At 39.9% G+C, this 133,648-nt stretch overlaps 5 protein-coding genes across 10 annotated transcripts in view; 3 read left to right on the top strand and 2 right to left on the bottom strand.

Annotated features, from left to right (window-relative positions):
- Window positions 1–18,517: 18,517 nt before the first annotated feature.
- Window positions 18,518–51,984, top strand: tbl1x (transducin beta like 1 X-linked). Of its 2 annotated transcripts, XM_036540264.1 has the most exons (16): window positions 18,518–18,626; window positions 19,395–19,755; window positions 40,860–40,962; window positions 43,027–43,172; window positions 43,773–43,992; window positions 46,514–46,646; window positions 46,826–46,967; window positions 47,309–47,372; window positions 47,558–47,655; window positions 48,600–48,660; window positions 49,178–49,299; window positions 49,553–49,627; window positions 49,967–50,094; window positions 50,228–50,393; window positions 51,021–51,122; window positions 51,766–51,984. In XM_036540264.1, the coding sequence occupies exons 3-16, from the start codon at window positions 40,905–40,907 to the stop codon at window positions 51,790–51,792; spliced, it is 1,542 nt and encodes a 513-aa protein (XP_036396157.1). In that variant the 5' UTR covers window positions 18,518–18,626; window positions 19,395–19,755; window positions 40,860–40,904; the 3' UTR covers window positions 51,793–51,984. The 2 variants fall into 2 exon arrangements, with proteins under 2 accessions (XP_036396157.1, XP_036396158.1); XM_036540265.1 differs by lacking the exons at window positions 18,518–18,626; window positions 19,395–19,755 and adding an exon at window positions 26,674–26,703.
- Window positions 51,985–59,904: 7,920 nt separating this feature from the next.
- Window positions 59,905–63,955, top strand: LOC118786288 (ankyrin repeat and SOCS box protein 9-like). Of its 2 annotated transcripts, XM_036541419.1 has the most exons (7): window positions 59,905–60,155; window positions 60,312–60,391; window positions 61,008–61,115; window positions 61,798–61,948; window positions 62,430–62,564; window positions 62,861–63,052; window positions 63,689–63,955. In XM_036541419.1, exons 1-7 carry the CDS (start codon window positions 60,065–60,067, stop codon window positions 63,817–63,819), a joined length of 888 nt encoding a protein of 295 aa, XP_036397312.1. In that variant the 5' UTR covers window positions 59,905–60,064; the 3' UTR covers window positions 63,820–63,955. The 2 variants fall into 2 exon arrangements, with proteins under 2 accessions (XP_036397312.1, XP_036397313.1); XM_036541420.1 differs by lacking the exon at window positions 62,430–62,564.
- Window positions 63,956–72,517: 8,562 nt separating this feature from the next.
- On the bottom strand, window positions 72,518–98,847 carry mospd2 (motile sperm domain containing 2). The gene is made up of 15 exons (XM_036540120.1): window positions 98,587–98,847; window positions 98,442–98,499; window positions 95,731–95,886; window positions 94,441–94,527; window positions 93,430–93,584; window positions 90,171–90,231; window positions 89,637–89,675; window positions 88,271–88,395; window positions 87,685–87,858; window positions 79,826–79,944; window positions 76,094–76,187; window positions 74,966–75,062; window positions 74,287–74,416; window positions 73,408–73,507; window positions 72,518–73,156 (listed from the first exon to the last, which is right to left on the bottom strand). Exons 1-15 carry the CDS (start codon window positions 98,617–98,619, stop codon window positions 72,971–72,973), a joined length of 1,614 nt encoding a protein of 537 aa, XP_036396013.1. The 5' UTR covers window positions 98,620–98,847; the 3' UTR covers window positions 72,518–72,970.
- Window positions 98,848–99,980: 1,133 nt separating this feature from the next.
- On the top strand, window positions 99,981–108,690 carry fancb (FA complementation group B). Its single transcript, XM_036540858.1, has 8 exons — window positions 99,981–100,937; window positions 102,479–102,634; window positions 102,782–102,874; window positions 104,802–104,930; window positions 105,068–105,231; window positions 106,538–106,959; window positions 107,184–107,424; window positions 108,222–108,690. The coding sequence occupies exons 1-8, from the start codon at window positions 99,981–99,983 to the stop codon at window positions 108,688–108,690; spliced, it is 2,631 nt and encodes an 876-aa protein (XP_036396751.1).
- A 9,914-nt stretch (window positions 108,691–118,604) lies between these two features.
- The window catches only part of LOC118785531 (glycine receptor subunit alpha-2), a 22,820-nt gene continuing 7,776 nt past the window's right edge, over window positions 118,605–133,648 (bottom strand). For all 4 annotated transcript variants that reach the window (XM_036540249.1, XM_036540248.1, XM_036540251.1 and 1 more), the window contains 6 exons: window positions 131,157–131,380; window positions 125,175–125,257; window positions 124,353–124,490; window positions 122,860–123,074; window positions 120,715–120,864; window positions 118,605–119,214 (listed from right to left, as the gene is read on the bottom strand). In XM_036540249.1, coding sequence (XP_036396142.1) covers window positions 118,939–119,214; window positions 120,715–120,864; window positions 122,860–123,074; window positions 124,353–124,490; window positions 125,175–125,257; window positions 131,157–131,380 — 1,086 coding nt within the window. In that variant the 3' untranslated portion in view covers window positions 118,605–118,938. The remainder of the gene's footprint in view (window positions 119,215–120,714; window positions 120,865–122,859; window positions 123,075–124,352; window positions 124,491–125,174; window positions 125,258–131,156; window positions 131,381–133,648) is intronic.

The following is a 133,648-nucleotide window of genomic DNA, read 5'->3' as shown; positions in this document are numbered from 1 at the left end:
TGGGTATCAACAAAATAAACTAGGGAATGAGAAAATTCATAATTCAGGACGTATACCAGAAACGTGTTTGGTAAGAAATGCATTATACAGGATTAGATAGGTTGACTTGGGGGGGGGGGGGGTGTTTGGTGTCTCATTCCACTCCTTTTTTTAATCACTTCACTTTCAGATTAGAATGGTCAGGGAAGAGTCCATTATGCAAGAGGTGTAAGGCAGAGTATATAAAGATAGCATGAATGCTCCATTTAGTAGTCTGGACACATGTCTGTGGACAGCTTAAATATGTGGACAGTATAATGACTAAATCTACGAAAAATCTAAAAATATAAAATCTATGAAGTCATTCCTTTGAAACAGAGGAAAATAACTCACACATACATGCAACACATTATTACCACGACCACTACATCACTATACCTTCAAATAGGATGGTGCTCTGTTAGAATAGCGAAACTGCTTTGTGGAGGATTTACACTTCACTTAGAGGTAGAGATGTGCCCAGAAAGGCAGCACATTTCATAGACTGAGCCGCATGGACTACGCTGATGAACAACTAGCATTGTGATGTGCCAATAACATCAAGAGGCCCACTCTAGCTCAAGGAAGGAAACCTTTGCTGCATATTTTCATTGCACATTGATTCCTCCGCATCCACAGTGCCATGGAATTGTGGGAAGGCTTGGACCTGCTGCCATCTACTGATGACACAACATGTCTGAAGACTGGTGTAGACATGTAGTCTAAAGGGGCCCCACCACAGCCCTGTCTGGGCAGCAGGAAGTCAGCCAACTTCCCAGGGAACCCCTCAACTACAACCAGAACCTCATCAACTTACGTTTACCAGTAGCTAGGAAACAACAGCAGTTTTACTCGAAAAACAATTAAAATAATCACAAACAAATTCCGTAAAACAGCTTTCCAAATGTTGGCATGTTTTCATGGCCCAAGGATTGGAGAAAATATGACATGTTGGAAACAGGGAGTGAAATCCCCGGCGTTTATTTATTTAATTTTTTCCTTGTTTGTTTTTGGGGTTTTTTTTTTTTTTTTTTGCTCAAGCTGGTATTTAATACAAAAGTTCCTTAGGGGGTTTACGAGGTGCTCATACTTTACTTTTCTCAGCTTGTGGAGCTCATTGCTGAGCACTATTACAAGGGCAACATTAGAATGTAATGAAGTTTTATAGGTTTAGGGGTTAACTGTATGCAGAATGGGACAAAAAAAAGAGACTCACTTAATCACTACACTTGGCCTTGGCTGCCAGAACGCCCTGGGCCCGTGATGCTCTGTGCCAAATACTTAAGTCCTGACATCTCTAATGAAACTAATCCCTTCATGCATACAGTATATCTTGGAAAGCATGGATGACTCCCAGGGATGGGGAAACACTTGAGTGAACAGACTCCTTGTTGAGCACGCTAATGTCCAAGACCACACTTGTAGTACTGTCGCTTTGCACACACATCCAGGACAACACATTATTCACTTGATGCAGAATGTCAGCTGCTCGGCTACCTGGCGTCATTGCACGCACCCTCATGTGTGGCATTTGTAGAATGTGACCAAGCCTGCTGTTCCACCGCCAGCATCTGAAAATCAGTTTTGCTCCCTTCTCAAATGCTGGTCATAGAGATTGACGTTTCCCAGGTGGTCTTACCGCACAATGTAACTCGGGGTGAGAATTCCCTCGACACTCTTAAAACGTTTTAAACACGGATGTCTGTGTACCTAAAAAATGCGGTGTAGCAGCTTAATTTGCTGGCTTATTGTAGCCATGTGTGGCAGGAGTTTTATGGTGTGTGGTGAAGGAAACACGCTGTCTGTGTGGGGTCCTCTTGTCTCCTGGAGCCAGGGGGAGTCGCATCCCTCCGACTGAACAGTTTCATTGACTGGGAAAAGCCTTTGCCAACAGTGAACTCAGGCCATAAACTGGGTAAAGGGGCCATGGTGTTTATTTGGGAAAAGGTGGGCCCTGACGTGAGCCACCTACGTCACTCAGCCTAATTCAGATGATTAATTATCAGAGGTCTCTACTAGCAACATGTGTACACATGTGTAAATAAACTGCCACCATCCTGGTTCAAATGCATGGGAGCATATATTAATATAGTTGGTGACTGCATTAATAACTCATCAAACGTGTAGTGACTACTGACTGTGGTGGTTTAATATTTAGAGAGATAGTTTTGTCTCTGATGAGCATTTAATTCATAAGCATTTAATCAATATTAAGAGGAAATTAATCTGTCATAATGAAAGCAATCATGTGGAGTTTGCCTCAAATATTTTTTCACAAGGTTTGTTGAAGATGAATGAGAAGGATTACTGTTATTTAATCCCACCTGTACAACCGCAGTTTTTTTCCCTGTTTTTGTGGTTGAAAACACATGGTTTGTCTGCACAGGTCTGGTGGTAGGACATAAGTCATTTTTATTATCACTGCACCAGCATCATTTTTTCCCCCCCATTTATGTTTTTGAAAAAAAATCTCTCTTGCATGTCAGTGCAATGACATCAAAAGCTGCAGGTGTCCCCATTGTCAGACACACCTGCGAAGGGACAAGCAGATCATCCAAAAATAGCTTTTAGAGACAACCTTGACCTGAGAGATCCACTTTGTATGCAGGCATTCAATATTTTATACCATTTGAGAGCTGCACAGAGGGAATACTCAAACAACACTCAAGGTAGTGTATGCAATTCAATAAAGCAGCCATTCGTCCATCTGCTGATTTTTTATGGGTTCTTGAGGGTCCTTAGCCATGAAGAACCATTCAAGGGGCACTCTCTGAAACTGAGCTACTGAACCCTTGTCCTGGAGGGCCATACTGTCTACAGACTTTGTTCCAGCCAGGCCTTTACTGGCCTGATTCAATTAATTATTGTTTTGATTTAAGCAATGTAGCCTCACCCATACATTCTTAGTGGGTTATTCTCCAATGTTAGTGCTTTCAAGACATCTGGAAAAAGACGATTTATTGTGGGCCTCCAGGAACAGAGTTGGAGTGCAAGGCTCCGAAAGATCTATTTTAAGCAATTCATAAGGAAATATATTGCCTCTCTAATCCTGGCCATCTTGCTGATTGATTTACTTGTTTTGTTTGTTTTTAATATTTCAGTGGAACCGTTATTCTTAAGAGGAATCAGATGTTTGTGACAAAGTATTCTGCTTTGAAATATCCTTTTCATGTCTTTACTCAATGCACTCTAACATTTTCTGTTTACTGAAAATTATATTCTTCCATTTTATTAAACAAAATAAATATACAGTATCAGAGTGACTTTTTATGAAAATACCCTTCAATGCTTTCTAAACTTCTTCCTCACTCTGTGTGGATCAAACTATGTAAATAGGTTAAATTCCATCCAATGATGCATTAGTTTTAGACCTGCATGAGGGTTTTTTTCGGAATAGTTTAACAGTTTAACCTTACATCATAAAATCACAGGCCATAAAGCCTATAATGTAACTAGATAATGCAAGTGCTATGATAAAGACAAATGTATAAAGGTATACAGGTTATTTGCATACAGCCTGTCTGTTATGGATCACCTCAGTATTGTTTCACCATAGGACGACATGAGTCTGCAAGCCGAGATGTCTACAAACACAATGACGCACCTCTTTGAAGACAGAGAGTTTCATCTGTTGTTATCAGTGGCCTGCCGCACAGGTAGAACAAATTAAGAAAGGGCTTATGTTATAAGTTTGGCACTGGGTTTTCTTACTGATAGAACTGACAGGTCTAATTTGTGATGGGGGATGCCGTAGCTGTGTATCGCAGGGTGCTGTGATGTCACTGTCCGTACAGGTTCATAACGGGGTTCTGGTACGCCACTGCTCAGGAGGATATTGTTTTAACAAAATATGACCTGTAGGCATTGGATGTACAGTAACTTGGAGGAATCTGTGACAGCGTCCAAGGACTAGCGATTTGGAAAAAACCACTAGAAGCAGAACACTTTAAAGAGAGTGATATTATTCGAGAAACAGAGGCCTCCTGTGTGGTGGATCACAGAAGACCAATGCCTCTTACCAATACTGCAGACTGTGAATTTGGAGAATGACCTGAACCAAAGAGCAATATATATGTGTGTTCATCAAATCAGGCACATTATATTCACTACTGTATTGTATAGTCCAAACCTAATTGATCTGTGGTATACTTATGCTTCAAAGTTGGCAAAAGGCACAAAAGAAAGTGTACCATACTGCCACAGAATAGACACTGTCTCACTGGATAGGAAGATCACTCCTCACAAGGATGACTTGCACCGGTAACAGGATACCAGTGTATCCTATGTCACATATCAGTGATAGTGGACCCTACATCAAATGCTCACATTGTCTCCCCAGTTCTCTTCACCTGAAAGCCCACTCAACAGGTAGAATTGGATCCCACTGACCCCACAACGGGTTCTGATCCAGCACTGAATGGGTGGTTCTAACCTTTGAAAGCCCCCTCATAAAGCCTCTGCGGATGTTAGCTCTTGTTCTCACAGAGTCCTCTATGGAGGAAATCAGTGGTCATCTCTTATTCTGCAGACATATGAAAGAAGAAAGATATGCTGTTAGAAGCATGTATAGAGTGGAAAGGTCAGACACGAAGTATGCATACAAAGACAATGTGAAAATAAACGCATAATCAGAGCAATTAAGGAGAGTATTTCTGAGGCGCATAACTCAGAATGAAATTAATCTAAAATGCTTCTTGTACTTGTTACATTTCCATGGAGTGATGTTCAAATTTATGCCTGGTGTATTAGGGATTTGGATATTAAATAGATTACTTAATAAATCTGACATGAATTCATGTCTTAGAATTGAGTACAGCTTCTATCCACAGATGAAATGTAGGAGGACCATCTGAAAATATGTTAATTAGATTGAATATTATCTTACAATAATAATGCACATAGACATGATAATGTGAATGTTATGTCAAAATCAAAGACCAATTGGTTGATCATAAATGAAAAGGAATTTGATTTTTTTTTTTTTCCCTTTTTCCATTTTCTCCACAATTTGGAATGGCTAATTCCCCGATTTCTGGAATGTCCAATTTGTTATCATTCAGTCCTATTGCACAACCCCTACTGTCAATCCAGGAGAGCGTGGACAAGCACGTGCCCTCCTCCAAGACACGTCCACTGCTTCTTTTCACACTGCGGTCCACAAGCTAAGCTAGCACAGAGATGAGTCGGAGGAAGACATTTCATATGCAGCTTTGGCATGTGGACCACAGGCGCCTGACCGACCAGCAGGGGTCGCTGTTGCTAATGGGACAGAAGTCCCTGCCAATGTACCCACCCCTATCCCCAGCAGAACGAAGCCAATGTGTTCCGCCTGTGAGCTCCCTGTCACTGTCGACTAATGACACGGTCATGTTCGAACCCAGGCCATAGCATTCAGTTTACACTCAGATTGCCACTCGGGAGCCCTAATGAAAAGGATTTTAATTTTTTCCCAAGTTGTTGTCCAGTCTTGTCAGCCCAGATCAAGCCCATACATTTTTGACAAATTATTAACAGTAAATTTATTCTCTGACATTAGAGGACAGTATTTACAGTCTCCATGCTAGTAACAGCACTGGGACAAATATGAATCCATGAATTTAATCCCGTTACCATACATTAATGCACATAATCAGCTGTGTCTCCCTCCTGCTGCACCTCCTTAAGGTGGAAGTTTACAGTGTTGTTTTAATGGAATGGCAGAACTGAGATTTATTAAATTAAAACATTTAGATTAAATCAACAAATCACTAATGGAGTGTGGACAGTTCATCACCTGCAGTTATTTAAATGAGTTGCATGCCATAGACATTAAAATGTTCTTCTCTGTCACACAAAATGATCAAGGTTAAAGTCCATATAGTTACTCAGTTTGGTAAAAGATTCCATTTTACAGGTATTTGTTTCAGTTGAACCATAAATACGCCATTGCTACTAGCTAATTACCTAACAAAAAACATGAAAAACAATTTTCAAATTTTTTCGAATGAGAATATTTAAACTCATTTCAAATGAAGAATGAGAAAAGAATTTTTTCAATGCAAATAAAAGTACTGGAATTTATGTATGACTGCATGCAAAAAAAAACCTTCAGAAGTCTGGAAGATTATATAACCATGGCCCATGGCATAATAATTTGTTTCCTTCAGTTTCCATGTTTTTAAGCCAGATACCAAATGGACATATGCAAATCTAAGCAGAGTAAGGGGTTGTTGAACTGCTTTGAGCCAACACATTACAGGTCATGTGCATACTTGAACTTGTTCAGTGAGAAGACAGAATCAAGATGGTTGCCTACAAATAACGATTACAGTTACATATTTGTAAAGTATAAGATCAGCAGATCATTTTTTGCTGTGGAAGGCTTGACTGTGTCTGTATCTGACTGTACATCAGATGTGTCTGTAAAACAGCAATAACCATATAAGAGTGTGATAAAAACGGGTGATCCTGTCCAACATTGCCCCTTTTATATCTATAACATTTACACACAACTTTGATGAGGTTATTGACATTTACTGTGCCTGAAACCCTAGTCCCTTTTAAGCATTTGAAAAGGATCCTGAAACAGCTATCTCAGGCTTGTTAATCATAACTGACTTTTCCCCTCAGAGATGCCAAAAATATCATTTCACCACAATGGAAAACATTATGTGATGAATGACATCAAGGAGTGGATTGTCCTCAATTTGCATCAGATGGCGAGGGCTTTGTTTGTCTGCTCCGAACTGTTTGGTTTTGATAATTGTTCTCTTTGCGCATAGATGCCAGGAATGAGCACTGCTTGCTTAATATGATTCACTCTGTTTATACAGGGTTAAGCTTTAAGAATTTACCCTCAATCAATGCACTCGCAAGAGTTTCCAGTATTCCCTTAGCAAACATTTATGCTTCACATGAGGCTGGAAAAATAATCCCTGCACATTAGAGCTCTACTGACAGATACACTGCGGAGCCATTTCTACGGTTCATCTCCACCAGTGTTCATGCAGTGTAGAAGTGATTCAGGTGCTGGAGTGCCAGATCCATGAAAATTGAAAGTACTATACTCCCAGAAATTCTGTTGCTGTGGACTGAACAGTGTTTGAGTAGTTATTTAATGGTGTTATAATGTTGTTCTATACTGATTGTGGCACTGTAGAGTACTGGGTAATGGTGTAGTCTACAGGTCAGGGAGATGGATTTGCAATCAGAGTGGTTGATGGTTCAAATCCAAGGTGGAGGCAATACCGTTGTACTCTCAGACAAGGTGCTTTATATGAGCGTATTGAGCTGGATGGATCATTTAAATATGTAAATGTGTGTCACTTGTCCTGGACAGGGGAGTTTGCCAAGCAAATGGTGACAGCTTTCATCCTGTCCAAGCCTGTCTTTTCATTCCCCAGAGCTCTCCATCAAGCAAAGATCCTGTTTCCTCCCACTGTACACATCCTAAAGCTGTATAACCAGAGGGCACTGCCCACACAATCTTTTTAAAGTTCCTAAATCCTCGGACTAAAAATGACACTTACATTTTTTCATTATCTCACCCTTACCTGACTTACTATGGGGGCTGACGACTGCAAAGTTAGGGGCTGACACAACAGATAAGTTTAGAAATGGGGGAACACAGTAGTTGTGTCTCTCTACCTCACAATGCAGCTACAAGTATTGGCCTACTAAGTGCAAGCTTGCTATTATCTTGGTAGCATGTACAGATATTTTACAGCAGAGGATACTTCTAATTCAGGGACATAAAAAAAACCTTAGTATTGTTTCTGAGTTTTGTAAGTTCTGTTTTGTAAGTTCAGTTTTGTGTATGTGCTATTGCATTGATCTCATCATTATTGCCACTTTCTTATTCCATGGCTCTCTCGCTATCTTTTATGGGAACTGACTACTGGAACAGCGTAGTGTTTGAGCCTACTATGTCTCACAACCTACATACTATACAAATCTGTAAATCTGGGCAGAGTCTGTGCAATATTGATAAGGCAAAAAGTCCTACAATGTATGTCATCTTTTTGAATGGTCATCTTTTATAGGGTATTGTCACTATATCCTTCCTATCAGCTTATGACATCTATGGTAAAAAAAATTGGCTCAACTAGTTAAGGTGTTCCTTACTCCTGTAAGGAGTACAGGCTTAGCTGTGCGGCCCAAGACATCACAAGATGGAATCTTGACTGGACAATGACTGGGGGTCTGCAGTAACAGAACATAGTTCTCTCTCTATATATATGTGTGTGTGCGTGTGTGTATTATATATATAATATATACATATATATTGGTTCATTTAACTTGAATGGATACACTTATGTTCTACTGTGCTGGAAGTCACTCTGGATAAGAGCATCTGCTAACTGAGTGTAATGTAGTGTTAACGTGGAATTGTCGTAAGTCTTTGTCTACCTTCCTCACAACATGGATATCGTGTTTTAGGTGTCAAGTATAAATTCTAGCACCTTTTCTTCTTTCTCCCAAAGTCAGGCAAGCTGCCACTTGAGATGACCCTAGGGAGATTGCTGTGCCTGCCATGAAATCAGGCAAAGACATAATTCTCCAAAGTAATTCTCCAAATCCACAAGGGCCTGGAGTCATCATTTGGTCAACTTAAGATAAGTTTAGCAGGGAAGGCAGGGGGGGCTGAGGGTATAAAGGGATTCCTCTGGAGTCAGTAAGTTGGGCTTGCGGTTCACACCTCAATAGGTTCAGAGTGCTGTACCTGTTTGTCTCCATATGCATGTTCTAATAAATTGTCGACTGTTGATTGGAGAAGTCTATTTCCACTCCAGTTGATTTTCTAACCCCCCATTTACCAAAGCTCCTGGGGTGTTTTTCTCTATTGTACCTCTCAACAACACCCTGTAGAGACTCATCAAGTGCCCCTGATGTGCTCAGATGCTATCAGTGGTGGATGCAACTGTCCTACATTCAGTATGTGTCCTGCTGTGGTGCACCAGGGGGCATAATGCAGAAATGGTCATTGGGTCCATACAGGTGTATCCTGAGGGTTGCAGCTGCTGTGTTTCTGTGCTTCTGTGCTATTGCTGTGAATGTAGAGGATGCTGGGAAGATAGGAGCCTGGTGATTCCAAAGGTGAAAAAAGGCTATTCTTGTCTAAAATCATGATGTGTGCAATAGGCTTTACAGAACAAATACTGCAAATCATATTTCATTATTTTCATGTTTCAAATAATTGTAGAATTTAAAGTGTAGACCTTGCACATGGATTAACAGATAAGAGCTTTTGTGTATACATTTGGTGAGTATTATCGTAGCTCAAGACAAGTAGACAGAAAGTAATACTGTAGCTGATTCTATGTGTTTAAGTAATGAATGCTTCTGCACAATGATCAATTGCATGTCGAGTTGCTCTGCAAATTCTGGGTCTACTATGCAACCTTAGCAAATCCACAGCATCTTGCTATTAGCTGTCTCCCGCGGGGACAGATGAGCAATCACATTCAGTAGTTCAATCTGGGCAGAAAGAGGTCCCCACCCCTTCCACTAGGTTAATGAGTTACATTAGCAATTCCTCAATAGATCCATCCTTTCAGAATACACAACTCACTTTCTCCTTTTGTCTTCCTTAATACCCGTGTGATACTTTTGCAATTTAAAAATATATATAAATAATGATGATTGTGTAAAATAAATAAATAAAGAGGTTGTCATTAAATTGTTTGCTAATGTACAGTGGATTTTTTTGACAGTTTTCAACAATACAAAAGAATAAATACATTATTGTTTATTGATAAACCAGCCCACCATATTTGTCATTGGTTGTGCGGGGTTCTAGCAGGGCCTTGCAATAACCTGTTGTTCTGACATACTTAATATAATGAGAACACTGATTACTTTCACAGCATTTCTCTATTTTTGGGGTTTGGCAGTCACATTTTTCAGCAAAATAATTGATCAGACCCCCTGTGATTCTGAGCATTGTAATTTGCATTTTGGGAACTGTACTACCACATGGAAAAATGTCACATACTTCCAAGGCAACAAACGGATAGCAATAAGCTATGTAAAATTAAACTAATGTGTCATTTTAGGCCAAAGTGATACATAATATGGAAATTGAAAATTAAATGCCAAATGTGAAAGGGATCCCAACAGAGCAGTAAAAAAAATCCAATCAGGTTCATAGTATGTCTCTCCACAAATTTTCTGTTCTGCGAAAATTGAAAGGATGTGTCAAATTTGCCAGCTGCAAACATGTTGCTTTTCTGAAATGAGAAAAAAAATTAGATTACATTCAGAAGGTAATATTATTAGTTACTCGCTCAAAACATCCACAGTATTGGCAACTGTAGTATACTCTGTGAAACAAGGACATCTGTTATTTATATCCCTGTGATGCCAACCTTTTGTCATCTGACATCCCTTCTGATTGATTGTCTGGAAATACAACTTGATAATGTTTATCTAGATGGCAAGATTGGATGAGCTTTATTCTTAATGCAAGGTGGTGCTTGTTATATTTTCCATAATTCGTTTACTGAAGAATTTCCATTTTCCATTTCCACCAGCATACATCCGTAATAACCATATACAAACATTTTCATACACAGAGTATATTTAATACTGTTCCCATGTTCATTGACATATGTAAAGATACATATGTGTGAATATGTGTATATGCATATATTTGTGTGTGTACGTGTGTGTGTGTGTGTGTGTGTGTGTGTGTTTGTTTGTTTATGCACAATGAGGGGGAGGTCTCACCTAGAGTAACTGTAATTACAAAATATGACCACTAGATGGCAATGCTATTGTACATAACTATCATGGTTCAGATATTGGGTACTGGCATCATTCAAAAGACCACTCTCCATGTTATATGTTGGTTTAGCTGATAAATATGTAAAATGCTAAGCAAAGTGTAATGAAGATCTTGTATGTTAACATCTGTACAGCTAAGGCCAAATGAAAACGTACTCTCAGCAAAACAATAAAGAATTAATAAAAATAATAAACATATGCCATTATGAATTGTGCATGGGGGGTAAATTGTAGATTACCATTGAGACAAAATAAATAGCACACTGTGCCTTTAAGAGGGGGGTTGCAGCAATGTGTTGGGAAGCTGAAGATCAAACTTTATTAGCTGAAGTGATTGAGTTAGTATACTGCCAGCATTTTCCCAGAGTGGCTGGGGTCTCTGCTGATTTTATCAAGGCTGGTAGTGGACATCACATGGGGCAATACCTACCAGAAAACATTCTTGGAAGCAAAGACAGAGAAAAGTTCCACTTTTAAATATTCTCATCTGAATTAGTTATTCACTGAATCAGCACTATTTGCTAAGGTGTTACATTAATCCAAATGCAAAAAAGAAAAATAGCATGGCCAAGGAAACCTGCTAAAGAAAGTAAGATAAAAATCAAAATATTTCGCAGAGTGAATTTGATTTTTTGTTGTTGCTTTTTTAAAGGCATGCTCTGACATCAGGGCCTATGAGTTACACTAGTTTATAAATACAGATAAGGTAGAAATATACCACAAATGTTCACATAAATGACATTCTAACAATGAGTAATATAAATATAACCAATGAACATTTGACAAAGCTCAATTAAAGGATTGTTGTTTTTACTGGTCATTATCAGTCTATGACCTAACAGCTGTCTGATGGTGTTGAGTGGTATATTGTTCATCATTGGAAGGTCAATGATGTGAACATTTGTGGCATATATCTAAGGCAATGTTATAGTGAAAGTTAATAGTTAGACCTATGAAGACCTATAATTTAGGTCTGAATAGGAACATTTTCCATGTGAATGGTGTCAGTGTTTGCTCAAAGGCCTCAGTGCTGTACATACCATCATTTTGAATACACACAGCTGATGAAGCAAATCTGTTGTGTAGACATTAAATCCTGCACCTCGGCACTTGCGGGGATGATTGAGGCAAAACTGTATGCAGTTGTTCCAATCCAACCACCGAAGAGAGTGGGTGAACAGAAAGCGCCCACATGTGCCCAGCTGTCAGCATCTCCATGGAAACATGCAATCACTGACATTTCAAGCAATGGCAACACCGAAATAAACTGCCACGACTGAATGTGTTTGCAGCCCAGGCCGTACATTTGAAGTGCACTTCCTGTTATCAAAGCAGTTACCCTTTGGTACTAGCATTTCATCCTGTGTGTTTTTCTGTCACAGGTGTGGAAGAGACCAGAAATAATGTGGGCAATCTATTTTCATGTCATTTGAGATTAAGAGGACTGGACAAATCTTAACCTTTTTTAAACAAATGTACTAGTTTTTCTATAAAAGAGTGAAATAGAATGGAAGATGATAAATTGCGGTGTTTTCCAAAACAGACCCATTGTAGTTGAACCCAATTAAGTTAAATAATTGAGAGCTCAGCTGGAGCAAAAACCAGCAGGCACAGTGGGCCCCCAGGACCTGGGTTAGGAAATACTCCATTAGTCTGGCAGGCCTTTGGCACAGCCTACAGAGAGTCAGGTGATGTCATCTTAGGAACAATTAATATTCAGCCCAACCCTAGCATAAGTCATTTTTAACAGAGGAACCTTAACCTTAAACCTCTCTAAATCAATCTGCAAAACAAAACAATCAAACAAACAAAAAAACCCCACAGTATTTGGGACAAGAACCTTCTGCAGACAACATTTCACTGTTTTTTTTATTAAGTTTATGTCATGAAATGTATTTTTAATTGTGAAAATCACTTTTGGGGGGAAACAAAAAGAGTGCAAGGTTTCTTATGTTAATGAAAGTGTGAACAAGACTTCCAGAAACAGTTGTAACAATTCATGAGCTATACAGGAGGGGCAGTCATGCATTCAATTAATTACAAGGGTATTAGTAAAGTGGTTAGGCAGAGATTATGAAAACTGCCACATACAGCCCTATGTTAAACTTTGTGTGGTGTTTATAGCTTTAAGGGTTCTGTCTTAGTAAACTAAAGTAAACTAAAATATATTTTTAAAATCATGAGACAAAATATCACAATGGCATTAGAAATTTTAATTAATACACCTAATACTACCTCTATTATAAATAAATGGTAATAGTAATGGGAGGACTGCACTTCTAGTTTAGCTCATTCTCTTTTCAGTGTAACTCAACCTGTCAAAGGTGTAGAACACAGAGCACTGAAGGAAAGGTGAAAGGTTTGATTACTATTACCTGTTACCATCATGTTAAGGCTGTGCAGTGGTTTGATAGCGGTTATGTTTTACCGCAGTGTTCCAGTTGTGTGGTGGTTTGATTACTGCTAAATGCATTCATGCTACATGCTGCCATCATGCTCAGACTGTTTGGTGTAGTGGTAAGGCCACTGTGACCGTAAGGCCAGTTGTTCAGAGGGTAGTGCATCTGTACTTAAGAGGAAATTCCTTTGGCACCCCAGTGAAAATGAAGCCCTCCGAAGGGGTAATACTAAAAAAAATCTAAGCCATCCTGGACACTGCTTACCTCATTGCAACCAGCCCTGGTCATAGCAAAAAAAGGATGTCATTCTATAATTTTTGTTCTATCAGAAAGATACGTGGTGTATAAAATGTATCTTTGCTGTATGTCAGAATCAAACTTTTCATTAATTCAATGTCATTTCATGTGACAAATTACTGCTACATTTTATTGAGGCTATAATCTGTCACATAAAATGACATGTAATTTATAACTGAAAAGGATGGTAGATAGAAACCTTCTCACCTCTCCTTAGCTGTCCTTCTTAGACATGTCTATTTTACTTTTAATGATTTCTTCTGCAAATAAACAATTCACAAAATCAAACCAAATGTTTTGAGCTTATTTGTGTCAAGTCTTGTTTTATTGATAATAGTATTAATTTGGACAATTGCCTCAATACTTCTCAATCTGGCTGAAGCTAAATGTGGAATAGGTGACTTAGATGAAAAATCGCTATGTGTTCATTTATTGTGTATTATAATGACTTGTTGTCTACTGATAAAATTTTCCAGTGCAGACAGAGACTATCAGGAAGGAAGGTTCTAGTCACACTCTCACTTCCTCTCACATTGTGTCACCCTCACAATTTGCTTGAACAGCACAGGATTGATTTTCTGTCACGGCACAGCAGAAAAAAAAAACAGTATCACTTGAGTATTGCAAAAAGGACAAAATGTATAGCTGCCATTTAATTACACATCTGCTGAGTGATGCATCTGATCGTACATTGGAAATCATGGGAAACCTAGGCCAAGAACTCCAATTCCAATTTGTTCCACTTTCCTTGAATAATTCAAATACCATCTTTAATGATTGTTATATTATGTGTTTGATACTCAAAAAATTAATGAAAAATTGTTGTAAAAGAATTTACAGACCTGGATATCCACTCATGCCATTAAAATTCAGTTGCACTGCACAGCAGGAATTCCTCGATCCAGTACCACTAATCTACTGCCACTTCCAAATCCGTATGCAATGTATTGCTGCTATTTTTCTTAAGCCACAAGTTTAAATACTCAATCTAGCCTGGAGTTTACAAGAGTTTGGACCTCACTGACATAGAAATACAGCTAGTATTGACAAAACAGTTAATTTTCATTAGTTCCTTTTCCATTTCACTATATTTGGCAACAGAACCCGTGTTGAGCTTGATAGCTGAAAGTTACTGTTACTGAAGGCATTATTGTTGGTGAGGTAATGGCTGACGCCACACATTTAGTAAAGCACTCCATGCCGTAGGGTACCACTTTGCTTTCAAATTCCTTTCAGTTTACAAGTATATAAAGTTGTCATCTCAGAAGAGTCCATTTTCAGTTCAGCTGTAAAATGATGACTTAACTGTCCATAACATTGTTAATACAATGTAACACTTTTCCATCACTGACATGACATCAAATCCATTATGTTTTTTACACGCTGAAAAAATTAATGGTAACTAACAAGCATATTGCAATAAAATATTGTATCTGGGCTTATCATTGGTTAATTATATTCCCATCTGCTGAAGTTCAGCATCTGATGGTCAAACATTATTTCATCTGACAGACATGGAGATATGTTATTTGGAATGACTGTGCATGCTGTCTTTAAAAGGATGAGCTGATCAAAAGCTCAGGATCAGAGACAAAAAAGCCGCTGGATATGCAGGCCATCGACCCTTGACCCTTGACCTCTCCAGTCTGGGACATCTGTCCTCTTTCCCGCCTCTAACGCTGTAAGTGGGGCAGCAGTCTGGAGGCTGGTCCCATAGTGGACATGCCTCTCCCTCTGTGCTTGTTTCTACATGTGTGAAAGAGTTCAATATGGATACTGGATATGAGGCTTTGATAAGCAAGGAAATTCTGGTAATTATGATTGATCACAGTGCAGTATACATGCAAACAACAGAATTTTATATTTGTCCTCTTTGAACTGAAGAATAATCTGTTATTATTGTTTTTTCAACTGAATTGGTTTGTCAGTGGTGCATGCCCTGATCTTGTATCAACTAAATTACTACATCTGACAAAACTGCTTCAGACCTAAAAACAACTAAACTTGTGATTCTGTTAGGTGTAGTGGCTAGAGGTGGGGAGTGGGGGGTGGTAAGCACATAGCTCCACTGAAAACATAAAATCTGTCTGTCAAATAAAAAAAGTGTTCTGAGGGGTGGGGTGGGGATTAGGGGGTTGGCCCAGCCCTGTCTGACTGATTCACATCCTGTCCCTGTACACTATTTACAGTACAACTAAACTTCAGCCGCTCTGAGGGGTAAATTCAATATGTCGATGGGTGCAGCATACAGCCGCCAGGGGAAGAGACAAAGCTGGATATTCCCCTGCTAGTGGCTGAGCCAGGCTTACCCCTCCCAGGCTTTAATAACAACTCAACGAAAAGCCGTGTGACTCGTGGCTCCCCTCCCCCACAGCCACATATTACCGTTCTGCTCTGTGCTGTCTAGAAAGGTCATGTGACCCTCATCAGTCTCCCATGGTGGGGGAGGGGAAGCAGATTGAACCTGTTCTTTGTTAAGAGGTCAGCGCGAGCTCCCTGGCAGGAAGAGCTCTTTCCATCCACCCTCTAATAGCTGCGCCTCTGAATATCCTGGCAGAGAGAGAGAGGAGTTGTGGAAATGGACAGGGGTACTCAGCTGATTCTGAAGAACTGTTCTGTGAGTTTCTCCTCTGAGTGGAATGTAAAATTTCAGGAAATAGGGCTAATAGAATCCTGAATGACTACAACAATGTTTGTTACTGCAGTTTCACAAGAGAAGACATAATGTTCTAATGGATTAGATGATTAGGTTTTCCCAGAAAATGTCACATTCTGAGAAATAGCAGTATTACCATATACTGATCTATAACTAAACCTGCTCAACTAGTCATAAAGCGGCAAAAATGCAGTCTTGCCTGTACCATTCACACATGTATACAAATAGAGTCAAGCATGTGTGGGGGAGGGGCACAACTGAAGTACACATTGTCAATCGAGGCAGTATTCAGTAGGTCAAAATGCATTTAGCGTGCACGTGAGACAGACAAGAACAGTTACATTTTCTCCAATGACACGTCTCTGTCTACATAGCTAGCAAATTTAAAAACAGATATGTCTCTCATTACGCTGAATTTCTAGGAATCAGTTACCCATGCCATCCTTTTTGATAGAGTGGCCTACACTGCAACATGAGAGACACTGGTCTGCAATGCAAGGGCGCTAGTGCATAAAATGATGCATCACAGGTAACAAACAGATCTGTGAGCTTCAGTGCTCAAAAAAGTTTGCATATTTCATTAACAACCAGTCCTTCCCATACATGTGGTTACAAACAATTTTACACAAATTTGCAGCGCATATTTGTGTAAAATTATGATATATATAAGTTGCTGTTTAACAGTACATTCAGATTGTCAAGGTGTACTGTGTTGTGACAACCTGGAAGTCAATTATTTACTAGAACTGCAACTAGAAACACAAAGTAGCCTCTCATGTGGTGAGGAGGTGATATAATCAGGGTCAAATACATTCTCGCCCTACATATATCCAGCTCATCAGGATACAGGAGAAAGGACTATCATGCTGACTTGCAGGCACACGTACCCATAAAGCCTTGCAAAGATAACTGCTTGTTCAAATTCCGTATGAAGCATCAGTAAGATCTTGTGGACTAGATTTCAGCTGCTTGTCTTTCTTAACATGTTAGCTAGCATGTTAACACAATAAATTATTATAATAATGAACTGATTTACAAGATGACAGTGATGCAAGCTTAGCTTTTTTTCCCTGTTGAACTTAGCTAAATAAGCAAGGCCACAAACAAGTGAAACTGATAGCTAGCTAACTGTAATTTTAGTATCAACAGCTCGTTGTTTTGTGGTACATACAAATAGTGTGATTCTTTTCAGATTCATATGGATTTCCACAGACCATAAAAAAATGGTGCTGCCATTAATGTAAATACATTACACAAATGAAAAAGTGAATATATAACATGTGTTGTAATAGTAGCCTTGGAACACTTTTTCTTTTATTTAGATCAGCTCTCCCATTTACCCTCGTCATTTTGCCTATGGTCTAGACTCCAGTGTATCAGCTCTGACAAGCCTGGTCATGAATATCATGCACAGTTAATCAATTAATCAATTTGTTTTGTCACACCTCATATAAAAATTAATGTTACAATATATTTTTTCAATACATCATCACATTTTTTTAAAAAAGGATTTTTGTCCCTAAAGATATATTTTATAAAGGTAAGTACATACATTCAAACAAAGACTGTAGAATGCAATATAGACACTATATTTAGCCAGAAATGTAGATGCATTACAATAGGTTTGGAATGTAGTTCCTTGGGGTTGTCATATATTTCAGTGTGTGTTCTGGATGGAGTTGTACATCTGTAAATATTGCCTCTGAAAGGCTAAAAATGACTTGTGTTACAGGAATAAGCAGTCTGTCGGGAGAGCTATTTTTTTAACACTGTGCTTTAAAGAAAGAAATTAGCATAGGATTTTTCAAAATGGTTTAAATCTTGAATAATATTTCTTTATTAGTACACAAATGTGTGCACTTGCACAAGAGGGTTGAGAGGCAGCATTACAACGTGGAATACGATGGTACCACACCATCAATTTGCTGCAATAGTCTCTGACGTGGAAGATGGCCGGAGAGCAGAGCCAGCTTTTTAAAGCAGGCGAAACACGGTCATGTTTGCTGTTGTTTTCGATGTGACAGAGGCTTAACAATTTGATTTGACCCAATCTTGTAAATGGTTCCTACTCACTGTGTCAAGAACGAGAGCATAAGCACAACGCAGACATCATAGACAAAAATGCTTTTAGAAACACCAATAAAAATGTGTAATGGGTATTTTAGCCGCACTCATTATTCGCAAGTAGGCTATAGTTCACAACAGTGGTATCCAGATCAATCCACTGAATAAACTATGCTGTAGTTTCTGCCCCCATTTACACATTTAGCGCAGCTACTCGAAAGTGCACGGTAACCAGAGGAATGTGTCACACTAATGCAGGGCTGTAATGATGTCAACTTGTTATTTACTTTCCAAATCTGAATGACTGAGCAAGGCGAAAGGAGAATTAATCAACCACAATGTGACCGTGCAGGCGAAAAAAACAGAGCTCACACAGCGCGCGCAGACAGTGTGGGGGAAGGGAATCCAGCACAGAGGCCAGATCCAAGGTAACGTTGCATCATTCTAAGACTTTAAGTCACTGCAGTTGTTGCCTCCAATAAATTTAAATGTGCATTATAATTTCCGTAGATGATAATTTAAAATAAGTATTAAAAGACAAGATCATAATGCAATGCCATGTATGCTGAACGTAGTGTAAGATCTGTTATGCTGATTCATATTTTAGTGGGAAGAACTACTTAAATAATATTAATTGTTCTTTTACGTTCCTCTGTTTGTGGTATAATAACATCATTGGAAACACCTGTAGAAATATCAATAACACAGGTTTTTAATTGATTGAAGCAGTGAATGTCCTCCCCCCACCACCCCTACCCCCTGCCATTTTAGAATAATTACACTAAACCTTAGATAATTACAGGTTGAGAAAATATATATATTTATTTTGCAAGGAGGTAAAGCACCATAGGCTAACATTTTGTAGCAGGCGTTCTTATAATATAAAGTCAGATGCATTCCGTTCAATATTATACAGAATACATATAGTCTAGTAGGCTATCCATAATTTTATAAAAGTGTTGTATATTCACAAAATAAATTAGCTTGGTATGTTAAAACAGGGTGTGCAGAACTGTTCATTGTAGTGTAAGGTTGAAGAACAAAGCAGCAGGTTTGCCTGTTATAAATACTATATCCTAATTTCTTTTTAATCGAAATGTAATGTTAACGTTGTTCACTGTATTTGTTTCACTGGTGGTGTATTTTACAGTTTAAATACACGGGTTTAAGGTCAGTTGTTGATTTTTCCATTGTAGGTCACTGACGATGCCTCCTGTCTCCAAGTGTCTCTCTCTCTTTAACAAGGCTGCGAGTGTTTCCCGCTGTCTCCTGTAGCGCAACACAGAGAAGCACTAAAAACTCCGCCAATAATATCAGCCCCTTCCGAATCCAAGTCCACTTTGAACTTTAGCGTTTCGGCAATCGGCGATATATGCCTACATTTTCGTCCCCTGTTTGCACGGATTGCCAGCAGCAAGAACACACGGGAATAAGAAGGCGAGTTATAATATGGGAGTAAAGTCTACACGGGCTCACTGAAGTTGGAGGCTCTTTTCCTCGAAGAGGTGAAAGCGGTGGCTTTAGCACACACGCGAGCACACTATCTGAGTAGCTAGGGTAAGTTGAACTCCTGATCGTTCTTACGAAGTTTCATACGGCGTTTCTGGGTTTTCTGTTCAATAAAATGGCACGGTGCCGTTCAGAAACTACTTTTGATGCTCTTGCAGACGTACTTGCAAGCCAGCTAGCTACTTTTAGTGTGTGTGTATCTGTTTTGGAACATATACACGGATACTCCCCTTGTCAGTGTTGGAAAATTCCACTCATGTTTAATCGAGGGTTTTCATGTGTTGATCATTATTACAAATATATAGAAACAAGTGCCGTCATCAAAACCTTGTGTTTCTAGCAAGAATGATAACGTTAAATATGTGTAACCCTGCATTAACTAGCTCCAACTGTGTGAGGAAAGCACCTTGCTGAAATGTCGTGCATCGTTGCCTCTGTATTATCAGGTCTTTTTTTCTACTATGGTTTCTGAGTAATTTCCTGTGATTATGATTCTGATTTTCCTACACAAGAGCCATAAAGCACATTGCACATGCAGATCGCTCCGAGGCGCAGGAGTGGGGGAGGGTAAGGGGAAACACAAGACTGCACCAGTGTCTTTCTCAACTGGCTGGCTGTAGCACGTTGTGTGCAGCTTAGCGTTTTAGAATGGAGTTGGCGTGGAAATGTTTGCAAACAGTTCAAGAAACATATACAAGTGAAGTTTGTTTTAAGTATAAGACCGAAATGATCGTTGTGCGACCACTTTCTTTAATCAGTCGAATAATTAGTTCAGGTATGTGAAACATTAACACCCACACGAAGTTCGCCATAGTTATGATGTAAACACGAGGACTGACATTAAAGCCGTTGTTTAGCAACCCATTTCGTTGAATCGTACATAACGATTCTGAAGAGAGAAAAAAAAACCAAAGTGTGTGTTCAGTGTGTTTGTGGAGGAAATGTGGTTCCACAACAGGCCTATCTGACGCTGTAGAAAGGGCAAGGCTGCCACGACCCTTTGCATCTTATCACCTGTTGAAGAGGCAGATGGGGGTAACTTAGAGCTGTATAACCGGATCTGCTATTTCTGTAACGTTGTTAAATATTGCACAGAGTGTAAGCAGCTCTTTTTGTTGATTTCTTAGCTTTTGTGCGCTCACTGTGGAAATACAGTTCACTACAGTAAACTTCCTCTATCGTAAATGTACCAAAATAGGTCTGCGGTGGAGCTTTGTAAGGGAAGCCTAGCATATATGCGAAAGAACTTTTTCTATTACAGATTGCAGTATTGGAAAAATAGTTGTGTTTTAATATGGTAAGGAGCATACTAAAGTTTATATGATATGCTAAAGCAAATGTGAACAAATATGATGAGCAATATTATATAGGCTGTGGTATGGTAAAGGTGAACAGGGATGGCAAGTATGGTTAGGATTGACAGAGCTGTCATATAAAGGTGTGGGTAAATCAGATAGGCTTGTTAAGGGTTAATAGGGTAGGGATGGTGCACAGCTTCATAGAATAGGCATGCTGTGGCAAAGCAAGGTATGGTAATTGGTGTTAGGGTTTGATTTAGCTTGAAACTTGCTAGCAGTCTTTAATAATGGAGCTGAATGTTTTTGCAACAAGTTAGAAATGTGTAAGCATCTTAAATATCTTGGACTTTAATTTCACAATGTCTTATTCTAGGAAATCCAGCACTGTTTGACCTGCAAACTGGGCAGTGTAAGTATAGGTCATGCATTAGTTTAGCTTTAACAGTAGCAACTACAGTATTCTTTGGCAGTCAAATATTCTGGCAGTGCTTTTCAATGGGGGTGTTCAGTGAAATAAATACTCATGTGAGATTTACAGTAAGTCAAAATAAAGCATATATCAGATGTGTCCGTTTGTGCTATAATGTACATTTCTGTGTGAAATGTGATGTCATTTAGTTTGTTCAGAGTGGAGAAGCTCTGTCAAACCCTCTCTACACAGGGCCAGCCATCTGTCAGGCAAGTCTGTATCCTGCATCATTCTGTCTATAGCAAAAATGCATTCAGTGTATTCATTCAGTGAAGAATAATAATCGACAGTCATTGTTTTGTACACACACAATCAATCAATCAATCAATCAATCAATCAATCAATATATTCTTGTTTAATCATTCTTACTTAAACATTTTAGTATGAGCTTTTATTTATCAGAACAAAGTTAGCTTATTTTTTACATAAGCGGTGTAGCTACTTGGATAAGAAGATGGCTTGTCACTTCAGCCCAGGAGGGAAAGCATTTGGAACAGCAGTCTAGAGATGATTTATCAGGCATATCCTTTGTTCATATAAGTAGTGCTGTATGATAACTAATAGCATTGCAAGATGGCTTGTGTTGACAGAGACTGGCCTATGGTGCTGGTAGATATGTAAACTGTGTGAATATTCAGGTGTGTTTTACAATCCCATGTCTCAGCATTTTTCATTGGCTGAGCAAGTTTGTAGCTGACTGGTCTGTTGAGTAGGAAGCCATTCCTCCCTATGCAGGAAGTGGAGGGGAGTCTCTGACATTCTTAAATAATAAGAAATACAGTCAGATTTTCTTTGCTGGTCTGAGGCAACTTTTAGCTGTCCCTGAGATACTGGATATACACTTATCACACCCCAACAGTTCTCATGGGCTACTGGCCAATTGTCAGTCAACAGCTGTGTTCAGAAATAACACACATTTCAGTGTAGGCCTGTTCAAGGTTGATGGTGTTGGGATTTACAATATTTGTGGACGGGTGCAATTCTGGTCCTTGTTGTGTCTGGCTGTGCCTTGACCTTGTCATTGCCTTCAGGCCATATATAATGAGACAGCTTAGAAGTGAGTGGCCAGGGCCATGAGAAACAGAGGACTACATGTTGTTAAGGAAACTGTCCCCTCTCTGGAACAGAGAATCCATTTTCCTGCTCTAAATTAAATAGTGATTTGTGACAACTAGGGCTGGAGAACCGGGGGAAAAAAATGCAGTGTCTGCATATCAGTATCCTTCATTTCATCTGATAAATGCAGGCAACAACTGGTTCAGACATATCAGATGCTGAGAATGGAATGCACTGAGTTCTATGAATTTTTTAATTCTTATGATTATGGTGTTCCTTGCACGCTCTGTGCATTGTGGAGCAGATTGTTAAGTTGTTTTGTTGTTTTGTAAAGGAGCTTTAAGATGATGTATACCACAGCCTGGACAAATAACTGATTCTGACTGGTTGATAGTGCGCACAGTAATTTACAGCTAAAGTGTGTACATTTTTTACAGTATGGAAACATTTTAATGCTACAACATAGTTCCAGTAGAAATTGCCTAATTACACTTTGAAATTGATGTACAAATTTGATTCTACATCCTAGTTTTGACAGTTAATGAAACATTGAATAGCTAACAGTAATAGATTATCAGACAGCTATCAACTACTTCAAATGAATGATCTACTGCAGCCTGCAAGTTTATTGGTTCATATATCCCTGTAAGGCAAAAAAACAGTTTGACAGTAAACGGTCAGTAGCTGCCCACAGCCTTTTAACTCAGTTTTGAAGAGCTGATTTGTTAAATTCAGAAAGTTAATAAGCCAGCTAGGAGCACCACATGTTGAGTATTTGATGTGAATGCTAACTCCAGTTAGTGTGATAGTTTTAATTGTATATTTAAGCGTGTAGAATCAGTGCTGGTTCAGCTGCTACTAGCTAGCTACACAAGGCAGGAGTGCTATGAGAGTTATAAAATGTGTGTGGTAGGGGTGGCTAACAGCTCCCCGGTTTTGCATTTCTTACATGCATATACATATGTAAGAAGGCCCGTGGTTATGGTTGTCAGTTAATAGTTGTCAATGTAACAGTTATTGTAATGCTACCCCTTTTGATTTTTTTTGTTCTTTATCAACAAGGATTAGATTTTTTTTTTTAAATCCACACTCTTTGAACAAAAGGCAAAATAATCATTCATGTTGTCAGAGTCAGTTTTACATTTCGATATGTAACTCCCAAAATAATCAACATGGGGTAATAATAAATTTCAGTGTCAGAATTCAGTACCATTTACTGAAATATGAACTCATACCTCATACAGGAGCCATTATAACAGTTCCAGAATACACCATTCAGATTGTGTTGACATTGTCCAGTGCTCTTCAGGTAAAAATCAAATTCATTGTTTTGTCATTTCGGTAGACATTTTTTTAGGGTAATGCATGTAAAAATGTGATGTCTTGGCCTTCTTTGTAACGTGAATAGGCATATCATTCAATAATCATTCCATTTCAATTAACCTGCATTTCAGAAAAGATTAGGCATACCACAGGGTTATGTACTTATTAGCTTTTGTTTGTACAGCAGGATTAATTATTGACATAAATTGACATCAATAGAGGATGTATTTGAATTCTACATTGTAGGATATACAGTGCATACTCTCAGATGAACTGTGTTATCAGTTACACAAACCTAGTGACCACTTATCCTGAAAGACTTGGATCTTGTTTTTTTTTTACTGGTGTAAGGACAATGTGGAACATGATGTTCCAGACAGGTCTCTCCATCACGCTGTTCTCAGAGTGCAGTGGAGCTGCGCTTTTTCTGTTTGTCTTTTTTTTCCTTTGCTACAGATTAGCCCCCAGAAGTGATGTTGATGGGGTTGTCTGTGGGTGGTTCAGTATTAAATTCAGAGCATTTCTCAGAATGCCATGTGAAGCTGTTTTATTGACACATTATGTTGTAACAAGAGCTGGGAGGGATAAGGTGCTTTCTGCTGTGGACAGACCACAAGGTTTCAACCTTCTGTTGATCCTCACACTCACGATTCTCCCTCTTTGATAGTCTCTCTCATGATTCCTGAAGGTATTGTAATAGAGCCAAATGCTGTCAGCAATTGAATAGTAATTAAAGTCTGCCCATCCCACTGTACAAATGAAACGGTTGCCCCCAACCATGACACCAGTTTTTTTTGCTTTCTGAGTGCCTTTGAACGTGTTTATGTGGACATGTTGATGAGTTATCAAAGTTTCAAGGTCCTTCCTAGAATTAGGTCATGAAACTTGGCAAAACGTTGTCTTTGTGATCTCTGAAGCTCATACAGATATTGTCCAATAATGCTTTAGAAACTGGTGTAAAATGGACACTAATAATATTCACTGGGTTTTTTCCAAACAAGAAGTTATGTAGCTGGTCTGGAATGTTCATTGTTGACCCCCTGCTTCTCTTGATTGGCAGAAGCCGTCCTATATAAACTTTAGTCCAGTTCTGTATATTCTCCCCAAAGGATTAGTAGAGTGTAAAGAGGTTATGGGTGCATGCAGTTTCACAAGGAATAACCAATTGGCTTTGGTCCAGTTGTGTCAGCGAAAAAAGGGTTTGTCCAAGTTGTCTGAGATGCTTGGCTACTCTCTGTTGAACTGTAAAGAGATTGCCTGACCTTTGACAACTCTGATAGGGCACACTCGTCCTCTGTCACAGTTGGTATAGCAGGTAGGCTGTTTGCTGCTTTGGTTGGCAGGACATACACCACACCCAAACAACAGTGTGACTTCTGTCTTCTGTGTCCTCTTCATCAGCTGCTTCTCCATCTTAAATATCCTGCTTCATTACATCATTGTAAACCCTCCATTGTGGGGCCCCCTAATATTTCATCTCACCATTAGTCTCTCCTGTCTGAATGGTTGATATCATCTCTTTGAACCTATAGGTACAGTATTAATTATAGCCAGTTACAGGTTACAGGTAACATCAGTCATAGGCACAGTGGATGTGATCGTAGAGCCAAATGTCCCATTGGAGGGTGCCGTTAACCAGGCTAATGAGGATAGAGGTTAACTGAATACTCTTGGATTGAGCAGTGTAGTGTGACTGACGGAAGTTGTGCACCACAAAAAAAAAAGTTTTTTATGTTATTATTATTAAATTGTTGGAATTGAGATAATATTGTTCAGAATTGGCCTGACCTTTTTGGGTAGCAGAAATGTAATCATGTTCACCTTGTAGCTGTCAGTTCAGTGTAGCCAGGTTTTATGCCATGTCCAAGTTGCATAGCATTACAGGTAACAATATGGATCTATATATAGTGAATGTGATAAGCTCACAATATCCCATCATGGTCTTTTGCCTGTAATCAGGCCAGTTAGAATTCAGTTCATGTGAACAGTTTGAAACACTGGGCTGTTTTGAAATCATTTCTACTATTTTAGGCCTGTCCTACCAGTCCTGTACCTCTATCATCCTGTACCTCTATCTGCAAACAATATGGTTGTTTTACCATTTTCTGCCTCTTGGAAAACGAAACTGGACCTTTAAGTGCATAGTTGTTTCACTGTGTGTCCCATTCTAGATATTTGTTCATCAGTCATGTCATTCATCAATTATTTTATTCAGTGGGCATTTTCTACACTGTGCACTTTGCAAATCATAAAGTAGTGTGTACACATTTACAAAAGTAGATCTCACAATCAAAGTATGTCTACCAAAAATGCCTTCAGTACACGCAAAGCACATAGTAAGTTTCTTACAGCTACACTTGAATCTTCCATATGCCAGTACATACACGTTTGTAATTATAACTGCCAACAAAATATAGGAGTATATTGCTGACTTATAATGAACAGACTTGCCCACATGGTTTCACATACAAAAGTGGCACAATTGAAAACAAATCCTGCCCAGTGTTTCTTCTGTACTTTTGAGTAGCTTGAAAGAAGTAACACACAAATAAACTTATCTTTTTGTTGTACACTGAAAGTGGTTTTCCTATTGATCTAGGATATATCACCTCTGGGATTATACAAATCATTGTAAATCATTATAGTTGGACTAGTTAATCTTTAACCTTGACAAGTGACTCTGCAGTTGTCACATCTAGTGAAGATGTTTTGGACTAAAGTCCTCAGTTTTCCGATGTCCAGCACTTGCATGCAAACCCGGTATTCCCCACCAGGTCAACAGTGGTTAATTTTATGATGTCTGGAGCTGACTGTTTTCATGAACACACACCACATTAAAGGTACAGACAGGTAAAAAGCAAATTGCAATTAAATTATGTCTTATTCATATCTAAATTATCAAATTGTTTAGTGACCACAGATCATAAAGCTGGTACTTCTGTTGTAGAAAATATTAACAGTGACTTCCATGATGGCGGAAAGGATTGCTGCTACGACGAGAATGTAGCATAGAGGCTAAACTGTCACTCGTTGAAATGTGGAAAACATGCTTGATAACTGCCTGGTGTTGCAGTGGTTTGGATATTAAACAGAGCATTTTTATGAAGCACAGTCCTGACTTGTGCACCACAGGAACTGTGTAGTAGATGTTGAATTTACAGGATAATTTAATTGCCGTGGCAGAAGAGGCCGCTGTGTTAGTCTTGCAGCTGCGCTCTACAGCACGCATGGCTTTAAGCCAATGGTGCAAACAGTTGTTGCATTTAGTTTGTACGCATTCAGTGGGTCTGAACACTAGTTGTTGTAGCTGCCAAAGCAAAACCCTCTGACCGGATATTTTGGTCCATCAATGCAGCAATACCAGTGCCTGTAATATTGTACCATCATAATTTCAAGTAAACCAAATAGGACAGACTGATTTTGAGATGTATTATTGAAGTAACTGGGTGATTTCATGTAATGGGGTGGAAAATTGAGATGAAGCAGAAGATTATGATTATGATTATGATGATGATGATGATGATGATGACAATGATAGTGGTGGTGGTGGTGATTATAAGGAGATGCAAAATGATCCTTGTTGGGGCATTTATTGTGTGGACCTATGAAATTGCATTCAAATTCTGTTTGTTTTGAGATGAAATGGTAAGGAAGTAAATGTTCAGAAGGACTCATACCTCAGGGTCATTGTGATTACTTCTGCAGAACACCTTGAACACCATATATATATAATATACTATACATATACACATAATAGTATAATATACATACAATACACATATAATATGTATGAGAGAGAGAGAGCATCTGTTGCCTTATTAGCTGTCTGTGTCTGACTTTACTGTATGGGTACCTGTTGTTGTAGCTTGGCAGATGGCCTATGGGTGTGAATCAGCCCTCCTTATGACAGTTTCATGGCTTCTGGGAAATCATGGTGAATACAATAAGTGATATTGTTGTTTTTTGTATTCATATTCATTCATATATATACTGTTTGGAGTGTAATATGAAAGGACCATGTCCTGTGTTCAGATAATCATAACATGAAATAAATGTATTCATGTATATGTGCAAGACATATTTTTTCTGATCCACAACTGCAATGTATGCAAAATGTAGCTTGCGATCATGTCCAAAACAGCCCAATCTGAAAAGGTTCCCACTGATTATAACTGGCCTTCCACACTCCACACTTACATTTATGTAAGGTCTCTTTGAGGTGATTGGTTATCTTGCTGTCAATGACATACTTCTCTGAACAAGGGTAGCAATAGACAGAAAAGGGCCAAATTTAGCCCTTGTGATTGTAATGTGATTCAGAGAAGTAATTCCAGCACGTATAAACAATGCCTTGAGGTTTAACCATGAATAGTTTTGCACCAAAAGGAAAGAAGGCGACCCTTCTTCAGACTGAGAAGTAAGCATCCTGTCCTCTGTATCTGTCTGCTGGGCAGGCTCACCACACAGTGACATTATTAAACCACAAGGCATTAAAACACGTAGGATGCATAAATGTGCACTTTTCTCTTTAATGAGTCACTCGCTTTGCAGGGAAATGTGCGTAAGCACAGTTCATAATCAAATATGTGCGAGCATACTGTATGTTTCATAAATGAGGCCCTAGATCTGTTATGATAGCATAAGGCTTTCTTACCGAGTATTGCACATTACAAGTGTAGCCACTCTGTGGATTGGAGAGGCTGTGTAGGAGAACTCTGCACATGGCAGCCAATGCGCGGCTCACCAGAACAGATCAGTAAATTGAGACAGCCCACTATTCGCATTGCAGCGATTTAGCAGACAGAATGCCAAGATCTGTAATGAACATACTGAAATGAACGATCATGCGAGCAAGAGATCCACAGCGTATCTTTTGTGGCTTCACTGTTTCCTCTCGGGGGACAGGAGATTTGGAGACACACAACCCAAATATAACGTGATGGATTAAAATCGCGAGGGCCTGCTCCAGAGGCGGTAATTGGCCTCGATATCCTCCTGCTGAAGCCTGAGAATAGCTTTGTTCTCAGGCCATCTTCTCCTGTGGGGATGGAGCAGTGCTGCCAGTCAAGGCTTATTGTATGTTTTGCGTGTAACTGTTGTCATAGTCATGTTGTGTGATGTATGCTTGACTCATCGCTAAAAATGTTTCAAGTCTGTGCAAGGCTGTATTAGAATGTTAGATCAGTGTAACTATTTTAATGTTAGTAGAATTGCCTATGGAAACATTTATCTTGGTTATTTCCAGTGTTTTGTAAGGCGACAGTTACATATATTTGAAAATTGTTGTTTTTGAGTCAGAACTACAGTCAAAACGTATTACTGTCTCACATTCACAGTGCTCAGAATGAATCTGTATGATGGCTGTGACTTCTGGCAAGACACCTGCTGGCTGGGCATCAGAAGCACTGTGTAGCAGGGCTTTAAGAACTGGCCTAGTTCATACACCATGGAAGGCATCTTCTGTTCTTCCCAAAATATGTTTCAAACTTCACGTTACTAAGAATGGGAATATCAATATTTAACTGGAAGATGTTTCTTCTAGGCTTTTCTTTACCTCACACTTACCTGAAAGGTTTACTTGTGTAGTGGTGTTAACAAATGTTTTGTGCTCATGGTACATTCCCAACCGACTTGTAAGTGGCTTAAAACATGAGCATTGATAGAATTTCCCTTCTGGCAAGTAAGACAATGGTCGGATACTTGCACTCTGGAAATTCCACAGACTGCAAAGAGCACTTTCAGATACTCTGCAGTGTGTCTCTAAACGTGATATGTGTTTGTTTCCTATAGTTGTTAACCAATGGTGGTTTGCTAATATTTTGCCTTACTAGCTAAGGTATTTAATTGATGGTAAGACTAGTTGGTGAGAAGCTGACATATTCCTCTGATGTTGTGGAGGAAAAGAAGAACCTGCAGGGTTGGGTCACTAGAATCATATTCTCTGTGAAGGAGAGCTTCGCTGGTGTGGCTTGTAAAATTGCCAGTTACTGTATACTGGCCACAAGCCAAAATTAGCAGCAGTTTGGTAGGTACTAACTTTAAACCTGGGAAGCGTTGTTTTGTACCGCAGTATACTTAACCCTCCCAGTAACTGCCAGCTCCTTTGTAGTTGTTTTGAATCATAATTCACCGCAATGCTTCATTTCAAAGGTGGAACTAAATTTATTGCATGAACAGATAAATGTGGACACTTCATTGGTAGGGTATGTCATGATTAAAATAAATATGTTATTCAAGAAAGAACTAATTGAATTAGTCGCATTTTTATTAAAAGGAAACATTTTCTGAAAGGTTCCGGGTCAGATTAATCTGTTAGACCTGTTGCACCCTCTTTAAAAAAAAAAAAAAAAAAAGACTAACCTGTATGGATGACTTCAATAGACAAAGCTGTTAAATGCGAATAAGGAAACGCTACGTGTTGAAATGGTTGACATTTGAACGGAACAGAAACGAGAGTGATAACTGTCATTGTGTCTTTCCACTGTGGTTCTCTGGTTTCAAAATGAGTCTGTGTTGCTGTTGGGAAAAAAAAATCTCAGCAATGCATCTTTGAAGAATAGTGTGGAAAGAGAACTATATATCTACATGGGCATGCCTGCATTAGAAAAAACTGAGGGCACTTCGGTGATGTCAGGACATACGCCGTGGTACGGACAACTGGAGTGAACTTGAGCACGATTCGTCGCCCCCAGCCAGAAGCAGCCATCCGCGATGATGCGCGGATGAGGAGAGGTTATTCCTGGTGCTGCTATCTCACCACAATCTCCGCCATTTCGTTTTCACACAGACTGTTTACCTCTTGTTTATTATGTTTATAATCTAATGCCGTGTCAATAAATCCTCTTGCGCACATCGCATGGATGTAAGCTTTTGATAATATTTGATAAACAGAACCCCTTGTTAACAGCAGTTTGCATATATTTGATGTAATATGCATTTACATCCAACTCCAAGAAACAGCTCCTTGGATGTCAGTACTGTGCATTAAACTTCTTTACCATACCTGAGCGCTATACCACATTCCTGCCCTCAAGGTAGTCAAAATTGGAGTAGATATTGAACATCCACATGTGATAGAAAAACCACTAACCAGCACTGAATGAATCAATTCCTGTGGAAATGGGGATCCCCCAATCTATACCAGTTCCTAGCCCCATCCCCCCTGCCTGTACCAGTTCCCACCCCCATCCATTCCCTGCCTATACCAGTTCCCACCCCCCAATTCCCAGAGCCAGTGTACATCTGTGGATGTTAAGTGAGTTGTCGAGTAGCCAGGGAAAAGAATGTGGAGAGAGAAGAGAGGGACATGGTGGCTGTCTGTTAGTGGTTGTTTAGTTCTCATCCCTCCCCCCTCTCGCTTCCTCTCTCTCCTCCCTTCCCCCTCCTGCGCCTGTCTGCAGCACATCCATGGGCTTAAAAGGCAGGCTTTACTCAGCAGGGCCCTTCAGGAGAAAATGGCTGCTGTTTCCAGGCCTTGTTTGCACATCTGTCAGGAGGTGACTGCTCAGGAGAAAGTGGGGTCTTTGACATAACATGCCTGTTTTTTTTTCCCTTGCTTTTTTCAAAGCACTATTTTCTGGTGTGTGTGTTATTCGACATAAACGACATTCAGAATCACTGCACAGAAGTAACCAGGGCATTTTAGCAGAACATTAATTCACATATTTTTGTTTGCTTCAGCATATATTCTCGAATTTCTTAATTATGTAGACGCAGATCATTGTATGGACAATAATTTATTCCCCCTCACTGGTGTAAATGTTCTATATATTGATAACGAAAACAACTATTAGCTGTGATTCACTGGATATATCTGACAAAATCCAGCCACTGACTTACTACCTTTTAGGATGGAAATGGAAAATTGTCTTTTGGTCAGATGCTGCCACAGTGTCTGTGCTTCTCAAAAGCGTTTCTTCATCCGTTAAATTTCAATACCCACTTTGGCCTCCTGAGTTATAAGCAGGGAATTTGTATGTGTCACAGTGCATAAATGGACCATTAGAATGAGGTGTATTGGAAAAGAGACCTTTTACATACTGTTATACTTCCCCAGGATGGGTGTGCCACACAGCCTCTGGTGCTACAGAAACTTTGCAGTCTTGTAGCTAACCAACAGTGAACAAACAGAAGGGGAGGTCATTTGCACTATATATGCAGTGGATAAATATAAAGGCAATACAAAAGGACTTATGAGTGTCTTGGCAATTCTTTTTTTTATTTTTTTCTAAACTGTGGGTCCTCCACTGTTTATACTCTATGGACCGCAACTGTGTCACCATTTCAGCCCTATATTCATTATACAGTTTAGTATTGATTGACATTCAATTGGTGTATTCATATAGTGTTTTAAAATTTCTACATCTTTCAGCCATGTGTCATAACATTACAAACACATTCTCTTACCTTATGTGCACAGAAATGTCTGCACTTTTAAATGATATAACATGAGTTGGCTGGTAGTGACTATTAATCATGATTTAGGGACCCAATATGTAAAACTTGAGTATGCATTCAAGTATGCTTTCTTTGCATGTAAGCCACTTTTGTTTTTATGTAGCGCTATAATAATGACGTTCCGGAATGTTGTCCAGCCCCCTTGCGGTTGTTGACAGCTTTGTTTTGGTGTGAGGTTTTCAGTGCCAGCCCAACCTAGGTATGTGCAGTATCTTATCGTCCTCAGTGACTGATCTGATCTTGTTTTGCTTCGTGAGCCATCAGTCTTCCTGTTTTTTTTTTTCTTTTTTGTTTTTTTTTTTTGAAAGACTTGTTGGGAGTGGGAAAATGGGAAATGCATAGCTTGTCCTTGAGTCCCTCAAGACAAAGCATCCAGGTCTATTTATAGAGTTTAGGAGGAGCTTTGCTAGCAAAAATCAGCTCTTTTTGTGTGAGATTTTCCTCTTTTACATAGTTTCCCAATCTTATCCAAGCAAAGCTTGGCAACTGCGCATACACTGTAGGCTATCCCATCCTATGGGAATGCTGCAAGTAGAGCAATATTGATACTGAAGTTCGGGTATGCAGAAACATTACTCTACATCATGTGTATGTGTGTGTGTGGGTGGGTGCATGCATGTATGTTAGTCTTCGTGATTTGGAGCTTTTGAGGTATTTGCTACTGGATGTTATCTGAATTAAGTATGAAATCATATGGAAAGTTTGCTGCATCTGTAAGTGGAGTTTGTGTGATGACATAGGGCATGCTGAGGACCAGCAGTGGTGTGACAGTGCGACAGTGACAGTCCGAGTTGTAATGTTAAAGTAGGGCACCCAGGATGGCTGGGTATGATAGCACCAAAAGTACCTCTACTCCATACTCTCATCCCTCTTTAGTTGCAGGGAACAAGTAACACCTGTCAAGAGTCAGGTTTGATTTTTTTTTTTTGGTTCAGTTAAATTGGTGTAAAACCTAGGGCATTTGATACAGTAAATAACTGTCAACTTTGATAACAGTGGTGTTGCTGAACTGGACAAAATTACTGTGTGGAAGAGCAGACTTCATTTGAGGTGATTGCATGTTACACTGCTTTAAACGGGGGTTGTGGACCGGGGCATTGGCATTGAATGTCTAAAATAAGGTGAAAGAAAGTCATCAGGGGCCATTGCTATCCTTCAGATGATCCTTCAGATGGTAGCAACAGCTGGCTAATTATGTGTTCCAGGGGTTGACTGTATTGCTATATGGGAATGGCACTTAAAATATCTACATGTAATCATAATGTAATATATTATCTTATCCTGTTTATGGTATATGCTGTATATCCTTAACCATTTTTTGGTCATAGTGGTACTTGTAGCAAGTAGTAACTTTGCGCCATCCGTCTAGAATTTGCAGCTACCTCACAACAGAGCTGCTGGAAGAGGTGTGCACTTAAACATGTTTGCACTCCACAACAATGAAAAATCATACCAGTAATAAGCAATGTTCATGTCCACACATGTGCACATATGCTATTGGGACAATGCTCAGACAATGCTGCTTGCAGGCTAGCAAGTTTCCCAACGTACTGCCCCAGTGAGGCAGTGCAGAATTTCCCTTGCTGTCCAGCCCTGCATTCACTTAAGTCCTCTCACACTTACACACCTTCTCTGAGGAAAAGCACTTCATTGACACCGAAGTGTGTGTGAGCCCCAGTGAATAGCGTACAGGTCGGTGGTGTGGCGATGACAGAGGGGTTGTAATGTAATCACAGTTACTGTGCAGTAAACGCTAATGATTACCGTAATTGCAGGAGGGACACCGTAAAGGACAGGGAATTGCAAGGAGACTTCTGACATCTGGGTAACCTTAATCAGGGGATTTTTACGTCAACACTTTTCAGAAACAGCATTTCTCTTATATACATCAGTAAAAGTTTAGCCTTTTGTACAGTCTGCTGTTCCACTGGCATAAAGCTAGAGAGAGTTTAGGCTTATTGTGTCTTGTGTTTCTGTTGTAGACATACCATTTTTTCCACTTTAGTTTCTAATTCTTAGCGTTGATATTGACATTAGTAGGAGCTTAGGGAGATTCTAGGAGGACCTCCTTCCTAAGGAAACTGTAGCCACAATTAGTGGGATGTTTTGCATACCATTGACCTTTCCAATCTTTGCACGTGTACACACACACACACACATAAATATGCCAGGAAAGAATGTGGGGAATTTATTGCCAGTATTGTTCCATCAAACAATCCAGTAGACTACAGCAGGACTTTGAAGTGGTTGCCTACTTACTGGTTACTTTTTAAACTCAACCATTTTGAACTGTGATGTTTACATGATAGTTCAGATTTTCCATTATCAAACAAAGAAAAATGTACTTTTTATTCCATTCATTTGTTATTAAGACAGTATGTGTAATCTTGCATTTTACATAAATGATCAGCGTCGTTACTCCTCTTTCCAAATCCATGAATTTAAATTTATTCCATGAATTTATGTGTCATTATAATTCCCTCTCAACAGCATGTTAATAGGTAGTAAAGCTTTTACGAGGAGCATTTCTTTCGAAGAGGTCACATGTTGATGAGTGAAACGTAGGCAGTGACAGGTCTTACAGAAGGTGTTCGCCTGGTGTATGGGTGTAAGCAAAGTCCTTTTGAGATGCGCACTGCTGCAGGGTTGGCTGCTTAATTATATTTTAAGTTGTTTGGTATTGAAGCGCAGTGGGCATATGAGGGAAAAAAACTCCCTGCTTTTATGCACAGATCCTCAGTAGGCCATTCCTTTTAGCTAATTAATCACAGAGCACAGCAGTATAACAGAGAGTCCTCCAGGAGCCCAGACGAAACGGCGGAACATGGACGAGAAGTGGGAGGATAGTTTGTTCAGTTAATAAGACTATCGTTTCCATTTAAATGAAATGGTCTGTTCTTTCTCAGACAGTCAGAGCCCCACATAAATGATTCTGCAACAAAACAAAACCCTTTCATATCTTCTTTCCAGATCACATCCTCTGGATCAAATCAGAAACCAAAGAAAAGTACATTTATTTCCCCTTACTTTGAATTCAATTCAGTTGTATTGTATACCGCTACTCTTAATGTAAAACGTTTGGCACACAGGATGCATATCAGTAGCATTTATTGTAATGCTAAACTATAATCTTGATGAAGTAGGTCATATAATACAAAAATAGATATGCAGGGGCCATGTTTTGCACTGTGAACCCCATGAAAAAGGGTGTGTGTTAAGATTTCTGTTGTGGTCTTTTGGCCCCTTGGCTCTAGACCTCATCAACACTGTTCTCTTCACTTCCTGACAGCGCAGTATGAGGTTTTCAAATGGCTGTAGACTTAATGGCCCACCAGGGCTTAGTTTTATTTTATTTCCACTGACACACAGATTAAAATCATGTGCGAGCCACTGAGCACCTGGGGTTATTAGATTGGCTGGCTTGGAAGATGGGAATAAACCTGAAAGATGTTTATTCCCTGAATAAACATGAAGCAGTTTGTTTCTTCCTTACTCCGTGTTCTTTAGAAAGCACATAACCAGGGGTGGGAAAATTAAGAAAGGAGGCACTGAATGAAGGAGAGCCTTCTCCAAGGGCAAATATCCTCAATGGTCAAATATGAAATATTTCAAATCAAATTAAATGTACAGACAAGAAGACTCACATGGTGCCTCTTTTAATTAAATTGCACCCAGTGAATGTTTTATTGTATATTCTGTGAACTTCAGTGTATAGGTTGACAAAGTGGTGTTCAGAGAACAGGAAATTATTTGGGAGTTTCTTGACAAAAACCTCAGCGCCTGACATGTCGTTTGCCGTCTTCCCATTGACTGTTCTCAATTTCCGGGGAGTAAGTAGGGGGGGTGGGCTTGTGATTTGTCAGTCCTTTTAGTGTTGCAGCCCCAGAAGGAGGTTGTGACCCTGCATTATTTTCTTTTTGAGGAAAAAACGGTGAACACTTCATTGTTCCATTTTACACTGGAAAATGTCTGCTCAGAGTTTTGGAACACGCTGTGTCAAATAAATTGAAAACAATTCAAATAAACAGGATATTTCTGAATACTCTCTGCCTCAGTCCTCTGTTTCTCAGGAGAACTGACTGCCCTAGTACAGCTCCTTGCATCATTCACCAAATGCCATAGCACAGTTGTGTAATTGGCTAAATAAAATGTTCAATATAAGTCATGTCCTGACTGGTAATACATTGTTTTAAAAAATTTTTAGAAAGTCAAACTTCTCAACAGAAGCATTTCCTGTCACTGAAGTGGAAAGTGTATGGAACATTTTCTTGATCCTCCGCTATGTTATAAGGAGACGTATGAAGGGAAAGAGGAGGCAACTGTGCAAACAGCCTCTTAGCTTCTCCATCTTTTCATAGCCCTAAATGCCAGTGCTGAGGCTGGCCTTCCTGCCTGTCTCCCCCAGTGGCTCTTTCTTGACTGTGACTATCAGTTTATTTAATTGTGGGCTCTAATAATTAAGTGAAATTTCAGTCAGGCTAGAATGTCCCTACTAAGTCCCCATTTTTCACAGGTGTTCCTGTGCTGTACCCAAGTAATTTCAAGGTGAGTGGGAATCCAGAAAAGGCTTTAAGACTATGTTGGTCTCCGCCAGAGGGCTTAGGAGTTTCGACCTTTGAGGAGGTGCTACTTACAGTAGTCCCTCACCAAATCGTTTCCAAGTTGAAAGTTGTTTTGTTTTGAAGTTTGTTGAAAATACATTGCTGCTTATGTAAATTTCAATTTGTGATGCAGAATAGAAAGCAAACAATAAACATTACTCGGAGGCAAGGACGTGACCCCATTTCAGACATCTATTAACAGAGATGTGGAAACAGGGTCAGGTTTTTGTTGCTTTAGTATGAATATTTGGACTCATACTGCTACTCTGAAATTCAGTCGGTCAACACAGCGCTTTCTTCATTTCTGTCAAGCTTGGAGAAAAATAAGGTTGCCGATATTTCCTTGTTAGTCTTGTACACATTTGGCTGTTTTAGGAGTGGGGGCAAGGGGACCGGTTTCGCTACAAGTGTAAGATATCTTCGGTTCACGATGCGTCTCTGTAAACCAGATTATACAGTACCACAATCAAAGAAGCAGGGGGGATTATGAAAAAAAGAGAAGGCCCCTGAGGTGAATTATTCATGTGGAGTTGCGTGCTCAGCCCTGCTTGCAGCATGCAAGGACGCCGCTCTGTGTCTGTTACTCGCTGGTTCTCGCTTGTTGCTATGCTACCAGAGGGAAGCTCTGGAGCATATGGTGGAGTTCTGAGAGCATACGGAATGGAGGCTGATTGGTGTGAAACTGGAGTGCATTCCTTCACACCACACTACCTTCAGCCTACTATCAGCCTCCTCTCTGGCCCGTGCCCATCCGTTTATGTTCTCAGGTTGAGAGACCTTGCATTGACAAGGCCTGAGGTCTGTGCGCACATGCATGCATCCATCCATTCATCTGCTAGTCCAGCTGTCCAGCTGTCTGGCTGATCGTCTCTCCTTCCCCATTCTGCCTTTGACTGAACCGTAGGCTTGCATATAGGTCTGTGATGCTATGTGTGTTCTGTCATAATCGGCTAAGAAGCACCAAGAGCTATAGTTTTTAAAGAGCAGCTCAGTTTTTTTTTTTCAATAACTTTGATGGTCTTTCCTGCGTTTCGTGTGGTTTATCTTCATGATTTTTTCTGAAACGCTGTTGAAATAGGTCTCTGGAAATGATTTGATGCACATGTAAATGGTAAACACCTTACTAAGGAAAGGGTGTCAGTTTCTGTGGTACTCGTAACCTAGTCAGGTTAAAAGTGGTTAAACAACCATAAAATTCAAAGTGTTCCATATTAGTTTTGAGAGTTTACTTCCACTAACATTCAACTATTTGAAATACTGTTAGAGGGGGTTTATATTAATGAAAAACATCAGGGCAAGAAATAATGTAACATGACAAGTATAGGTTGACACAGTATTTCCCAGCTGTTTTAACAGCTTCCTAGCAGTGCCTTTAAAAAAAACTCATTCTCCTCGTATCGCCCCTTGTCATACAAGGAACCTCCACTGCAAAAGCATTCAGCCTAGCTATTGAGCCATTCAGCCACACAATGACTGCCACAAGAAAATTATTTGTAATTGCTTAAACTCATTTAATGATCGATTCATACGGTTTTTCTACATCTTGCCAAATTTGAGCAGTAGAGAATTATAGGCAATTGCATAGAAGAAGATAGTCAACAAACACTTACTGAACATTACACTATTCTTGTAACAAAACTTAAGCCAGGTCTACAGTTGCTCATTCTTTTCATTCCCAATGTCTAGGCAGGTTTGTGCTGTCCACACTATTGCGAACATTCTCTTTGACTAAGCCCCTTCTTTACAATTATTAATGCGACAGCCAGTCACTTATAGCCGCAGCACTCACAGGTTAAGTCAGAAATGTCCATTTTAAACATTCCAAGCTGAATGTATGTTAGGTAGATAAAATAACTGTATATCACATGTGAAGTTTGGATTGTGTAAAATTAAGTAAAATCTTGATATGTCGTTATTGATTCAGTAGCTGTGTTGAATTTTTTATCCTTGTAATAATCCTTATAATAATATCCTTATATATGAAAGGGTTTTCAACCGTGTGGTCAGGGACAGAGATTTGGGTATGTCTGGCATTTGGAAGTGGAATTGATTATTTTAATTGTTGTTGGTGGCTGTGGAGAGTGAGAGCTATTAATCAAATGATTAAAGTAAGCCCTGTTCAAAGGATATGTCTCTGATATAGCCAAAACATTCCTAATTCATAAATCAACTGAAAGTGTTTCATTTAACCTGGCTAGTGAGTTTCTGAATGTGTCTCTTGACCATGTCATATACTACCTTGGGTACCAACATACTGAAACTCAAGAAACCACTTTCCAGTTGATATATTACACATCACTCTGCATTAGAAGAAGGTGAATGTTCTAAGAGGAATAGATTCCTCAAAGGACCCAGTCCAAAAGTTAGAATGAAGATGTTTACCAACGAAAACTGTGAACATAAATGTAGACGGCTGATAATCGGGTCCTCATAAGGAGGAAGACTGTCTTAGTAGATATAAAAAATTTATCAGTTTCACGACTTTGAAATGTGTGGGAACACTGCACGCAGCCCAGAGCTTTGAAAATGTAGGTCAAATGGAAAAAAAAAAAAATAGAACTCAGAGCTAGAAATGCTCCTGCCTCCATTTTTGTGATGTTTTAAGAGAGCAGGAAACCTTACAGGACGTAGTAATATTTCTGCCGCTGGAGAGGGCCACAAATGGCATTTCTCACATGAGTCACAGACTACCAAACAGTAGACAAGGAGGTCACCACATGTGTGCTGGTCATCTAGAGAGATTCCGTTGCTTGCAGTGGACCCTGATGAAGTCCATTGAAGTGAAAAGCGATTTTGTACAATAAATACTTTTTCTTTCTAAAAGAGGTATATGTGGAGTATTTGTTTTTCTCTGTACTTAACAGAATGTACCTACCTAACTTGAGCGCAGGATAGCTTAGGCATCCAAGGTACTTTCCTACTGAAAGGGTGCTGAGCTACACTTTACCAATTCAGCTGTAAACAGGACACAGACATACTGAGCCCTCCCCTTACAAAAAGAACTACCTTACCATGTATTCCATCATGTCTTCATTCCCCTTTCTCTAAATTCATTGAAGATAAGTAGCTTGAAGCAATTTGTCCTTTATGATGCAGTATGACAGTGGAGTCTTTCAATTTAGCAAAGTGGCTTATAGAGCCTGAATATAGGTCTTAATAGTTTACGCAATAAATCTGGATCTGCTTTGATTGATGTCTATTTTTTGATTAAAAACTTTTTTTATTTATCGTATGCCACATTTGTAATGGCCCCTTTCATTGTGATGCTAACGTGAATTCCTGTAAGCGGCTGCACGTGTGAGCTGGTTGTGACGATGCCAGTGTCAGTTCTGAGGAGCTCGTCCAACAGAAATAACTCAGCCTTCACAGCTCAGCGGTCTCATATTGGTTTACATGTAATGAAAGTCCTGCAGCCTCATTGCTCCGTGTCCCTCTGGAAAACGGCGGGCACTCAGCTCTCAGGCTGAATAAAAATGACCAGTCCAGTGAGGTGGCAGAATGAGAAATACAGGCTCTGGAAAACTGGTTAAGCAGCCCAGTCGTAGGCATTCTCGGTTGGTTCAACTCTGACCATGCTATTGACCGTGAGGAATTAGAGATGATGGGCGATGGGCAGGATTAGTATCCTTGTACTGTGGAGTGCCTCAGTTGGAGTCATAGATTTCTGCTGATTGGGAGGAATGCATGTTGTGGCTGGTGGCTGTTGATTGATGGCCTGGCATCTCTGGACCACCCTGGGCACCCTCTCAGTCCTGATGATGTCACCAAGGAAGCATCACTCATTGTCAGACTATATCATATATTGCTTTTCAGTATACATATATATGCTGGCCAAATTGTCCTTACAGTTCACCTGCGCGAAATCTTCTAATTGACACATTTCATTGTATGTTACTGCAAAGTAAATTGCAAGATGTTGAACATGTTGTATGTTGTGTCTTTCTACAGTGGGCCCACCCGTAATACAGACCTCATCCACTGAGGTGGGCTAAGATGAGTATAACCAGCGATGAAGTGAACTTCTTGGTTTATCGGTATCTCCAGGAATCAGGTAAGACCATCTTTTAAATTCCATGTAACAGTGTTTTCCTTATTTGCACTGTCTTGTACAGAGGATGTTGAAAATGAACATATTAGTGTGCTGTGGCTTGTTGTCTTGTTTACTAGCTGAAGTAAAGTACTATGTCAACCCTGACTTTAATTATATAATTGATTGCACATCGTCTAATGTGGCTCTGAAGTCACAATTACTATAATTACTTGGATCGAATTGGTTATTGACCCTATTCTGACCCTATTATCCTTACCATCTATGCAACAATTACTTGCCACAACACTGCGAAAAAGGTAATTAAGTTTATTCAGGTTTGCGTTTCTGGTTGGCTCACAACATATTTGTGACCCAGAATATGAATTTACAGTTGGCAGAGATGGAGGTAACAGAGAAGGAGCGAAGCCGTCATCATTTGAGCAAATAAATTATGGAAGATTATTTATTAGGCCAATAAGCATGTGTACTGCTTAACAAGGAGGGCTCAGATCTAGATTTATATTTTTATGCAAACAATATTGGTTTGGTATCAGAGTAGTCCATTCAGTTTTACTCTTTTTGTGATGTACTGACAGAAACTGGCCAGTCAGATATTGACTGTAATTGTATGATGTATGAACAGATACTGAAATGCAAAGATGGACCCTCCAATGAATGCCCCATTTTTTTCATGGTACACCTGTATGGTGTCTACAAATTTAAATCTAAAGTTCTGTATTTGTTTGGTGTATGTTTTGAAACTTGCTGTGGGAATTATGTATACTGATGTATACCGATTATACCTATATACTGTATTTGTGCAATAATAGCGCAGGGAACTAATGATTTAGTACAGAATTACCCAGAGTTCACTTAAAAAGAAGCTTCCATGGTCTCCTGACGGGTGCCTTTTATGATTACTGCCACCGCAATAATTTAATATTAGTTAATGGTAGTTAAGTTGGCGGCAGTGAAATGACATGTAATTAGCATTTTAGTGTAGTGTGATATTAAGTGGCAGTCATTTGTAATGGGTTTGAATCTGCTTACTTGAAATCAAAGGTTTCATGCTAGGTAGTTAGCACTTTAATACAGGACTATTCATCTAACAGCTGGAGTCCCAAGTGCAGCCTGCCATGGGCTTTCCATTGGCCCTTTAATCACTGAGAAACAAAATGATAATAGTAATATCAATCACAAATTTTAACTAATTACAATTTCAGTAAACTTAATGTTATTCTGTATATCCAGAACACTGGATCTGTGCATAAAAGTAACCGCGATATGCGCTGTTATTCGTTATATTGGTTTCCCAGTTATCATCGCTTGTGGACTCAAATTGTTTGTTTACCAAAAATAAGGCTTTATTCTGTACATAATTAGAGCTATGCATATTTTAAGAATGTAACCAAAACAGACACACATGTACATGTGCTGCTTATTTGTATATTGTTTTGCCCATGGGAGGTGGAAGATGTTTTGCCCACTATTTTCAGATCTGGCCCATATGAAAAGGCTTTAATGAGTGAGGCTTCTCTGTCAGCATGAGAATGTACAGGACCCTTCAGCTCATAACTGCAAGGAGCAGTATTCTTTCTCATGTTCAGAAGCATCCCTTACCACAGTATGACAAATGGTAATAAAAGTAGAAATCAGCAAATGAAATTTCTATTCCCCTCCTCCCTCATTTGTGATATTTCTTCTGGTTGTGCAGTAAAATAAAATGTAAATATCTTTCTTTCATGCAAGTTTATTACTTGGAGCATGTTTGTTTGAAGTCAGCCTGTATAACGAAGTGCACAGAGGCAGTTGTAGGTGCTTTTTATTTTTCATATTTGTGTTGAGACTTGCCTGGTGTTGAGGTGTAGTCTGTGTTATGTATGACCAGCCAACTGTAGCGACCTTAGCAGGTTGTTAAGCCCCGTGTTCAGGCCGCTGGGCCACTGAACTGTATGAGAGCTGGAGTGACTGTTCCTGTGCCCCTGCTGAGGTCAGTGCAGCTGGCCCGTCATATCTGCGCTTCCTTGATGTTTGTGTGCACGGCGCGTATTAATATACCTGTCATGTCTGCACGGCACGCTCCAGGTTTCTCCCACTCTGCATTCACCTTCGGCATCGAGAGCCACATCAGCCAGTCCAACATCAACGGAACGCTAGTGCCCCCTGCTGCCCTCATCTCAATCCTGCAGAAGGGTCTCCAGTATGTGGAGGCTGAGATCAGCATCAATGAGGTGAGCACTCAGGGAAGGGAGGTGGGGAAGCACGGTGTTTAGAGAAGGCTGAAATCTCCAGGGGAGTTATTGACAGTCCTCATCTGGATTTCGGCTCATTATCAGTAGCAGCGGTCGGCCGGTTATTGTTGTGATTAGAGAACCTGACTTATACCTTTCAAGTTGCAAGTGTGAATCTTTAGTACATATGCTGCTACAGTACTTGAACATTTCCGCAAAGGTTATCTAGTGACTGGATCAGTCTCTTTTTCTCTCAAGAGGGCTATGCCTCTGTTAAATGAATAGAAGTATAATATGAAATGGTCCTTTGATGTTAAAAGTTAACAAATGCGAGGGGTCTTTAAGCTATTATATTTAAATTACTTATTTTATATCTATTTATATTTAGTATGTCCATATTTTGGTGAAAGTTTGCTGTCAAATTTGTGATCCATGAAATTCAGTCAACCGTCACAGTTGTAGTAAATCTGTTTACTGTTGTAGAGTGCAAGTATATACTGTACTTGTATATATTGTACTTAGGTAAACCTAATATATAAAACAGTTTGTCTGTTGTACTGCATGGGCTTAACGTGACCACTGTTGTTCTTTTCCTGGCAGGACGGCACGGTCTTTGATGGTCGGCCAATCGAGTCTCTTTCTCTCATCGACGCGGTGATGCCAGATGTCGTGCAGACACGGCAACAGGCCTTCCGCGAGAAGCTGGCCCAGCAACAGGCCGCTGGCACCATGGCAACTGCTGCAGGCGCCGTGCAACAGAACGCGCCCAAGAACGGGGAGGCCACTGTCAATGGAGAGGAGAATGGAGCGTACCCTATGAGTAAGGGCAGGGCTCAGAACCCCCCACTGCAGCGCTGTATCTGTACTGATTTTACATGGGAACTCAACCCGCTCAACCCCACGTGTGACATGCTGTCCTCAAAGGTTTTATACAGTAACAAAAATACTTTACCCTAAAATTTATCTTCCTACCACGGACCTTTATATCACTGAAACTCTTTATGTCCTGAACTGCTTATATAGAGACCAGAACTCTGTCACTAACACCAGGAACCTACACCGAGTGTGTGTTCTTATTGATCAATGGTGTCTGGTGTGGCTTTCAAAGGATGTAAAGTCCTTTGTAATATCATTCTGGGTTTTTCCTCCATTTGAATTAGAACCATGAGGCAGGATCTAGACCTGTGCAGTACTTGTTTCACCTGGTCAGATAGGCTGCTTCAGTTAACTGGATCTGGCATTATGGGTGTTGGTGTGTCTGCCTTGCAGTAAATAAAGTGACATTTATCAGATTTATTTTAAATGGATGGCAGATAGGCTAGCGATTAGCTGTTTTTGGAAAAGTACTTGCTGATGCATTCATTAAAGTATTGAGTACTTTATCTTTGGTTTATCATTTTGTTAAGCCGTTTCACAGATTGCTAGAATCTTAAAATAACCATTTGCTCAAAAGTTCACTGTTGCTTGTCACAGCAGCTTAGTCACTGCTCAGTGTAGACAGAACAGCTAAAGCACTTATCTCAGTCTAAACTTCAGCAGGGAACAATTTATGCGGTGACAGTGGAAAATTTCTAGTGAATGGCTATGTTAAGGTGTTTTAACTTGCTATACTGTTTTGATTCTTGTACTATTAGCAATGTTTTTACATATATATTTACTTTTTTGTTTTCCGTGCCATAAGATTGCCTGCCAACTTTTGATGCATTTCAGTCACCCCGGCTGGCTAGGCCTTAGGATGGGTGCTTACAGCCAGGTGTGGTTAAGGAAATGCAGTGGAAACTTCATCAGGAATTGTAACAACTTATATTCTCTTTCATCGTTTGTATTCATGGTTCCAGTGTCCTCTGTCTTAAGTACTAGCAGTGGAAAAGCACCTAAGTCCATACACCAGTGTAATTCCATTCTCATTTTATGGTTACAGTTAGATAAGATACAGTTTTCTACATTCATTCACATTTTCGAGCGGCAGATGGACTGAAACTCAACAAGTCTGTACAAATATCCCTTTTCTGCTGTAGTGCTGGAAGCAGGCAGGAGCCAATTTGGTGTGGCACAATTGCTTTTCTGCTGCTTCATCCACAGCCAGAGCTGTAGCACATGAGTTCACATATTTGAACAGTCATGGTGGTTGATACTGCCAACTGCCAAGTCCTCTGCTAGAGAAAAATACTATGCAGTAGCTTGAACAAGTTTCACTCCCAAGTTTGAGGTTTTTCTTCTTTTAATGAAATGGAAAGGAACAGACAGAATGGTGGTTTGCTTTTTCATAGACAGAAATGATATAGTTGCATAGCTTGCCAACTTTGCCCACAGTTTGTTTGTTAGTTGGCCAGCATAAGTATCCATGGTGGGCTAAGCAGATGTGGTTTGTCTAAAGAGAAAAGGGAATAAAACAGGAACCTGGAGTCTGATTCCAGCACAACAGTGCAAACAGGTTATGAGGGTAAACCTCTAGACTCAAGATGCACAGATATTGGATGCTAATGTAAGTAGATCCTGTCCAGATTACAGTTGAAAAAACACTTAGGAGAGGCTCTTGGGTCAGTAATGAGATGACCAAGCCTTAGTCATTTCAGTCACGGACTGAACTAAGTATGAGAGGGTACGTATTTCACATGAACTCGGTTACCAGTTGAATCACAGATGTTGATACAAATGCAATATTTTAAAAATATGTATGCCTCCATGGGCCCAGTTTTACACTGAAATGGAAAGTTTGATTGTGAGAATATAAAAAAGTGCATGGATCCTTAAAATTCCATTCCACAGCAAGCTTTTGTTCATGCAGGCCTTGAAACCAAATGTAACATTTACACTCTTCAGGTCATATTCAAGTGCTGATGTTTATCAGGTAGAAAGCACATTAAAGAAATTGTTCTCTCACTGGCCTTTTTAATCACAATTAAAAATGAAGTACTGCAGGGCCCTTGCACACGTATATATGACCTTCCAGTCACACCCGTCTAGTTTTTGTTTTCTAGTTTTATACTTATATTTCTAGTTCTAGTTTTATACTCTATATGGTTATTGAAATAAAACCAAAGCAGTTAAAGTATAAAAGCAGAATCATTATCAAATTTGTGAATTATGCTTTAAAAGGCTTGGCACATATTTAGTGTTAGTGTTTGGTGATTTGATTCTCAGGCTGAAGACTGAAAGATACCGATAGAGGTTTGTGTATCCATTTCCCTCAGAACTCAGAATAGGACCCCAAACTGGCTGACTGGGAGAGAAAGCAGAACAGTGGCAGGATTTGATGGAAACAGGAGATGTGAATTCGTCCCAAGGTCACGTCCTCGGAGTGACGAGTGGAACTGAGACGTGTGGATGTCTGCTTTCAGATAACCACACGGAGGCCATGGAGATCGATGGCGATGTGGAGATCCCTGCCAGCCAGGCCACTGTGCTGAGGGGACACGAGTCCGAAGTCTTCATCTGCGCTTGGAACCCGGTCAGCGACCTGCTGGCCTCTGGGTATGTGGGCGTGTGTGTGTGTGTGTGTGTGTGTGTGTGTGTGTGTGTGTGTGTGTGTGTGTGTAGTCAGGCCAACCCCGTGATGTAACAGGTGTGGACATCTCGCACTCAGAACAGTCCAGAGCAATGTGTGACGTAGGTCCACTGAGACTAACGTTCTGCATTGTGTCCGCTTTCAGGTCCGGTGACTCCACCGCCCGCATATGGAACCTCAATGAGAACGCTACCAGCGGCTCCACCCAGCTGGTGCTCAGGCACTGCATCCGAGAGGGGGGCCAGGACGTCCCCAGCAACAAGGACGTCACCTCCCTGGACTGGAATGTGAGTGATCAGTGGTTTCTGACGTGACCTTATTATATTTTGCGTTTTGAGCAGGTACCTTGGTGTACTTCGTATTGAAAGCTCTGTCTCTTTCATTGTTGATACTATAAATATTTATTTGATTTACTGGCTTGCTTTGAACATTCTTGAAGGGAGGCTGGTCTAAAACAAAATATCTATAGTTACCATTAACACAAACACGAGTCCAGAGGAGTGACAAGCTCCTGGAGCTGAATGTCTAGCCATGATATAGGATATCTGTGACATCTGTGATGCTATCTCATTTTTGTTGTGATTTGCCTGTACATGCGTTTGATTCATTCATTTTATCTTGACAACAGAGTGACGGGACACTCTTAGCAACAGGATCTTACGATGGCTTTGCGAGGATATGGACAAAAGATGGTATTTTTCTGAATTCCTCTCCACTGGCTTTGACTATGAGATCATCATCATCTTTAATTCATCTTTAGACCTCCCCTTCCTGGCTGGTCATAATTCAGCATACATCTCCCCTCATGTGGATAGTCTGTTGTTACAGCTGAAACTGTTGACTAGAAGAAGGAAATCTCATTAGTAATTCTCTGCAGGTAATCTGGCTAGCACTTTGGGGCAACACAAAGGCCCTATATTTGCCTTGAAATGGAACAAGAAGGGAAACTGCATCCTCAGCGCTGGAGTGGACAAGGTCTGTAATACCATCTCCTTTGTCTTTGCCCTCGGGGAATAATATTCTCTTTCATCAAGGTAGATTATGTTGTACTCATATGTGCAGCGTAGTTCACGCTGATTGGTCTCTCTCCTTCAAATACTCAGTGGTTCATGTAAGTGAAAAGTAACCCTTGCTGCAGTGTAATTTTCTTTGATGCAAAAGGTAGTTTACAAAGCTATCACAACCATGCTAACGCCCCCCCCCCCCCCCCCCCATCACCAGCCCATGTTCACATGATAAATAGGGCATGAGCTCTGTGTTTGTATTATACAAGAAGAAAAAATTGTACTGTTTCCGTTCTGCTCAATTTCTCTCCACCATTAAGAGCAGTAAAATATGAGGTACAGCCTGTAGTGCATCATACACTGCTCCGTAATACATTTTTCCAAGCATTAAAAAATGATAAACATCTTTTTCCTGAGCTGCTCTATTGCTCTTTACCTTCTGGATTGCCTTTGGATTTCACAGAGATTGCGCCGGAGGTCTGTAACATAAATGACTTATAAGAAAGATACATGAGACTAGCGCCAGCAGCAGTCATATTCAACCTTAGTTGTGCTTTGTGCACAGAAATCATTTAAAGATAAAATAGCTGGGTAATACCTCTGTATTTAAAGGGGACATATAGTGCAACCTTGATTTATGTATGTGAACATGCCCCAGGTCATTTGAAAGAGTCTCACATTTGTTGCTTGCAATTGGGTGGAACAGTACCCATTCAATCTCATAGATATGGTTTTGAAACCCATTTATGTTTTTTTTTACAAGAGCAATCCAATAAAATTTCTCAGTATATTTGCTAATATCTATGCCCAGTGCGCTATCCACTAGTCTATGTCATTGAATTGGTCTGTATAGGATGTTTTTTGTGTGCCTGAATACAACACTAACTTTGTTATGCCTCTTGCCCTCCTCTCCAGACGACAATCATCTGGGACGCCCACACGGGTGAAGCCAAGCAGCAGTTCCCCTTCCACTCAGGTGGGCCTCGGTGCTTTGCGGACTGATCCCAGCACACTGACACCAGGCTGTATCCGGAACATACAAATCAGATCCTCTCAGAGAACCGGCAACAGCATCTGCCATTCTGTCAAAGGCCATTGTGTCACCGTCTCTTCCCATTGGCTGAAATGCATCCTCTGTCAGTTGCTGTGGTGATGTGCTCCCTCCACTCTGCCATTGCAGCAGAATGGTTTAGACTGTGGAGAATATTGCCATCCGTTGTGTCTGCCTAATTACAAGGCACATGTCATTTGTCAGCTCCTGCTGCGTTTTGAGTCAGTCTTTTTTAGCATTATGGTAGCTGTGAAAGTTTTAAGAGCAGTTGATTGCAAGTATTTGTGGAGTGTGAAGATTCAGCTACAGTGTCTGCACAGTCAAGGGTGAAACACTTCTAATTACCAAATTATCTCAGCCACCCTGGAAATATTTCATTACATTTTACCAAACATGAACAGAAACAATAAGTTGACGGGAGTCTCCTCTTGTGCCCCTGCAGCACCTGCCCTGGACGTTGACTGGCAGAACAACACCACCTTTGCCTCCTGCAGCACAGACATGTGCATCCATGTGTGTCGACTCGGCAGCGACCGGCCCCTAAAGACCTTCCAGGGACATTCGGTGAGAGCAGGCCCACTAGGGGCATGTTGATGTAGGGCAAGCACTGTTATGCTGTAGCGGCAGGGCGCATGGATCTTCCTGTGCAGTCACAGTATTTAACATGTGTTGCATATAACCCCTGATGTTAGTGTGATGACCCTTGTTTGGAGCGATGATGCTGGCTGGGTGTCATCCTCGACCTGCCGAGGCCATGCTTGATGAGGCGCGGCGAGTCCTGTGTCAAACTGATAACCAGCTGAATCTTCTCTTTCAGAACGAAGTCAACGCAATCAAGTGGGATCCATCCGGCATGCTGCTGGCCTCCTGCTCTGATGACATGACCCTAAAGGTTAGGCCACCAGCTGGTACTCACAGGGATTAAGGACGCTTGTTCACTAGTGTGCCACGTGACATTGGCTTTCCCACTGGCCAACGCCATTTTTACACCACTCAGGCTTACAAGTAGGGCTACATTACAAACTTCACTCTGATGTCTGTTCAGGATCGGCATACCCGGGTCCTTAGTCTGTTTTAGTGTCTCATTTTGTGTATCATCCAGATTCATTTTAGTTCTAAATCCAGAAATGACCATCCTTCATTTGGACCAACTGTGACCAAAAGCAGGTAGTGGTCACTTGGGGGAAGATTTGTGCTTGTTGCTCTGACAGCTTATCTTTTTTTCCACCAGATCTGGAGCATGAAGCAGGACTCCTGTGTGCATGACCTCCAGGCCCACAGTAAAGAGATCTACACCATCAAGTGGAGCCCCACTGGGCCAGGCACCAGCAACCCCAACTCCAACATCATGTTGGCCAGGTGGGGCCCTGGTCCTCGTGTTTCTGCAAGGAATACTTTAAAAATCACTCCAGACTTAGCATTTTGTCACATGCGTGATGGAGCCTATTCACACAGATTGAGGTGACCTATGTGATACTGTTCCCCCCTGTAGCGCGTCGTTTGACTCTACGGTGAGACTGTGGGACGTGGAGCGCGGCGTCTGCATCCACACGCTCACCAAACACCAGGAGCCCGTGTACAGCGTGGCCTTCAGCCCCGATGGGAAGTACCTGGCCAGCGGCTCCTTCGACAAATGCGTCCACATCTGGAACACCACGGTGAGAAGCCACCCGTGATCCAGATGACCAGGGCAGTGTGCCACTATAGCTGGAGCTTGCAGTTGGGGCACATTTACAAATGAAGCCTGGCCCTTCACAGTCAAATGTCTTGTTTGTTAATGATGAAGTTGCCAGAGCATGTTTATATAAAGGAACTGGGCATAGTGCTGGGGTGGCCAAACTAGTGGTCTTTCAGACCTTCCTATCTGTGGCTCCTGAAGTGAGTGTGAAGGGAGGAAAAACCCAACTGTTACCAGCTGGGTAAATGGCGTGATTGGAAACAGTTATAGTCCTGTGAAACCTGTGAAAAAAATTGAACCTCAGATAATAGCCATTCCATCACCTCCACACTTTTATCATATGAAGTGATAAAAATTATTGGATAGTAATGGATGGACATGTAACAGTTCTCAGTATAATAAGTTATTCAACTATTATAATTGTGAGAACATTTTAACTGTACATAGTTTTTTGACAGTGGTATGTGGTAAACTGGGGGTCAGATTTGCCACTCCTGACATAATTAGAAACCAAAAGGTTGCTGGATTGAATAGCAGCTGCAGCGCTATTGTGGTACATGTTGGGCTGCTGTTCTCCAGGTCGTGACTGTCTGCTGTTGTGTTTCAGAGTGGGGCATTAGTCCACAGCTACAGGGGAACCGGAGGCATTTTTGAAGTGTGTTGGAACAGCACGGGGGACAAAGTTGGGGCCAGTGCATCAGATGGCTCGGTAAGTCCCAGTGGGACCAAGTGGCTCAAGTCCAATGTATCATGATTCTGTGTCATCTCAGATGTCTTCAGAGAGTTGACTGAAAGGTATCATTAATGTTACAGAAGACCTCAGGACGCTCCGTATGCTATAACCCTGTGTCATCTCTGAAGTCATCCGGTGATGGTTTGCACAGTATTTTTATTGCAGAGTTGGACATTATGAAGCCATGGCAGACTTCCATGTTGGGCTGCACAGTGTGTCTGTCCATATTTCCAACAGTGGAGAAGCGTCCTACATGTTTTTGGCTTTAATTTACAATGAAGTGGTTTCTTACTCTCCTTTAGAAAACTGACTCTATTCCAAAAGAACATATTTGTCATGGTGATGCGATGACACTATCAGCACAATGTGTAGACTGCATCAACGGTGATGCTGAAAAGTAGATAGACGCGATGCAGGAAGACCGGAAGATGAAAAAACTGTGTAGAATCCGAAAACATGCAGGACGTCATCTATAAATGAATGGTGTATAGCTATACATAAAAGGTATAAGAAAAAATTATAAAAATGAATGGATTGGCAACATACAAGTAGGTAGGTACATGTATATGTATGCATTAGCTATTACATATATGTTTACCATTGTATCTTTCTTCTACAGGTATGCGTTCTTGACCTTCGAAAATAGCATCGCGGTGGTGATTTTAAAGATGGTCCGTGGAACATGTGGCAAAATGCCTCCCCCATTTTTGCCATGGTGGTTTCCAGCATCACTGTTGTGGAGCCACTTGAACATCGGCAAACACATTCTCAGCGGCAACGCAGACCCGGCGCCTCCTTCGGGGAACAGATGCGGATGAATGGCAAGGACCCAAACAGCTGTGCCAAAAAAAAAAAAAAAACGAAAAAAAAAATCAAAGTCCTAAAAACCAAATAAGACGAAAGGTCCCCATCTGGAGACTTGGGGTGGGGGTTGGGGGTTGGGGGTGGGGGTGTTAGTTTGTGATTGGGATGAGAGATCTGACTGTGACTCCTGCCTCAGTCTGGGGTGTTCGCCTGCCGCGTTGAAGAGAGACCACAGAGCGAAGCTGCTGTCCCTCCAAGAGACTGGAGAGGGACAAATCACACCATTCTGTCACTCTGAGAAGCTAGGTGGTGGAAGTACATTCTGGGCCTTGTTGCTCTATAGCTGTTGTGTGGCACTCATAGAGACAGAAGATTTTGTCAAGGAAAAAGACCAGTATGTTTTGTTTTGGGGTGGGGGGGGGGGGGGTATAATAAACACATTTTTTTCTAATTAACCTTTGAGAGGGAATGGTTATAGGCGAACAGAATGCCTTTGTCAGAAAAGAGATGATATCGTATTGAGTGTCATTTCTAAAGCTGTGGTGGCATTCTCACGTGTGTCACTTGAAGGATGCCAACCTCTCCTCTATGGGGAATAGTCTGTTCCATGTGTCACTCTCTGGTTTTCTTTGCTTTAAACTGAACTTCTGAGAGCTGGTTAGTTTGATGGAGCCGCTCTGTGCACACATTCATTTATTAACATGATGGTTAAATGAAGAAGCAAACTGCCCAGACTAACTTCTTTTTTGTTCAAGCAAAGCATTTAATTCAAATTTTTTTTTAAAAAATTGGATATTCATACTGACACAGCAGTTTTTTTCAGGTGTGTTATCTCTTATCTCCCTTACGGATGTAAATTTAATGAATGTAAAGTTTTGTAAATTAGAGGAATGCACACATTTATATACTGTGTATATGTTCATACACAGTACACATAATAGTCATCCTCAAGTCTCAATATTCGGTTTCATCTTTCCCTGGTGAGCACTGGGCAAGGACAGAGCTGTCAAACACAATGTTTTCAGCCGCCTTCTTAGATTGTCTGCTTAACTTGGTGTGTTGCACCCCCTGGGTAGCACAGAGGAAGGTCTGGGGTCCACAGAATTTCTGGGACCAGAGTTGCCTCTATTGAAGTTTGAGTGACTAGGCTCAAGCCAGGAAATTACGCTTCAGTTGCACGTCAAGCTATGAAGCGCAGTCCCTGTACAGAGCTGTCTCGAGCCTGGAATGGACAGGGGCGGTCCTGGAGTGCTCTTTGGTTTCCGTTCCATCTCAGTTCTGTTAGATTGAAGTAGGTTTTAAGCAGGGTTTCAGGTAGCCTATAGAGCCATGTCTGCTGACAGATCCTCATTAAGTCTGCTTGTGTGCAGCACTGGGGAGTGTTAAATGGTTTCGAAGAAGTGGGATGTGTGTCAAAAGAAGGTCTGTCTTGGCAATTTATTTGGCTAACAGGGTGTTATAAAAGATGTGATTGACACAGCAGTCCTGGGACTATGGCAGGATGGGCCGACGGGCTGACCAACTTCAAAGCTGGGGTGACAGAAGTGCTCCTAGTGTGACCTCCAATGACTGTAGTTCATCGAGTGGAAATCCTGCTGTAGCAGATCTTTGATCTAGCAGACAGACTATGTGGTGAAGCAGAACTCCTGCTGTGACTTTATTGTTTTTTTTTATACTTTTTTCAGCTTTATTCAGGCCAATTTTAATGGTTAAGCAAAAGTCCTGCTGTAGCTTCTCTGAGCTGTGATTGGTCGTATGGAGTTCCTGCTGTTGTCTCTCTGAGCTGTGATTGGTCAGTGTGTTTCCCTGTAATCTCAGGACAGGGATACATTTTTTTTTCCTATGTCAGCTATGATTGTGCATTTAGATTTATTATCGCATGTCTGCTGTGTGGTCACTTGAGGTCTCACGAAAGCACGGGAGATACGTTTTTTTTTTTTTTTTTTAACCATGCAATTCCCAGCTCTGACAAACATGTTCTTTGTGTTCCCCTTGAGTTTGTTTCCATCAAGGGAATCTCAGAACAATGTTAAGTGCACTTTCTCAGATAATATGGTCTGTTTAGGATTTTTTTTTTTTTGTTGTCCTCACTAAAATTGAACAGTAGTTTTTAACTTGCATCATATGCGGACAGTGCTCTGTGGTTTGTATTGGCCTCAGATGCTAAGAGCGGCCGTCTGGTTTCTGTTGTTGTTACAGTCTGTGTCAGACTGAAATCAGATGGGTTGCCAGGTCAGCACACTGAGAAGCCCAGTGTGGAAGAGGTGCCATGGCTGCTTTCTCTCACCCTTGTCCAAGGTTTTAGGTCACCTTCCTCCGGGAAAAAAAAAACAGTTAAAATCATACTCAATGAAATGGAAATAAATCGCTCTATTTTGATATCAGAAAACTGTGTCAATGTCTTGTCTTATATGCTGTAGTTTGTGCAGTTAGTGTGTGGTTTCATGAAGAAAGAATGACATACCAGGTAACTCCTCCACACAACTTCAGAAGTAATGACTGGGTATTCACCTGAAATACAAATGACCCCTCCTGGCCTGGGGGTCTCTGCTGAATTCTTAAGATGTAATTTCTCCCAATGTCTAATGTCTTAAGCAGCTCACTTATAAAGTAACTCATTTTCATTTTAATGTTTAAAAGAAAATACAAATTGGATAAATCAACATATTTCAAGCAACATTGAAAGGCTTAAACTGCAAATCTTTACATTTGCATTGTATTGTCACATGCTCACACACTGTAACAAGTAACAGCTGTTTCTCACATTTACCACCAAGTGAGACCAAATTTTCTTAAAATGAAACGTGTCTAAATGAACATCACCCAAGACAGCACTACTGTCTGAGGATACAGCTGACCCCAGAGACAACAAACAGGGTTTGACTGCAGGGGTTACAAATATGCAAATATTGTGAATTTCCTTATTTGCTCACAAAAAAATGCTAGGAACTTTTTTGCCAAATCAATAGACAGCCAAGCTTCCATACTTACAATGTTTTTTTTTTTCTTTTTTTCTTTTGGAAGACTGGAAGAGCGAAGAGTGCACTGATACATAAAATATTTCTTGTTTTTGATGATGATGTCACCACCAGATTGATGATAACTGCTCATTTTTGAAGATGCTTAAGATTTACTAGTGGATGGAGAGCTGCCAAAGCTTTCGTATCCCTGCTCCTGGAGAAGCTGTTCTGATGGCTTCAATATGCAAACCCAGACTCTTAATGACTCTTGAGCAGCCAAGTATCTTAGGGCAAAGATGGACAATTCCACTCCTGGAGGGTGAGAACTTCAGTTTGCAACTGTTTTACATGAAGAGCATGAGGTGAAGTGACTTCCTATCCAAAGAATGACTTCAGTTATACAATTATAAGCAGGGGCAAAATGGAAAGCAGAAGACCCTTATACCTTCAGGACTGGAAGTGCCCATCCCTCATTCTGAGCATGTACCACCCAATATGAAACCACTCGTTGTGGTTTCAGATGAGAAATAATGACAGCAATAATACCTTCAGCCAAGTATTCATGTTTGAAGCACTGCTCTCAGAGAGAGAGTGAGCAAGGAAGATCAAGCATGTTGTATTTCGAATGTCATATGATTATATAATTTGAATTATGTTCAGTTATTTTAAAGGTAGTAGTGATGCTTAACATATACTATTTTGTTACACTAGTGTAATTACATTATATAATATATTATTGATTTGCATGCATATAATTTAACCACTTAACCACTATATAATGTATCCTAAATACAGAACATGACAAACACAGAATATCTCCATATATTTTATAATGCATGCAGAGGATCATGTGCATTGTGGTATCTTGCTGCATCATGAGTTTATATATATATATATATATATATATATATATATATATATATTTTTTTTTTTTTTACTATTTTTGTAAATATGCAACCACACCCTAATTATTTTTGACAGGAAATCAAATGCATCCAATGCATTGCAAAGACAGCTGCAATGGATGATTTCTTATTTGTGTAGACATGTCTGCAAATTCAAATGAATGTGTTCTGTGGCGTACCCTGATATACCCCGTCAAGCCCTACATCAAACAAATGAAGGTTTTATCAGTGATGTCAAAGTGGAAGTAGATACTAACTCATAATGCTGAGGCGACTAGGGAAGTTTCTCTTCTCTTCTCACAAAGTTTCAGTTACTACACATAGAAGCAGCCACTCTAGCTAAATTATGTTATTATTATTTTTAATTTCTAACAATTGACAATCGATTATTTAAATGCAGTGCAAGGCCTTTGTTACACAGGTTTGGTGACAGAGCAGATCAGAGCAGTTTTTTCGCTGCAGGCCAGCGAAAAAACTACCGGCCAAATTTTCATACATTCAGACGAACTGAAGCCTAAACCCTACAAACTTGTCAGGTGAAATTCTCACTTCAGCCCGTAGCCCTAGGGCCCGTGCTTTGAGTGGTTCTTGCATGTGAGGTCAGCGACACATGAGGGTGTGGGCTTCTTGCAGCAAAGGCCTGGGGACGATGGTCTGGATTGGGAACTCACCTGGTGAGTTGGCAAGCTGGAGGAGGGGCATGATTGACTGTGTCGTTGCTTGTCTGTCTAGTGCAAATCGCTGAGGACTGGAATGCATGGAGTTTGTTTTCCTACACAAAGTACATTACTTGTTTACTTATTAATGTTGCCTTCAGAGTAAGAAGTCAGTGATAAACCTGACAGTCTGTTTTGTTTAAACTAACAATATAACAAAGGGGTGCATTATCCAGTTTCACTGCTGAAAGAAGCAGGTGAGCTTTTGAAATGTATTTTTTCCTCTTTAAATACTTTGTTGTTGATATATGAAGTGATGCATACATGTTTGCCTGTGTTTTTCAGTATATCTGGGATTGTTATTTTTCACATCAGTTCTATAATTTTGGTAGTCTCTTGCAACGTTTATTTTTGTGCACCAGTTTTGGGAATTTGGTTTTTTACTGGTTTCCATGACCCTCAGGACATTTGAATTAGACTTTCTTACCGTGTCCAGTTCAGTTAATTAATGCACTTTGTTGTTGGACACTGCGACAGCTTTAGTTGCAGCTTTAGTCTTCAGACTGGTTTGTTATCTCTGTATTTGTGAAATAATCATTCTGCAACTGCTTATATGTGGAACCATACATAAGGACATAAGTTATAAGGACAAAACTGGCTACTGTTTTTTGTAAAGACATTAGTAGAGGCAATGTTATGGCTCCAAGATAACAAAAAATAACACACACACTGAATTCTAGAGTCTCTCTTGAAGACCCCTTTTTTCAGCTTTTTTTTCTGCAATCAAATTTCTGTCTATAATCTGTTGTTTGCATTATAGCCTACATTAGTGTACAGGTTGGTTTTATTAGTTCCCTGGTTCCTACTCCCATCATCAGTCGTACTACTAGAGACAATATAGATATCAATTTTGTACTGTTGTTCACACTATGCATCACAGTCACACAGTGCACCACATTGAACTGGGCATCAATTGGAGGATAGGCACTACTGCACTGATTTTGTGGGTGTCAGGAATCAGGGTGTCTGAAAGCAGTGAGACAAGGTAACCCTGGCCAACCTAGCCCTTCCTGTCCCCAGCGGAATGAAGCCAGTTTGTTACATGGCTGCAATCTCACAATCATTGGCAGGGATATGGCCAGTTTCGAATCCCAGCTGTAAGGCTTAGTCTACTGTCAGGATAAGCACCCTGCCAACTGAGTGACTCTGGACCCCTAATTTTTGTTTGGACTATCAATACCATGTTTGGTGTTCAAAAAGGTAAACAAATCCAAGAAGCGGAAATGAATGAAAGCGTGACAAGCAAATTTTACTTTTGAGCCACTGAAGGGCACTGAGTTCTCTGATTCTCATGTATATGGGCCTCATAATAGTACCTTCAGAAATGTCAGGCTGATTTAATCCATACTAACAGCTCATAGTGTTAACTCACTGAAGTTGTCTTAGTTCATGGTGTAAGACTGCAGACTTGTACAGGCTTGAGTTTATTTTACACCACGTTCAGTGTTCAAGTAGCATATAAGTAATTTATCCAAACTCTCACACACTAAAAACATGATTTCCTGGAATCTATTTACACTTATGGTGTCACGTCATACACCTCTTAAAACAGAAGGGTGCAGCCAGGATGTGTGGCCAGGGGAAAACATGACTTCAGAGTGGCAGATGTTTGCTGTACCTTAACGATTAAGCCATAAAAAACACTGCTTCCTGTGCCCAGATTTAGATTTCCCTAAAACCTTTTATTGCGGAAAACAAGAGCCTTTTGGGACGGAGTTCCTCATATCTACACTTTGTGTTTGTTGAGATCCAGCAGGTGGTTAGTGCTGGACACATTTTTAAATCTAATGATTTATGAGCATTGCCAAAATACATCGTAAAAACCATAAAACAGGGCATTCTAACACAACCATAAACAGTTCAGCCAGTTTGTGTGATCAGATCTGTAATGTGTGAATTATATCAGTCAAGGTGCCCTGTTTATGGGATTTGCACATGCAATGGAAATATTAATTAGGTTACTATTAAACTGGAAGCCTGTTTACAGGAATCCCCTTTGCTTTATTATGCCTAATATATGCTGTTTTCCCTGCTGCATTCCTCTGTGTTACAGAAATGGAAGAGTGAGGCTGTAGAGGCCTTAAGGCTCAGGACCTCACCTGGCACACTAAACGGACATGACACACTAAGCCCACTGAAAATGAGGACTCTTGTGCACAGGCAGATGGTCTTATACAGAGCAACTAATGAAAAGTGTATTCAATAGGGTGCATGTGGCTGTATACTGAGTGCTTAGCGCCATCCTTGATACATAATAGCATGGTGGTAAATATTACTACAAAGGGACTAAGTGCTATCATAAGGCACACAACCAAGCTCATATCAGCACAAAACATGTACCACTCAGCAGTTTTACCTCAGTTACAAATATGTGTAACTTATTTGTTTATAACTCTTTTACACTTAAATGAGATCTTCATACTGTAGAAGTTTAGAATCAATCACAGCTTTCCATTGATAAACTGATTATTGCAGATTATTCTGAACCATTTCAAAGCTATCAGGAGGCATTTTCCAGAATATGCAGTCTTGGTTTGGAAGCAGCTGGAGGACCCCAACTTGCTGGTTTGGGTTCCATTTCAACTAAAGATAAGGAAAATGCCAACATTTCCTCACCATTTACTACCATCTAGTGGTCATAGGGAAATGAGACAAAAGGATTACCTTTTAACAAAAACAATGGCAATTATCTATCATTTTTGCAGAGTCATACATATGACACATCCTTGCTCTGTTATGTGTTTATGCGCATTACAGGTGTGAAAATGACTGCATATATAACTACCTGAAAACAGTTTTATTGGTATAACAGTATTAAGAGAAATATTTTGGAATGGATCTCAGATAAAGGATCACGCTAGCAGGAGGAGACCTCATCTGACTGGGTGCAGGCAGTGAATAAGCAGCAGGCCTCTTCTTTTCCTCTCAAGTATATTCATTCTGCTGTTTGTCCTTCCTCAGAGAGTTCTCTAATTATAGAACTCAAGAAGGAAAATCAAACTGCAAAAAATAGGATGTTTGAGTGGAGACGGGGGGCAGAAACATTTGTACTTTTGTAGCTTGATGCACGCCTTGATGAGACAAACAGGACGTGCGCTCTTTCGCTCCCTGTACTCCCCACGTATTCCAGACCTGCCACCCGCTGACTGGTGTGTGCATTTAGTCTGTGATTGCAGTGTGAAAATTACAGCTCCACAAGCCTCTGCTGTTTCTTTCAACTGCCACACACTACAGCGAGTTCTTTGGGCGTGTGACAACTACCAGCTTCCTGTGTAGCAGAGACTGGGCTGAAAGGGAAGTGACATCATTAACGTGTACAGAGTCACTGCCATGAACAAAACAAAACACAAAGGCCAGAAATGGGCGGGCGCATGATGGCACATGAATGCTGATACGACAGTGTGCAAAGTTATTTATTTGCATGGCTGCCCAAAATATCCAACAGTTACTTTGGCTGCTGAACTGAAAATGGAAATGCTATTGAGTTTGTGCATATCAGCCTTTAGGTCTTGAAAAGTGCTGCCAAGCTCAGGATGAACGCACCGAGAGAGAAGAGAAACGGCCAGAGAGAACACCCCAGCCGAGCTGAACCTGCTGCCTACTTCTCAAACCCTATGATGAGTGGTAAGTGGTGGACACAAGGATTCAATATACTGAATAGACCTGAACAACAATACCTTAACACTTCCCCATTCTGTTATCTCTGTGACAGGTATGGAATGGGTTTGAACTTGTAGGACATCCTCAGGTTTAATGTCTCCTGTCTCTTCTGTGTTAAAGATATTGAATCCGACTGGTCACCAATGCATGATGCTGCATATAATGGGCGAGTCCTGTCCGTGCGCACTCTCATTGGCCAGGTAGAGCATATCTGACCATTTTATTTCTGACATCATCATCATGAGTAGTCTTAGGGCTGTTCTCTTGTTGTTCACTCAGTTGGTCACTGTAAGCAGTTTGCTGTTAGTCCATTATATCTAGTATTATTACTAGTGGGGGCAACCACCAAACATCTGAAGGACTTGATTTTAGTAATAATTTGAATGTATGCATCTTTATGAATGCCCACTTCTCTGTTACTCACTCATTGGTTGTTCATCTAGTAGAAAAAAATACAGTCAATGCTAAGGGCTGCAACCATTTTGTGCTTGAGCCCATGATTAATGCTTGCAGCTAAAATCAATTCATTTATTAAAGAACCATATCTAGAGGCAGTTCCAAAATTGTATTGCATGTTACATTACATTCATGTCTCTGAAGCATCAAAATCATCAATATGTCAGATTTACAGTAAGTACTAGTAGTACGATACTGATCTTCCACCAAACAGCCAGACAGGACAGTAATGCTCCGGTCCAGAAGGGCTATGTTTCAGGAGTTTCTGAATCTACAGTGCACTGGTACAAAGGCACATAGAATGATTGAGGGCAATGAGACTGCTTACTTACACCAGCTGAAATGTTCTCTTGTTGCCAGGGCACCAGTGTAAATCTGCTTTCCCTGGACAGAGTGTCTCCTCTTCATGGAGCCTGCCAGCAGGGACACACTGCCTGTGTTAAACTGCTGATAGACCATGGAGCCAATGTGAGTAGCCCAGGTGTGTTTGTTTGAGTTTACTGGCTAGTGTGGTTACTCATTTATACCAGACCTTGGAGAGAAGGGTACAAAACTTTACAGTATATCACTGCAGCTGAAATCAGTGTGCTTTCTGCAACAGATGATGGTAATGTCTTTGTAGGCACATATCATCCACACCTCTCAAACCCTTACATAAAGACACTACCACAAGCACAGTAAAATGCACAGTAACTCATACACATTTATTTTCATACACAGTAAACATCAGTACTAATCACACTACACATTCACTATGTCTCTATTTAGAGTTTTGCAGCATGTCATTTTCACTAGCACAAGCCTGCAGACATAAGAACCTCTATTGGAACCTCTCTTGCTTTACTGTGAGCAGAGTTTTGCATGCAGTACATAACACCATAGGCTTTCACATGCTCCAGCAACAGACTAAAACAATTCAGCAAGATAATCATATATCGTGTTATCATATTGGACATTTACAAACTATCTAATGTAGTCAGACCTTTTAATATGTTTGATTAGGAGTTGCCAAGATCTTAACAACAGATTCTTGTAATCATATAAGTACAAGTAGCCAAGAAGCACTAAACATGAAACTTGGTGCAACTTTCGGTGTTGAGGAATTGTACCATTCAGAGCTTCACCTGTACATTGCTGTGCGTGGAACCAGGTGAACACCCCCACGATTGATATGATCACCCCGCTTTCTGAAGCTTGTGCCAGAGGTCACCTCTCCTGCGTCAAGCTCCTCCTCCAACAAGGAGCCACACCACATGGGGCCGCGGTTTCTACGTCCCCCATACACCAGGCCGCAGCTAAAGGTCAGAGACTGAGGGCTAGAGGCAGCATCCCTCATGACATTCTGAATCCATCTAAGGATTTGTTTAATACTCGAAAGAGTGAAGTATGTGTCCTGGGAAAGTATGAAGGAAAAGAGGTGGGATAAATTACTGCCATACTTGGCCACTTATACTTAGTGTATAAGTGTAGTAAGTGTATACTTATTACACTTACATCTACATGTATTCATTTGGCAGATGCTTTTATCCAGAGCGACTTACAAGTGAGGCAGAGTACAACACAAGAAAGCCATATAAGGAGTGGACAATATTAGAAGTGCTGCATGACCAAGTTTCAATAGTTGACCAGACAAGGTACAAGCTAGCTGGTAGAGATAATATAATAATGACACACCTTTTATATTTGAGTCTCAGTGTCTCATCCTGCTCCAGGTGAATACAGTCAGTGCTGAAATGCAGACACAGTGTGGTTGACCATGAGGTTGTGTGCATTCATACCCAGGTCACACGGAGTGCATTGAGGCTCTGGTCCAGCATGGGGCAGATGTTGACCTTTGGTCTGACCATTCAGGGACACCACTTTACTCTGCATGCACCAATCAGCATCTGAGCACTGTGGCGAGACTGCTTCAACTTGGTACTTCACTCAGTTCGGTCTTTTTTTGTCTTCTACATTAAATAATAAAAATGCTTTATGAGTGGCCCTAACCCTAACCCTAACCCTGAAAACCTTTGCATTGATGCCAATACATTTTAAAGGTATTTCATTTAAAATAACAATCCATTTTGTTGAATAAAATCACAATACTCACAATGTTTTTTTTTAAAATAGACTTTTAAAATAGATTTTATTTGCCTCCATGTTGCCATTTTTATGGCCAGAGTTTACCCTGCATCAAAGACCTGACTGAATGCATGAACCTGCTCCTCCAGGTGCCAGTGTGAACAGCGGTAAGGATGGGGACACCCCCCTGCACGTGGCGGCTCGACTGTCCCAGCCCGAGCTCGTCAGGGTCCTTCTAGACCACGGTGCCAACCCTGCCACCAGAAACACAGAGGGCAAGCGGCCACTGGACCTCGCTCCACCTAACAGTGCTACACAGAGTCTTCTCAGTCAGAGAGGAGGTAGTCCACACGTCCTCCCTGCCTCTGTTCCAGCTAACAGTGCAAATTGAGATCTCTCTAAATGTTTTTTACATGATTGATAAATCACAGTTACGACATGCATTATGAGCTTGTTTTACTGAGCCTATCAGGTAGGATGGAACACAAAGATAGTACTGTGAGCCATAGGAGTGAGGCGCAATATCTCAATTAATTTTGTAAATTTCCACCAACATTACTGGGTCAACAAATATTTCTAAAAACATGCTCATTTCAAGAGCATTTGGGCTGTTCCCTAGAAAACCAGAATTTTAGTGTGGCATTATTGATTATGTGTATCTAATTGAAGCCTGAAGCTGAACCCACAAACGTAAGCTTTCCAAATAAGTCAGCTGACCAGGTCAGATACATAAATGCTTTGCATGTTCAACCAAATCATTTCCCTGGGCTTATTTTTCCCATAGAAAGATACCTTGTAAAACATGTAAGTTGCATAGGATAGATCTTTTCATCATTGATATGATAACAACTGACATACATTTCATAACTTCCATTCTTAGCTGTTGTGAAAATATTTACATGTACACATACACATACATGAAACCACATACTGTGTTTGTACATAATTAGATGATTGATGCTTATCTCTCCTGGCAGGGGTCTCCTGTCTCATGCAGTTGTGTCGTCTGACTATAAGGGCAGTATTAGGAAAGACAGGACTCAGTGAAATCAATGGACTGTCTATACCAACAGAGCTAAAAGGATACCTTCTTTACCAGTCTGACTAATGGGATCACCATGGGAGGCATCTGCAGAAGAAGCGCAGTCTGAGTCGCCGAGTGACGGTGTCTGAAATTCAGACAAGTGACTCCAGGGGGCGACATAAACCCACTCTCTTTGACAGGGTTCACTACTGGAGTCTGGTGTCAGGCTGTAAAATCTTGCTTTGCTGGAATACATTCTACACATTTCTGCATATATGTATAGAAACTGAAGTGGGCAGCTAACTAACAGGGTAAAAGGGTTTATTCATGTGACCTGTACTTGTCCTGCTGTGTTGGGCCATTGGAACTACAGGCATGAGTAACATTACATAGCTTTTTTTGGCCTTATTAAAAGGACTAAGTACCATAGCTTTTCAGGGCAGATTATCAAATATATATCTGTACAGTTCTCCCTTTACAAAGTATACAAACAATATCAAAAATTTATTTTGAATGTTTTTATACTTTTAATCAATTATGTTTGAATAACTAGGAATGATGTGCAGAGACAGAAATGCGGACAACTCTCTGAATTTCAAAATTCACGTTTTCATTTATTCATTGACAGACGCGTTTTATCCAAAGCAACAACATATTTATTGACATCACTGGTAACACAGACTACTGTGTATTATATAGATTTCCATATTGTTCATTTTTGCTTATGCATTACATATTTTGTTTGATGGAAAAGAGGCATTTTGATGTAAACAGCACCCCCTTTGACTATCCTCAATGTCAGTTGTGTCTCATGATTTTAACAATGTACCCATATTCACTAAAACATATTGAAATGGCATGTGAAATAAAATCACTATTGTTGTGCAAGCTGATTTTCACTTTCACTATGGCCTATTGTTTCAAATTAATTATGATTGCAAAAAATAAGAGCTCATTGCCTCCAACTTGTTATCTGATATGAATAATACATCCCCTGATGCAGAGACAGTGCACAGTACCCAAAGCAGTAAAAAGAAATTGTTTTCTCTTCATATTAAAAACACAATCACATCACATTATATCTCACAGCCTCTTTCAATCAAGCTTTTTACTGAATGTGACACTAGTGTCATGAGACAAGATTGCCAAGAGCAACTGAAGTCAATCTAAAGTCAATAAATGACTGATGGAAAAAAATTTCCTCTCAAGAGATAAAATGTCATTTAGGCCTGAAAGAAAAGTGCAATGAAACAATCTTTAGTTTTTGTGAGGTAAACCAGATTAATGGCATATATATTTATATAAATTACTCAATAATGAAAATATACTGAAGTTTGTGTAAAACAAACTGAGAAGGAAATATCCATTGTGGCCTAATTGGATATAGTGGGATATAGTAGTTAGATGGCTGTATTCAAAACTGTAGATTTTATTTCCAGAAGAAAATGCTGTGGGATTAAGGTGCTTAGGATGGGTTTCTACATAACAGTGTTTAATTTACCTTGCGTTGTGTACGTGTGTAAAAGGTTTGCACTTTAATACTGTAGATTAATAAAGTCAGTGAAATGATTAATTGGTGCTTCTAACATCTGTGGACATGGCCTTTAACATACTGAAACCAATCACTAGAGTCAAGCTCTCTGGCTTTCCAGGAAAACCTAAAAATAGAGTAAAGCAAAGTGATACTTTGAATCAAGCAAACAAAAAGTTCCATGTTGTTCTGGCACATGCAGATGGTGTCACTGCTTTGACTTCCTCAAGTACGACTCGCAAGATGTGTCACCCTGCATCAGTGCGCGCAGGCCGACAGTCTGTCACTTCGTCTCTCCTTTGTCCCCCGGCATCTCTTATCTGCATGTTTACCTCTCCCTGAACTTTTATTTATATTTGCATCAGCATCATCAAAGGGTAGCAACATGTGGAGAGAGGTTTAAACACAAAGCTTTTTGAACAAAGACAGATGAGATGACAAGCATGAAAATGATTCAGGCTGAACCAGGGTGTAGATTCTGTACTATGACATCATCAAAAAGGGACAGTACAATGGTAAAACAACAACAACGGAACAATCTTGCATGACATCTATGAAATCTAAACCCCGATATCTTTGTTCATTGGAGAGACTGTGGAAAAAATAATGGTGATCAATATTATGGCCAACTTGGAACTCCTATGAACTGGGATCTGAGAACGCCATACTGTGGATTTTAAGGATGCTTCCCATACCACTGAATTCAGTCACGGTTCATGATCATTTGGACACTGGGTTATTCAGAGAAGTTGTTGATGCTTTAGTGTGCAAGGGCTGAAGGTTAATATTGATCTGTGGAGATGGGCACTGCGGCTAAGTGGAACAGGAGAAACCTTTCTCACAACTGCACTGGGAACATTCCCTCTGTAACCACCTGTCAAGTCTGCCCAGCCTGACGGTAATTCGTATTGACGTGGAGCCCGATAGGTACAGATCACAGGCATTTTTAAAAGCTCTGGGCACAGTGGTGCAGAACAACTCTGAGGCTCAACATCAGCACTCTCGCCATAACCTCCAGCCTTGCAGTCTCCCAAACGAGCCGTCTGTGCCTGAACTGCACACCATGCCCAACAAAGAATTACCCTACCATTAAGAAGATGACACAAACAGGACAGAGAGAAGAGAGACAAGCAATGATATTGCTGTGAAATACTTTTTAGCAAAGTATGTTTCTTTTAGTCTAGTTTAATGAAACAAACCATTCATGTGTTCATTTCATTTACAGAATGCAGGAAATAAACTTTGATGATAAATATATCTTTAAGAAGACTAAATTGTGCTTAGCTATGCATTGCATTGTATTTATATCTTTACTGAACAACAATTTGTTTGCAGTGGCACATTTTAATCAGTTCCAGCTGGTTTATAAAGTCAGTTTCATAATGTACAGGCTTGGGTAGGAATACTGTTTACTGATGTGACACATGACAGATAGATAATGCATCTTTTTCATTATTTTTCCGAACTGTGGCTACTTCATTGCTGTGTAGCGCAGAGATGATATTGCAAAAGGAGGTCACATTAAGGGGCTTTTTAGATCAGATTTTAATGGCCTTCCACTCAGTCTCGACAGGTCCTCACGGAATCATGTTTGTATCACCGGAGATGAAAGTGGAATGGAATTCAACAGAGAGCACAAATTAAAGCCCTTAAGAGTGGAGACTAGCTGAGGCTGACTAGGATCTTCCTGAAATATCTTGCCCTAGACACAGTCCCTTGGCTTATTTGTGAAGCGGCATCAGAAGGACCACTGCCATTGCAGCAATCCCAAGATACACACAACCAATTCAAACATCTACAAGTAACAATGACACAAGGGCAAAGTTGACGAGAGCTGCTGGGATCTCCCGCTAAGATATTTTAGGTGAGCACTTGTTGCACGAATTAAGACTCTGGTTAATACATAAATAAAAAATGTATTACTGACTTCCTTACAAAGTCAGCAATTTCCTAGTGATAGGTGATGGCTCATCCTTCACAAGACTTGGCGGCTTATGACAGTGGCAGGGTGTAAGTAGCAGGCTTAAAATACCACAGTAATTGTAAATCCACAATGCATGCATTTGCTGAAATGAATCCTGTTTTGCCCCCACAGAAGGAAGCATATGCCTGGCATGTAAAAAAGAGACCTGAGTATACTGCACTCACTGCCATCTCCTCATACCACAGGCATCTGGCATGTGGAACACACCCTAACTGAATCCTCCCTCCTCTCTCATCCTCCAGTGAACAGCATCCCTCTGTAGGGGCAATGTCTAAGGCTTAGACTGTATCAGATTGTGATTCAGAGACTAAAGTACGCAAATAGATTTCATTTCCATCTAAATCCCAGAGAGGGGCTCGGTGTGAAGCAATGCAGGGGGTTATGGATCACAAACCTGCTTATTCAGAGCCACCGAAGCAGATGCAAATACAATTTAGCCTTCAGACCTTATTTATATTAGAATGGATTTATGTCCCCAGATTACATAGATTCAGAAAAATGGGAATGTATGATACAACTACTCATATATACATGTGGGCATATATACATGTGCGTATTTCTATGTAAAAAATGATTTTTTTTTTTTCTCAGACACACAGGAGGTATATGAGGTGTAGACATACAGGATATTCCTGACACTTAAGCTCTGGAATGAACAACTCTGCACTGTATCATGGGGACAGGAGGCAAAAAACAATTGTTTGCGTTGATTTAATGAATTCCTCATCTGAGAAAAGATTCCAACTATAGATGTGGATTCCACATATAGTAACTGCCATTCAACAATGCTGTAAACTGTGGTAAGAGCAAAAAGGTTTACATAATCTGCCTGCAAACAGCTATCACTGCAAACAATGGAAGTACAGTAAACGGGGAAAAAAAAACAGTCAGGTAGCTTTGTGTGCCTAGAATTTGAATAGGTGCTTTATAAGCTTATAGGACTATATCATCTACCAGTGGGACCTACTATGTAGCTTGAAAACATGCACTGTATCCTGAGCTGGTGACACAATTCCCCACTTTCAAAAATTCGTGTGGCATGTTCAGTGGCTCTCTCCTAATGTGTCAGAATAACATGCAATACACTCGCTAGCCATTTTTAAAAAAATGTAATATGTGTACTAGATCTAAGCTCACTTTTCATGTCACATATAGATACACATTCATTGCCAAGCAGCATTTTTATTTTGGTTTAACATAATATAATCTCTCTGTACCTATTTTTGTTGCATGTTACTTCAAGGTCATTGTAGTAAATAGAGAGTTCATGTCTTATTCCTAAAGATTACTTTATATGGCTCAAGTAGGGAGATTTTTACTCAAAATCAAACACTCATGCAAAACACAAATAATTAGAGCAATCGGAATTTAGCAAGAATTTTACGTAAATGTGTGTGTTTCCTACACAAGATTCATAGATCAGGTTTGTGGACCTTTTGCAGTTTGTGCACATGGGCAAAGTTAGTGCTACTGCTATGCACATGTTGATTAATGGGGTTCTGGGCCCCTCAGCTCAGGCACTTTAATCTGGCTCGCTGACCCGAGCTGTCGGCTCTGTAAAGGACTTATTAGCGGAGACGGACACAACACCTTTCCACGGGAGCACAACTGCGGGCCTAGAGGTGCAGATCTGCAGAGACGCAGCCTCACCTATTTAGCATGGAGAGAGAGGTGATCGTTATTTGCAGCACTCGTTAACTCTGCATCGATCGTCTCACCGAATGTGAACCACGTGGCAAGTCGATGTCACTTCGAACCCAGACGACCAGTTGCATCCAGCCTCACCTCCACTCCTGCTTTGATTTGCCTGTGTTTAATGTTAAATCAATGTAGCGGAGGACTTCCTGGCTTCAGAGCGGAGGGGCTGAGGGAGCGGGCTGATCAGATTAGGCAGTGCCACCTCCCTCCTCTGAAATGGGTGAAAAGCTGTAATTATGGAAACTGTGAAATTAAGTCGGCTCCACAATCCAGGTGAAGCACTAAATAACACTACTTTGTAACATCATCTGCCGTCTTAATTCCTGATAAGATCTCCATCTGTATCTCAAATCAGACAGTGTATTAACACTGTTGACGGTGATATATAAATATTATATGGCTATAACTGGCCTCACTATTATTAGGAACTATTATTAATATAATATGTAATTGAATATCTGGACTACATATAAAGCTACTATGAAAAGCAACAACTGGACAGTGAGTGCCTATCAGTGCCAAAGCCAGAGCACAGCTGATACAGATCAAATTGATTTGTCAAGTCCTATTATCTACACTATATGGCCAAAAGTATGCGGACACCTGACCATCACAACTATATGAGCTTATTTGACATCCCATTCCAAAACCATGGGCATTAATATGGAGCTATAACAGCCTTCACTCTTCTGGGAAGGCTTTCCACAAGATTTTGGAGTGTGTCTGGGAATTTGTGCCCATTCAGCCAAAAGAGCATCTGTGAGGTCAGGCGCTGATGTTGGACGAGAAGACCTGGCTTACAATCAGCGCACTAATTCATCCCAAAATTGTTCAATGGGGTTGAGGCCAGGGCTCAGGCCCTGGCCCTGTGCAGGCCACTGGAGTTCTTCCACACCAAACTCATCAAACCATGTCCTTATGGTCGTTGCTTTGTGCACAGGGGCACAGTCATGCTGGAACAGGAAACGGCCTTCCCCAAATTGTTGCCATTATCCCTCCTCCACCAAACTTTACAGTAGGCACTGTGCATTCCGGTAGGTAGTGCTCTCCTGGCAGAAATTTCGCAAACTGACTTGTAGTAAAGATGGCATCCTATGACAGTGCCACGTTTAAAGTCACTGAGCTCTCCAGTATGATCCATTCTACTTCTAAGGTTTGTCTATGGAGATTGTATGGCTATGTGCTTGATTTTATGCACCTGTTAACAATCAGTGTGGCTGAAACACCTGAACTCAATAATTAGGAGGGGTGTCCACATACTTTCGGCCATATAGTGTATATACGTAAAGTACCAGTCAAACATTTGCACACACTTTATTTTTACTATTTTCCACATTTTAGGATAAAGACATCAATAGAAGACAACAAAACTATGAAATAACACAAATGGAATTTATACAGTGACCAACAAAGTGTCAAAAAGTTTTGTAAATGACTTTTTTGTAAAGAAATTAATGCATTAACTTCACAATTTATATTTGTCAAAGAAACAAAGCATTTAAGCATAAATCTTTAAATCAAAATGTCTTTCAATGCATGTTTCCTATTTTCTTGGTCAAGTGTGTCCAAACTTTTGACTGGTAGTGTTTTTTTCAGGCAGCCATATTTGTGGCTATGATTCAAAACTCCACACATTCATGATTAAAACCATCTGTAAAAGATATGAGAAGTGGTCCAAAATTGTGTACGGTACAAGATGTTAAAATTGAGATACACTTCAGCGTGGAAGTACAATGCCATCCTTGCCAGCAGCTTGAGGCTTGATTGCTCCACAGTTGGATCTTGTTAGAGATATCTGGCCCTCCTGCTGTGGCCTTTTCGTGGGCTCCACCATCCCCTCCTACACAGCAGTAATTGCTTTGATATTTTTAGCGGTGTTCTCTAGATAATTAAAACAAATAGACTGAGTATTTGGAGATGTCAATCTCCCAAGTTTTTCTGCGTAGTTGGTGTGGAGAATGTTTGAGAGTTTGAGTTATGGTCCTCGCTGTATTTTCATTGCCATATATCTCTGGTGTGACTCTCTCTCACTCCCTGGACATGGTAACAGTATGGTATTGGGGGGTCAAGCCCCACAGAACACATGAGAACTGATTCTGACAGACCTGACATTCACCGCGTGGTTCTGAAGGTTATTATTCACATGAACTATCCACAATTAGGTTTTTTCTCCATTACAATGAAGTCAGAGCTGTACACAGCAGTTTCAAATACACATCACTGCATTAATTTTTAGTTTTTCAGTAAAGCTCATTTAACTAACCTGCCTACTTTTTCCACATCATTATAAGGCAGGATCCTCCTTGCTGACATTCAACATACTGGTCCAGACCACTGTAATTACCTGCACAATGCTGTAACTACATAGCTGGTTTTGTGGCTGTGGAATTGACCTTGCAGGTATAGTTTTCTGGTGCAGCATTCCTATTTCACTCTGTGGCAAGGAACTTCAAATTGAGTAAATGGATGACAATTTAAAAATGCAAGCCATATAACTAACCCTTGGAAGGGCCATCTGCAAAGCCAATAATATAGCACTTAAATCAACTGTAAGCATTATTTTGGGATGAAGGAGAGGGAGGGAAGGTTGGGCAATAAAAGTGAGCTTTATCTGTTCCACTCAATTTACTCCGCCTTTAAATTATTCAGAAGAAAACACAAATCTATTACGCTTGTGTAATGAAAATAACTGTAATAAACCGCAGGTGATAAACACTCATATAGAATTCAGTATTGATCTGTTCAGGGTGAGATGTGATTACTGTGATTTATATATATTTACCGGGCTGGTTCCATTATCAAAGGCCACTAATCCCTGCACATAATTGAGGCCAATGGCTGTTCGACTTCGTTGTGAATGGGGACACACAGGCCTTATCACTAAGGGCTGAATCAAATATGTGTCGGAGGAGGGGTTAGTTTAAATAAACTTGCTTCCCCTTTTGAAACACTTACATCTGAACTACCACTATGCATGTCTGCTGCATATGACCAGCTACAGTTTAAACACACAAGGAATGTCAGGACTTTATTTTCAACTGTTTATTAAGTACTGATCACTCTTAGGGTGTGCAATTATTACAGCATAGTAATTTAAATCAGCCTACCAAGGCAACTGATTTGACAAAACAAGCTTTACAGTATGCTCTTACAGTCACAGTTGTAACATCCCAGGGACACACATTCTATCCTCTTTTCTTTGCAACAAAAATAATTAAATAACGCAACAATCCCACTATGTCTGTGTGGTTCTATCATTACCAAAGGTTTTGTGTAAAAAAATGTAAAACAGATACGGTTTACTGTAGTTTCTGTTCAACCCCTCAAGTTCAAGTTCTGTTCAACTTAGAAAATATAATTAGCAAAAAAATATTTATTTTAATATTTCACATTTTAAGATGCATTGAACAGAACCCTGCATCATGTAAAATGAATAAATTAATGAAATGAGCACCTTGCCCCACTGTCCAGATTGCAGCGATGGCAAAAGCATCTGCTGAAGCAAAACAACATGCATTTTACACAGGAATGAGCAAACTGAGAGCATGTTCAGATACAACAATAAAACAGGTCTGAATTAAAAAACTGGTCTATAACAAATCACATGAAACAAAAAGTGCATTTTTATTATTTTTCATACATACATTAAAAGGAAATACTGTACATAATTTGAGAAACTATAATTGTTCCTAAATTACCATAATTAATCACTAGTTACCTCAGTAATAAATAATGGCATCATTAATGATTCCACGATGAGTACTAAAAAATACATTATTGGGTTCTTTTAGTCCTGAGTGTCTGCTGAACTCACACATGGACCTTCACTCCACAGAGAAGAGAGCAACTCTCCAAGGGACCAACTGTCACAGAAATTCCCCCCGCAGGGCATTCTCATTTCTGCTCCAACGAAAGAACGCCGTTCCTTGCGAGTCTGTCCCCAGAGCAGAGGACTGACTGTTTTTGTTTGGTCTCTGCTTCAGATGTTAGGGTTTTGCTGGATAACAGGTGGCTCTGACAGTCTATGTCTGTTCGGAGGGTGGGGTGGAGCCTGGTTCTGATGGTCCATCTCTAGTGTACAACAGGTACAGGGTGCAGAAACTAAAGGCCATTAGAACCATCACCAGTACTGTCAGAACCTTCTGGACCCACAGGCAGTGGTCTAGCTTCTGCTCCAATCTGGAACTGCTGGCTGCTACCCGCATGAGCTGGACAGAAGAAAAGCAAGATAAACTTTCATTCATCCCATTTTAATCTAGCAATTTTAATCTACGTTCTTCAACGAAGCATTTAAGAGTAAAAAATTAAACAAATAAAACTTCTGCATGCAAACCCATTTACAATGAGGTGGAAAACCATTCACCACCACCTTCTGGCACAGTATCTAGCTGTACCAGCCAGTAGCTTCTAAGCATAGGAGTGGATAGAACTGCTGAGTAATAGGATGTTCACAACTAACCATGGTGTGCAGGTCCTGGTGGCCGCTGGGCCCAGATGGGATGGGACTGTCAGTCAGTGGGGTCACAGTGAGTCCACTCTCAAGGACATGACACCGCAATCTGGAAGCAGGAAGTAAATTGTGACATCATAACAGTGGGAGGGGTCAAAACAGGAGCAGGCATAGTAGTTTCATGAGGTTTCAAGAATAGCAACTGATTACAAATAACGAGACAGCACTGAAACTCTAAGAACTGCTGAAATTAAGTAGTTAATTTTTTTCCAATTTGATTTTTAATGTTGGCTATAACCTTAGTAATCCTGTGTTATAATAAAAGTAGTTCATAAATACATACGTACAATGTACTGACTGCATTTTATATTGCCATTTCATGGATTTGCTTATAAATGACAGTGAATGGGCTTTCTGACACAGAGCATAATCCTAAACAGCAGATAGAAGCCTACAAGAAATCACACAGTCACAGGTTTGTATTTCCTCAGACACCTGTCAGAAGGTCTGGAGGAGAGTCTTGAAACTGTAGCCCATTCAAATTAGTGACAACATGCAAGGACAGTGTACTTCTGTTAATCTAGCAATATTACACCATACCCGAGAAGCAAGGACTGAATTACAGGCACCTATGAGGTTTTCCACACTGAGGGATATCATTGAGATAACCAAGTTACTCTTCACACACACATCTCCCCATTTCATGTGTGGCAACAACAACTCTAACCAGCTCACAGATCACTCCAAACCCAGAAGGCATATTCACAGCTCATAATATACACGTGTTCTATAAATGCCAACATACACACAATGCATTTGCAAGCTCATAAATTTCAATTGGAAACTGATGGTTTGTGGCAAATGGTATGGCTGGGCATCCTATTTTACCTGTGCTCCATTATTCTAGTCTTTGGAACTTCCTTCCAGAATTGTGCAAGTTCTGGAGAACCCACTCCAGCATTCTGCTCCATTTCTGCAGCCATGACCAAGAACCGGTCCTGAGGAGAGGCCTGGTAGCCTGCAGAACCCAACACATTACACATTACAGCCAATCACAGCAGAGCTAAATAAATCCCAAGGAAGTCAATCAATCAAAGTGCTTAGCAGCGAAGGCACGTTCAATACATATGGGGGGGGGGGGGTGTTGGAACAAATGTTTCAAAATCAGGTTGAGCACATCTACAGAAGTGAGTGACACCTTAAATTTCAGAGGCTGTCATCAACTCATCACGTAAGTCACAACAACATAATAAAATCCATTGTGTGGCCTGAAACAATTTAAGAAAACATTCACTTTTGCAGTTTCCTACTAAAACTTACTGAGGTTAGTGCAAGAGTTTATCTATACATTTCCTTTAACACTACAGAAGATCTGGTTTAAGAGGGATGACAAACATTTATATTTCACAATGTTGAAATATGAATATTAGAAGAAGAATGTCATTTTCTAGCACTTTCCAGGAAATTAATAGACTGGACTCAGCCACCTCTCAGAATTTCTACAAGTTTTGGGACCTTCAGAGATGCATAGTGGAGAAAAGAATGCAGAGTTAGCAGACTCCTGTACCTCCATGTAGGGACACCACAATATCGACAGAAGCTCCAGGTTCACAGCTGCTATTACTGGGCTTAACTCGGTATTTCTCTGGTGCTGTGGTTCGGACCTACAGAAATAAAAATCATCAGATCAAGGTGCATTGGACATTGACTTTAGTACAGTATTGATTCATGACCACATATTTTGTGCAAGGTTATTTATGTGAATGGTGGTAACCCAAACACGGGATGACACTGTAAAACAAGTAATGCTTTATCAAAATTTAATTTTCTCCTCATTGGCCTAAGGACACTTTTTTATGGCAGCAAAAGTTTGTGGTGTTTGCCCAATGGATCTTGACACAAATTTTACCATTATTGTGAAAACTTTACAGTACACCATTGGACATTGAGGAAACAGGTAGATGAATGTCAATTGGAAGTTACAAATTTGTTAAAGTATAAAATATTGCACAAAGAGACTAAGTATTGTCCTGAAAGCTAAGTGAAGCAGTCATCTTAGCCGTTACCATCCACATCAACAAGATTGATACCACTACAGTTGTGATGGCATTAGCAGCAGCCAGCTGATGCTTAGGATATCAGATAAATTCAGAGGAAATATCAGATGAAATCATACTCATTGAAAAGAATATGGACAGTATAGTACAAATGCATGAAGTGCCTTGCCTTATTGCTAACTATTTTATATATGTTGCAGTGACATATGTGTTAAAAACATATATAAAATATATTATTAGAGAAAAAGAAAAATAAATAAATGTAGCATTTATTTAACATAACATTTTGTTCACAGAACGTAGATAAAAATCCCTTTCAGATGTCAAGCAAATCGTACTAAACTGATAAACTAAACTGCACTGTACTGTGAAAGTTCTCTGCAGTGGCAGACCTATTTTGGGACACTGACATAGTCAAAGAAGACAGAACGCAATATTCTGCTGCCTGCAAAACTGAAAATATGTCTTAGATGTGACATTTGTGAAAAAGCACTGCTCAAACACATGTTTAACCCTAGAAAAAAGTGTTGAGTATTCTGTGCTGGCCAGACACTGGTATCAGGTGCTTATGAGAGTAGACAAAACAAAGAAGAATGGAAAAACATTCTCTCCCTCCTTCTGTAGATGCATGCACACACCTTAAAGGCCACTTGGTTTTTGGTCACGTTGTTGAGGATAATCAGACATTTCTTCTCAGTCTCTTTCGACCCAAAGCACAGCTCCTCTGCAGGACTACAAAAGAAAACTATATCCGTTATCCCCCAATATGTTACTATACATCACGTATCACAATGTAGCTTATAACTGGAGGGTGACAGTGTTGTCTAAGGTCACGGGGAAAAAAAACTGTTATGATCAGAGTCGCACAGCAGTCATCTTTGCCAACAAATGCTATCTTATCAAAAATTATTGTATGAACAGCAAATGGTAGTTTCGACCTTGAGATCAACTAAGGTTTGTATAACACGGTAGTTAAGTGTCAGCATGTTCGATTCTGAGGACACTGCTTAACAGAGTCCGCAAGAAGAACCTCTGAATATGTTCTTTCAAAAAGAAAGTCATATGTTTTAAAGTGTTCTGTTTACCACTCCATCTGTTCAAGGATAATGTCACTGGGTTGGTACAGAGGCTATTAAAAAGATTTAAACCCATTCATTTCACAAATGAAAAACAAGACATCCAGGGCATGGGTGAAACCTTCTGCTGTTTTTCATAAAGGCTGTGAAAGAGGCCAGGTCAAGGCTTACAAAATGAGGACCTCTGGCTTCTCAGAGTCCAGTCTCAGCATGTTTAATGTACTGTAGCTCCTAGCTCTTATAAGTTCTCAAAAGGACCTGAGGATTAAGATTCCTGTCTGCTGTTTTTAATCCGTTAATCACGAGGTCTACCTGCCACTTATAAACTTTCCAAAGGTTAAGGCTGTGATTATTCTAACAAAAATCAAAAGCTACTAATATAAATAAAAAGGCTTTTTAATTTGTTGTTAGATGTTTTGTTCAGAGTGGCTTTGAGTATCTTCAATGGTCTATTCTTCAGGGCTATTACTGGCAACATATGGTTGTCCTTTTACTTTCTCTTGGGAAAATGTTTCACATACAAAAAGGATTGCCCTATCCTCACCAGTTTGTCTGCTAGAGATTCCTCTCTGGTCCAATATTTCTCCCTAAAAAAACGCACAAACACACAAGCGCACACACACATACAAGGACCTGGCCTTAAACAAGTGAAAACAAAATGTAATCATATCGTAATGGCTTTTAAAAACAGTTAAACAAATAAATAAAAAAAGAGTAGATGATGACACAGTACTGATTTCTCATGCTGAACCCACAATGTTTGCAGAGGGTGATTTGGCATGATATGATCAGTCGATCTTGTTGTTTACAAGATAAGAAACAAAGACAGAACTATGGACTTGAATGACCATCCAGTCAATACTGAGCAGCTGTGTATCACATGACTGTAGCTGAAAGTTGCTGAAGGGCAAAAAGCTATGAGCGCCCATTAAAATGACAAATGAAACTATTGCAGTCTTGATCTTACACTGCATGTTCTTCTTTTCTGAAATTAACAGCCACAGCTATGTCTCACATGGACAGTAGTCTGCCATCTGACATGACTTGCTGAAAGCTACATACACTATATGGACAAAAGTATTTGGCCACACCTGTTTTTCAGGATTTGGGCTAGGCCCCTTATCTCCAGTGAAGAGCAATCTTAATGCTTCAGCATACCAAGACATTTTGGACAATGCTATGCTTCCAACTTTGTGGCAACAGTTTGGGGAAGGTCCTTTTCTATTCCAACATGACCAACATGATTGTGCCCCAGTGCACAAAGCAAGGACTATAAAGACATGGTTTGATGAGTTTGGTGTGGAAGAACTTGACTGGCCCGCACAGAGCCCTGACCTCAACCCCACTGAGCACCTTTGGGATGAACTGGAATGGAGATTGCGAGCCAGGTCTTCTCGTCCAACATCAGCGCCTGACCTCATAAATGCTCTACAGAATGAATGGGCACAAACTCCCACAGAAACACTCCAAAATCTTGTGGAAAGCCTTCCAAGAAGAGTGGAAGCTGTTATAGCTGCAAAAGGGGGACCAACTCCATATTAAAGTATATGTATTTGAATACAATGTCCTTACAGTCCCTGTTGGTGTAATGATCAGGCGTCTGAATACTTTTGTCCATATAGTGTATGTCTGTGCGCTAGCTAACTGGCAAGAGAGATGTTGTTAGCTGATATAAAAACACAGGTAAAAGCCAACAGCATGTAACAACTTCAAACTTCTCGTCCATAACTTTGGCAGGCTAGCTTACCATAAAAATCAGTGGACAAAAAGTGTTTGAACAAGCTGGAGTCCAGAATTTCACTGCTGTGTGTGTAATTTTGCTTAACTGTGGTAAGTAAGACATAACGTTCTATTCATTCATTCATTGTCTCCTCTTACCAAATTCTCTCTCAATCTCTTTATTTTTATTACAAATTACTTCAGGTATTCAGCAAAACTTAAAACACTCTTGATCTGATTAGCTAATGTCTGTGATGGTAGGGGTTCCTCTACATTCAAAAGCCTGTCCTATTTTTGTATTTCTCCCAAACAGCCCCAGAGTCTCAGCCACAGAAACAGCCACTCTCACATATGCAGGATGCTCACATCCTCTTTAGCACAATGCCCAAGTTATGGCTGTTCTGGCCTGCCTTTTGAGGAAGCTCTAAGAACCTGAGATCTGTGGATGAATGAAAGTTACAATTCAACTGCAAGCATCTTGACTTGTAACGGGGAACGTTAAAGGTAAGTATAATTATGCGTAATAGTAAGCACACTGTTATCAATAATAAACCGTAATCAACAGTAATGCCTGTCCCAACCTTAAGGGGGCACTGTAGCAGGGGTGACATGTGAACAGATAAGATGTGCTGAACTTTGCACCATCAGTTAATTTGACTTCTTAAAGTAAGCAAGCTGTACCTCCCACCCATTTCACAACAAACCTCAGACAATAGAAATGTAAGAAGGTAAGGCAAGAAAGGTCTTAAATTAACGGCATAGGTTAGCATATCATTACTGATTATGTAATGTAATTATGTATGTTATATAATGTCATCATATAATTAATGAAGATTACTTTAAATAACTATCTCAGCCTCTCAACTTGCTGTGCCCAATGAATGCAGAGCACCTCTACCTCAATACACGAGTAAAAATTATTCTTTATTGCTATGCAGCTCTGCAAGTGTCTTTAAACGAAATGATTTAGTTGCTCAGATAAAGTTAATTTAGTATGCATATCTCTGGTTGTGATAAACACCACCCCTTTTCTGCAATTCAGGTTGACTGATTAAGAAGCTAATGTACTTTATTTCTTCCCAGCTTAATTATAACAGTCCTCTTGAGTACAATGCCTAGTATTTCCACCTTTCTGATAATTGACTTTACCCATTAAATTTAGTCTGTAATTTAAAATAACATTCCACATGACTGGCACCTTTGCTTACTTATTATGAATTATACAACGCATCAAAATGTTTCTGAGTGGGTGGGAGAGAGCAAAGTTTTGCTTCCTTTATAGATAAAAATTAATTACACTCTTCTATGAATGATATCAAAGAGAAAAACAATTAAGGGAATCAAATTAAAAAAAAGATCCAAGTATATTGTTGTTTCTGTCTATATCCTATTAAAATTTGCTGATACTGACACACACACAGACACAAACCATAAAGGGAGTGTATTTATCTTCTGGCTCTTGGAATCTTGTCACTGAAATGGGATCATAGATTCACAGTCACTCTGAAGCAGGTCAGCGCTGCTCATAAACCCCCTAGTTCTGGATGAAGGCACGCAAGTGACCGTGCTGCATACCTGATATGAAGCAATGACCCTTTAAATGTGGTCTGTGGTTTCCTGGCCCCCTTAGTCCGACCGGCTGTGTCCACTCTGTCGTACTCCTCCAGCTTGAAACTGTCCTCTGCAAAGTTGACCTGTAAACATAAGAAGCGTTGTGGTCAGACAAGTATTACAGACATTCAGGCATGACATACTGCACATTATCATTCCATCTCAGGCAGTAACTATTCCCATGTTACCCTTAGGAGCCATAGATCAGTCACCACCATGTAACACAGAAGAGGTGTATAAACGAGGTATTCATGAGTACAACTGCATGGCAGAAATTATGACTGAGAGGCAAGGCCGCATTTGAAAACTGGCATACAACACTTGGCTTACTGGCAACAACACCTACGCTCCCTCGCTCCCTTTTCGCACTGCTGTACATGGAGCAAAGCATTCTGGGAACCACAGACAGACAGGCTCACTACGGACTTTCCTCGCTTCCTAATTTTGTCACAATGATGGCAGCTCAATACCGCACTCTGTGGGCAAATGTCTCAGCGTGTCAGCACTTTTGCTCTTGATAATTCCCCCTTATTTCCCCTTTGTTCCAGTCACTGAGATCACATGGCACTGGTATCCATGACAACAAGCACACGCTCTTCCATACGGCATCTCAGACTTGCCAATATTGGAAACAAAAGCAAGCCGGTAAACACGCATACAAGGGCTTAGCTGTTGGCACCAGCACCACTGCCCAATCATATATCAGTGTCATTCTTATTTTTGTTGAAAACTTTTATGAAACAGTTTTGTAAACAGCCAAGCCAAAAACAGGATGCAAGATCTGGAGGAGGGGTGAAACCAGGACTGTATGTGCTGCTTATGAACTTTGTATGAGTCCTAGTGAGTCATTCTGGGACATCATTTGCTGTGATAAGCGAGAAACGCCCTGGACTTCCCCCTTGAGGAGGACACGCAGCAGAATACAACAGGACACAGTCAGGACATCAAGAGCCAACTTCTTTTTGAAATTTTTATTCGGTGTTAAAATCAAGTAAAAACAGGTCTTTAAGAAATTAGTTGCATTGATTGTGCACATGTGAACAACTGAAACATGATCACTACTTATGCTTCAATGTGGAGTTTTTACAATGGATATATTTGGCACACACGGTAGCTACTTCATGAGACTAACTTAGAACTGAAATGTATACACTGCCGTGCAAAAGTCACATTCAGGAAGTAAAATAAATGGGTGTATATCTTCTCTTCTCAGTAAAAGATTTGTCCGTATTTCTGAAATAGCTTACATCAGATGATTGTAAAGATCTGGCATACAAAATCATAATCGACCATAGTAAACTTGTAGTGAGAAATATCATCTGTAATTCCAGGACTGGGAGAGCAAAAAAATCTGTCTAAGAAGGATGAGCAATACTGGAAGATAATTTGTTTAGGACAGAATTAAGACAAGCTTTGAAATGACAACTGAACTGGCAGAAGGCTCAGGGTAGTTGTCCATCCGTCAACAGCACGAAGGTCACTCTTGAACTCTGGACTGAGACGTTGTGGTGCAGTAAGAAGAGTGGGTTTCCATATGTATCACAACACAACGTCGGAATGCATTGAGTCTAAAAAAATCTTTGCACAGCAGTGTACATAACCTCACTGCAACAATACAGCACAGTACCTCAGTTACAATACTTCATATCCTCTCTTCATAAGCAGCACACATTGCGCTTTCATTCCTTTCAAAGATCAGTGAGGCAAACAGAGTGACTGGATCAGTCAATGTTTACAACAAATTCCTTTCTTGTGTAATAATGCATTATAGTGCTAAAATACAAACTCTTCAAATCCTTCCTTTGCATAAAACAATTCACTCGTTCAGCAACGTTCACTATGCCCATGAGTCACAATAGGAAGGACAGTCGTTGGACTGGAAATGTAATACTTTGACATAAACTGAAGGACTTTGAAATTAAGGATCACTTGCATATGTCTCTTTGCGAACAGAAATAAGGCAATTTTGGTTACAACTTTTGTTAACAATTAAATTCAATATGCAGACCTACACATTAAATAAAATCAAAATTTAAGATCAACAGAATCAAATCTGGATTTTCCCATTTGAACTTTGGGGACTACTGTGCTAATACAATATCTTTGTGCCAAGTATGTTCAGTAACTTATGGAGCAGAAGGTAGAGTTCTGCTGATCTTTAATAAGCTGTCATTTTGCATACTGGCCCCTGTGATACCGAGGCTACATGGAGTGACACGAAATAAAATTACATTGTTTGGGAGGGAGTGACAGTCTTAGGGCACTTTCACACCAAGTTCACTTGCAAGTGATCTGCAATTGGATCACATTCAAAATGATCTTTTTTTATTTCATGCTGACTTCATTTCAAATCAAATGAATTTGATATCATCTGAAAACAAACTCGGGTTTCGTCATTCGGTCTGCTAGCTGCTACACACAGACCAGAATTGTGTTGGTCTCAAACAGCAACCTTTTGACTGTGCTTGGTACACCTGACGTAACAGTTTGCTGAGGAGCAGATAGGTATGATTCAGAAGACAGACAGCTTAAGTGCTGCGGTGTTGCTTTTACCTGCGCCCTCCTTATTTAGCGCTTTTACCCGATAAATGCAGTAGAAACAGAGCATACTGGACATTCCCTATATGTGGAAGACAACGTCCACCTGGGAATTTGGTGAATTCAGAAACATCACTGCGTATCTGGTCTCATCTAGTTTCAGGGACATTTTTGGTGTAATTGTTTCCAACTGAACCTGAATTCATTTATTTTCCTACTGCAGAGATTTTTGGCAACCGCAAACCAGACGCTTTACATGGTCTGAGACCGTGCCACGTTAAGGTCTTGGTTGCTTTAATTCACATCCTGGTGTGACAGATATTTCATACATAAATCTGAGTGAATCAAACCACATTTCTGTTTGATTCAAACACTGAAATGAACCAGGTGTGAAAGTGCCCTTACATTATGAGGGCGAAAAAAGTAATATCACAGAAACCCATCTTCACAATGGTGGAATATGTGATGAACCATTCAGAGCTCCTCTGGTAACGTGGATAATAATATCAGCATAGGTCACTGTACAGCCACGTTGGTTCAAGTAACACAGATATGACTCAACATTTTGCAATAATGGACACAGTTATCTGAAACTCTGAAGACATATTAAATAAGAAATGATAATTTTGCTTTCAACTTCTGTCACTTGAAATCAAACAGGTAATACTGCTATCACATCTGCAAAAACTGCAGACTTTCTCTCAATCAAATCATACTAATACTGAATCTCTTAACACATGCTAAAACACTGGAGTGCCATAATTTGGAGCTTAAAATGCTAAATAACAATAAAAAATTCTTTTAGAATCATCTAGATGGTACGGTACAGTATACTACACAGTATATTTTACTGGTTTAATTTTACATTTTCGGAAGGCAACATTTGCAGGAGATGTTAAATTGCCTTTGGAGAAATTGTAAACACATGTAATGCTAAGAACTCTCCACAATAAAAAAAATACATTGTAGCCTCATCTAAGCTGATTCAGAACAAAAGGAACTGTCCACGTTTCATTGGCAGTGACACATACAGGTTGGCTAGTCGAAGTTGCTACACTGAACAATGTTTGCCTGCCACTGGAACATAAAGTATGCCTTGCATGCTATATAATTAAAACCACACTGAATATATTCAGATTTAGTATTTTTAGTAATGTTCAAGATTCCCTTTAATCACCAGGCAATCTCGAATAGAAATTGTTACACAGCAGCAGCATGTTAAGAGGAAGCATTTTTTTATGCATCGCACGCACAACTGGGGGTTATATCAAAATTAGCAGCATGACGTAATCAAACGTCTCATTCCTTCAGAAGCAATCAAGAAACAATTTCAGGATTGTGCAGCAACGAAGCGCAGGCGTATATGAGTACCTCCAACTTCTGATCACACAACGATGGCCAGTAGCGAGGATCGACTATATCAATAGCCCTGTGACTGGTTCTGTTGGCTGTGTCCAAATATAAAGGGAACAACAAGCAGTGTGTTTGCTCACAGTCGTGAACACTGAACACTGTGCCTGTTATGACGGCTCAGTCAAATTAGCTTCTGTGCAACAGGAGCTGCTCACCAGCTTGAAAGGTCTGAATGATAAATTACCTCTGTGTAATTGCTGAACAGAGCAGCACACAGTTTTATATTTGAGCAAGACCCATTAAACGCGATGAGAAGTGACTAGGGAGATATCCTAAAACTGATTATATTTGTGGCCCAAATTAGTTTCTGGTACAGATTTTAATAACAAGCTGGGGGGTTTCCAAGTTATTGAAGAATTATAATAAATAAACAAGGAGAAACTGAGACTACTGCATGGCTGATCTGTGATTCAAGTTGGGATTCTTGATCAGTGATTCTGATAGGTACGGAAAGCACGGATATATGAGACAGAGACAGAGAAAGGTGTACTCACAAATACACAGTACAGTACACCTGCCCTTTCTGACTGTAGAAATCTCCAGGGTTCAGAACTTGTGGCGTGGGTAATACATCGTACAACCTCTTACCAGCCCTTGTTTCAAACAAAGAGAAACACAATTAGCATTCGTGGGTGAGTGGGCAGGGGGCCACTGTATTGGAAGGCTCAAAGTCTTGTACAATTAGGTCGAGCCACAATCCTCTAGAGCGAGGAGGATCAACGTGACCTCGCAGACCCTGAATGGGGGGGATGAGTGTCAGAAGCACAGAGTGGGAGTGGATATGCAGTCATCCCTGGCCCATTCAGGCTCATCTCTTCAGTGTTTACTGTGAGCGCCCACCATGAGGCACGCTGTGAGCAGCAAGACTTCCAGACCATTAGACAGGAGAGTCAGACACAAAGAGAAAGCATGCTGCTCGTTTGCGCACTCGCTCGCACACACACACACATGCACACACTCAACCCTAAAAACTCCCGTGCAGAAACCTGCCACTAGATCTGCAGGTTCCCTGACTCTCTCCAAAGAGCTACAGGTACAACCACATTGGTGTCTCTATTGAAAAATGAGGTCAAATGTACTATTTCAGTTAAAAAAAAAAAAAAAAAAAAACAATATACAAACTCCTACTTATGGATGACTGAGGTGAAGGATTTCCATATCACCTCTGCAACAGCTTTTCACAATCCAGGCCACCACTGGTATATTGGTTTTAGTTCAGGCTGGGTTCAGTTAATTATGTTTGTTTGCATTACTGATCACAATCTGAAATCTCCTAACTATTATTTGCAGTAATTTCCACTTCAATTTTTTTTAAGTGAGGCAACTTAGGGAAGAGGTCTCAGAAGACAGAATAGCTGTTCATCAACTCAATTGAACACTACCTTAAATTTAATCTATTGCTAATATCATAAGCTAACAAATCCCTTTACTTTTATATATAGTAGTATAAAAAAAACCCAACCCAAATTCAGTCAAACAGCATCTCATTCTACCCCGATCTAACAGAGCTCTCCTTGAACAACATGAGGATCAGAATTCAGAAACTCCTTTGTAACAGAGAGAAATAAAATATGCCTTTCGCCTGGGATAGTTTGACTTTTGCTATTTAAATTACATGGGAACACTGAAAGGGACACTAATCTTTTGTCACTCTTCATTAGAAGGGTCTCAAAGCTAACAATACCCGGACCAGCACATCTCTCTGTGGCTATTCCAATCTACCCCACATCACCAATGCTGAATGCATCACTGAAACTACAGTGTAATGACTCAGCCTCTCCTACTTTACTCAGTCAGGCCACAAGCCTGGAGATTCACACTGCAGTCAAGCATTTAAATAATTTCCACATTTACTGTGTAACTTTTGGGGGGATTTTGCAACATTACCCATATTAACTCGTCATGATAGTGCATCCATGACTGTATTGTTGTGACACCACCATGTTGCAATGCTCAGGTGGCCAGCTTTGTGACGTGGGCCATTCACCACCACCTGTGTTTGGAGTTTGGAGAGGTCTCTAGTGGACACTGCCCTGCTGACCACAGTGACTGGGAGGATGCATGGGTGTGGTTACTTGGTAGGAAAAAATTGTAAAGGCGTAATGCAATGTACGGAACACTGCATGTGTCGGTTGTAGCATGCATCTGGTCACACCTATAATCACTTCAACTCCTGTGCAGCTGCTACTACTATGGGAGACCCTTTTTAATGAACAATTACTTTTACTGGCTTTCTGCTCATGCTGGGTATGGTATTTAAAAGACAAACTTCAAGAACTTGAAGTATTAGCAGTATGACACACTTAGGCAGTCGTGATGGAATAACACGAATGCCTAATTATGGTGCACAACATATGTCGATTTCCCTCCCCGCTGCATGCCCACTGCTGGATGACAATAGAGCAATTGACTTTGTGTGGAGGCAGAGAGCCAAGTACTGTGATGTCACAGTAACTACGCCCCCGCAGTAGCCGGGAGCAAACCAGATGAGACCGTCGCTGACCACAAATAACAGGCTGTGACAAACCAGGGGCCACAAGCATTCAACAAGGTCAAAGGCATGCTATTAGTGGAGCTGGAGGAAAAGGTCTGCAAACTCCATGCACGGTTTGGAACTTTAGTCAAATCGTGTTTGAGGATGTGGGAGGAACAGCTTCGGGGCATCAAAAAAATAAAAAAAATAAAAACTCTGTGGTCTCTGAAATGCTCAAACGAAAGTTATCTGGGACCAAAGCCACGTTCAGCTCATGTGACTTTCCACTGTGCTGCACACGTGAGGGGACCCGTGATCATTGCAATGGTGTTGGGTTTTATTTTGGTGGAATATGCTGAAGAGAAACTCTGTGGAAGTCACCTTGAAAGAAGACAACACAAACATCTAAACAGCAGCCAAATCACCGAATTACTACTTCCCAAGTCCCAATGTCGCTTTGGAGGGCCTGATTACATGCCATAATCTTTTACTCCATTTAACGAAACATATCTGCACTGGGGTACAGAAAAATCCCAGTAAAAAATTCTAAAATCTACTAACAGCATTTCTATACAGCCAATTAGAAGGTGTCTGGGATTGGTCTACACCTTCACCTTTGCTGTGGTGAAGGTGTTGTGACGTTTTTGGGAAACCAAAAATGTATTATCAATTAAATATAGACAATATGGTTTAAAATTAACAGTACGCTTAAAATACTAAAGCTTTTCACATTAACACCAACAGCATGCTTAAAATATTAAGCATTTTTCACATTAACATCAACAGTAACTGCAGCTATATTCTCCCTTATTGATGCGTAGAATGAGAAATACTGTTATATAAAACTTGTACTGAACAATTCTTATCTAGAGTTTATTTAAATTATTGACATCCTGCTTTATAACCACTTTTCACCAAAGTTCTTGTAGTCAGCAATGGTACATTGGGCTCACCCCCCAGTGAGGACCTCTACACTGAGCACTGAGTAACTCATAGGTGCCTGAACGAGTTGCAGGGTAGTGTGGGCAGTGTGATTAGGGAGACTTGGCTGACCAACCCTCCTCTATCCCCCGGGCAGAATGAAGCCAATTTGTTTTGCTTATGTGGGTTCCCAGTCAATGTCAGCAAAAGATACTGCTGGGTTCAAACCCTGGCCACAGGGCTCAGCCCACTCTTGGAACAGCCACCTTAACCTTCTGAGCCACTCAGGAGGCCCCATATTTAGCCATTTACATTAGATTGTAGTTTTTTTTTTTTAAATAAATTAAAAAAAAAAAAAAACATGACTGCTAAGTGTGTCTCTTCCCTGTCAGGTCATGACTTAAATTGAACAGATTCACATCCCCATCGGGACTGTTATGGAAACGTGGAAATTTATAGCTACGGAAAAACGTCATACCTTTTTTGGCCTGAGAGCTTGCTCCGAGCTGAAGCTCGAATCCAGGGTCTCCTTGGTCTCCATTTCACCATCCTTGCTCTCATTTTCATCCTCGCTGGCGATTGGTCCATTTTCAGAAATGGGAGTTTGAAAATCATCATCGGGCAGTGGAGGATAGCTGTATTTAAAGGGGTCCTAAAACACACACACAACATCCCAGTGAAGGCAGAGTGTGAGCTGAACATGACTGTTCACACTACACTGTAATCAACCATTAATGAAGTCCCAAAAAACCTATGAACACAATCTACCATCCTCAGAGTGAATGCTGAGGTACTGTACTAGCAAAAAAACCTCTGAGTCTCAATTTGTTCATTTATTACAACACCTCATAAAATAATACAATGTGCCCTCTACTTTTTGTAATATGGGACAACATACAATCCTAACATTGTGTTAAACGACAAAGGATCTGCACTCTCAAGCACTGCCTGATGATCTTGTAAATTGCTCTTGCTGAACAGAGAAATCCAAACTGGCTTTTCTTAGAGGGTTACTTTCTCTGTGAGCATAAAGGAACCGGCACCTCCAGCAGATTAGTACGTACAGTTCCTCCCATGTGGAGTGGAAGGTACTCAGGTCCGATGTAGGTTTGGACTTCACTCTTGGAAACAAACTTCAGCTTGCTGACAGCATCCGGACCCAGCCACGTCTTCACTATCTTCCAAGCCGCTGAGACAAAGAGGAAAAGCTTCATTAATTGGTGCACACTGAAGGAACTAAGGGGGAGATGTCATTATTTTGCTGGTTTAACTTGAAACTGCACATGTTATGTGAAAAAAGCTCTTCAGTATGTAAAATGTTACTTAGCATTTTATCTAACTTACACATAAAACATCTAACTAGAATTTTAAAGTCTGCCACCAAGCCTGTTGGGAACATAATGCAGTTGCTAGCTTAGCAAACTGTTGAATGTTTAACAGTGACCACTGCTACTAGTGGTTTATTTCTATAGGAAGTAAGAACTATAAAAATGCTGAATCATTTCAACAGTCTTCACAGGTTTCAAAAACACATCAATCTCATGTTACATGGTTTTGAACTGTAATAGCAATTAAATACCAATTCCTCTTATAGCCTCTGAGCTGCACCTACCTACTTTACAAAGTTATTGTACTATATCAAATTTAATGTGCTAGGTAGGGATTTCTTGACACTTTATACTTTATATATATATATGTTCACACACACATTTTTAAAGGAACTCTCACTGGTTGGAAGTTGATCCAAGTCAAATGAAGTCACTGCTGTTTAGCAATTGTTTGCCCAGTAGTTTTAAATGCCCGTTGGGTTTGTCCTTGCATTATTAGCAAGACGGAGCAGTAGCTAACTTTACTTATCACACTGGCATACAGGCTGAATATGAGAATAGGATGGACTAGTGTGACCTCAAATGCTTAATGAGAGCCAAGAAACAATGACAAAAGAAACAGTTCACCTACTTGCTCAGTAGCTCCCAAGAGAGTGTTGCTGAACAAGCAGGTGAGCTGTTGAATATGCAATTATATACATAAGAAATGGTTTCCTGTTGCCTACCTAGCTGGCAGCCTGGCTGAGCTTAATGTATGCTTGTTTGCTTATTTATGTGATGTTATGTTATGAATCATAATCATAATGTGAATATATTATATTATATTATATTATATTATATTATAATATAATGTGTATACTACTGTTATTTCTTTTCAACTGTCTTGGGCCAACCTTTGCAATCCTGTTCTCCTACCTGACTACAGAGAAAAAACAGTGTGTGAAAATAGTGTTTCTAATAGTGACTGAACAAGACTGGAAGTCAAAGGTGATGTACACTGGCAGCATGTCCAACACTGAAACACTGATGTCCTGAAGTTCTTGTGTACTGTAAAAATCATCTTCTACATAAATCATTGGTTTTCCTTCCATGAATAACTCACCATTCATGATCCATGGCATCTCATACATAATCATCTTGGCTATGAAAGAAAAACAAACAGTCACAATCAGGTCTAATTCTGTAATGTGATTTAGAGTATGTTGAATAGGCTTTATACATATTTCACATTTTGATTTAACAACTTACATGCGCATGAGTTCATAGACTTTGTTGTGCAAGGCCCAGGATAAAAAAGCAAACAATTCCAGACTGAAAAATATGAATACTGCCCCTCCCTATCTATGGACCTTGTACAGAAGCCATGACAGGCTGCTGGTATAAATGCACTTTAGTGTATGAACTGTACACGAGATTGGATAAGAGTGTTTAACAGATGAATATATTCACAATATTCAGATATCAATGAATAATCATTGAATGTCATCATTTCATTAGGATTAATGACATTATCATTCATTATCATTCAGCTCATCATCATATGTATCATTTCATCATATCTATCATCAACAAGGGGCTGAAAAGAAAAATAATTGTTACATGATTAGTGACAAGGAACGTAGAAACATTAACTTACACAGAAACTTTGGATAATACACTTTGAAACAACTAATGATGTACTTCACAAAGTCCATGTCCTGAAAAAGAAGGGAAAAAGGACAAGCCTGTTCTTAACATGACAAATCCACATCGCAGGGTCTCTAGTAGCAGCAAAATTCCAACCCTTCTGTTTTTGTCTGTGCATTCAGAAAGAATGTATGTGCAGTCTGCCTCCAGCTATGAAATGACCCAATTAAGAATGTCTGAAACTCTGTCACATGCTGCTTTCAAACAAATACCACTCTACTCCATGAATGCAGTTTTTTTCAGATGTCTCCTATATTATATCATGATTTTCAATTAAAGGACAACATTCAAGAGTATATAATGTGTTAATGGGCAGAACATGCAAGTCAAAACACAGCTTTTACACAGACTTCTTCCATAGTATTTCCTGTGCTGTTCTGTAATACATTTACAGGAACTGCTTAATGATTGCATAACTGTGATCTCCATATCTCACCTTCAGAAAGATAACAATGAATGGTTACACCCATAGCCAAAGATAAAGGCCTTTGTCAGTGGATGGTTTCTGACTGTCCGCCAGAATTATTTTCATTGGTGATCAAATCACTATTTTGTTAATCTAAAAGCCAGACAGACGTTATTAACTGAGTGCATTGTGGGTGATGCAAAAGAAACACACTCCAGAACAGTCCAGTTTGACGAGCGAGAGAACACACAAACTCGCATGCATGCACACACAAAAATACTACGAGAGCTGTGCGTACCACACTTAAAGGGGAAAATGTTATCATCCAAACAGACAAGTAATCAACACGAAAAAGAGGAGAGGGAGCTGCCTGATGGAGTTACCTTTACATGCCTCCTTCAAAGTGAATTAAATGGAAAATAAAAAATATATATATTAGCCAACTCACTAACACTAAAGTTAGACTTTTCCATGAGAGCCATACATGCAGTCATGGACTGTATGGACTAACTCAGTACCTGAGCATTCAGCGGCAACCCTAACTCCTGTTTGTTTAATTCTGTCTTATGTATTATGACATTAAACACACAGATAATTTATAACCATGAGACCCAGACTTCCCTCACCGACTAGACTGTGTGTCTGCTTAAATCAATATTACTCTTACAACAGACCCCGGCAACCACAGGGATAGGAAACTGCTTGTCAGGTAATAAAATGCTGCCAGTTGAGGAGCATCCCTGAATAAATAAATGTCGCTATGGAAGAGTTGACGACGTTAACATAATTACTTCTTTCAAGAGAAGTTAAGTCTTTGACAGTTACACATGCTAGTCCATTGGTATCTCATCAACAACCATTCACTGCAGTAGTTCTTTTGAGAAGTTCTTTTTTCTGGCTATTACAAATGTCTGAGTAATCAGACAACTCCACGAGGCCAAAACATGAAAGATCGGCCAATGTTTGTTTTTGACTTTTTTCAGATTATTGTTAGAGTGGCTGGATTCTATTCAACACTTCATCATACGTTGAGCAAGCACATAAACACCTTCCCTCTTGCAATCCCTAACATCTATAACCTTGTTGTCAGGGATTGCAAGAGGGAATTGACCATTATAAAACAAACAATAAGGGAGAGGTTGTCCAATACTGCATTTAAGGTGAATATCCCTAAACAAAATGAAAATAAAAGGATTTTCCTTGCTAATCCATATTAAAATTGAGGACAGATTTGAACGCATCTGCCCGATTTCTCCCCTGACTTTTTCGCTCGGCCCCTTCTCTGGCCTGCTTTCTACAGCAAATGAAAGTAGGCCATTTCTTCATGAGAAGCTCTGGTGTGAGAAATGAGCTAGCTGACAGGGGACGGCTGCTGAGAAGCAATGACTGAAACAAAGTCAGCCTAAGGATTAAGCTGCCGAGATGGATTGACCCAGAAGATTTAAAGGTCCCCTTATCAGTAAAACCAAGGTACCAACACCAATCCTAAGCCTGTGGTGCAAGCTATGTGCCATATTAGGAACGTTCACCGAGGCTTCAATTAACTAGTTTACATTCACGATAGAAGACACCACAGTAAGGCATAACGGTTTCCATAAATAACTTAAAATAACTGATATTAACCAAATTAAGTTAAAGAAAATATACCGAGTGCAGTGAGACTATGGAGATGAAAACACAGACTATGTTACTGCAGCTCATGTCAGACTGTGATGTGAACAATACAATTTAAAATTTTCCCCTCAGTAAGTGCAAACTGGTAGAATTTCTGATCCAAAAAATAATATATCAGTGATGCAACAAAACTAATAAACATGGGCCATGCTCTCAGTCCAGAGGCCTTGGATGGTTTGGTGGTTTAACTGAAGCACAGCAAAATGCAGCATTAACAGATGCAAATACACACAATATGGGAACTGGTTCAGATGAATTGGTCCATACAGACTCTAGCAATGTGATCATGACACTTATAATACCTCTCCATGCTGCCTATGCAGTGTATATGTAAGCATTCTCATTCCTATTAAACAATGTAGTACTAACTACCTCTGTAGGTTTTACTGTCAACATGTTAAACTCTGCTGTAAAAACCTGCATAAACTGCAAAACTTGAGAGGAATGTACTAGCACCTTTATCAAGTTCATGCAAAACACTGCATTAAAGAAGAAAGTAAGTAAAAGCGTGACAATGTCACAGGGTTTACTTAGAAGATGAAAATGAGGTTAACTGAAGGTTGATGAGAGAGATAAAGATTGCACTGCAATCAAGCAGACATGTAAGAAATTACCTGTCCTGAACAGAAATTGTAAATGCAAATACATAAATGGGAACATCATATGAATTAAAGACTGTTAAAACTTAGCTTGAACTTAGACTTCTTAAAGACCAAAAATTACAGTGCTCAAATGACACACTCATAAACGTTAAACTTCTCAGCTAAATTTGAAAGCAACCGTTAATATACACATATAAATGCATTCATAAACGCTTTATCTTTTCTGTTGGAAACTGTTATGCAAAGTAAGCAAGCTAGTTCCACCTCTGCAGTAGTATGTCAAATAGGCTACTTTATAAATACAAAATGACATAAGTGAGATTTCATTTGAAATAAAAGCAAATTTGAACTCCAAATGAATATCTCCTGGATAATTAACCGAACAGGACTTGGAGGGGAAAAGGGTAAAAAAGATGCACTGTAAGGAGTTATGATTTTCAAAACAAATCACTATGGCAGTATGCCATTAACACAGGTATGTAATTATAACAGCCTCACCAGAATCAGAAAGAAAAGTGAAATCTTACGATATTGCTGAGCCCGGATTCAGACATGTCAAACACTACAGTGAGAGGCATGCCGGGTTCCCGCTTGGCGTAGCGCTCGAGCCAGAAGGCCACGTACTTCTTCTTGTCTTGAATCGTCTTAGTATCCTTGATATGCATCTTCACCTTGAACCAGACTGAAAAAAGCAGCACAGGCTTATCACAGGTGTGATGGTAATAAAAACACATTTACTCTAGTTCTGAGAATTAAGCTTCCAACCAACACTGTAATTAATCCTGATAGAAAACATGTTGAGGCAATTACAAACTTGTAGCACAAGGCTTTGGGTGGACAATATGTGCACTTGGCTTAACTCGGTTTAACTATAACAGGCCAGACTAAAGTACCTTATGCCAGGTTTAGCCTGCACTGCACATTACAACTAATTCCTCATCTTTAGGATATAAATATATAATAGAGCTGTATTTATAACTTAATTCACTTTGCACTGATCCGAGTTAAACGAAGAAGAGGATGAAAACTGATAAGCTGAAGAAATGCTAGAGAAAACAGTAGATCTCCTTCAGTGTAGAAGTGTAAGGAGAATGGAGTCCTTTCCCTTTGTTGCAGTGTACTAGAATCTAGCCTTGAGATAAAGAGATACTACAGGCTTTTCTACAGACTAATTAGAACACTGCGTGTTTGATTTGATAGGGGCAAGAAAAAGGGTTTAATAATCTGAATACATGTGTGCAAATGAGAGATAATAATACCAATTACCAAGCACAGAAAGTGACTTCTGGCACTGCTGACAAGGTCAAACAGGCAGGATTAAAATAAAACGGCTTTGAAATTACAACATACATTTGTGTGGAAAAAATAGCAGTTCAGTTTCTTCAACACAAACAGAAATGAGCATACGCTATTAAAGACAACCTAGCAATGCTGGTTGCATCTGATAGTTATTATCCCAGCATTCATATCTGATCAGTTTGGGTATTAACGACAGATGGAAATAAAACAGCAGAAGCACAAAGCGACGAGCAGCCTACATAATTTGTTGCCTTCCTTATCGTAGCCGTGGAGATAAACGGCTCCAGTCTCGAACATCCATTTGGGAATGCAGCTTTCCGTGAGGTCTGTGAAAACAAACAGAGCACTTTCTACCAGTAACACCACACAGCATGTGAGGTATTCCAGTGAGAAACAGGCAGAAAAAAACTGACCCACAAGGAAGTGTTTCCAAAACAACTGACTCACAGTTACAGAGGCTTTGCTCTGCTACAGGAAACTACAAACCGGATTATAGCAGAAACATACACACAAGCAACATACCGGGCTCTTGCTCTAAACAAGGAATATGGCAATTGCATCCAGTAACTAGAAGTCATCCACCCCAAAAGGTATAAGCCCTCTGTATTAAAGTTCAATTTGAGGGTGAAAAACATATCAAATATTTTATGTTGTACAATGCACTTTTCTAATTTAGATACTGAAGAATTACATGGATAAATCCCATTGAATGGAATGGGATGGGATACGGCACTGCCATAGGGAATTGAGGCTATAATGAATGATGCCGTTGACTTAAGTGGAAATGTATTTTGTTTGTGAATTCAATTTCCACATACTGATGACACCACAGGCTATGTACGCTTTGGCTTGAAATGCCAAAATTGCTTAAATTGAGCAGGATTACTTCTGAAAGACATTCAACAAAATGGAAACAAAAGGAAACTGTCTCAAGCCCCGGATGAATGCTGGATTTCATGACGTGAACACAATGAGGCTTTATCTGGAAATATACAAGACTTCATCCTGAATCCTGTCACAGAGTGGCAACCACAGATGCCAGAGCTGCAGATTTGTCAGCAATAATGTTTAATAATGATTTGTCAAAATAATGCTTCCAATTATAAACAAAATACACCATTAACCCTTAATAAAAATGTCTGTCCTTACTGAGCTTAAGACTGCAAGCTATGTCTGCCAACCTTTACCTTGCCTGGAATGGAAACATATTTTGATCATAAATTACATTAGAATGACATTGTATCTGTAATAATGCTAGTTCTTTGTATTATGAAATTACACTTTGATACACAGTATTCAAAAAACATTAAATAGCTTTCTTTTAAAAATATATAAGTATGTTTAAGAAAGTAGATGACTCAATGAAAACAAAAAAATTTTGCTGCAACAGCCCACATTCAATCAGTTTCTAACTGAATCTGTAGATCCTGATACTCTAAAACACTGAAAAGAAACACCGGTTCTGTTCCTACAGAAGTGCAAGATAGCCTGCAAAGTGCCACCCTCCATTTGCATGACGGTCAGCCTACCATTCACTTTGAATTCTTTTCTCCACAAAAAGCTTTCATCAATCATCTTCAAGGTTTCCTCCACGACAAAGTGCCGCCATGTCAGGAAGCTTACAGCCCAGGCATCATCCCTCTGGAGTCTGTCCACGTCTCTGGAGTCATACTTGTCAGATGAATCTGTGGAAATCAAAAGGAATCACCATGGCTTAACTTGTTCCCCTGGTTTTAGAAGATATGTTGCCTTCAGGGCTATTCAATCCTTGTGTTTGCTGTTTGTTAATTTGATGGAGGAATTTAAACAAATAATACCCTTTTATTTTACTTTTTTCTTGGAGGTCGTTAGCAATGTAGCAAGACCTCAAACTGCTCATAGTAATATAAACTAGGCTTGTGGAGAACATAATAATCAACAACTAACATGCTGCCTTGCGAGCTAACTGCATTTCATGGGCACAGTGAGTCGGGATTCATTCTGTGTGAATTAAACTTTGGCACCTTCAGAATTTTTAGAAAAACCTTGCCTTATTGAGGCAGAGCATGCATGAGACAACACTGTACATATTTTTGACCAGAAAAGGAACCCATAGCTAAATGTGAGTATTTCACCTATTTCACTGGAGCTTGAAGTAAGCCCAACTTTTCTGGAAAAAGTAATAAAAAATATTATATATTAATATATTAAACTCTCATAGAAAGCACTTTGTTTGACTTACAAAGCATACCAAGTTTTTACTTCTCAGTTATCAGTTGATTTAACTAAAATCTAAATCCAACCACCATTTTCCTGAAAAGTAAGGCAACTTAGCTAATGTGGAGCATTACCAAACCTTTTGCTTTTTGGGAAAACTGTCTTGCTTGGCAGTTGATGATTAAAAACAACAGAAGTAAGGGTGTCATTGCTTGATTTGAATGAATGGCTGTGCATACTGTCGGTAGAGCAGACTCAAACAAATCCACAAAAATTTACATTTTGGTGTCAAGGTTACTGGTTGGATGACAAAGATCAAAACTACTGACTCACAGTGAAGTGCAAAAACTTTTTGGGTTGATGGTTTCAAGTAATCAAAATTTCAATTAAAAAGAGAGATCTGGAATAACACCTTGTACAAACCAACTGGGCCAAGAGACCCTTATGCATGTTTTTGATTTGTTGAAAGTTCCACAGTTGGTGTTAAGCCACCAGAAGCGTGCCTTCAATCATACAAGCGAGGCTATCATTGATCCACATGTGGCAGAAACAAACCAAATGCTATACTGAACTGTCTTGCATTCTGATTGTTGTAAATTGTGTACATTCATTTTTTTTATTTCAATATAAATAAACATCCAAATTAGTTTCTTTTTCTTCATTTTCCATATTATTTTCTGTTGTTTCAAATAACTTAGGTAAACTGGTTACCGTTTTGCTTCACTAATATTTAACATGGCTATTTGACATACTATACAACAAACTTAACAGCTGCCAAGTTCCACTTAGAAGGTCCATGAGAGAACAGAATTGACAAATACTGTGTCTTTGGGTCTGGAAATGCCCACATTAACATTTTGGAATTTCAAAAATATGTACATATAAATAAATACAAATTCTTAATTGTAAACTATTTGAGCTTGCCGAAATTTGGTACAAAGTTCCACCCACTGTTCTCTTGGACTTTCAAGAAGACACATTTTGTTTTACGATAGTTAATCTGGTTTGTTTTGTGCACATTGTTGAAGGGTGAAAAGGCAATGGCCTATTCATAGACTGAGCACATTTTAATAGACCCCTACACATACAAGCCTGTGGAAAACGAAGTGCAAATTCAAGACAAGTTGGTCAAGCCATATTCCCAACGCATACAAAACACTGGCGTGGTATTAATACTTTATTTTGCCTTTATTTTACTTTTTTTTGCCAAACAATAAGTAAATAAATAACGGGCACAGGGAAGATCAAGGCACATTCTTCCTGGCCAACAGGCTGTTTGCCAGTTTAGCCGGTTAGGTATGTAGAAACGTCATCTTCAATCAAGCATTGCCAAAAAACTACACTCGTTCATAACCCCATCAGAACACGATCTGGTACTGTCTGGTACGCAGCGCCTACATACAGTACACAGTATTGCAGATAACGTTATGTAGCTAACATTAAGGGTCTAACTAACTACATGCTTTGAAACAAAAACAACAGCCGAGTTACATTTCATCAAAGGCCAGAATATAGCCAGCTCATTAACTAGCTGTGTAACTTGACGTTAGCTAAGCCCCTTTCAGGAAGATAGCTACTTTTCTGATAAAGAAAGCGATAAACTCGAAATTGCTAACGAGTTAGCCAATAAAGCTGGACAGCTAGCTGACTCATTACCATTGTAGCCAGCGATGTCAAAATCCTGTACTTTGTTGGTGTTAAATTATGCCAATGGGAAACGCTAGCTCGCTGACCTGATACGTCAACGAACTAAGCAGCTAGAAATGTGGCATTTTGACAAACGTGAAACAAGAAAACAAATGCATGTCACAACTTTCACAAGAATCCAAGAGAGCCAGACGTAGTAAGTTAGCCAGTTAAGTCAAAGTCGAGTATAAATCTTGCACTGGGTTAACACTGGCAAGCTAGCGATCTGCCTTCTGTGGGATGGGTTTGTCTGGATTTGGGCTAGCTGGGTATCGTCTTCTCTCTCTGGTGCTGGCCACACAAAAATTCTAACAGGCTGTAGGCGCTGGTGGCTAGCCAGACCAGCTAACAAACTCACCTTGCACATACTCGTCCTTGAACCTCTGTCTTGTTTCTTCTGTTTTCTTCTCGATGTCCTGTGGGAACAATAATTAAAACAATTAACGCTCGTGAAAATAAAGAATAAATAACTTTCTACTTATGATCGACTGCTAACAGGTCACCTGCTCCGGTTCTTGCAGTCCACCATCCGCCATGGTCACACTGACACTAGACCGAGTGGGTTGGGCTATATGAGGAAGGGCCAGTCGTGAAATTACCTCCTCTTAGATCGCCATTTTGGCTCCTAAGAACATTTCACAAAGCTGTCTTTCCCTGTCGAGTAAAACCGCCATGGAGTCGGTTTCTCAGCTGACTTCCCTGATCTTGACAGAGCAACTTTTGATGTCAAATGTGAGATGACTGTGATTAGAATTCTACAACAAAACTAAACTTATTGCTAGCTACACACCAAGCCAGCTGTGTAGCTATGCAAAAAAATTTTTCTAAAAAGCAGTATGTTAAGAAGTCTACTTAAAAAATCAAAACAAATCTCACGCCGTCCACAAATCTGTGACGCGATCCTCTGACCCACACAGATAGTTCACCGTATCCCACAATGCCTTTCGTTTCAGCGGGTCTTTTTGACTGGCGACACAATCAGCTACTGACAACATTACCGACAGCAAACAAGGTAACCTAGTTAGTCTATGTATCGATAAGCCATCCTTTCCGGACACAACAGTTGTTGATCAATCAGGTATCTTTCAAAGACACATCACGAGGCTTAGGATAGCTGCTGATTCGGTGGCTGGTTGGCTTTTGGTTGTTGGTCATTGACAGTGTTTCCATCAGCGCAGCCTCTGCCATATTAACTAGAGTTCTTTTGTAATACAGTTGTTGGTAGATGACGTTAATTTTTGTTAAAACTGACACCTTTGTTAGATCTAATGTTCTACTGTATGTGATTATCTAGTTATATTGTGTAGAAGGCCACGACTTTATTCGTTGATGAGCAGGAGTATGCAACAATTAAAGTCTAGTGAGCAAAATGTTAATGACATTCACCACAGCTAAACTGTGGATATGCAGTGTTTGAAGATCTGAAGTTATATATTTTGCTACTTTTTAAAGCAACAACGTAAAGTAGCATGCAAAGGATACACCGTGTGTTAGACCAGATCCTCAGTGTGTCTTATGATTTTTAGCGTCGGAAAAGAATGCAAACTTGAGACTGATGCCAGTTTTGAAATCAACTTGAATTCCTATGTGAACAAGCACCTAAATTGTTGCACCTATGTTTCAGTTATGGCTTTCATTTGCACAGAAGCAGAACAGGTGTTGGCACCCTTTTATTAATATTTGTACAGATCGTTATTTCCTTCAGCAGGTTCTCTTCTTCCAGTTTGCTGTTTTTGTGACTACAAATCAGATTGTATCACAACTAATTTAAAGTCTTGACCTGTATCTAAAACATCTGTATCTGTACATCTGTATCTTAACATTGTTCTGGTATTTCATACAGTATTTTAATTTGTAGCTTTACATTTCAGGTTACATGAATGACAGCTGCTAAAGGATGGAGGTCACCCCTTCATGTACCGTGGTCTCCCAGGATGAAAAGTCGCTTAGACTGTTCAACTTCTGTGGAGATGTCTTCTCTTTTCAGTTCACTCACAGCATATCCAATGAGAGACAAAGTCAACGAGGATCAGAGCTGAAGTTCAGCAGGATGTCATTCCAAAGGGACACCAACAATTTCTTAATCAAAAATGAAGGAACGGCCCTCTTTAGCAAAAGCAGTTCAACAGATGTAGACATTGTGGATTGCGCCTCCACAGTCGATGTGAACAACGGTCTAACCATCCCTTGCGTGTTGCTCAAACAATACAAAAAGAAAGGGGCTAGTTTCAAGTATATACTTTTAATGTTGAGCCACCAAAATTCCTTAAATCCTCACATGGAATTTAAGTTGCCATATGAAATTAAAGACAATGTAATGTTTCTGCAGGGCCCTACTGTGTTATGGAGCCATGAAGGTTTGGTTTACTATACATCTTTGCAAGCTGGTGGAGTTAGACAAGTGCCTGTTCAGCTGTCCTCAGTAAGTTTTATTGGAGAGCTACCTGAAGTCAAAAGGAAAATTATGATATTGGGTTCCGAAATATCCGCAAAGGAAAGACTGAGTGATCAGCAGGAAAACATCTGGGGTCAAAGAAGCCTTGGATATTTCCTAGAGGATGGAAAAGCATTTGATGGAGCTTGGATTTTACCTCATGCTTACAGTTCTGTTGTGAAATGTGTTCTTCTCATCCATGCCAAAGAAGATAATGACCAGTTGAGGTCAACAGCTGTGGCAGCAACTAGTAAAAATCAGTTGGTGTGGTTTGAGAATGGAGTCCCCAAGGATGTTTGCCAGCTTCCCTTTGAAGAACCTCAGAACATACAGATGGTCAACGCAGGCAGGAATGGATGTCTTTTTGCCATTTCCTTCAAGCATGGGAATGTATGCGCTGTTTGGAAAGAGTCTTTTCAGGTATTCCTGTTCAGGTATCTCCAGTTCTTTTTAAAGGAGACGTTGGCTTGTTGATTCACCACTTTTTAATGATTAAAGAGGGATTACAGGGTTTGCTATGTTATGAATGGATTTTAAGGAGAATGGTAGCAAAAGCAACTGCACATTTTCTTGCAGTTAGCATTTGAGTGCAGAGTTTTTGCCAGCTGTCTCTCAGATCTGAAGTGTACTGCTAAAGCACTTCAGTCTCTCTTCCTGTCCTTGTCACCTTTGTTTTTAGTGGTATCCATGCTCTGATTTCAGTGAATTTAATTTATGTAACAATTAATTAAATTCACTTCTTCACCACTATAGCACTGAAGGAGAAATTTTCCAAACCCTCAAAAAGCATTCTGGGATGATGGTGTCATAACATTCCAGAAACTGCATTTGTTACAGAAACTAGACAGCAACTGAGATAAATAAGGTTAATTAAATGAAATACTTACACAACTACACTCACACACAGTTGTTCAACTGAATGGACAGAGATGAAAGACATTGTTTATTAGGTAGGAATTCCAAGGTACACAAGGTGGGAAAATGAACGAAAAAGGCTGAATGCAGTTTTGCCCAAAACTGCACACCTGCACATCTCTTGTCCATTGTCAGTGTGAAGTTAAGATCAGAGAGTCAATGACAAGTAGGGCCCGTTGCCTAGTGTGTGACTGGTGTTGCATGTAGATTAATTAAAGTGTGTGTATATGTTGCTGCTAACAAGAGAGAACTGAAGTAGTCCTTGCACGCACAGTCTTTCTGATGGCTGCTTCATATTCATCAACAACAATTATGTTAATGGTGTCAGCTACAGACAAATCATTTACGTAAGCCTCCACTGCATGTTAGATACACCTCCAACAGCAGATTCCTTTTAGATGTTGGTGCATTTTTTGATGGGATGAATAAAACCAGCCAGAAAACCACAACCTTTGACAAGTAGGGGAAAAAGGAAAAGAAAGCGGATTTACATTGTCTCGAACAGGACTTTTTAATTACAGAGACAAGAGTTTGATTACTATCGCAAAACCTCACCTGTGCCACCTGCCATCTGAATGCACAAAAGAAATACGGACAGACAATGCATAGCTAATTCCATTAGTGGGAGATGAAAAGTTGAGCATATACAAGAAGGAAGAAGGAATCAAGCCATAACATGGCATTTAAAATGAGGAACGCTGTGAAGAAAGCTTTGAAGATGGACTGGTAGAGCAGATTCATCAGGCTCTCTGTGAGGTGCAGGTGATGGGGGTTGAGGGCAGTGACATTGTCTGTTTTGGTAAAAAAAAAAATAGCTTGTGAATGTCCTCAGCTTGATTTCCTGTGGTTAGAATGATTTGAAGTAATTTTACCACACTTTTGCTCTAATAACAATGAATCATTTTAAATACATATAAATAACAATTACAGTTTATTTGTAAACTGAATGAGCATATCAGGTAACATGTATGTCAGCAGCAATGAATCCTAAGCTCATGTCCCATGTTATCCGCTGCACTTCATACTGAGGTTGTTGTCTTTATCAGGTGGCGTCATGCTGGCAGGGTGTGTGCTCCCTCCTTGTAGATGACTTTGTTGGCTGTGGAACGGACCAGGTGCTTTTGCTGTTTGAGAGCCATCACCCTCCAGGGGCTACATTAACCAACTTCATGATCACTGACCTTGGTGACATGATCTACACAGTAAGTCCTCCTGCTTTTTTGGGGTATCTCCCAGTTTTTATGGAACATCACCCCAGTTGGTTTGTGGCCTACATGTACATCCACATAGAAGTGAATGCTGTGGTTGTTTGATGGAAACCTTGTTGTGAAAAATTTCACATCTTTCAGAGCAGATTGGAGGACAGTGAGCAACCTGACCCAGCAGAGGCTGTCCAAGAGAACTACCTCCTCACTGTGCAAGCGTTAGAGTCCAGACTACAGGTAATGGCACAATGGCACAAATACACACTGTATTTGTGTTTTGAGTGGCTTAACATTAACATAAGACACCTGACGTCTTTTATTAACTTCCTGTGATTGAGAAGTGACATGGTAACAGTCAGGGCTACTGCTTCATAAACTTGCTGACCAAAATGTTAGCCAGTTTTCAGTGCTGACATAACTTAATTTATGATATGCTACATTTCTTGGATGTTATTCACTGTAGCTGTGTGTCCATCAGCAAATGTAAAAGAACCTGGTATTATAGAATAAAAGCATGGTAAAAAGTTGTCTTGGCTACCCACCACATCTATATCTGTATAATGTATGTCAAATATACCATTTGGAAAAAAGGAAGAATGTTTTCTCCTCAAAAGAAAAATGTTGATATTCTATTGTTGCAAGTTTGAGGGACAAGGAAGACTTTTTTGTCCTTCACGTCAAATACAAAGGGAATGTGTGTCTTGAGGAGTAAGAAATTTCTATTCAAATGTATATCCTATAATAAGGACAGAAGTGGAAGGTGCATGATTATCAAAGTTTATTATATGGAGAAAATATTTCAGTAGTGTATGTCAATGCCCCTGGAAATCCCCCCCCAACCCTGATTGTATTACAAAAGCTGTTTCAGACTTTATTGATTTAGAATGTAGACACTTGGTGATAGGAAGGGATTTAAGCTTCCTCCTGGACCCTCTTATTGACAAATTGCCAGCTTTGAGACTTACTTCCCCTGAATCGGACTAGAGCAGTGACCAATATTTGTGCAGAGTTTTGAAGCTTGGATATTTGAAAGACTCTTCACCTCGGGCCCAAACAGTTTACATGTATTCAGTGCTATGGCAGTAGTTCCAAACTGCTGAATGACTCAAAATGTTTTTCATTTTAAATTACAGAGTGAACATTTCTACTCTAATACACACTATACATCCCCCTTCTGTTATAATGTTGCTCCGCACGGCATATGCTTGCAGTATTGTCAAAGTGAAGGAACTGGGATACACAGCTTCCTGAAATGGACAAAGACTGTATTAAAAGAGATAGTTAAACACAAACAGCATCTCTCCGCCCCCCCAACGGTCACCCCGCCACCGTCAGCTCAGTAGCTCAGTCAGATAAACCTCTAGAAGTGCAGGGAGAGCCATACAGCCCAGGTTCGATCCAGGAACCTATAATGCTGGAGCAAATTGGCTTAATTCTGCCAGATGTAAGGATGAGTATGTCTGCAGGATTCTCTCAGCTCTACACTATACTGCCCTTTAATCACCCGTAAGGTGCCTGCAAAGGCCCTTTGGATATCGTCAGTGGGGATGTGCTCATCCTCTAATCAATATTTGTCCCACTGTGGTGCACTGTGGGACTTGTAGTGTGAAAAATACCCATTGGCTATGTCCTGTATCAGAAGATTGCACTTGCCTCACTCAGTTCTCCTACATGAGCATAGAGGATGGGCAAAGACACCAGCCTAGTAGATTTTAAAAAAAAATGTTGAAAAGGGGGTATAATGAATTTAGGGTAATTGTTTTCTATATTGGTTTTATCACCCAAACATTGGATATTGTGTAGTCACTGGTACAAAAGTAAAATTCCTTTTTTAAAACTTTTGCTCCTGGTTTGGGTGTGAACCTGAAGTGTTTTGCCACAATTCTAGCTTCAGCAACATTAGAACCGTGCAAAATACACTGTAGCTGAAAACGGTCTGACACATTCAGACATTGCGACCAACATCACTTCACTTCACATTAACACCCATTTCACATGAAATGACCTTGATTCTTTTTTTTAAAGCAGCAGCCCAGCTTGTGTGTTTTCAATGCAAAGGCAATGCTGCAGGCATGCTAAAGCTGTAAAGCTGGCCGGGAAGAATTTTTCCACGAAAAACACTTGTTTTATAATGGCCTGCATTGTATATTGTTTGAATCCACAGAGTGGCACAGCCTCCATCCAGGACCTTCAGAGAGACCTGGAGGAGAAGGAGCGGGTTATTGTGCAGTCAGTCCAAGCCCTGACAGATCTCATCTCAGGAAGGAAGCATGCACTGCCCAGGGCAGACCAGGTCGAGTTCCCTTCCCTTACAGCCAAGGTGTCAAGTCCTCTGAAAATCCCACCTGGCTATTATTAATTATTCCTCAATGGGAAAGGGGAAGAAGTTTTTGTATAGGCTAAGCTCAAGGCTGTGACACTCTCCTGCAGGAAGGCTTGGTGTCTATGTGGGATGAAGACAAAGAGGAGGAGGACTCGGAAGAGGAGATGCTGATGATGCCGGCAGCCCCACCCTCTCTGGTGGAAAAGGTGTGGCAGAGAGTCATAGAGGATCAGCTGGTCGTGGGCGTGCAGCTGACTGCAGACGCAGCCTCGTGAGTCCAGAGAACGCTTAACATGTGAAAAGCGGGAGCAGGGTTTCCTGGTCCTAATCCTGGGGAATGTTGTTCCTACAGTAATGATGTACCATATTTGATAAATTCAAGGCCACCCCTGATTTTCAAGGTGTCAAAACACAGTCAAAGAGGATGGGACAAATTCAAGTCACAGTGACAAACAATGATATTGTAATTTTTGTTGTTTTGTTAGTAGCATAACACAAGTATGGCCATTGCTTTAGTACTGTTAGCCCTTTCATACTGTGCTCAGTTGCAGTTCCACATGGTCAGTGATCAGTTACATCTTAAAGCGAACTCAGACAAAGTTAATTAACAAAGCTCTTGATGATGAAAGTGCCTTTAATGTGTGTGTATATAGTTATACAAATTATATTTGTATTTTTTATTTGTGTATATTTTTATTCATATATTCTATATATAGTGGTTTTAGGTATCTGTTTTTGTTATGCCTGGATATTGTATCTGTTCTGCTGCTGGGCAGCTAAAGTCCTTCTGGGATTAGTGCATTTTCATTCTTTCATAGTGGAAAGCATGAAAACACGTCTGTGGGTGTTGCAGTAACCTTAGATAGGGTATGTCTGACAACAGTTCTATGATGTCTTCTCAAGATGGAGTATGCCCATTTTACTAATTAAATTACCAATATTTAAGACATCTGATGAGAACTACATGTAAAATTTTGCCATATGATTTTATCTTAAACGGTCAACCGTATGTTCCAGCATTCACGGAAATCATGGAGGGTCGTAACATAATGGAGCTGATTTCACATTGAATGACCCGTGCATTGTGTGAGCTGCAGAGATGCATCTGTGTCACCAATGCAATTGTTCCAGATGTTCCAGAGAAACTGCACCACTCGAGCATCACCATGCCTGATCACCATGGCAACAGGCACTTAAATAGCCCTCGGAGGTCCTTTTTGGCCATATGCAGGAGGCATAATCCTGGTAGCGCCTACACCCCTGGGTCCCCTGTCCTGGTTTCAATGCTGTGTCCGCATCAGGAGGGGCAGATGCAGGCAGAATAATCCAGGAAATGGCACGGTCACCCAGCATGTTTAGAGAGGTCTCCTATGTGCAGTATTCACAGAGAATCACATGGAATCAGGCCAGAAAATTCTGACAGCTGCTACTGTTACTCTGAGCCTTAATCCCTTTTTCTCCTGTTTATTTTGGGTTTTTACCAATACACTTGGTGATTCCAGCAGCAATCTGTTTTCCTCTGCAAGACCCTCTCCTGTGAGTGACAGTGAGTGATGTGTGGGATTTTTTTTTTCCAGATCAGTAGAGAGCGTGAGTGTGTCATTCCTGGCAGAGGCGGGCCAGGGACCGGTCCCAGCAGTCGTCCAGACACGCAGCAGATCCTTCCAGCTTGGACAGCCCCCTCTCCCCACGCCCACCCCCCTGTCTCACCCAGAGCCGGCAGCCAAGAGGAAGAAGTGTGACCACACCAGCGGGACACGCACCGACAGTGCTCAGAGACTGACAGTGACCGCTGTCACCAAGCTGTCCCCGCTGCTGGCCTCTGCGCATCTCAAATGTCGAGTCACGCTCCACTCTGTCCACCTAGATGATGCTGCAACCCCCTGGAGGACCAGAGGTCCAGTGGCGACTCAGTGTGGATACGTCTATGTGGACGCTCAGGATGTGGCCAAGGGAAAATTCAGTCCACGCCTGCTCAATGACTGTGCTCTTACCACAGGTAATGTGGGCAATAGTAGCTTACTAACAGGAGAATAAGCCAAATGTTTTATCATACAGTAGGTGTAAGAGTACAGGCATTGATTTCTCAGAGTTACTGCAGGCTGCATGCAGCTGTTTATGAGTAGATTATTCTAGTTGTTTCTGTGAATTTAAGTCACAGTCTGTTCTCTTTGTGTTCTTGTATAATGACCTGTTGTGCGGTATGCACATTTCTCCCCACAGCCGATGCCACAGAGGACCTCCTGAGCCTTCTAGCGGTGTCAGACACGTGGTCCTTCCAGATTAGCTGTTCAGATCACACCCTGAGTGATGTGTCACAGTGGCTGCTAGGACCCATGCAGTGTGAAAGGGTAGCAGTCAGCCCGGACTATTTCCTTTCCAAGCCAGTAAGGTCATCGGCTGTGATACTGTGTAAGTGGCAGAAGAGGACTCCATTCCAGGGAGAGTTACTCATCCACAGCAGGTAATTTAAACAGAGCCCCACCCCGCCAGCAGCTGAATTATGACTATAAATGAACATACTGAGGCTATTTTGGATAGAACCCAAATAGTTTTTTTTCTCCAAGAGAAGGAAAAATTTTAAAACCTTATGTTTGGCAAGGTCATTATTGTTCACAATGTAAATGACGTGGCCACAAGGTCATACAAATAGTAACTGTGTAATTCGTTATTCATTAATGTTCAGTGTTAACTGTATTGTCCAATTACTGCTCCAATTACTTACAAGCCGTTGTTGAGCTCATTTGATGCCTAACTGGAAGGTTGGCTGAAAGATGAGGACTTATGATTTAACTGTGATGAACAAAGGACATAGCCATGACACTTCTTGGATGGTCGAATTACATTTGAGTAATTTGTGTCATAAAGTGTATCATAAAGTGTGAGTATGAGTATGAGAAAGTATTACAACTACTATACAACAATACTTTACTGTTGCTGCATCGTCAGTGATTTCCTATGGGAATACATGGTTGACTCACAATATTTATATATTTTTTATATATTTATTCATATTAATAAATTTAGTGACAGTAATCCTCCAATCTCATTGAATAGCTTCCATCAATAACCATTTTATTGAAATACCTTAATAAATTCCATAATAAATACATATTCCCAATAAATTCTCTGACCTAACTTTGATTTGATTCTGCCTTCATATTCATCAGTCTATGCATGGATGAGCTGACGTTTCTGTCTGCTCACACAGTATGGCTCTGGACTGCATGAGGTGAAATATGTGGCGTTTTTGTCTTCCAGCAGCTGGCACCGTTTGCTCCAGTTCCTGGATTGCATGTGTCGCATCCTCCCTCCATCCTACCAGATCCAGCCCCTCAGAAAGGGAGGAGTGGAGGGCCTGACTCAGACTTTGGCATCCGCCCTGGAGAAAGAAGCGCTGGCTCTGCGGGAGGGGGTGTCCTCTCTGCTCAGTTTGGGCAGTGGGGAGGGGCAGGAGGGTGAGGGCGGGGTGGGGGTGACCCCGGACCCTGCCCCCGTGGCCTCCGCGGATGAACTCCAGAGGCGCAGGGCGGAGTGGGAGAGAGACGGAGAGAGGAGCAGGCGGAGGCTCAGCCCTCTGGTGGAGGTGGAGCACTATCGCAGACTCACCGCCTCCCTGTCTCAGGTCCAGCTGGAGGGGGATATGGCTGCCCACTCTCTGTGGGAGGCTCAGTCTGTTCCACCTGCTTCCCACCTCCAGTCATTTCTCCTTGCTACTCCCAATATTTAATTAGGATTTAATTATTTTTTTTGCATTGGTTGATTTAAATGCTGATTAACAAATATTTCAGATTTATGATCAAACATTAAAGAATAAAATAACAGTTTCATTCTGGTGGTTCTCATACTAGGTACATGAATGCTGTATGCTACCTTTGTGCCTGATATCCTTGGAGACAGTGGTATCCAAGCTGTTACATAGCTTACTTTTTTACAAAATATCCTTTTATACAACTGGACATTTTCCTCAGGTTAGGCACTCTGTAAAGGGCACAAGTTCAGTGCTCCATGTGAGCACTGCGCTTGCAGTCTTTGGGTTACAAGCCCAGCTCCGTAAACTTAGCAATATCAACAACACTTTGTCAGAAGGGTTTGTGTCTAAAGCATCTTCATGGTGCATTGTTGACTGGTGAGGTGACCTTTGACTCAACCTTGAGGCAGTTTCAAGGATTAACCACAGTGAACTCAAATTTATTTTTCTTTCCCTTAGAAAATTTAAAATACACACGCATACGCGCACACACACACACATATACACACACACTCTCTTTGCAGAGGAATAAATGGTGGATGTCCTGGTGTATACACACACATGCATACAGTATCTGTATTACTACATTATTTTTTACTACGCTTTTCAAATAAATATAAATAAAAAATTGCCAGCTTGAACCCTCTGCAGGGCTGGGCACATGTCTGGGATGGAGCAGTCAGGAATGCCTCCTGGGCCGGTCACTCAGCTTCACACCGGGACAATCACCATTTATCCATCTGCAAGGAGTGTGTGTGTATGTGTGTGTGTGTGTGTGTGTGTGTGTGTGTGTGTGTGTGTGTGTGTGTGTGTGTGTGTGTGTGGTTGGCCTTGTAAGAGCATGGTGGCTCTTCACAGTTTCTCCCTCACTCTGAAGATGTGTGACATGAATGTAGTCTTGCAACTGCAGTTTTGGGCATAAGAGTAGTTTTGGGCTCTGAAAATGTGACTGGTGGACTGTGGCTTTGAAAGCGAGGAACACCAGCCCTTTTTCTTCCTTTGAGCAGAGTTCTCTACTGGACTCACCGTTTTACAAAATCCCATCTTCATCACAGGGAAGTGTTCCTAAAACACCCCCCATAAAAGCTGCCATAACACAGTGAGCCTGCTGCTACCATTCTCAGCAATGCCCAGTTCTGCAAAAACAGTAACAAGATCTAATTATACAGATCGATCAACAAGCTCTTTTAAGTAGCGCATGTTGCCTCTGATAAGGGTGTTTGCTGAGGCAGGTGTGACGGTCCTAACAGATTTTGGACCCCGGGTGGGGAAGTGGTTCCAGAGTGACCCGATTGCCTGCTGTTTGGCTATCAGAGAAGCGGAATCTGCAATTTTTCCCATCTGTCGCAGCCCAGCCGCTGCCTGATTACCCTGGTAAATGGACTTCCTCTCTCTCCCCTTCACTCCTCTGCAGCTTCTACAGTCCAGCCAAAGTCAGGTAAAGGGCTGAGATCAACAATTACTACCATATGGCTCTGCATCTCCTTGTAGTCCCTCACGGACTGGCACTGTTTATTTTTTAAAGAGCTACATGTGCACTAATTTGACAGCTGTGTGGGGCGGTACTCTGGCCTGAAATTTTAAAATGGTCCGTATACCAGTGTAACTTATTAGAATTTTAAACAGATTTTTTTTACTCTGTGTTGTAGGGCTGGACACAGAAGGGAAAAAAAATCTTCATGTGCAACAAGAGCTTGCATTGAGTGCTGCAGAACCTCTGATCTGTTTCCTGGTGGTAAAAATAAGTTTATAATGGAAATGGCTGGCTGCACAGTGCACTTGTCTACTACATACACATGCACAGCAGAGCATGCTCTTTTACCATTGCAGTTATAGATTCATAGTTACTATATGCAATGCTAGTCAGAAACACCTAGGTATCTTCTTTTTCATCTTATTAAAGCTTACTAAATCTAACTACAAAATCAAATTTAATATTATTTACTTGGATCTGCGTCTGCCGCATATGTGAAATTGCACATTCTCTCTGCAGAGCAGCATTCCCTTACCTTTCCGATATAAGTTGGCCCGTGTTCACACCCATTCTCTCTGATGTCTGGGATGAGAAGCTCAAAGTGAAACACCTGCTCAGATCATTCAAAGGATGAGCTGTGGATGGTTCCGCTGGATTCCGTTGTAACCGCGCTGACACGCCATGCGAAATGTGCGGAGGATTTGTTTTGTCATCCCATTAATGCATGTTAACTGTCATTAAGTTTGACCCAAGTGACTGCAGGGCGCCACCCGTCTGCCCAAACAGTTACATCCACATGAAGACCGTGGTCCTGACAGATAAGTGATGTCACCATCCTCTGTAGCAGGGATGCTAGCTTCCTGTTGTCTCGTGTTTTCCTTTCAGAGCTGAAATACTTTTTGGAGGTTGCTATTAAGTTTTGAGGCCACATTGCTTGTCATTTTAGGTCAAAGTCAGTGGGTAGTGTTAGGATACAAACCATAACCCCCAGGAGGTACCAACTGTCTTCCCAATGTAACAGAATTAGAAACCCTTAGTGATGGGTGTGTTTATATATAATACTGTAGGTCTTGAAGAGACAAAGGCAGACTATATACATAAATAATTAGCCAACAACTGTTCCCAGCGGCAGCATACAACACATCATCCCTCTGAAAAGGTGACACTAACCCAGATGAGTATTTTTGGACAGCTTAATGTTGTATCATAAAGTTGAGGGACACCACTGCATGTAGCAACTGACATCAACATGGTCAGTCATAGTCAGTCTGCTTCCCTCGGGGTTATTGGCCGAGGTCAGAGGCAAACACACAACCTATGTACCTGCACAACTCTGTGTGTGTGTGTGTGTGTGTGTGTGTGTGTATGTACCCTGAAGGTAAGAGATTTAATTTTATATGAATCTCAGATAGAAAACTCATAAATGTAATGTGAATTTAACAGAACTGTTTTATTTGCATTTACTGTGCAAATGTTTTGCTGCTAATGTACCATATGTTGTGATCTGGCATGCTGTGGAGGCCGTGATAACAGCCTACAGTAAACATGTTTGAGACGGACACATTGATTATGTACATAATTTGACTGGTATGATTCAGTTTTATTCCAGGACCTTGTCATCTACTGAAGTTGACAACACAGTGCCGTCCCATGAGCAAATAAATGCGAAGCAAATTTGCATGGGCAAATCACATTTCTGCATTCCTGTTTCTAAAGAGCCAAGCAAAAAAAATATGTAAATGTAAACAGCCACATATATACTGGGAGGCAGTTATGCCACCTGCTAAGTGAAAGTTTGATGGGGCATATCCCAAACCCAGAGTGTTTGGAGTTAAGCTGAGTTAAGGGGGTCTAACAGAAATAGCCATAATGCCTCTGAGGTGTGACTTCTTGCAAGCATTAACCTCTGTACCATCAGACCTCATTTAAACTTTATTGAGATACAGCTTCATAGAGTCACACAATAAATCACTGAACTCTGACCATTTTGCACTGTCTTCCTTATCTTTGTCAGCTTCATTCATCTTTATCTTAATTTTTGCGTTAAGTACATCATTGCAATTCCTTCAGTGCAGCTAAATCTTTCAAGGTAGCCAAGGGCATTTACAGAGGGAAAGAATATGGCATCCCGCCCACCCCCACCATGTTCTTTTGGTAACATCCACAGCATCTCATCCTTTCTCCCTATCATGTCTTGATTTGTTACTGCAAATGGATTTTAAATGTTTCCACTGATACTGTCTAAATAACATATTTCATGGCCATGGAAAAGACATGGACAAATCAGTAAATTGTGACACTACCAGAGAATTTATTAGAGTGATTTTCCTTGAGAGAGACAAAAGTTTGCCTTTCCATATTCTTTTAATAACAAGCTTGACCTAAAGCAATTTGCCACCAAAAGTTGTTCTAGTGAATAAACTTTCATGTTTCTTGGAATGTGGATCCTTAAACCCCCACAGTACTACCAATCCATTTAGACCTGTAGCTCAATTTTAAGATAAACCTTGTAAACCTTTTGATTGGTAAATGATCTTAATAGGAAGTATTTCAATTGCCAGGTTGATAAGGAAAGAAGATAATGGCCGTCCTTAGGATGGGTATCTCTTATTATTCTGCTCTCTAGGACTAAATGTAAAGTTACTACTCATCAGTTTTATCATGATTGAAGAAACAGACATTCATAGATAAAGTCAAGTCTTATCAAGATCAGGAGTATTATCAATAACAGGAGTAAAAAAAAAAATCTAAGTCTTCTGTCTTCTTTCTTGAAACATTCTGAAGATTTGCATGAGTTGTTTGGTGTTCTCCTTGACATAATATCCCTCGAGAAATTCTGTCTCATCTGAATCAGTAACATCGAGGAACTTTCTTAATTGGCTTTTGTTGTATTTTGATAGCACCCAAATATCAAAACACAGAAGTGTTAGAGGTGTCCAAATTTTATTCAAATTATTTTATTTATTTTTCTATTTGGTTCTTGTTCATTTATTTAAGCATTAATTCAATTAGGCCTTCTTGCTTTCTGCCAGACAAAGTGCCCTGTTCAACTGAATAATTAAATCATCCTAACAATGTTAATATATGTCGTTGTAAACCCCAGCTGTTATCCTATCAAACCAATAGGGCTTGCCTAATTTGAAAGGAGAAATCACCTGTAGAAGTTGCTACCCTGATATCATACCAACATGAGACTCTTTAGATCATACAATTTTTTTGGCATAATTGTCTAGGAAAATGCATTTTCAATCTAGATAGGCAAAAGGAACACAGCTACCATCAAAAAATACATGTTTTTCTACTATAACTATTTCCTCTGGAGATGTGACTCATAAATCAACAGCAGTTGTTAATTTTGTTTTGAGTATAAATCTTCCCCTTTCTGTCCTAGCTCCATAGATAATATCACATGGCCACCCTTGATATTGTCTTTTCATGTCTTTTTGGCTTTCCTTCAATAGATCAAAGGTTTCTATGGACACATTGAGTGAATTGTCAATATGTTGATTCAATATACAACTAATATCTTCAATCAGCTTCCTCTCTTATTTATTTATCTAGTATCTTTATCTGTTTTTCCCTTTTATGCAACCCTTTCTGGAACTTCTGATTGGGTTAGACTCAGCACAACAACCATTGCTCTCATGCAGGAGCACTAAAGCGAGATGAATGCAATCCTCTGATACACTGACTCACAGCTATTTTTCACACTACAACTCTCTGAGGACACAACAGTGAAGTGGGCAGGGATCGGAGGATAGACTGCATCATCTGAGGATTTCATGTGTGCCCAAAGAGTCACAGGTTGCTGAGAAACTGCATGATGCAGTAACCCAGACCAACCTATCCATCCCTGTCCCAGAGGGGTGAAGCCTGTTTGTCTGGCCATTTGTTCTTGGTCATTGTCTACAGATGACACGGCCAGTTTCCTTTTCCATGAGGAGCACTTAGTAAATTGTGCTCTAAAGGCACTTTTAGTCTCAAACAATCTGTGGATTGGCTTTCCTATGTTATGTGAAATCATTCAGTATGGTTATTAATGAAATTGTTTTTTGGTGGTGGCAAATAGCCATTTAATGTAAATTGCTTAAATTTTCAGCAGGCAGGGCCACAAGGGAAAAAAAATCTACTGTTACAAAATGTAGTGCTTTAACCTTATGGTTTGAGCAGAGGCCATCTGCAATGATCACCATTGAGATAACAGAAAATGCAGTAGGCATATACTAAAACTGGCTCATCTGCATTCTTCTCTGCAGTGTATAAAGTATTAGATTGTATCTGATTTCCGTATCTGGGAACAGACAGGCCCATATGTATGTCAAACAAGTACTTGTTGTTCATTGATGATGTCTGCTTTTGACCTGCTTGGTAGCTTTGCTCAGTTGCTGTGTAAAGGTGGTAAGGAATGGTAAGGATGGCACCTTGACAAACTCAGCAATGTTCCAGTTGGGGGTTTTGAGTAGCACATTTTCTCTGGGATTATGAAAGATAAAAAACAGTCTCTCAAAATGTATGCTAGGGGGTTCATAAATGCCAATATAAAAGTAACAATGTGCAATTGGTGAAAATTTTTGAGTAAAAAAAACAACTTTTTGTCATTTTGAACATGATCCTTGTGTCGCTACAGCCAGGAACTGTATTGCAACACTCTTGTCCTTGAGCATATTATTATGCTTTCAATTTTACCCCTAAAATTGCCAAAGGTGATCAGATGATTGACTGCTGTTTTAATGACAGTGACGAGGTGAGAATCTTACCCTTCAACTTGTTCCTGAAGTTCCCAGCAATGGGAACAGTTGGTTTACAGTAAAGAAGGAGGAAGGCACTCAAGACATGACACCCTCGTCTTCCCTTGTCCTGAAACTCTCAATGTCAACAAAATGATCTTGAACAACAAAACTGAAGTGGAAATACTGGCCCGAGATCCCACAGTGCACAACTTTAATGTGAAGAAACGTTAAGCCACATGAAGCGTGAGTTGAATGCTTTCCAGGTGCAAGAATTCTTGATGTTGTCAATCAAACACAATGTTTTTTTAAGAACAAGGAAGTGTTTACACACAGGGGCCTAATTATTAGAAAGTCAGTGTCTGGTTCTAACTGTATATAGACAGAGTGTAAAAAAATTTAACAGACTGAAAAATACACCGATATTCAAGACAAAAACTAACATACATACGTATACTTCAACATACACAATTTAAACAGGATAGTATGAATGACTCCTATAATGTGTTAGTGCAGTCCCATATCATCAGACAACTATCCATAGGGAGGGGGTTAATGACACATAGCAAGCCAGAAGGTCTGCAGAGGAACAAGAGAAGTGAGAAAGCATTTAGAGGTTTTCACAGTGTCGACCTGTAAGGAGAGTTATTGATACCAAATAACAGCAGTATAACACTAGAGCTTGACATGTCTTTTTAAGGTAATGATGAGACAATGTATGAGATAGTCAGGCCCTATCAGGGATCATTCACTCAGCCATGGGCCTTACCATTGGCAGGCCTAAGCCTGAGCTAAGGGCATCATCTCTTAACTCAGTGCTGCTATGGACTGTGAAGATATTCTGCCATGGATGAAAATGGCTGAGCTAAAAGTTCATTTGTCATGTTCACTAATGACCTGCAGCAGCAATTCTTTTTTCCAATTTGTGATCCATTCTTACACTTTTCCTGCAGTATACCATTGTCGTTAAAATTTTCCACACCTAAGTACCATTCACCCTGAGATTTTTAACAGATGTAGCCTCTGTTTTTTAATAAGAGCTCCTCACTTCGTATCATTCAGGATTATTGTGTAACAAAAACATAGGTCCATTTCCACAATATATGGTAAAACTGCTGTTGCTAGTTTTACATACTTCTGAAGCTACGTTTTGGTCCTATGAGAACTGACCAAAAGAACATTGCACAGTGGCTGTGGAGCTGAGATGAGAATAGTGGAGTGGAATGTCTACTAGGAATTTTTGCACCATGATGCAGCTGGCGGTCACGATGAAGTCCGTTACTCGGCATAACTGAGCAATCGTCACGCTTGAGGTTTTCAACAGCTCGAGCGCTATCGGGTAGCTGCAAGAGCTGCCACCAGGCAAAGGAAATGGTTCTGTTTTATAGACCTGTGTGCATGTCAAAAAGTGTTCTCATCCCACCTCTGCAAAGGCGCCCTGGCGTGTCCCAATCAGCAGGCGTCCAAACAGGTAAATGCTTCCTGCTGTGAGAGCCTGAGGCCCAGCCATGAATCCCATTATCTCGCGTTAGCGCTGTGTCACCTCGGGGCCTTGTCACTCTAAGTGACCTGGAGAGATTCCAGGGATCGACAGTCACTGTGAGGTATTGCACAGGTAAAAGGAGCAGACAGTTTTTGAAACAATTTGGTCGCTCTGCCTCTACTGCTGGAGATCAGGTGATTCACACTCATGGTGGACATCAAGAAATTGGTTGCTAAGTGGTTATTAATTTTTTTTTCTTTTTCTTTTTTCTTTAGGGAGTGGTGTGTGTGTATGTGTGTGTGTGTGTGTGTGTGTGTGTTGGGGTGGCAGAGTGAGGGGAGGTGGGTGGTTGGCGGGTAATATCTCTTAAATGAATTTCCATATCAATACCCAGGAACAAAAACATTACACCGAAATTGAAAATATGAATCTCTCTAATTTTCTTCTGATCTGTTAAAATCTGAACACTGCAGGAACAGATGACAGTCAGCGGATCTGCACATGACCTTTGCACATCTGCAAACCATTCTGCAGTAAGTAATTAAATTACCATTAATCAATAAATATATACTTCTGGGAAAAAATATCAGACTGAGAATATCTTACCTTCAGCTTCTTATACCCTCTCCTAGAGGGGCACCAGTACCACTTAAGTCAAAATTAGGGAGACAGAATTGGTTTTTCACACTCATTTTATTGAAGTGTAATGAAAACAAACTTTTCAAAACATGTCCCCGAGCATCAAAACCATTTGTCATACCACTGTGTATTTCTTCAGTGCTGGGTCCTGTAGCAGCTGTATGAATCAAATGCGATATGGAGCTCCGTATTAATGCCACTACACATATACTATGGGCACCTAAGGGCTTTTTGTCAGTTGTTTCTTTCATGTTGACAGTGATAGCTACAGTAAATCTGGATCCAATGGGTCTGTAAACACATTTTCTTTCTCATATATATGCAGTAAACATTTTTCTCAATAAATCTACAAAACTGGCAATAATATAACTAGTAGTAATTGCAATTCCAGGGAAATCACTTGGCTGGAATGTTTTTTTTTTTCTTCTGAGAGAAATAGAGTACAGCTAATGAAATAGCTGTCCTCATTTCAGGTTGACACTGTGGTGGAGACCATCACATGTTTACCTGCAATGCCTCATGTTCAATACTTTCAGAGCTTGTGCTTTTCTGGAAGTTGAACTCCACCCTTAAATATTTTTAACAAAATATCAGAAAACCTATGATTATTCTGATTATAATATTCAAAGTATAGCCTTACTGCTATTCGTAAACGTGTCTAATTTTGGCTCAGTTTTATTTAGATCCTCAGTAAAGAGGCAGTAAACATCTGAAAATTAGGGTAGGTGTTTCACTGATTAATGCTTAGTGTCTTCAAACCAAACACTTTTTAAGAGTACCTCACCACAGTGCTTTTAACATTACATATTTATTAACAGAGGACAACTGAGAATCAGGCAAACAGTAAAGATGATACATGATCAATAGTTTTGTGGTCAATGCAATGTACCAATCGAATCAAAAGCATATTTATCATTAATCAAGTTCTAAATTTATGTGCTTTTTTTCAGTAAAGAGAAACCGCTTAAAATACAAGCAAGAAAACCTCACAAAAAGTAAAATAGCACCTGAAAAACAGAAGCCCAGAACAGAATATTAAATAAATGCAGGTGGCTGCACTAGTCTGTGACAGACACAGCATAGCATTAAAAAAAGAGGATGCTCACGTTTGTGGAGAGAAGGATAACCCTGTCATCAGTGTATGATACTCCCAAAGCCCAGAATGATTTGTATGTCAAGTAACTAATCACATGATATCTAAGGCCTTTAGGTAATTTTTTTACAAATTCAATATACAAATTTCCTTTATGGATTTGTATCAGCATACACACACATACAAACATACAGCATAGATGTGTTCATTTACAGTATAAATGTGTACACTATACTGCCAAATAAATGTAAGGACTGAAGGACTTCAATCTTCAGTTTTTAAAAACACTCAACTTAAACCACACTGAAATACTGTTTTGTATAAATATAGGAATCATATTTTCCCTTAGTATTAAACAGTTTAACACACAAAACTACTTCACTCTATATCCCTCTCTACCTAAGAATCAACACAATTCTGGTCACTTGGAAGGTCATGTAAGTACAAAGGCAATATTACTTTAGAAAATTTGGTCCACATGTTACCTCAGTTTATCTCAGCTATAAACAGTATGTTTTGTGTCATCAAAACAATTTTGCAGCCTTCAGGAAATAACCATGAATAATAAATACATGCTTGTTTTTTTTCAATATTTAGTCACTTATTTCCAAATTTATGCACATATGTACATTTTTTTCTATACTATGGAAGAGATCGGCTCTTCTATTCCTAAGAAGACATTACATAACATGACAGTGCCCCTCCCAGTCACTCTGTTAAGTCTCAGTATAGTTTTCACAAAAAAGACATTTTGTTTTGACTCATGGGTTGTCTCAGATGTCAGTCTGACAGGTCCTGTGGAGTGGAGCAGCTACTCTTTGCGGATGTCCTCGTGCCTGATGATTTTGTAGGTAATCCAGTAAAAGATGTTGAAGATGAGGAAAGCCAGTGGAAAGGCAGCCCTGGACACTGTGTCAATCCTCTTGGCCCTGTCCACAAATTTTTTCTTCGTGCTGTCCGGGTCCTTGGGGGGTAGAGGTGCAGGGTTTGGTGCTGGGGCCTTAACTGCTGTACCGTCCTTCACCTGCAGGCAATGGCCCATGCCGTACCCTGTGAAACTAAAGCGGCTCTCCCTCATCTCGTTGTCCTGCAAATTCAACAGCAAGAAGAGATGCAACACGTTAGCATTAACACTGACACTCTTCTGTGGTGTGAGATGGTCACAAATGTCAATGTATGACTGCGAGCAAAAAGATCCTCAATGGCAACACACACGATATAGGAACGTGCAGCGTTTTATTTCTGGAGGACCTGAAAATCCTGTTGTGTGCCCACTCTGCTCGAATAAAAGGCCGACACTGTCTGAGTTTCCCAGCTAGGCCATGTATCAGGTGTGGCTTTGTGTCTGAGAGACGTAGCCTCTCACTTTTGACAATGCCCGCAGGGCCACGTCTCCAGCTGCTTGATTAGAGTTAACATTGGGCACTGGGGCTCGTCTCTCTCCCTAGCCTACTGCTGGGCCATCAAAAGAAATGGCCTGATACAACCGGACACAGTTTCCTAACTCTGATTTCAGCAAGCCAGCTGCAGCGAAGCAAGTCTGCCTGCTTCCTGCTCCTTCTGTGCCAGTTGAACATGTTTCAGTAATGAATACCCAGATCTGGCTTGATTCTGAGTGATCCTGTCACTACAGTATGTATAACATCGTTATAGTTAAGAAATGTGTTTGTCTCTTCTTACTAAATTGCATTACATCATATTGCTTAGCTAATGCCCTTATCAGAGCAACTTACATAGCATACAGTTTTACATATTATCCATGTATACAGCTGGAGATTTTACTGAAACAGTTTGAGTTAAATTGCTCAGGGGTTTAACAGCAGTGCCCCATGTGGGAATTGAGCCAGTAATCTTTCCATTATGAGTTATGGGTTATCAGCCCATCCATAATTGTACCTTTAAAATGTTTAATGATTAAAATAATTCTTCTTACAAATAAGTGTCATTTCATGACAAACTGTGGCATCACAATACAAAGTTTTGCATTTATCAGTTTCAGTGATATTCCCTCTTATAGTCTGTAACAATATTAAAGAAACCTACATCCAAATCACAGTCAAACCACCAATTTCATTGACATGAAATTTATGCATCTTCATTTATGTAGTGCAAAGAAAGAGTTGAATGAAAGAAATGTTTGACTATATAAACATAGTACTTTGAAAAGCACATCAAAGACATATTTCATCTGCAAACTCTGGTTATTCATTGACCAACAATTCTAAGGGGGAAATTATGTGAATGCAATCTTCTACACTAAAAATAGGATGTGCGTAAACCGCATTTAAATGCATTCATGTGAGACTACAACTCTATATACTATGTAGGAATTGTCACGTTTGCCACATGCTGTTTTGAAATGTCTCTGAAGGCAAGGTTTATTTTTTCACCCAGCAATCACATGATTTTCCATTTGCATATCACCAACTGACAATCAAAAATACTATTATTTTCCATTGGCAAAATAACTCTTTTTACTATGTGCAAACACATTAGACTCCAATTCTCAAAACCAACACTGGTGAACCTACAGTTTGCACTCCCACAGGGACCCTCCGTGTAGATATATAGATTTCTTATGGTCTACCTTGTGATGTTGCCTCTGCCTTCGCCTCAAGCGGAGGAATTCCTTCTGTTGCCTGGAGACGAAGTTAACTCCAGCATATTCAAGCAGCGCAGCGAACACGAACAGAAGACACACAGCCATCCAGATATCAATGGCCTTGACGTAGGACACCTGTCAATCACAACAACACTATCATACATTTTCAGAAATATCCATGCATTCTGTACTAATATATCCTATATAAATATATAATAAGCATAATAAGCATGTCTTTGTGTGTCTATCCTGAAGGTTCAAAGCATAACAAATCCTTTAACATTTCATCTCATCTGCCACATGTTCATTGTTATTATTATGTAGAGGTGTCCTTATTAATGAGAAGCACTCTTCACATAATTACTGCTCCCTAAAAAGTAAGCAGAGAGAACACTTGAGTGAAAGTGGCAGAATTAACATTAGAGAAAGGACATGTTGTTTACCATGACTGAAGACGGTACACTGTGGCATTAATTAAACAGGTTTTCCTCACGACCCGCTGAACTCAGCTATACAATGCTTATTATTATCTAATTTAAATACGCTTTGAACGCAGTGGCTGAATGCTGTTCATGTCAACGGGAAAAGAATAACACTACACTAAACCTATTCAAATTCTTACAGATTTATGTTGGATATTCTAATTGGTGTGAGAACAGTAATTTTAGAAAAGAAAACATCTCATATACAGTTTTTTTTGTATTCATTTCAAAATGCTGTACAAAGTACAATATCAGCAGAAACATTAATTAGGTCCCATTTGTAATTAAGTAATGATTGCTATCAGCTTTCTTTGATGATAGTGATGGTAGGATAATTAATGTGTACATATGAGTTCAAGGGCATTTCACGTTTATGTAACTCCCTCCTAGGATTCCATACAAATTGCAATGCCAAGAGTCTGTAACTGATTTCATTCTCCAGTTAGAGGAGCAAGCTGAAACCATCTGTTTGCCTGTCCATCACAACTTAAATTCATCTGAATAAATATGTTTAAAGCAATGGGTAATTTGAACTGTGGAAAAAAAAAACCTGTGTCATTCAATACATTTTAAGCCCACTCTGCACTGTAATTTACTCTCTGAAACTTCAAAGGGTTGTTTCTAAGTATATGTCTCAGTATATATTCTTTGTGTAATATTCAGTCAAATGTGTGGGACTATTATTGATGTTCAAGAGATATGTGTCCATACTTCTGTCCCTGTGATGAAAATGAAACAGTGAATATCATTTGAATATCAGTGAATATTATTATCATCTTGGATATTGGTTGACCCATGTTTTCCAAGGCATCACGATGAGCTGTTTTGCACTACAGAGGGAAAATAATCCAATGTTTGAATACACTCAAGTCTCAAGACTTCAAATTATGAGGGTAAAAAAAACTTGGACTGCTCTAGATCATAATGCTTATTGAATTCCCTTGAACTTCCATGAGTCTATCAATTTCATGCTTAACGAAAATACCCAATTATCCTTCCCTCATTTGATCTCATGACCTTATGTGACGCATGGATCGAGCAATCATCATGCAGCTAAACACTGAAGTCTGTTTTGCCTCATTTTGAAATGCATAATTACAGAATATGGAAGATATGAATCTTTAGCCAAGACCACAAAGGGGTAGCAGATGGTGCATAACATAAATAACATAAATTTTCTGATGCTTCCTGGGGTTTAGATAGTTGTATAACTCAAAGGTATAAACAGCATTTTCCAGGTGAAGAAACTTGGTGGTGAAGATGTAAATTCAGGTTACCCATATTGTTAGGAGTATATGAAAAACTCCAATTAACGTACAGACGTTTATCCTCGAAATACTATAAAACAATGTCAACAACAAATAACATTTTCCTGAGAGTGCTCCTGTAACAGGACATATCACAGATTTGACCAGTGTATCAGCACTTCCCAGTGGAGTGGAGCAGCAGCCTATCAGTCAGTGTCCATGGAGACAGTCACCATGGAGCACAGCTGTTAGCAACTCCACTCGATGAAGGTATCACCATGGAATTACTCTTTTCCAAACAGTTGCAAGCTTGAATCATGTGATGGATGTTCGGGTGTATTTCTTTGGAACTTTCACGGTGTGCGCTCTAGTTGCAGTTCTGATGTGGAGCCATGGCTAACCTTTGGCAAGGAGGCTCGGGATCCTGAACTTTGTGTCGTCATGGTGAGCACTGTGGTGATTCCCAGCGCCACCCTGGCAGGTGCAGCGTCCATGTTGATCCAGAAGGACACCCAGGACAGGATTACGATGAGCAAGCTGGGGATGTACATCTGGATCAAGTAGTAACCCATCTGTCTCTCCAAGTGGAACTTCACCTCAATGCAAGTGAATTTACCTGAGAGCAGATAACAGTACAGGAAGGAGAGATAGACTATCTCTTAAAATCATTTTATGAGAATTTTTTAAAAAGCAGATTTCACCACTCATGTAGTCACAGACTTTATTTTGTTATTTGGAAAATATCCTGACCTGGATATCACCCTGCTATTCCTCAAAGTTTATGCAATAATTAGAAAAGGATGGACAAAGTTGTGTAAGTAGATGTAATCTTTTCACATGTGCTAGAGACTTTAAACAATCCATTTGTAAAGTCTTCAGCTAAACTAGACATTTTTTGCATGGTAGGACAGTCTGTTGTAAGTTTGTTGACGAGATAAACACAATTCTAGGCTGTTTCAATATTAACACTCAAACAGATAAATACTAAATAATGGGCAAACAGGAGGACCCCTGATTCAAAGGATGAGACCCATATTTCATTTAGGGTTAAGGGGATGCTCTGATAGAATTTGAATTTTCTTGAATTGTATTATTGTCTTGAATGTTTTACTAAAGATTTATGCTGTTGCAGGTGTTTTGCTACCAAGATCACCAAAGTGAATGTTGCATTCTCTGCTGACCTAAATACTTCATGAATGAACTGTAAGGGATTGTAAGGTTATATATTAATTCTGATGTGAGATGACTTCTGAAAATCTTGTGAAATCTTTTATGAATCTAGTTGAGTTTATTTACAGAGGATTTGCAGAATGTCTCTGTCCTTCATTGTCATAAGTCCTTCCTCTACTTGCTTTGTATTACTCATAGAGAACCTATGCTCTGAACAAAACTAGTGCTCCTTTTCCTGAGTGCTGTCTTTGACATAATAAATCTGGACTTTAAAACACTGACATAGACTACAAAACAACTGGTAAAGTTTTGGGCTCTTGATCTTCTTACTGCATATGTTATGACTTGAAAATGATATCTGTAAACACAGGATTAATTTTCATTGCTTTGCAGACGATACATTACCATGTGAGGGTCTACAGATCTTTAGACTAAGATTAATTCTTTTATAACTATATAAAATGCAAAAGAAATGTAATATTTTCCCCGTTGATAAAACAAAGATGGCCCATGATTCTAAAAAATAAAAGAATATTGGCAAACCTTCAAGGAACCGCAAGAAGTCTGGTTATCAAAGATCTTGAACTTACAACTAACCTAGATCTCTCCATGGAAATGCAAAGTTCACAAAAATTAGGAATTTTCAGTCCTATTATTGTATTTCAGCTAAACTAGGAATGAATAATGCAACTATTTTTAGTAATGTGACTACGCTCTTTCTCACCTGTGTTGTAGTGTTTGGTGCAGTAGCCCAGCTCTTTTTCATCCCTCATGATAAACTGGGGCAGGGTCAAGCCTTCGGCCACCTGCACCGGCCCCTCGTGCAGCCACTCGAAGATCAGATCATTCATGGTATAACCGACTGGTGGAAAACAGATAGATCCAAACAGAATGTTGAGATACCATGGCCTTTTCCAATGAGTATCTAAGGACCATAACTTTACTCTGTGGCTGACTGAAAGATTGCTGAAGACACAGTAAAAAACAGTGGTAAAATGCATAGTACAGTGTCATTAACTCAATGAATAACCAAATTGAAATCATGTTTGTAAAAAAGATATCAATACAAGATTGAAACCATACATATTAATTTCCCAAACACTGCTTCTGACCTTTCTTGAGTGGGATAATGTTGGAGGTTGCAAGATGTGGGAAAAAAAGAATCATTAACCATTGAATTAAAATTATTTCATGGATTCTACCTCCGTGCAGAAAATCCACTCCACAAAATAAATGATGCATGCTGAGACTGGGATTGGTGTCAGGTATTGTGCCTTTGCACCTTGCATCTAACTGAAGCCGGTATAGTGAGTAATAGAGAAATTGCAGGTTGTGTTGTTTTTATACAGTCCATTTGACATGGAAGGAACAATGAATAATTACAGCCATTGGACTGCTTATTTCAAAGCCTGTCATTAATGAGAAATCACTGTTTTAGTGGGCCCACTGGTTTTCTGAACACAACTATAGCAGTGTTTTCAGTTTGTACAACACTATATGTACACATGTCACCTCATATGCAGTATATATAGTAAAAAAAACTCACAGCTCTCCAGTTGCATGGCACAAGTCTGTACATCCATGGGAAAGTTCTTTAAATCCATTGGACAGGACAGAATAAGAGTGAGCCTTTGGAAAGGAAAACCATCATTTAACTGTATGCATATCTCCCATTTAGTACATGCTGATTAGTTTGGAGTGAAGTAAATGATACATATGTCAGGAAAGTTCCCACATAATTGCAATTCATGATTTCATTCAAAAATACAAAAAATTGTGAAATAGTACTAAACATTTTAATGATCAAAAAACATTCTAACTCTGACTGCACAGTTATACGAATGATTAATGTACAATTATGAGCATAACATTCTAATGTTGCCTTTTTCAGTGCAATATCGCAATCTCGATTTTGCAAATGTGGTTTAATCCATTTATGTGTGTAGTTTCCTGTGGATTTCATTTCATGCTTCATGAATTACAAAACATAATATTGTGTCACAAAAGAAAAATGACTTTTAAAAATAATTAGAGACAGCCACGCCATGTTATGTCTATATGCAAGTAGGCACAACTAAAAAAACTTGAATGACATTAATAATGACTGAATTGCTAATGAGTTGGCATGATTAATGTTCAGCGCCCCCCAAACAATCTAGTCTTCATTTCTCACTGCAAGACAAAACATCATACTTTCAATCCATCAGCCAGATGTCAGCTATGCAAACCCTAATTGGATGCTAATCTCTGTCCTTTCAACATCAAGGGTTAATTATTTAAATGCCTTTATGCAGGGAATAGGGGGTGAGAACTTACTTAAATGATTTTAATAAGGAAGTCAGGTTACATTAGATCATTTTGATCGTGAAAACCATATTTTATGACTGATTTATTCTCAAGTGCAAACAATGCTACCAAATTAGCCCTTTCTATACACATTTGAGCAAATATATTAAAGCCTTAACCACAACAACATCTAGCATGCTACGACAAAGGCTGACGTCATCCGAGCAGCTTGTGATAAATCTCAGGTTGCATGACAGGGGTGATACCATTACATGCCTACCCCTTTCCCCAGTGGAGTAAAGCCAATTTGTTCCGCCGCTGTGGGTTGCCGGTCATCGTTGGCTGATGACACTGCTGGGATTGAACATGGGCCGTAGCGCTTAGCTTTCACTCAAAGTGAGAACTTTAAACATTGAGTTACTTGGGATGAAAAAAGAATGCATGCATGCAAGGGTGAGTTGCTGATGGGCGATGCTGAAACTGGCTAGCCTTTTAACTACAAATAGAGGTTCAGGCCACTTGTATGGTTTTGTTCTCCCCTCTTTCCTGCTCAAAGACTGTCACAGATAAGGGAGACATCTTTTTAATGTTTTGTGTATTTGCACATTCTCACAGATTGCAGTTAAACTCCCTGTCTCATTAGCTTTACCCCTGTAAGCACTGCATTTCAGCATACTTCAGCAAAAAGAGATCCCGTGCTGAACCTGATCTGAGTTTTGCCTAATTATGCCAGCCACATCTGCTCATGCACATAAACATGTTAAATAAAGCCAAAAAATGTATTTCTATCACACTGTGCATATATATTTAGCAGTTTGAATGATCAGCTACTGCTACCATGTAGGAAGGGATGGGGAGGTATGCACAAATTATCCTGCTCTTAGCTGTTCTGATTCATAATAATTTGCTGTCTAAAAGTTACCCACATTTAACATTTCCTAATAGAGCCTTCATTAAAATAACTTCCATTTCACCCTGGAAAACCTCCCTTCCCAGAGCCTGCTGGCCAAAAGATCTTCCCACAGAGTTATAGCCATGTGTCCTCATTACAGAACACACCTACATGGGAGCACATGGGCTCATCTAGGGTTGCCAGATTAATTGATGACACTGATTGAGTTAGTTATGGAATATTCATTACTAATTGTGATGCCTTTTGCTGATGTATTTCATCTGCCATCTGTACCTCCACATTTCAGACTTCAGAGAGAATATTATATCATGTTTAATGAAAGTAAAAGTACCACCATTTTATTTAAATTGGGAAGGCTATCAAATAGAAAGAATTCAATTTAAAATTCAATATTTGTAAAATGGCCTGAAGCCTGTATAATTATAAATAAAGTTGATGTTACACGTGATCATTACTGTGGTGCATTTTTTTATTCCACCTTTCCATGCCCACAATGAGAACTGACTCATTTATATTACATTTACATTTATTCATTTGACAGACGCTTTTATCCAAATCAACTTACAAGTGAGGCAGAGTACAACACAAACAAAAAGCCATATAACTATCAGTTGTATGACTTACTCTCAAGTGTCAGTTATTAGAGTGAATGTATCTTGATAATACATGTGACACATGCTCTTTTAACTTTCCTAAATGTGCATTTCCCACATGGGCTGATTTTGTGATTACGTATGCTACCTATTCAGTGCATTTATCTTATTTCTCTGACTTGGGTCTCTTTGGGAAGTGCTTTTGCTGGGCTGCAGAGTACTGTCATCTGTGTGCCCATATTAACACTCTCACATTGGCAAAATTGTGCTACACATGAAAGTCCCCTGTGTGAAAATATTAGAGTGCTGCTCATTGCCATGCAGGTGATGAGCCAGTTTAGGCAGCAATAATCCTTGCAAAGCTATGCACTCCAGACAGCAAGTCTTTGATGTAGCAGACACACTTTTTTGAGCAGTAATTACATGTAAAATGCCTTCAGCAATGAGACATTTATGCAAAGAGACAGAGCAGTGCTCAACTTGACATCTAGTTCTGTTTGCAAAACATTACTGTACAATGATCCATTTTCGTAGGGGAGGAAGTTTAACATAGATAATAATACTACGTGCTATGTGATTACCATGTTAAAAAAAAAAAAAAAAAACATGAACATGAACATGGATCCTGAGTGGTTCAGTCTGCAAGGTGCTCACCTCGTGCTGAGTTTTACAGCCTAGGTTTGACACCAGCTATGCCATGTGCATACAATGACTGGGAACCCACATTGGTGGAATGAATTATCTCACCGCTCTCAAACACTCCGTGATGTATCAGGTGACTGCAGGTTACCTGGATGACAGCCATGGAGCAGCACCTATCCTCCAATGAGTGTACACTTGATTCTGGTGTAACTTGTTATGCAAAAAAAATAGCTGTTTGCTGAGTGTGAGTGTATTGGAGGATTGCATTCAGCTTGCTTTAGCAACCCTGTACTAGTGCAGAGGTTGTCTCAATGAGATGAACCTAATGAACACATGATGTAATTGGCGATTCCTAGTTAATGTAACTGGAGATTCTTAGACAGGGTTGTATAAATTTGTAAAACAAAAAAGACAAAATAGATCTCAGTGTTAAAATGAGAATTTCTTATTCAGAGCCATTCCTGTTATCTGTATCTGATACTGCATAATATTGCACCAACACTGACAGATGATTGTACCAACATAATACTGTGCCAACACTAACTTGTGTGATTGTATGATTTTTTACAGCCATCACATTTACTCTGAATTCTCTAAATAATGTCAATTTAGATTCTTTAGTTTTACTCTGGGCAACAGTGTAGTGTAGTGATATGGTGCAGGGCTTGTACCCAGAAGGCTTCTTGTTTTCTGATAATGGGAAGCTCCACAGTTCACAGACATGTGCAGGCTTTGCTGTGGTGGATGCATGGAATACCATACAAATGTGCAATGAATCTGGACTTTCGGCTCAATTAAAAACTCACATTAAACACACTCTACTGTTCTCCCATCTATGTATGCCTGTGTCCTTAATTTGGAGTCTCAGCCCATCACCCCCCTTTAAAATGCCATTTATATACTGAGCTTTCATCCTCTCAACTTTCTGTGCTCCAGCAGGAGCAAATTAAAACATTCTGGGAAGGAGCTGAAAAGGCCATTAGGGGGTCCAAAATATCTAAGAAACAGACATGAGAAAATGAAAAACAAAACACAATAGGACTGCAAACCAAAATTCTGCTTTTACAGTAACCAGGGTCCATATTCATAAAGGTTATAGAGATGGATTTAGACCTCAGAAAGAAAAACCCAAAAAGTTGCACTTAAGAGCATAGCCACTCTAGTTGTAAAAGTAATTTTCAACGAAGTCATGTGATTCACGATCAGACTGAGTGTGCTTTATACAGAACTATGAGTGTGAAATTTCTATATGGTACAATCTACTCTAAAACAAGAAAGGATTTATTTTTTTTTGTTTGCAAGTCATTGGCACAGATAGGGAATATCTTACAACTTACTTTCCTAAAATTGCTTGATGAAATGGAGCTTATGACCCTGGTATTGCATACTTTATCACTTCTGTTTATAGTTCAATATTTCTACACTTAACTAATTTATTCAGAAGGCTCCAAATTATCATTGCTGCTTCCTTCTCATTGCCGGACAACATAAGGTTGGGAATAAATGGCATTATTTGTGTGGACTATGTCAGAATGTCCATAACCAAATCTGTAACAAAAAGACAACATGTCTCCTCTCTTCTGCAATCTCTCAACAGTTCTCTATTACTGTACTATTCCAAAAAGGTGTGAGCGGGTTTTTCTCTCTCATAATCTTCTGCAGTCATTTCTGAGACTTACATGAATTAATTCAATAAATCCATTCCGAAATGTATTTGTTCTTTTGTATCTTTACAACTGCATTAATAGAGAGAGGGCTCTAAATTTGATGAGTCCTCATGAGTACCCTGACCTTTTTCATGTTAAGAAAACATGTAAGGCATTTCTGAATTAAATTTCAGGCAGATGCCAACTCCAGCAACCCACGTACTACTTTAAACTTGTCGGCTTACTTTCAGCCCCAATAACTTTTTGTACATATAAATATGGACCAAGTGTGTACTAGCTATGTGGCACCAGAATGCTTAACTTACTTTTGTTGCAAATGTCTATTGCACTAAATATACACACTGGATGTTAGATTACTGCTCAACACAATGGTTCACAAAAGGATTGAGATAATTTTCTGATTAATGTGTTTGCGTCACTGCAAGCACTCACCCTTAACCCTTGCTCCTGCTTTTATTTTATCAGCCTCCTGATCTCTAAAAGATCTGCATCAGCATCTACCCCCCAAACAAACTGATATCGGTCTATATCTCCAGCGTTAATCATTTCAATGACTTTGTTCTCCGCTCTTACACCTGGCTCAAGGTTTACTCCTATTCTGAGAGTTTCTCACACTTCTTTGAAGATTAGCTAAACATTTTCAAGAGGTTTAATTAAGACAGGGAAAACATGATAAAAGTATGACCGGCATGACCATGAAAAGCATGACCTATCATTCTCATTATTTTGTGATGTATAACAAATGCTGTTCATTTGTACTGAACCTTCAAAATTCTTTTTTTTAATAGCCACTCATATTCCATTTTATTTATCATAATTAATGCAATTAAATTGCAACTTTCATGGATCCACACTTCTGCAAGCTTGAATTTCCCAAAGACAAGACCAGACTGAGAATAAGTTCAACAGTAGTTAAAGAAGAATGTGATCCACATGTGCTTGTACATCAGTACTTCTGTTGAATGGGACAGAGGATGCTTTGAACTATTGTATAGTCAGCAAACCCCTTTACTGGATAATGTGTCAGGTCCCAGGCTGATAACATTAGATGTGAAATTGTTGTTTGTTCCACAGCCACCTCACAGTATACAAGTGGATATATGGTGGAAAGGCGATACAGAGAGCTTTCTATGGCTTGCTCACAAATGGTTCTTTAAGCATTTCTGCAACATCAATCCAAAGAATAAGGCAAAGCAGTTTGTTGGAAATTCGGGTATTGTCATTTTCTTTCCTAGTTAATCTTGATATTAACTTAGCCTCAGCCATTTATGTTTATTGAGAATATTAACATTTTTCTTAATGATATTAGATCATACAGTTATAGTCTTTTCTCAATAATATTAGATCATACAGTACACCCACTCTTAGCAAACTCTTAGTAAACACTCATTCCTACAGAGGAGATAGGACTCAAGATGGCCACTCACCTGATGCTGTAGAGCACATTTCCGTCCTTGAAGATCCTCAGCAGCTTGTTGTCGGTGGTGACGTCGTGGAAGTTGGCGCCCTTCTCGTTGGCGAAGAACAGGTCAGGCTTCCAGATGGAGTCCAGCATGGAGGGGTCCAGGTCCAGCGAGTCATCCGGGTACTCGCTATAGGCCAGCCGAGGGTCATTCCACTGCTGCCTCAGGAAAATGTTCACTCTGTAATCCTGGGGAAATGATGTGCATCGGGAACACAACATCACAAACCTTTCTAGTGTATAATGGAGTGTTAACATGAAAATGAGCATGATTTTTGTTATCCACGTGGCCAAGTAAAAGTAATCAGGATGTTAGTGTACTTCACAGCTTACAATGATAACCCTTATAGTGAAGTATAGAGAAATGCTGAGCAAAAATGGCTTTGGATGTTTAAGTCATGATGTATTCCGTTACCTTAGATACAATGAGACTATTTGATAAATGTCACATAAATGATGCTAATGTATTTTTGGTGATACGAGCATGTAAACCCTTTAGGAATAACAATGACTATATGCATAAACCATGGTGTAATGCTTAGACCATATAATAAAATTCATCGTATGTATATCATTTCCATTTTAATTTCTCTTTTGGAGAATCACATTTGTTTTTTTTTAATGGGGGGAAGGGGGGTGCAAGTGGTGTTGCTAGCAGCCAAGGTTATTCAGGTTATTCATAAAAGCTGTCATTGAAAGTAACACTCTGGAATTGGAAGATTCTAAGTTGTTGGTTTGCGGTTTCCTGTTAGGTTTAAGGCTCTGTCTCAAAGGGATCCGTGAAATATTTTAGGTGTACTCTTGTAACAAGAAAAGGTCAGAAGTTCTCATGGGGAAAAGACTGCAATGAGACTAGCAAGTGTATAGTTTTCTTTGAAGCTATACATCAACAGTAAAAAGTGATATGGTACAGCACAGACTGGAGAGGTACTTTTGTTACAGATTTACTGAGCATTTTATTTATTTCTGGTACTGTTCTCTGCATTAGTCTCTTCATTGTTCAGCAATGTGTGTTTATTTGCACAATATGTTAACATTTTGAGAAGATATGGTCTGGGAACATATTCATTAAAGTTATTAGGATGAGAAGTAGCACAAGAAAACAAGAAGAAGTTCAGAGTCCTCATAATTTCAGAGTATGCATGACAGAGTATTTTAATGCAATTGTATAGATGCCCTACAACAAATACATTTGATAGATTTATGATATACACTTAAGTCTTGGAAATTATTGCAGAAGGTCGTGACCAAGAACAACAAGCCCACAGTCTTCATCTAAGAAAAATATTTTGCAGAAGTACAATAACAGAGAGCTGTTGAGAAGTTGCAGAAGAGAGGAGGCATGTTGTCTTTTTGTTACAGATTTAGTTATGGACATTATCACACCCTCTACACCAAACAAAAATGCCATTTCTTTCAAATTGAAAGTTGTAGCAATCCTGTGTCGTCTGGCAGTGTGAATGTGCATAAATCAGATATCGTACAGGAGTTTAACTATTCAGTATCAGGATCATTGGTCAAATTGCCTCAAGCAAATTTAGGGCAGGAAGTTCTAAACTGTGCTTGTGAGTTGCTGAATGTAAACATTTCCTGTCTTAATGTAAGGGGTACATTTGACCATTTACCATTTCTACTGACACTTTTAGAAGGTATTCTGAATGCAGGGGGGAAATATCTTGGTGGCTAGAAACCTCTTCCAAAGATGTTTTTTGTGGGCTTTGCATTTATCCATAGCTAAAACCTTTCTCTTTTAATGTCTTTCTTGCTTCCACCCACTTAGTTAGGAGCAAACTTTGTGTGAGTATGTGTATTTTGTGAGATGTAGATTTTGTTGCCTTGATATCCACTGTGACGCCAGACGTTATTCATTCATGAACTCATTGAATAATGATCTCACCTTTAAATGAGAATATTCATTAAAGCAAAAGAAGTCAATTTCCCTTAATAGGAACTTCAAACAAGGATTGATAGTCTAATGTACAATTGTTAGATGTTATATTCTTCATTGGATATATTGAGATCACAGCTGCAGCAATTCATTGTTATCTAAATTCATTAAATATGCATTCAATGCCCTAGCTAAGCACATCTGTTAGAAACAGTAGATTAATACAGTTATGTATAATTCATGTTCTTCTGAATGTTACTTTGACTTGAGTAATATCATTCTCTAGATTTAAATGTCATTGTTTATTATTTACTAGGGTTATTAAAATACAAGCTAATTTGAAATTTTGTTGTGGTTCTGTAATCAACTCAATGACAATATAAGATTCACCCGAACTCAAGAATGCATTTTCTAGCATCTCTTCCTCTGTGAATTGAAACATCACATTAGAAGATGTGTGGAATGGATGTGAAGTCTCTTTTGCAAAGCCTCAGACTAACTTACATACAGTCAACCAATTATAATTACAGAAACCTAATACCCTCATGCCAAATATTGACTACAATGCA

Source organism: Megalops cyprinoides, chromosome 11, assembly GCF_013368585.1.
Source record: "Megalops cyprinoides isolate fMegCyp1 chromosome 11, fMegCyp1.pri, whole genome shotgun sequence".
NCBI lineage: Eukaryota > Metazoa > Chordata > Actinopteri > Elopiformes > Megalopidae > Megalops > Megalops cyprinoides.
This window is presented reverse-complemented; position numbering and strand designations above follow the sequence as displayed.

What these genes read in the sequence shown, in the direction of transcription:
- tbl1x (XM_036540264.1), top strand. Translation starts at nt 40,905, where the DNA reads ATGAGTATAACCAGCGATGAAGTGAACTTCTTGGTTTATCGGTATCTC. An exon ending in AGACCTTCCAGGGACATTCG is followed by an intron (nt 49,300 to 49,552) that starts GTGAGAGCAGGC and finishes CTTCTCTTTCAG; the next exon opens with AACGAAGTCAACGCAATCAA. An exon ending in TCCAACATCATGTTGGCCAG is followed by an intron (nt 50,095 to 50,227) that starts GTGGGGCCCTGG and finishes TCCCCCCTGTAG; the next exon opens with CGCGTCGTTTGACTCTACGG.
- LOC118786288 (XM_036541419.1), top strand. Translation starts at nt 60,065, where the DNA reads ATGAACGCACCGAGAGAGAAGAGAAACGGCCAGAGAGAACACCCCAGC. An exon ending in TGATAGACCATGGAGCCAAT is followed by an intron (nt 61,116 to 61,797) that starts GTGAGTAGCCCA and finishes GCGTGGAACCAG; the next exon opens with GTGAACACCCCCACGATTGA. An exon ending in ACACCAGGCCGCAGCTAAAG is followed by an intron (nt 61,949 to 62,429) that starts GTCAGAGACTGA and finishes ATTCATACCCAG; the next exon opens with GTCACACGGAGTGCATTGAG.
- mospd2 (XM_036540120.1), bottom strand. Translation starts at nt 98,619, where the DNA reads ATGGCGGATGGTGGACTGCAAGAACCGGAGCAG. An exon ending in TAAGGAAGGCAACAAATTAT is followed by an intron (nt 93,585 to 94,440) that starts GTAGGCTGCTCG and finishes TGCTTTTTTCAG; the next exon opens with TCTGGTTCAAGGTGAAGATG. An exon ending in CACTCCACATGGGAGGAACT is followed by an intron (nt 87,859 to 88,270) that starts GTACGTACTAAT and finishes TGTGTGTTTTAG; the next exon opens with GACCCCTTTAAATACAGCTA.
- fancb (XM_036540858.1), top strand. Translation starts at nt 99,981, where the DNA reads ATGGAGGTCACCCCTTCATGTACCGTGGTCTCCCAGGATGAAAAGTCG. An exon ending in CGTTAGAGTCCAGACTACAG is followed by an intron (nt 102,875 to 104,801) that starts GTAATGGCACAA and finishes TTGAATCCACAG; the next exon opens with AGTGGCACAGCCTCCATCCA. An exon ending in CACTGCCCAGGGCAGACCAG is followed by an intron (nt 104,931 to 105,067) that starts GTCGAGTTCCCT and finishes ACTCTCCTGCAG; the next exon opens with GAAGGCTTGGTGTCTATGTG.